Source organism: Ambystoma mexicanum, chromosome 6p (genome assembly GCF_040938575.1).
Source record: "Ambystoma mexicanum isolate Mex_15411 chromosome 6p, UKY_AmexF1_1, whole genome shotgun sequence".
Classification (NCBI taxonomy): Eukaryota; Metazoa; Chordata; class Amphibia; order Caudata; family Ambystomatidae; genus Ambystoma; species Ambystoma mexicanum.
In genome coordinates, this window is record NC_090935.1 from 296,691,928 (window position 1) to 296,836,106 (window position 144,179).

The window sequence follows — 144,179 nt, forward strand, 5'->3', positions numbered from 1 at the left end:
GGAAAGTGGCAACATTTACCTCCTGCTCAAAGCTGGAGGTAAATCTGAAACTTTCCGTTCAAACTCGGAATTGGGCGGGGCAGTAATATGGTGGTAATAGCTTTACAGCCGCATTTCTACCACTCCGCCCAACCCGTGGTGAGGCCGTGCTCCCTTATTGAAGTGTGGCAAGCAAGGAATGGTCCTAAAGGCCTACAGAAGCTCATTACAGGCATGTGGGGCCCAGGAATCAAAACTGACACTTCCACATGTTTGCAATTGGTACTGTGGCAAAGCTAGCAGTTGGGCATCATTCGATCATAATACTATCCTAGATGGAGCCATCATAAGACAATCCGAGAGGTATCGAGGCACTGAACCATTGAGACATTTATCTGTTAGAGTCAAGTTTTCAACTTGCTGATATTTCCAGCAGACAAATCAGCCAAAAGGCTATTACAGTAGTCAAGCTTGGAGTTGACGAGGGCTGTGGCCACAACAGCTTGGTTCTTCCCTGAAAGGTATGGGCAGATTTGTCTAAGCAAGGAGTTCAGGTAGGCACAAGAGGAGCAAAGATGGGAAGTGTGCTTGTTAAAGGTAAGCTGTGAGTCAAAAAATAAACCCAAGGTTTTTACATAGGGAGCCACTGGGATGGAACATCCAGCGATGACAAAGTGACTATAGCAAGAGTCCAATTTTCTGATCCAAGGACCCGAGATGAGAATCAGCAATTCTGTCTTACTGTTGTCAAGTGCCAATGAATTCAGCGCCATCCAGGACAGAATCGAGGCATACAACTTATTAACAGTTGAGGTGTCATGGATGGACGTAATCACCAGACACAGGAGAATCTGTGTGTCGCCTGCATAATTAGTGTAACAGATTCCCAGGCTGTCAAGCAGGTCAAACAGGGCCCTAGTATAGAGATTGGACAGCGTAGAGGAGAGGCACGAGCCCAGTAGAACACTGCAGGTAAGTTGGATGGTGGAGGCTTGAAAATATTCCACTGCCACCCTGGCCACGCAGGGACATAGAAAGGACTTGATCCAGGATGCTGCACTTTTTGCCCATATAACAAAATCAGTCAGTCTTTAAGCAAGGAGTGATCCACGAGATCAAACGCAAGAAGGGGACTTAAAATGTCCCTAAAACCCTATATTGTGGACCATGGAGCTAGGGCCTCTTCAAATGCCTTTTGCGTCATCGTTTTGGGGCTCAACCATGCCGAGCCGGACTGCTAGGTTCTTTACTGCAATCAAACCAAGGAAAAGAGAACGCCACTGTTAACCCAAGTATGAGTAGAAAAGGTTACAAAAACAAAAGAAGATATGCAAGGGAAAATATATCATAAGTCATAATAACGAGCATATAATACGTGTTAAAAACATTATGCATGGTATATCTGAGAAGCAATGAGTGAAATACTCAAGTTGGTGAGGTTTACATCTGGATATTTTGCAGTATTGTATGTTTAACACATTGCGATACATAGCGGGAAACAACCACCGATATGTGAGCCAAAAGGCTACCACCACCATATAATAACCATACATTTCAAATGTTTTTTTTACAAAAGATATGATGAAGTCTGCCTAGAAACACATGAAGGATAGACAGAATGATAGGCGAACGGAAGACCACTTGTAAGTTCATGGATGTCTTCCTCAGAGTTAGTAAAAGGTATCCACCTCGAATCTTAAATGCACAGAAGTGTCTAACAAGCATGAATGATAGCGTGTCCGGGCAGGATGCAAATGAAACTCCTGGCTCAATGCCGTGCGCACGCGCGTGTGCGCGTGTCTGTGTGTGTGTTTTACAAGGACACTCATGAGCTAGGCAATGTAACGGCTTCAACCACATTTTGTACCCCAATTTGGGATTCATGGCTTGTTAGACACATCTGTACCGTTTAAGATTTGAGCTGTATACATTTCACTGATCAAGCTCTAAACCTCACCATCTTGAGTATATCACTCATTGCTTCTCAGATATACCATGTATAATTTGACTTTTTAGCGCATGTTATATGCTCATTATTTTGACTTATGATATATTTTCCCTTGAGAATCTTCTTTTGTTTTTGTAATCTTTATTACGATCGAGCAAACATTGAGACGTTTGAGTCATGTGGTCCCACTGGCAAGTGGGCATCGAGTAGGATCAAAGTGTGGGCTCCCTCTGGGTCGGGTCAGCATATGAGACAATCGAGTCAATGACTTCCAAAGGTTTGAGGTGGTCAAATCAAGAGCGAAATGATAGATCTGCTGGGTTGAGTCAGCATTTGAGACATACAAGTTGATGGTTTCCAGAAGGTCGAGATGATGTTCAAATCGGTTGCTTCCACATTGTCAAGCCAGCAATCAGGTGACGATGAGTTGGGCCACTTCAATGGGTCAGCCAGAGTCTGGATAGCTCGAAGAGCGAGCAAGAGCAGGCAAGTGGTTTGAAGAACCTAGAGAGCTAAAAGCAGCACTTCATGTACTTTAGTGGCTCAAAGTGAATCAAGTGCGGTTGAAAGGGTTCTAAGATGCCTCAAGGCCGTAAACAGGGCTCCAGGTTGCCTGTAGACATATGGGTCGATAAGAGGCACATCACAGGTAAGTCCTTACTTCCACTTCAGAAAGTTGTTTGCATCTATAGGGTGTCCTTCACCTCCAGGGAGCATCAGTGTGGTTCCAGTGCACAAGCAGGAGAGAGGCCTTGGTCTACAGCAGTGTCACCCTCACTGTTCCCGGGGGATTGTTAGGGCACCGAGATTTCATCTGCCTTGGAGCACTCTGTCTATGACAGGCAGAGAACTTTGGAATAGGCTGTATTCCAAACAGACTTCCAGTGAATCATTTTTCTTTTTCTGAGAGTCCAAAAATGAATTACCTAAAGAGGGGATACCTTTCCTTAAAAAGGCTAAATGTTACGAATAGTCCAAAGCAAGCTTGTTGTCAGGGGTCCAATCCTGGTTGCTGTCACAAGTGTCCTTTGCCTTCTGACATCATACTGCTTTGTCTGAGGAAGATGTGGGTAGTGGAGGACCCTTGCAGAAAACAAATGGTGGTACTCCCCTCTCAGCCTACCACTCTCCTCTGGCTACTCTAACTCTGCCCCTTTCAATGCCAACTACAGAGGGATCTGTAACCTCCTGCAATTTGTATTAATAAAATGAAGCAGGTAAGTCTGTTTCTGAAAGGGAGGTCATCTAATCAGACCCCCCTTACATAATGTTCCATGCCAAATGTATAGTGTACGTATGTTCCCTTGTTGTGGCAGTCACCTGACTACACAAGCACCAGGCCTGCTGGAGCAGCATGGAAGGTTCAAAGCACATATGTGCATCACTGACAAATTCTGGAACACAAAGATGCAACAGGCATATGTAGCTTTTAATTGTGACAGCTGAGTCTGGAACATGGAGAGAATGCGTCTGTACAACAGAAGGGAGGAGACAAGGGGTACACAAAACCAAGAACTCTATAACACTATATTGTCATCCAGAGAAAATCACAGGGGGGATTCGAGAAGAGAGAGCGGCCACAGCACCATGAAATGCCACAAGAAGAAGCAAACCAATCAGGAGGCACTTGGCCAAGCACTTTAAGAACAGATCCTGGCGCTCCTGAGAAGGTCCATATCAGACCAAATGGGGAGTGCAAAACCCCGAGCAAATATAGAGATTAGGAGATTTGGAGCATGAAGGATGGATCATAAGTGCAAGTAAAGTGAAGGAGGAATGTAGTGTCGGTTCAATGTAGGTGACGGGTCAATTACGCTGAGATGTAAAACCAGGCAGAATGCATGCACGCGAGCTGGCAGATGCTCCCCTCACCACTCATCACACTGTAAGTGTCACTGTTTCAGCCCCTACCCAAACAAAACAGCGGTTCCTTCCACCAAGCTCGTGTGTCTTCCTTTGTGGGAATCCAGACCACGCCGTTACAACAGCCATGTCAAATTATTCTGGGAAATCCAATGGCTCATGAAAGGAGGCAAAGCTAAAACCAAGGTGTTGAAAGGAAATCCTAAGCAATATCACAAATGAACATGGGTAGCTGGAAGCCCATAAAGTCAAAATACAGGGAGCAGAGCTTATGCAACAGCATGAGCAAGAGAATTTGGGACTCGGGTGAAGAATCAAACTACCTGAGTGGGATTCACTGTTAAACTGCAAACCTGCTCACAGCACTAACGTGGGTTCTGCCATGCCAAGGTTCTAGATTTAAAGTGTTCCAAATCATTATTTCTTTCATGGGGTCCACAGTGTGAGCCCGCTATGTTACGCTGCAAAACTGATGCGCACGCATTCAAACCTGGTTGGATTCAGCGTGTTGAACTGACATGTAAACTTTATTTGGAACATTGAGTAAGTCAAGTCTCTTGTCCGGCTGCGACGGTTTAAGACTCTTGGTTGACTATGGATTGAGACAATGTAATCGCATCCAGGAGTGTGTGTTTCGCTGCATTGTGAGAAGGAATGGGTGCTGGAAGGAGTATTATCTCCCGGTCCGAGAATAATTTGGTAGGCATCAGCATACTAGTATAATATAAGTGTGACTGATCTAATTTGAGAGGCAAGGGGCACAATTAGTTATTGTAAAGAGGATGGAGGAGTCTTGAGAAAGCAGCCAAGTGCCAAGGGTGACAGATTGGACATTACCAGTGGGAAGAGATGTATTGTTTTCTATCTGAAAAGAAGGCAAGGATCAGGACAGCACTACAGCACCAACTTAGACAGACTATATAAAAGCAGGAAATATGAGGTGATCAGCAGAGTCATAAGCAGCAGATAAGTGCACAAGATTTTAAGTGCAAAGTCTGTTGATATCAGAAAGTCTCTTACATCTCACAGAACAGGGAGGAATCAGAGGAGAATGGACTCATTGCCGCTGGAAGGGCTTAGGCCGAGCTGGTTGCCAGAGAGCAATTCATGGTGCTCTCAGAAGCATGTCCTCTGGGGGATTAGCAGGATAGGTTAGGGTGGATGTAACCACAGGATAGGGTTGGTTGGAAGGAACAACAGGCTTCGGGTGATATGCAGGATAAGGTAGGTTAGCGATAGGTGATTATTTTTGGAGTCTACAGGATGGAGAGTCAGCATATTTAGCAACGTGTTGATGATGGCATGTTTGAGTTAGGATGCTTCAAGGCCAGATTGGAAAGAACTATTGATGATGTGAATGATGGTGGTAATGGAACATGCAACTATCGTTAGCAGAGTAGCGAGTACACAGTTCGGAGACGGATCCTGAATTCATGGATGAGTTCCATTTTGAGTCAAATTGAATGGGTGTGATAGTGAGAAGGAGAGTGGGAATGATAGGATAGCGGAGCAACTAAGATGGAAGCATCTGTGCAGGCGGAAGCGGGGAGACCGGTGAGAAAAAACAAGAGATGGCTTTACTAGAGAGTGCCCTAAGGTCCCAGAACAATTCTTGGAGGAGTTTGGAGCCGTGTGATGCCAAAGAAGTCGAGTAGACACTTCAAAGTAATGGTTTAGTATTTTGTAGGTGCATTTAAACAATTGCTGTATAGCTGTGTAGATAGTCTAGGCAAGCATGTTTTCCGTCCAATATAATGAATGCTTGTGTGGTTTGAGATAAGATGGTCTGTATACAGCCATGTACATATAGCATATATGCAGAACAACCCTTGTGATCTGAATATTTTATAGAGTGCGTGTGTGTGTGTGTGTGTGTTCACCCATGTGTTGGGTGTACATTTCCTTTATATTGACAGATTGCTTGTATCCCATTTTGTACATATCAATGACTTGCAGTTTCTATGTTCAGGGAAACAGCTTTGTGTACATACATGTATACATTACAACCCATGCACATGCATCCTCTGCTGACAGAGCATGTCAGAGCTTCCCTAACTGCAGTGTTTGTACTTGTTACCATTGCTATGTATTGTTGGAGATATGTATGTGGCAACAAAGTGCCACACCAATATTCTATTTTTATGGTCAATCTAGTCCTGTCTGTAGATCCCTCACCCTTTGTCAATAGGTTAGCCAAGAACAAGGCTGGTGTAGAGAAACAATATATATTTATTAATTAATCAGGAACATTTATTTTTACACAACCTAATACGATACACCACTTTCTCTGTGGCACAAAACAAAGCTTCAATACCAAGAACTCACTTTCTGGGAATAGACATTAAGAAAAGATCTAAGATTACACCACATGTGCATTTTCACTTTTGGGTCTCACGTAAATATAACACAGACCAAATAAAATGTTCAATAATTCTATCACACACAAAAATCCCTTAGTGCCAACAATGATGCAGCATCTTAAATATGAAAAGACCATAAGCTTGGCAGTCCTTTCCAAAGGCCTTTGGTCCAATTATAGGTACAGAGAGGCACATTGGGTGGCAGTGAGTATCTAACTGCGGCACTCTAAAAGAATTTGGAGGCAACCGGTAGTCAATCTCCATTGCTAGGTCCTGAAGAAGTTGGCAGAAGCAAGATGACCCGCCGAGGCCGGTCGACCGACCATGATAATCGATATCCTTTTTCAAGTATAGGGAAGGCGTTGCTGAAAAATGGTCACCCAGCAGGGGAGCCAAGACTGTGGCATGTCTGATTGATGATTTTATGAGGTCTAAATTGTGATACATTTTTGAGAAAGAGGCAGAATAAAAGTAATATTTAGTACTTTTCTCAACGGTATCTTTTTAGAAGATTAAAGATCTATGTTTTATATGAGCAGAAAGGAATTAGCATTACTGCTTTAGATACAATAAAAACAAATTTTAAGGAAAATTCTAAAAAATCTTTTTAGTGTTCTTTAGGAATAGGGACATTTGGGCCAGCTGCAGATGCCATACCCATCACTTGCGGCGTTCCACAGGGATCATGCGTCTCGCCCACACTGTACAATTTATTTATCAAGCCCCTTTTCGATGATCTGGACCATCTTGGTATCACCTACACTAACTATGCAGATGATACCCAGATCCTGCTCCCACTTTCAGGGGATTATGACAAGGATTTGGCCTTGGTGAACAAAGTGTACATCATCATCATCCAGGTATGGATGGCCATGCATGATCTATGCCTGAATGATTATAAAACAGAACTCATCATCCTGGGTACCCGTACTAACTTTAAAAAACTGGGACCTGACTACTCCTCATTCATAATCGACGGCAACCACATTAAGATAGCACAGGAGGTAAAAATATTAGGTTTTTATCTCAATTCTACGCTCTCATTCTCCAAACAGGTCAACAAGCTAGCATCCTCTATGGCCTATACTTGCAAATTTATAAGAACAGGTAAGCCATTTCTCTCCAATAACAGTTGTACCATCCTGGCCAGAGCACTCATCCTGTCCCGTTTGGATTATTGCCACGCCCCGTACATAGGTTCCAACATATCCATCATTAGAAGAATCCAAACCCTATAAAACAATGCCCTTAGAGCAGCATTAGGCATTTCCAAAAGGAACCACATCTCTAAGAGTAGACGACAGAATAACTGGCTCCGAACCAATGACAAAATCCTCCTAAAAACGTTGTTGTTTACCCATAAATCTCTTAATAACGCCACCCCTATCTACCTCTCTGAGAGATTCCACAAACAGACATCCATAAGACCCACCAGATCAGCAAACAGGGACCGCTTGTCCATCCCTAAATTTAAACTATCCACGATTGGAGGTAATAGTTTCCCTGTTAAAAAGGCTAAACTATGGAACTCCCTGCCTCCTACACTGAGAATAGACCAGTCCTATCTTAACTTTAGAACCAACACCATCCTGTGGCTGAAAGCCAATGACCTTTAACTCACATGATATCAAATGACTTGTAACTAACAACGCCCATCCCAAGTTTGCAACCCCTACCTGGTGTTCCGTGTATATAACATTTGTACATTTTTGGAAATATTTTTCAATTTTGCCATTGTAAGAAATGTATTTCACTTCATGACTTAACATATGTTACCCCACGGGGATAACTATAACATTGTGCATAATGCCTGTAATATCTGTAAATAGCAGCTTATGCTGCTCTGTAATTAATGTTTCATACTTTTGACTCCCTGTAACTAAGCTTTGCATTGTCTTGTAACTGTTGCGCCCTGATACCTCTGGGTCTGTGCGCATTATAAATAATAAACATAAACAAATATTTATCTCCTTGCTATGCCTGTTAGATAGGTGGTGCACAGGCATTACCTAGGGGGAGAGTGCCCAAGGGACAGGAGAGTACCTCTCGAGGGATTGGTATTGTTTAGAAATAGGGCTTTGTTTTGTAATTTGTTGGTTTATGCAGTCTCTGTGCCATGTCACTTGTCAGTCAGGCCCCGAACTACACCATGAATTGAAATTTAATTCATGTGATATTGAGGTTTTACTTCCTTTGAGATAAGGATAGCGGGGGGAGCAGTGCCTAGGACTTCGCATCTCATGAAACAATGTCATTTTTGGTTAGCACTGTTTTTCTTCGTGCACAGAAACTGGTTATTTTGAATGTTGCCATTCCTTTCAAGCATGTGGCCTAATTTAATGCGTGGCCTGAAGTCATATGTAGATTTCACCTGCCCCATGCCAACAATGTTCATCTTTGCATCCTGATATATATTCACATCACTCTGGCAATGGAGATTTGTTTCCATGTGTTCATTGTATTAATCTGCAAAATGCGCACCTTTCCATGGGACTGGTTCTGCTTTTGCAAAGTTACACTTTAAGCATCAGTCACATTTCATGGAAAGTAGGCCTCCGGTTTTGGGATTTATCACTTGAGCACAGGACCATTTTAATTTAGTTTTTTTCCTCTTCTGACAACACTGTTGTGGTATGTGGCAGTGTTGACATGTACATGCTGGCCTTTTCTCTGCCAGCCCACAGTGAGTGTTCAATGTTCTGCACTTTTAGGCCTCAGCCAGCCAAATGCAATTTTCTTTTGTCTTGGGGCTAAAACGACCCCACAGTATACTTTCTTGTATTCATCAACACTTGGTCACACGCTTCATTTACAACTAAAGCATATCAGTTATGCCTTAGTGACAGTGTCCATAATTTGTACACATCTGCACGTATCTCAAAACCTGTCTACATGCTTCATTTGCTGTTGATAATGCATGTCTGGAATGCCTTGATTTCAGTATCTGATCTAATTATCAGCATTGTGTATTCATGTATCTATCCATCATGACATTTGCAGGTCTATCTTCTGCAAGTGATGCGTGCCTGGGCGTTTACATGTATCTACTATCTATCATGACACATGCAGATCTATCTTCTGCAAAGAATGCATGCCTGGGAGGGCTTCATGGAGCACCCGGTTTTGGAACCAGTATTGTGTACAATTCATTAGTACCTAGGTGGATAATGAATGCCTTAATTTCATTGATTCCTGTTTCGAGTTCTGTTGGAAGTATTTTGTCTAAATTAATCTATATTTCATAACTGTGAGGAATTCGACCAGCCTGGGCTTTTTTTTAAACATTTTTAATTAAATGGAATGATGGAAGACAGACCTCAAGAAAATGTGTGGGGCTAATCCACACACATTTCCTATTCTTACACCACAACAAAAGCATAGACCTCTGTACTCCAGGCTTGACACCGCCTACAGGCGCAGTCCGCCCCTGTCATATGACAACCAAGGAGTGCACTATGTCGTCCCAGAAAGGGGGGGACAAACTTCCTGCTGCCAAGCACACTCTGATTAACTGACAAAGGCTTCATGGAAACACCCTGCTCTTTTGTAAGGCCTTGCCGCTGGTGGCAGCGATTAACAAACCAACACAGGATACTTAAACAGGCCCCTATGGGGCCTGGCGGCAGAGGATAACAAATGAGAGAGGAAACCTGACATCCTTTCTTATGTACCTATGGGAACCTGAAGCCAGCTTCCGCCCTCAGTTTTAATGACAAGTGAACTGTCATGTCTCGGTCTTCTGTTGCAGTAGGCCACCCCGCTAGGTGGACCCCATTCATGTGGTACGAGAATGTGGTTTGCAGAAGCCAGAAAATCTGGTCTCTCCACAGCTTCATGGGAGAACTGATGCTTTAAAAGAAATCACGCAAGGAGAACAATTAACCAGAGAGACTCTTTGATCACAACAGACAGGAAGATGGGTGGGACTTAGTAACACAAGAGAGTGAGCCCAGAGCTCTTTCTGTTGAGAGAAGGAGTCTGCCATATAGGTTCTGGGACATCCCTTGCTCCTGTTTTCACCCCTTTTCCTTTCCCATTGCAAAGCACTCTGGTTATGACCTCACACATATAGAAAATTGTTGGTAGGGAACCCAGGCTTTATTCACTAAGGTAGGCTTAGCCTACACCAATCACTGTGGTGCACTTAGCATTAAAAGAGGGCTGGAGACCCTCTTTAAGCAGATCATCTGAAGACTTCACAAGAAGTCAGAAAGAAGAACTCAACCTTGGACTCTGGCTGAAGGTACAGTCTTCCTTACATCTTCCCCCAGTGAAGGAAGGCCGGGATATCCAAAGAGGGAAGCAAGATCCCTCCCCTAAACTTCTCCCAAGAAACAGAGGGAGAAACAGAACTCAGAGGACCCTACAGCCGCTCCAGAACCAGTACCCAGCCAGCACACACTGTGCCCTGCTAGGCTCTGTAGCAGGCTTCCTGGATAGGGAGAGCCAGAAGGTCTCTGAATTGACAACCAAGGACAAGGCAGTGGCCTGCAACACCACCAGTGCTGTAGGCCGTCCGCCTTAAAGGACGACACAAGCCCATTGAAGAAGCTGGGAGAAGTGCTCCGACAAGCATCTACCACCGGCAACTTAAAGGACATTTTCAAATCAATCGAGTTCAATCGATCCGCAACCGACCGCAACGCTGACCATTGTCAAGCTGCAGTCATTAGACATCAGAGACGACTCGGCCAGTGCTTCAGAACCGCCAAACAGCACTGAGACAATGATTCCTGACGCTGAGCCGCCGTGTAGGCCAGCCTGCAGCTGTTCATCCAGCTCCGGTCATTGAACCGTCTTGCTGCCAGATACTCGCAGCTGACCCATGTCTCAAACTCTGTCACAGAAGCCTGAAAAGCACCCTGAAGATGACTCGACCCTGCCAAGCACCAAGAACACCAACAGCAAAAGGTACATTGTGGTTCTGTCTCCCTGGACCTTTGCAGAAGGCCTCTAGAGACCTTTTAAGTCTGTTTCCCCTTTTGCTGAAGCCAAGAAACCCTTAACAACTATTGTGGTTATTAACCATACCAACCACCCTCCTGTCAGTATCCAGAGTGCATCCCTTTTCCTTCTTAGAACTGTCTGTCCTCTGTATTCCTTTACTGGGTGGGCTGTATTTCGTAGTGTTGTTAGATTGTGTAAAGTAGTTATTTGTATACATCCTTGACTGCACACTCCTTTGTATCCTTGAACTATTGCAATGAATTACTATACCAACTACCCACTTGTCACTATCCAGGGTGCATCCATTTTCCTTCTTGAAACTGTCTCTCCTCTACATTCCTTTACAGGACGGGTTGTATTTTGTAGTGTGCTAGAACTGTCTGTTGTGATAATAACAAAGAAGATATGTGTATGCAACCTTGACTTGACAGTCCCTTTTACCATTGGGTAATGCTGTGTTGCAACCAGGGGTGTTGCTAGGTCTGGACAAGATCAGGGGCTAAACTAATGTCTGGAATGGAGGGACTAACCAACGATCCACGACCTTGCAGAGATAAGCCTGCCCTTTGGTCCATGTTACCAAAATTGGACACGCAGGTTTATAACTTGCTTGTGTTTCCAATCGGTTTGGATCCCTTCTGTTGTGCTAGAGGTGTGGAGCTGATTGATGGTTTAGAAACCGATATTCATCCCTGGACCACTGGTGCCCCGGAAGTTGATTCGTCACATGAGTGTTTTGTATACATCCATGCGTACATCGTAAACCATTAACACATAGCCTATCTGGTCCTGCATGCCCAGGCTGCCTTGATTCCAGTGTCTAGTGTTGGTGCCATTGTTTAATCTATAGCACACGAATATCCCTTCTCTTCAAGCCTTGCAGCCCTGGGCAGGCCTGGATTCCAGTGTCTGTTTAGGTGCAAGCCCTCTGTACATTTCAATGTATTTCCCACGCATGCAGATATAAACTGCCCGGGATACCCTAATAGTGCATGACTCCTGTGCTGTGTGCACGCACATGCACACATCAGAACCTATGCATCTGCATCCCCGGCAGGTAATGCATGCCCGGGAGGCCTTAATTCCTCTCCCCTCCCCCCGCCAGAGCTCCCTGCGCGAGATTAGAGTTCATTAATTAAATGCGGTGCCTGTATCGAGCGGCGGCGGCGGCGGCGCCGGCATTATTCCCATCTCATTGCTCGAGCAGCCGGAGAGGGATGGCAGCTCCCGGATCCGGGCGGAGGATGAGGGGGCCCGTGAGCAGCGGCTGCAGGAGCGGCGGGAGCGGCGGAGGCTCACACGCAGCAGCAGCAGCGCAGCCGGCTGCCATTTCTCTGCTGCCGCCCAGCTCTCCATTCTAGCTCCACTCGCCCCCCTCCGGCCTCGGCGCCCCTGCCCGCGTTCCTCTCGGCGCCGGGCCGCTCGTGTTATGTATTCCTAACGTCTCTCTGAATTGCTCCTCCCCAGGGATGCGAATTTTCAAAATGGTTCGGGTGGCGAGTGTGCTGGGCTTGGTGATGCTGAGCGTGGCCCTGCTGATCCTGTCCCTGATCAGCTACGTGTCCCTGAAGAAGGACAACATCTTCACCACCCCCCGGTACGCCAGCTCGGGGGGGCCTCGGATGTACATGTTCCACGCCGGCTTTCGGTAAGTGGCGCCCGGCCCGTCGCTGTGGGCTGCCGCCAGTGACCTGCGGGCGCCGGGCGGCGCCGCTCCAGCCACTCTGTTGGTGTAGGCCAGTATTGCTTCACTGCCCGTACACAGTACGTGCGCGACAGATGTGTGCTGCCTGTCAATACGCCTGTGCATGGCAGGGAGCAGCCATCGCTGCCGCTGTCCGAGAGCACCACGTATGATATGGCGTGTGCTGGTTGGAAGTTCCACGCGGGGACCCGTAGGCTTAGAGGTGGGTGGACCCGTCCACTCATGCTAGCCGGGCTCATCTGTCCCTGCTGTCAGTGTGGGCGCCATGCTGCTGCGTGCATGGAGAAGGGCGTGCCTGCCCCTGGTAGCAGGGGGCATCAGCCGCCGGCGCCCTGTTCATCATATATGTGGCGTCATGTGTCTGGGGGCTTTCGGGAACTGTGCGCTGCGATGGCCGCTTCGAGGGGTCGTGGGGGCGGGATGAGCAGAGGGTGGGGGGCCGGGGGGGGGCGTCTACTGGAGGGAGAATCGCCAGTCTTCACGCTGCTGGCCGATGACTGTGCTTCTTCTCCCTCCCAGGCTGCGGATCCGCCGCAGGCCGGAAACCCCGCGCGGGGAGCCCCGAAACTAGCGCAAGACACATATTGCGGGGGGGGGGGGGGGCTCAGGCTCATCTCACTGATGACCTACTCTAAAATGCACGGGTGGTGCGATGGAAAGAGGAATGGGGGGTAGGGGAGGGGGATGTTGGCGAATAGAGAAGCCCAAAGGCTCTTGCACCCAGCTGAAATATACACGCTGGGCCCAGGGGGTCAGATAGAGAGCAGGGGGTGCAGACGGCAAGGCTCGGCTGCACAGAGCGCAGGGGACATGGGCACAGATGTACAGACAGAAGGGGTCCGGCGCACAGTCATCAGGCCTCGTGTGCTCGGACAGCAAGGCTCAGGCGCACAGTCATCAGGCCTCGTGTGCTCGGACAGCAAGGCTCAGGCGCACAGACATCAGGCCTCGTGTGCTCGGACAGCAAGGCTCAGGCGCTCAGACAGCAAGGCTCAGGCGCACAGACAGCAGGACTCGTGTGCTCGGACAGCAAGGCTCAGGCGCACAGACAGTAGGACTCGTGTGCTCGGACAGCAAGGCTCAGGCGTACAGACAGCAGGGCTCAGGCACACAGACAGCAGGGCTCAGGCACACAGACAGCAGGACTCGTGTGCTCGGACAGCAAGGCTCAGGCGCACAGACAGCAAGGCTCAGGCGCACAGACAGCAGGACTCGTGTGCTCGGACAGCAAGGCTCAGGCGCACAGACAGCAGGACTCGTGTGCTCAGGCGCACAGACAGCAGGGCTCAGGCGCACAGACAGCAGGACTCGTGTGGTCGGACAGCAAGGCTCAGGCGCACAGACAGCAGGACTCGTGTGCTCGGCCAGCAAGGCCCAGGCGCTCAGACAGCAGGACTCGTGTGTACAGAGCAGGGCGGGTGTAATGATGGCAGCGCGCATAGGTCCAGGCAGCAGGGCGCTGGTATACAGACAGCAGGACTCCTGTATACACCGCAGGACCGATGTAACGGTAGCGTGGCACATGGGAAGAGAACAGCGTGGGTCTGCTTTACAGCGGGACTCGGAGGTGCAGACATCAATACTCTTGTGTACAAGCAGCCTGAACTGTGGAATGATAGCACGGGACGTGGGCGCAGTGACAAGCACAGCCCAGTGGCACACGCCTCCGAGGGGCAGTGCACAGGCAGCGGGGCGCAGAGGTACCGAAGCAGAACTCGTGGGTTTTGGGATTAAAGCTCACAGGTAAAAGGTTAAAGAGCTCGGTTACAGCCTGCAGGCCTCGCGGTATTCTATGATATGGCGTTTATAACGCGCCAATAAACAAGTGTTTCTAGGCGCGGTGGGCGCAGGTTTCTAGGTGACAGAGCGCAGCTCCAGGGGGCCAGTCAGCATGGTTCATATCCACGGGGCAGGCAGCAGAGCTCAAGGGGCCGTGCTTTGCCCACCAGAATGTGACCCCGTTAGTTGGGCATTGTTAACCCTTTGCTTTACTTTCACGTCACGTTCTGATACTGCACCCCCATTGAACCCGGTCTCCCATGCCCACTTTTCCTGCCTCCAGCTCAGCATCTCTCCCTTGTCTTCACGCAACTCCTCCCATTCGTATGTTGCTTATAGCATCGCCTCCATCATCATCATCTTTCTCCTATAATTCCTCTCCCCAGCCCACTGGTGCTCCATGGCCTATCACTCCATCTCTTCTAAACTCAGGATCCCCTTACCCACTCGTCCTTTCCCTTTCCTTTCCCTTCCTTTCCTTTCCTCTCCTCCCCTCTCCTTTCTTTTCTTTTCTCTTTTTCTTTTCTTTTCCTTTCCTTTCCTCTCCTTTTCTTTCTTTTCCTCTTCTCTCCTCTCTTCCCCTCTCCTCTCCTCCCCTCTCATTTCTTTTCTTTTTTCTTTTTCTTTTCTTTTCCTTTCCTCTCCTTTTCTTTCTTTTCCTCTTCTCTCCTCTCTTCCCCTCTCCTTTCCTTTCCCTTCATCTCCTCTCCTCTCCTCCCATTTCCTTTCCTCTCCTCCCCTCTCCCTTTTTTTCCCTTCCTTTCCTCTTCGCTACTCTCCTCTCTCCACCTAGCCCCCATGTACCTCCGTACAGATGACAGCTTTGGACACGTTGACGCGCTCTTCCAGCCATATGGACCTTCTCACCCTTTCTCACTTCGCGTATCCAGGGTACCCCGCCTCTCATGACTACCCATCCCCTGTATATATAGTCTGGGCCACCTAAGCCTTCCTCTGCCACCTTCCACCCCCTCCTCTCATGACTACCCATCCTCTGTATATATAGTCTGGGCCACCTAAGCCTTCCTCTGCCACCTTCCACGCGTGAGCTCCATGCCCACCCCAGGTCATCGGGTGTACAGCCCCCCACCCCCCAACATGCTACACCCTAATCCATTTCCTTCACCCCTCCATGCCTTAAGCACAGCGCCTCCTTTCCCCTGCGCCCATTTCAGCACCCTGCCCCCACAGCTCTAGCCATGGGCGTAGAACCTGCGGCCCCACTCCTCCCTCTAAATCCATCTTTGCCGCCTCGATGCCCCCACCGTCCTCGTATAGGCCCGCTCTAGAAAGATACGGATTGCGTGGTGGGTTTAGAGAGAGAAGGGGGCGGGGTTTCGCGCGATTTGCAACTACAGATTCGTCAGGGGGGAGGGTGAATGCAATGGAGCCCCGTAGGGCGCCATGTGGGCCGCTTCTCGCCGGCTTTAGGCGCTGCTGAGCCGGAGGTGGGTCGGGCGCGGCGAGAGCGCTGTCCAGGGTGCTGAATGGTCACCCCCTCCGCCCATCATTGTGATCGGCGTGACGCCGGCGCGGGACTTGTCTACATCCCGGGCGTGGGCACAGGAGAGGAAGCGGGGCGGCAGTGCTTTAAGTGGGGTAAGAAATTGAAGGGGGGCCCTCGTTTGGAGGCGTGGCCTCCATTGTGGGCGTGGCCTAAAAGTGCACAAATCATAGTAAGATGCGCAAACAAATATATAAATGTATTTGAGCATTTATATATTTGTTTGCGTACTACTATGGTTTGTGTATTTTTCAAGGCTTCTTTTATATTCATAGCAATGTTACATATTTCTATGCTTATAAAAGGTGGCTTGAAAGTGCATACACCATAGTAAGTTACGCACACTTGTGTGCTTACCTTACTATGGTTTGTGTACTATTCAAGCTGCCTTTTATAAACATAGACATTTGTAACATATGTCTATGTTTATAAAAGACGTCTTGAAACGTAGGCATCTTTTATAAAGCGTTGAGGACGGACAAAACCAAAGGTGGCTTTGTCCGTCGACGAAGCTTTATAAAAGTTGCTTTGAATTGTGTACGATTCAAGCCATCTGTTATAAACATAGAAATATTTCTATGTGTATAAAAGATGGCTTAAACGTACACAGTTGAAGGCATCTTTTATAAAGCCTTGCCAAAGGAGAAAGGCGCCTCGGGCTCAGTGATCTCTGCTCAGAGCACTGACCCCGAGGCGTCTTTCACTCTCTGCGAACCCGCGGGCTCCGTGATCTAATCTACATATTAGATCATGGAGCCCGCGGGTTCGCTGAGGGTCAGTGACCTGGCGAGGGGAACTAAGGGACTGTAGCTTCCTCTGATGGCCCCTCAGATGAGGGGTTATCAGAGAAAGTTACAGAGACTGACGGAAGTGCCAGCCAGTCACAGCGACGCTGTGGCTGGCTGGCACTTCTGTCAGCTTGCCTGACGTTTAACTGGCGGGCGCATCTCTCGTTGCGGCTGCGGCCGCGGCGGGATAATGCGTCCTGCCATGGCGTGGTGGGGCTGGGGGGCCCAGGCAGGGCCCCGGCTCAGCCTCACTTTTTGGAGACTGCCGGGGCCCGGCCCCGGCAGGCCCCGGCCCACTTAAAGCACTGCGGGGCGCCCTCTGCTCCCCTTCTCTCACACGTTTTCAAGTTCCCAGATCGACCCGTCCCTCTATCCTTGTGTGTTGTGTGAGTTGGCGGTTTCTTATTTGGGCCTCATGTTTTTTTTTTTTTTTTATTTTATTTTTTTTGCAGGTCCCAGTTCGCGCTGAAGTTCTTGGACCCTTCTTTTGTGCCGATTACCAACTCATTGACCCAGGAGCTACAGGAGAAACCAACATGGGTATTCAACAGGACTGCATTTCTACGGCAAAGGTGAGTGGCCAAAAGGGGACAAAACGCAACTTTTGCATCCAACCAAGTCTCTGGCAAATTCTAACCAGAATAACGTGCTGATAGCCCACCTTCAAAACAATGGCATGCTGTCCTTTCATTCGTGTAAATGCTGGACGACCCTTCCTGTATAGTTTTTTTTGGGTGGGGGCAGGGGCTTGGGGGTTCGTAAATAACTTTATTTTTTTTAAAAAATGTTTTATTGGTTTATTTCAAATCTTTAAAAATGTAAAAAGAATACAAGACAAATCATCAAACAAAACAAGTACGTCTTATTGCGTCCTGTTCCATGTTGTCACCACATTCGTCGTTAGGTCACTGGTCAGCCTTTCACCTCTATTGAGTAGCCGACTTAGATTGTAGGCAGTCTTTAACGGCTTGGAGAAAGGAGACCAGGGAATATAGCACAGGTCTGTTCGACCCATCGAACAGGGCTTTCCACCAGTCCTCACGGGATACGAACTGAAATTTCTTTGTGACTGGGCCAAAAGATCTGTTTCTTTCTTGTTCTAGCCCAGAGCATGTCATTGTCAGGTGTTTAAGGGTCTCGTTTGTGGTGTTACAAAAACGACACGCCAGATCTAAGTCAGTTGATTGTGACCAGAAACAGGGACGCTCTTTAGTTGCCAGGACGTTGAGCCTGAATTTCAGATAAAGAGATCTCGCCACTGGTCCGCAAAACAGGACAGGTAACCCGGAGGATGGCCATAAGCTCGTGCCTCAGTCGGGAAGTCTTGCGCTGATCTTGATGCCGATTTTAAGTTGCAAGTGTGGATCTAGTCAAGTCTCCAAAGCTTCAGTTTTGCGGCGTCAGGGTTTTCAATCAGCATTTGGGTTTTGATGTTATGTTCTTTCAGAACCTCATGACATAACACATTCCATTGATACAGGATTGTATCAGGTTGTTCAGATTCTAGGTTGTGGAGAATTGTGATTTGAGGCACCTGATTTGTTAGTAAAGTTTTCCTAAAAAGGCTTAAGAGGTTCCAAGTAACCCTTGCGTGAATGGAAATGTAGCCAAGTTCATATCTTACAGAAACTGTAGGAGTCCCCTTAGGGAGGTGTAAGACTTTGGTACAAAAGATGTTTTCCAACGAGTTCCATACATCATTCCCACAACCAAACACATTTTCTCCAGCATAAATCAGAGATGGAACCACTTTTTGCTGAAAGAAGTTAAGCGTAGGTTTTAGGGAAAATTTCCCGAATTTTTTGTTGATTAAAGAAGCCTGACATGCCAGCTGACGGCATTTCATCCTTGCGGATTCTACCCAGGGTGCGTCATTCCTGCTGGCACTTATACGCATCCCTAAGTAGATGGTGTTTTTTACATGGCAGATAGGTTCTTTGGCCAAATACCATTTGAATTTCTGGGCATTTTTTTTGGGGCCTTGGAGTTTTTCAAAGACAATGATTTCACATTTCCCCCTGTTGATATTCAGGCCGTTCTCTGTTAGGTATTTTTCCACAGCAGTAAGTTTGCGTTGCAGACCTATTGGTGTGGAGTCCAACAGAATGATGTCATCCGCGTAGGCTAAGTAATCGATGTGCGTGCCGTGTATTTTCAGTGGGAACATGTGTAGCCCAACAAAGACCTCTTTAATGTCCGATATAAACAGGTTAAAGATGCTCGCTGCTAGCGGGCAGCCTTGTTTAACTCCTCTAGATGTTTCAATGGGGGCTGATAGATTGCCCTTAAGATCTAGTCTGACTCTAATGGAGGTGTTTGTGTGCAGTTCACGAATTGCAGCCAACAAGCTAGGTGGACAGTTCCATTTGCTCATTTTCCGCCATAATAGATCTCTGTTTATACTATCAAACGCCTGAGATAGATCGATTAGGGCTAAATAGGTCTTAGAGTTTTTGCGGTGGGCTTCCATCTTCAGTAGGTTTAACAGAAGCAGGTTGACGCAGCAGCCCACACCCTTGACAAAGCCTGTCTGTCTCGGATCCACAAGATTGCTTTTAGTGGACCACTCCAGAAGTTGTTGTTGGAGTAGGGTAGCGTACACTTTCCCTAATAAATTGAGAAGTGCAATTGGTCTATAGTTCTTGGGGTTTCTGCGGTCTCCTTTTTTAAAGATCGGTATAATCGCAGCGGATTTCCATGATTTAGGGGTCTTACAACGCTTGAGAATCCTGTTGAACAGATGCTCACAAAATTCAGACCACTCTTCTGGATGTCTTTTGATCACAAAGTTCATGAGCCCGTCAGGGCCAGGTGCTCTCGATTCATGCACATTCTTAATGACTCGCAGGATGTCTTCATACTCAAAGACAAGCTCCCAGTGCCTTAGAATTGGGGGTTCCCATTCTGTAGTAATTTTGTCTTTTTGAAAGAGAGCAGAATAGAACACTAGCCATTCAGTTTCTAGGACCAAGTTAGCTTGAAGGGCGTGTTGTGGTGCAAAGGTGTCGTTTATGAGTCTCCAGTAGTCGGCTGAGTTAGAGCTCACCATTTTTGCCAACATGAGCTCTGCATCATTTTGTAGCATGGTGGCCCTGTGAGATTTTAACCAATTCTTATAGCCCTGTTTTAGCTTGCGTGATGAAGTGCTCGGATCTGAGGATGGTGATTTGCGTGCTTGTCTCAGTTTCTGACGGAGAAGTCTTTTCCGTTGGGAAATCTCAAGGTGAAATTTGTGTTTCCGTTTGAATTCAGTGCTTCTTAGAGATTTGTTCTGTTCCTGAAAAAGAGTCAGAAGATGATCGTATTCCAGTGTTCTAGAAGACTGAAAAACCGTCAAGATGCTTGCTACCTCGCTAGAATCAAGGTTTAGACGAATACGACCAGTTCCTGTTCTGACTGTGTGTGAAAAAAGGTCTTGAGTACTGCTGGTATATGCAGAAAATTTAAAAATGACCATATCATGGTCACTGTAAGTCGTTTTTCTGATCACGAGACTGATGGTTCTCGTGTGGATCTTTCCGGATGCCAGGATGTAATCAAGTGTTGAGCTTTGGTCACCTCTTCTCTAGGTAGGAGCCGCCGGAATGTCTCCTGGTGTTTGTCCGTTGAGCATCTTTAGTTCACGTAAGTCCATTTCTTGACACCACTTAGTTGTCAGTTGTTGTTGCAATTTGTTGACCCTTTTCTTGTTGTCAGTTAGCTTTAAGTGGCTAATACAGTCGATGTTGAGGTCACCGCAAATAATCAGGTCGTGTAGGTTTCCTTTTTCCATAAGGTCATCAATTGCCGTTGTAACTTCATCAATGAAAAGATTTGCGCCAGTGGCCCCATAGTTCCAATAAAGATTGATGATACAGAGATTAGAGGCAAGGGCGTTCGCTGCACCTGCAAAACTGACCGTTACCACCTGGATGAAAGGAGAAATGTTGTCACAGTTTATAATCCTAAGGCCTGAGTCTTTCCGGACTGCCACCAGAAGGCCAGCCATAGGTCTTCCTTTAGACTGTCTAATGGCTGCATTGAGGGCGATTTCAAAGCCCTCCAGGATTGGATTTTCACATAGCCATGTCTCCTGCAGACAAATGAGGTCCAAGTCAGCAGACCAGTCAGTGTTAAACAAGTGACTGAAGCCCCTAGTGTTCCAGGATCCCAGATTGTAATTTTTGTGTGGAGCAGGGGCTTGGCGTTAACACGACTGATCGTTATTTAGAGTGCCAGCGATCCAGGACCAGTCATTTTTGTTCATGACCTCTGATGAATGGTCTTTGTCATAGTCCGCATTAGGTGGCATACTGTCACCTCCTTGGATTGTTATCTTTATGCAGTCGAACGTTCTTTTCTCGGACGGTAATTTTTGATCAACGGTGTCGGTGCTTTGTAGAGATGTGAAAGAATTTAGTTTTGCAGGTTCGCTCGTCGTCATCTTGTATGTTTGGTTACTTTGGTCGCCCACTGGCGAGTTGTGCGCATCTTTCGTTGGCTTGTCTGCCTCACGTGACGGTGCTGAACAGATATCAAACCCCAGAGACATCAGCACCGGGCCAGCCTCAAGAAGTGTGTCAACTATAAGTTTGGACTGAAGGTGCAGAATGACCGCGTCGTTTCTGGTGTCATTGAAAAATTCCACAATTTTTAGGTCTCTGGATTCAATAGCTCTAAGACTACGTACTAGATGGCATAGCCATTAGACATTGTGGCGATTAAGAATTAGGTCATCTGCAGAATCAATACGTTCTAAGAGAACTTGATGGAACAGAGAGTCTTTCCTTGCTTGGATGACCTGTTTTGGACCTTTTGATACGTTTTTCCCTGTCGTGGATCTTGAAAGGGTGCTCCCACTGGTTTTGGATTGCAAAGAGGTGTTAGCATTGAGGCCTTTAGAAAGCTCATTAGTAAGGTCAAAGGCGGCGGACCCAGTCAGTGACAGTTGCTTACAGCTGTCTAATGATAAGTGAGTACCGATGACTTTGGACTGATCAACTGGATTGCTTGCCGTTGATAAGCTCTTACAGCGTTTTTCGTCCAACGTTATGAACTTCTTCTTCTGAGGGACCGGGCCATTAGATACAGATGCAGGTGGCAAAAAGACTTCACACAGCCTTAATGCTCTATTGGATTTTTGAAAAAGAGAACTTGCAAGCGTATTGACACGACATGGAGATCTGGCGACAGGAGAAACAGTTATTGCGTGTTGTGAGGGTAATGGCTCCGCGGTCAACAGTGGGAGGTTTGTAGTGTTGGTTGGGGTGGGATCAAGAGCGTTTACAGCGGTCTTGGCTCCTTTGGTGGAACTTACGGCCAAGGAGTTTACCTGGTCCACACCACCCCATCTCTCCGTCGCAGTATCCTCATAAACTGACATTTTCATCAGGTCTTCGGATATGTCACACAAGTTGTTTTTAGGTCCGATGGGTTGTTCTGGCACAGGTGTGGCGTCAGTTATTTGAGTTGTTGCTTCTCCACTTTTATCTTTTAAGATTGTTCTGTTGACAGTGACATTAAGGGTTTTGATGTTTCTCAGGAACTTCCTTGAGTCGTTGCCTCGTTTCATTTTTGTTGCGGGTAGATTTTTAGATTTTTTTCTCCCCTGGCCTCTCAAATTCTTTGCGGTGACTCCAATTGTCGAAACGTTCTTTGAGGGCTTGAATATATCGAAGACTTCTGTGACATCGCCACTCGCATCAAAGTGGTCGGGGACTGTCACAACGTCTGTTGGCTCCATGTGTTGGATTGAAGCAGAGGTGGAAGCTGTTTGAGGGTCTAAGAGGGCCAAGTTACCTGGGGCTAAGCTCGCCATGAAAATATCGTTGAAGTCTGATGCAGTTCTCTTGTCCAAGCCGACTGTGGTTGAATTTTTCACCGGATTTTGGCCCCCTGATTTATTCGTAGGGTTCGGTGGTGTCGGTGTTAAAGAGACTTGTGCATAGTTGGTTAGAGGTTTGTCGGATTTGTTCAACTGAGCGTCGATGTTTTTGTCAAGAGTTCAGCTGGAACATTCTTGACGTCTTAGTGTTGAGTTCAGTAAGTCAATGGGAGCATTGGCGACATTGTGCAGGCGTTTTGAAGTGCCAAGTGAAGGTCGATCATGGCAGTGTGAATCGTTCGGCCCTCTTTCGACCAAACCCCTCTTTCAGGGGCTAGGCTCTGACTTTTGTTGAAACAAGTTGAGCACTTGTTTTGCCACTTCTGCGAGTAGTTTCCTGTCGAGGTTGGCGTTCTTATTACAGTCCATGAGGGACCGCATAGCCAACTCCGATTTGTTATTTGTGTTCAGGGCTGCGTCCATGTATTGCGTGTGCATATTTTCAAAGGTCACAAGCTTGGAATGCATGGTAGAAACTACTGTTGTTAGGTCTTTAAGACTCTCGTTTAGGTGCTCATACATTTTTAGAAAAGGCGCAAGGGACAGCGTCATTGAGGATATAATGGTGGACTGAAGGTCTTTCGTTTTTGCAGTTTGACACGCGTTACCATTAACCTCAGTGTCAAGGCCTGTGTGACACTTTCTGCCCAGAGGGAATCGTCTGATCTTTGGAAATGGTTGCTCCATTAGAGATGAATCGGAGGCCGATGAATCAGACGTGGATTCAGAGCAGTCGTGATCAGCAGGACACCCTGCCCCAGCGTGCCACGATTCATTCAGTGATTGAGATTGCGGCAGTTTAGGAGCAACAACACCCATTTTAGGGATCTTCCTCTGTGAGCATCGAATGCTGGGTGAGGTGCTCGAGTTAGCTCTTCTTCTTTTCGCCAAACCACTTGGCTGAGAATACTGCAATTTGTTATTTTTAATTGAGGCACTCAAGTTTGAAGTGACAGGCAGGACAGAACTGTCCTCACTTGTTTTTAGGACACTGTTATGTTTTTCTTTTGCTGTTAGATTGTTGTGTCTGCCTTTGTTGATCTGTTTGAGATCTGATAGTAGTTTGTTGACAACGTCCAAGGAGTTTCTGCGGTTGTTGTCATGTTTGCTTTCCAGGTTCGTTGGCGTTTCGAGGGCTACTCTCCCAGAGAGGGGATGGTTAACCCCCTCCAGGCGGGGATCAGCGCTAAGTTCAGTCACAGGTTCGCCCACGTCCTTATGCATAATGAATGTACTGTGATTGGTCTCATCATGAGGCATATTGGTTGACTTCACTGGCGATGGCATCAATTTTTCAAGAGCGCTGTAAAACCTTGGGCGGGAGAGATCACTGCTTATTTCGTCGTTTCTTGTGAGGCATGTGTCGTCCAGATCAATTACGTCCAAGTTAAGGACTTGGGCGTTGCAATCAAAGTGAGTTTGAGCTGACATCATATCGTTACAGGTTCGCAGATTAATTTGTTTGCTTGTTGATGTTTCATGGGAAAGCAAGCTGGGACCATGTCCTGTCATTTCTGTGGCGTTCGTGTTCGAAATGTGTTTGTGAAGTTCGTTGTTGCTAGCATTGATTTTTAGAGATGCAGACACGACACTGCACTCGGCACGTTGCTCGGGCAGAAATGACTGAGAGGGAGAAACAGAAGAAACGGATGGAGCGGAGGGGGCGGTTCGGAACATTTGTTGATCTAAAGCTGGCATCTTTACTGTTTCTGCTGTTTCGTGTTCCGGGACACCCTCCAATATAAGCAGCCCATAAGTGAGGAACACATCAGCACTTACTTGATCGTCGTGTGCGGCCGTCTCGATTAGGCGGTCCGTTTTTGGGGCTGTGTTAACCGAAGATGAGGTTGGAGTCAAGGTCGGGGCCAGGGCCGGGCCAGGGCCGGGCCGAGGAGACTCGGGGGACTCGGGAGACTTCGCTAAGCGCCAAGAGTGCTCAGATTCTAAGCACGGTGAGTTCGGCCCCTGCCTCCTTTGGGCACGGGTCTTCATCGTGGAGCTGGCGGTCTTTCCTTTGTCTGCGACGCGCATCCCATAAACAATAGTAGCAGCGGTGGTAACAGAGACACACCGCGGTGAGCGGAGGGGAGGAGGGGGGAGTAACGAGGAGTCCAGGATTCCACGGACTTCCTCGGACTCCTCAGACTCTGCCAGACTCCGCGCCCGCTCCGCGGGAAGATTGAGGTTATGTAGTGAAGGCACTCCAGCAGCAAGGCACTCCCCCAATAGACACAGAAGAGTTACTGGCAACAGGCAACTCCTCAGACTCTGCCAGACTCCGCGCCCGCTCCGCGGGAAGATTGAGGTTATGTAGTGAAGGCACTCCAGCAGCAAGGCACTCCCCCAATAGACACAGAAGAGTTACTGGCAACAGGCAACTCCTCAGACTCTGCCAGACTCCGCGCCCGCTCCGCGGCAAGATTGAGGTTATGTAGTGAAGGCACTCCAGCAGCAAGGCACTCCCCCAATAGACACAAAAGAGTTACTGGCAACAGGCAACTCCCAATAACTTTATTTCCATACAGAAATTTGCCTCTGGATAGCCAGATGAGCCAGTGTTGTCTTACAGATAGTTTGAAGCACGGTCACACCTTCATAGGTGAAAACACATCCGAGGCCAAATAAGTGATTCAATTCATAGTCCATGGTCTTGGAATGATGCACCACAATACATCTGAACCCGCCACCTTTGTCAGTTATGCAAGCTTATTATTTATATCACAAACTTTATGTTTCAAGAATCCGTCCTGAATCCCATTACAGTGATAGGCTCATTCGGAGTCCAGTGGCCACGGGAGCTTTCAGTACAGCATGCCAATGTATGCAAGCGCCCCTTTCTCCAATGCCGTGGCCCTTCATGCAGTGTTGCACGGGCATCCCAAGGGACATGGCATCAGTAGGATTTGACAGGCCGCTCTGGGGTTTGCTACACCAATTAATACCAGGCAGATTACTGTAAAAAACACTGGGGGGCTGTGAAGTTTGGCAGTCGACTGTCAGTAAGAGAATTGTTCCCACCTTGCACAATGGGAGTTGTGGGAACGATTCATTTTACCCCTATGTCTAACACCCACCTCCCGGTCCCACCCTTGTCGCTGAGATGAACACCTGCTGAACCCCTGCCATATCCTTCGCCTGCACTTTCCTTCACCCCATTCAGGGGGTCTGCCAAATTTGGTGAGTGGGGAAGGAGGTGGCTCATGACACACTCACCAAATCCATAGGTCACCGCAGATTCACAGCCACTTCCCTTCTCTTTTCCCTCCCCACTTCTCTCACTCCTCCCCGCCACTCCTCATTCTGCTCACCCGTCTCCCCACTGACCACTTACCCCACTGCCTCCTTCTCTGGCCCAGTCCGCCCTGTCCCCTTTCGTTCTTCATGGATTCTGGAGAGGACGCTTCCCGCTGAATAACGTGCACAACATCCTCTTTGGATCACATGGCACAGGCCCTTGGGGATCTGTTTTGTTATTCCTCTGGGGCCATTACCTGTGCCACAGAATGCCATTTTCAAGCATTTCTATATCTTAAATCAGACAACGAGTCATTTGTAAAGATCATTCAACGCATAGCATTGAATGTGGCAACTCGGGCACTTCCTGAAACTATAAGATCATTTTTAGTTATGCCACAGGCTCTCCACGTGCGGCAATGGTGGGGTTGCATGCTAGAGCAAAGGAAACGGATAATGGCTGATCCGTGAGCTAATCATTTTCCTGCGAATTTGAAGTGGCCTGAAGACCACTGGAGTCAATTTGTAGTTGTACACTAAGCCGCAGTAGCCTGCCTTAACTATGCACCCAAACTTTCAGTAAAACATGACCTCTCTGGTCCTCGAGAGTTCCAATGTATCATTAGATGGCAGGCCCCTCTCTCTTTCACTCCCTTGAGTGATCCACAGTGGCTTTCTTCCGAGGAATCACTTGGAAAGTTCTGTTGGAGTGCACAGAGACTCTCTCTGTGGTGGCCATGTTTTCATACATGCATACAGGGGTGGACTGGCTTATCGGGAACTCTGGAGATTTCCCAGTAGGCCTCTGCATCCTGTGCCTCTTTTGTGAGGTATTTCCAAATTTTCCAAAGGAAAAGGGTTGGGCTTGCTAACAACGGGGCCACTTTGAAAATGATTTCCAGGGCCTCTTTTGGTTCCCAGTCCACCACTGCATGCATACATTGGGAATTTGCTCACATTATATCAACATGGCCCTCCTTTGTTTTCACCAACAACACAATTGCACTTTGTATCTCTCTGTCGAGAAGTTAATGCGCAATTCTGTATTTTCTTTTCTTTTCTAGACAAGAGATTCTTCAGAGTGTTGATGTGATGAAGAATTTCTCTCTGACGAAAAGTAGTGTTCGTATTGGACAGCTGATGCACTATGACTACTCCAGCCATAAGTACGTTTTTTCTATTAGCAATAACTTCAGGGCCCTGCTTCCCGACACTTCCCCGATTGTGAATAAGCATTACAACATTTGCGCCGTTGTCGGAAACAGTGGGATCCTCACGGGGAGCCAGTGCGGCCCCGAAATAGATAAATCAGATTTTGTTTTTCGGTGCAATTTTGCCCCAACGGAAGTTTTCCAAAAAGATGTTGGGAAGAAAACCAACCTCACTACGTTCAACCCAAGCATCCTGGAGAAGTATTACAACAACTTGTTGACTATTCAAGACCGAAACAACTTTTTCCTGAGTTTGAAAAAGCTTGATGGGGCCATTCTTTGGATCCCGGCCTTTTTCTTCCACACGTCGGCCACGATTACGAGGACGCTGGTGGACTTCTTCGTCGAGCACAGAGGGCAGTTGAAGGTGCAGTTGGCTTGGCCTGGAAATATCATGCAGCACGTCAACAGGTAAACAAAAAAATGACCCTTCCTAGCTTGGTACCAAATCCTCATTACTGCACTATATTTGAACTAGATGTGGTTGATCAAAATGAAACTTTTCTGCTTGTGGTTTTCCTTTTCTGTGTAACTGGGTAATTTGTTGGAGAAAGTGCCAAAGTGCTAGGCTCAATTGCAATAGGCTCGACTTAATCAGATAGCCTGCCGCCTGTAGTAACACATCGAAGAATGGGTGCATGTAGACATTGGGGTTTTAAGGAATAACAGCGAGGAAAACAATTGAAGCAGACCCTGAGGCAATTAGCACTCTCTATGCAGAAATATGGAGGATCCTAATGTGATGAGAAAATTCACTTTAAGCTGCTAACAGTTCCTTCACAGAAGGTTTGTTTGAATTCTTCCTTCATACGCTACGGAGAGCCCAGCATTTATTGCTGTACACCACTGAGCAATCATTGCTGATATATGTCCAAAAGGCCTACAGTAGTCATTTTGGTTGTTACTTACAGGTATGGATGGAGGGTCTGAACCAAGGAAGGAAAGAGACTGACTCTTCATGCAGGGCACGGATTGTCTTCTGGTCCCACCAGAACATTTATTTTGTTTTACAAAATTTCAAAATAATGATATGTTAGATGATGGACTAACATGTTTTGCGTAAATTGGCATTCTACCCAGTTTTCCCTATAGAGTGCTGCATGACATGATGTTGTGGTTACAGATACAAAGATGGAGCTTGTCAATAAACAGTAGTGTTTATTACACTCCCACTCCTAAATTATAGTAGATAATCCATGGCCTGAGCGGTTGGGAGGCAGGATATGAATGCAAAACAAAGGGAAAGACCCGACCGAAACCTCAGTGATCATATATGTGCGGTCACGGCATAAGGCTTGTATTGACTGACAGTATATTGCTCCTGTTTTAATTTTCCAGCTGTACCTGGATGATTTACGTAGTGTAAGACTATATTTGTAAAGAATTACCCTGTAAAATGGACTGCCCTCAAGTGCTTCCTGGTAGGAGAGTTTAATGAAGTGGATGGATCGGAGAGGATGAGTTTTGAGCTTTTCCTCCCGGCTAGATGGTTACCTTGTTATCCAGTGGTCTTTATGTTCACTTTGTTTATGTTGATCCCTGGATAGCAAAAAGGCCTCTCTTGTTTCAAGGTGCAGCAAGTTATTGGGTTCTTGATAAGATTTTTTTCAGGTGAGTGCACTCGATGCTCATTTCGTAGTTTGTGATTATGTTATTTAGGCACCTTCAGGTGGATATGATATGATATGGCATTTATAACGCGCTTAGACACACGTGTTTCAAGGCGCGACAAGGCAAGGGGGGGAACAAAGGGAGGACAGACAAACGATCTTATTAGGCCAGGTGACATTGAGATCACGCAAGTGCAGGGGAGGGAGGAGAGGGAAAGTGCGTGGTGGAGGGGGAGTGGGCAGTACAATACATAGGATCACAGTAAAGAATAAATAAAAACAATAGGTAAAAGTGTGGCCAGCTTGGGGCAAGTGCAGGGGTAAGTGCAGACATCAAGTGTCAAGAGCTGGGGGGACTGTAGGTACACAGAAACAGCCCCCACGTGCAGTAGTTGCCCGGGAGGCAGTGCAGGTGTGCAGCTGGTGGGGGAGGGGACCTGGGCCCGAGATCAGAGGGTAGCCAGGTGACCAGTGCAGTTTCAGTGAGGAAGTCAGCCGGGGAGGGGTGAAGAGAAATCAGAAGCAAAGTGGAAAGTCTTGAGGTGCTTCCAGAACCAGAGATGGTTCTCCTCAAGTTTCAGGGAGGCAGGGAGGCTGTTCCAGAGGGAGGACCCAGCCGAAGAAAGAGATCTACCACCAACTCGTTGATTGGAGAAGCGACTGACCCTGAGGGAGTTGGAGGAAGATGAGCGAAGAGCTCGAGAAGGAAGGTATTTAGGAAGAGGGAGTTGGAGGTATTGAGGCCCAAAGCCCCGGAAGGCCATGGGGACAATGCAGAGGATTTGAATTTAATCCTTGCCGCCAATGGGAGCCAGTGCAGAGATTTCACTCCTGGAGAGATACGATCCCTGGGCTTGAGGACAAGTACAAGTCTTGCAGTCCTGTTCTGGATGAGTTGCAGAGGGCGGAGAGGAGAAGCAGGCAGATTTAGAAAGTGGCTGTTGCAGTAGTCCAGCCTAGCGAGAACCAGAGCTCTGGAGACAGTGAGCTTCTGGGGGAAGGAGAGGAAAGGAAGAATACCTCTGACGAGGTTGGTAGTGTGACTTCTTAGAGACATCAGAGATGTGAGGAGAGAAGGAGAGAGTGGAGTCGAAGATGACCCCAAGGTTTTTAGCCTCACAGGTTGGAGAAGGAAGAGGGCAAAAAGAGGTGCATTTGCGGGTGAGCTACATGATCTTAACACAGACAAGGGTGGTATCAGAAAGCTGCCATAGTGACCTTTTGGTCTCCCCTTTTTCTGAGATATTTACTCCCTATCACTGGGGCTCATGCTGATAAAGTGATGTTTGGACAAATAGTTGAGCCTTCTCCTCGGCCAAGATTGTCCATACACTGGTTGCTATGGAGCCTTCTCAGGAAAGGCCTATACCTAGGATAATGTAACAGATGTCCCAGAGCATAGCAGTCCTTATACGTATATGGGCTTCAGTAGTAGACGTGTGACCGAGGCCATGGTAAGGTGTCTCCGCAGACGACAGCACCTTCTAGAAGAGAGAATGGATCGAACTGAGGAGGATAATGGATCTATACTGGCCAGTCCAATGACAAGCTTAGAGCAAGATAAAGAAGAACCTGTTTGGAAGAATGACCATGTAACTCTATCAGGGGAAATACCTGCTGAAAGCTAATCAGGAAACTTCAACCAACTATCCTTGGCCAGGTCTACGGCATTGCAGTCCCCTTTGAGATCATGGAGAATGTTATTGAATAAGCCCTCTCACAGTTCCACTTAGATAGTAAAGGTCTGGATGATGGTTCCACCTGTGTTGGGAACTGGCAATCTGTTAAGGAGAAGATTATCTTTGATCTCAATCTGTGTAAAAACAGCCTGTATTTCTGTTTATGGGTGGAATCTTTTGACAAGTTTATAATACAGGCAACCCTGATAGGATTAACAAATTGTACCAAATTTACCTGAATGACATAGAGGCACATTTTAATCTGGTGGATAACGTGAGGAATTTGACCATCAGCATGGGGAGTGTGTGTTCACCTGGGCTTTTTTATTTTTTTAAATGAAAATGAATGATGGGAGATCAACCTCTGAAAATGTGTGAGGCCATCCCACACACAATTTCCCTGCTCACCAGACAACAAATGCATAGTCACGTGTATTCCGGGAGGACACAGCCTACAGGCGCCACCCTCCCCTATCATGTTCATCTGGAATGTGACAGCCATGGGTACATCAAAGCATTTCAAGAAGGGGAAAGGCGACACCTTGCTCTGGCCATGGGCAGCCTAATTAAAATATCAAAGGCTCAATGGATCTGCTTTCCTATTGTCTAAACTGCTGGTGGCAGCACATACTAATAGGAGTTAATCAGGCTTGATCGCAGAATGGACAAGAGGAAGGTAGGACTAACCCCTCTTAGATATGCAATGTGTCAACTTAAAGCTAGTTCCCACCCGTCTCTCTGAAGGACAGTGAATGGCATGTCTGAGTCCATTGTTTACCATAGGTAACCCCTGCAGAGCGGACCCCTTTCGGAGGGACGAAGTATGTGATTTGAGGGAGACAGAAGTCTGTTTTCACCACAAACTTCAAGGGAGACCTGCGCTTTCATCAAGAGCCACAGAGGGCTTATTAACCAGAGAGACATTTTGATCTAAAACAGACAGGAAGATGGGTGGGACTTCGAAGTACATGTTGTCACCTCCTTCCTTTCCTTTTGCAAAGCACTCTGGTCCTGACCTCACACATAACAGAAGATTGTTGGTAGGGACCCAGGATTGGTTCATTAAGTTAGGCTTAGCTCGCACCAATCACTGGGGCCCATTTGGCTTTAAAAGAAGGATGAGCTCCTCACTTAGCAGATCATCTAATGACTTTGAAAAGAGTAAGAAGGACTCATTTGGCCCCTGGCTGAAGGTACAGTCTGCCTTACATCTTCTGCCAGTGAAGGAAGGCCAGGATTTCCAAGAGGGAATCACGATCTCTCTCCTAAACATCTCCCAGGGAACAGAGGGAGATACCGGACACAGAGGAGCAGTCCAGCAGCTCCAGAACTGGTACCCAGCCAGCACACAGCATGCCCTGCAAGGGTCTGCCAGGAAGCTTCCTAGGTGGGAAGTGTTAGAGAGTCTCTGAACAATGGATAAGGCCGTTGCCTGCAAAAATTCTCCTCAGATTTGGGCCGTCCGCCTTAAAGGACATCACAAGCCCTGTGAAAAAGCTAGGAGGAGTGCCACAGCAAGCATCAACCAGCCTCCATCTTTTAAGGACATTTACGAGACAATTGAGCCCTTGAACCGCCATCAGCTGCACCACTTACTGTTATCACGAGGCAGTTACTAAAGCCGTCAGAGACGCCTCGACCAGCATTCTAGATCCGCGAACCAACACAGAGACAACGATTCTTGACGCTGAGCCACCATGTAGGCCAGCCTGCAGCCATACGTCCAGCCTTGCTTGCCGAACTGCCTGCCGCCTGATACCCACAGCTGTCTCCTGTCTTGAACTCTGTTGCAGGAGTTGCAAAGTGCCCTGGAACCAACTCGATGCTGTTTAGTATCAAGATCATCTGAAGCACCAGGTACATTGTGGTTCTGTCCCCCTGGCCCTTCTGCGAAGGCCTCTAGTGACATGTATGACCCCTTGCAGTCCTGTGTGTGAAAGTGTGTCCTGTATTGAGGGATGGATCCAGGAGTTTTGTGTTTGTTTCTGGGTGCAATCTACATCATCTCAATGAAAACAATGTCACTTCATTCACAGGTCAGTGCACGCATGTTAACCTGATCCACTGAACCAAGCATTCCTTCTAACACTCAGCATGCATGGTTGGCATTATGTTATACATGTTTAGACACGGGGGGATACATTTATTTCACTAGTATCACACAATTTGTGGTCATCCGAAGTCATAATATTAGGCACTAGACCACATCGCTTCATACGGACCGCCACATACCAACATCCACTCCACTCAATATATTGTTCCAATGCTCACTGCACTCACTCAATAACTCACTCTATATCTGACCCCACTCATTCGATCACTTTCCTATCTTACTCAAACAATTATGCACAATCTCACTCTACACACTCGCTGCATCTCCCACCTCGCTGTTACATCTATCAAGCCATCGTGACTATTTTTATTTTATTTTATTTGAGAGTTTGTTCAGCAACGGCCCTACCCAGCGGGTCTCGGAGCGCCTTACAAGGTTAAAAGTTTCAAAAGATGGAAGTGAGACAGAATTTACAAAAAAGTTCCAAGTGGTAGCAGGGCAGGTGTGGGGGCTGGATTACATGTGGCGAAACAGGTATGTTTTGAGGCTCGTTTGGAAAGTGGTGATGGAGGGTTTAAGATTGTTATTCAACATTTGTAATATCGGCGGGCACATTATGTACCCTTTGCCATAAGACAACGCCCCGAATCACCCCGAGGCTCTGCTCCTACACTGATATACCATCACAGATAGATTGTAACGCAAACTAGCTGAACATGTCCACTCTCTTGAAGCCAGGGCACTTGATGCAAACCCCACCACCCATGCATGAGGCTTTAGCCATGTTGAACGTGTCATGTTATTGAGCCCAGTGCATACTGACATACCACGATGAACTGGAGCCTACTTATGCTTGTACGCACTTGAGAACCGCAGCATTAGTAGTGTAGAGGAGCAACGCTACACTTCTAAATAAGGCAACTGCCTTATGTGAGTGGGGTTATGAACATCTCTTTCAGTGCTCTCAATTAAAATGAAATAATTATAAGAACAGTTGTTATTAATTTTACTAAAATGTCATGGGTAGCGTAAGTGACATCAACGTGTGAAGTGATATCACATGACATTTCCCCTCATTTGCATGACAGGAAGTTCTATCACATGGCTGTTGACCATGATTACATCATAGGTTGTGGAACAGATTTAACAAATTACAATAAGTGTACATTTAAAAAATAACAAATTGATACATTGTTTTTGAGCTCCAAACATACATTTCTTAGGGAACTGTCTTACTATGTCCCAGCTTCATCCATTATATGCCAGTGGAATACCCAGTAGCCACAGACTCCATATGCCAGTGCAAGATTATATTGATAGCATGGCCATCATATGCCAGTTATAGCCTTAAATCAAATGCCAGTTATAGCCTCACATACCAACTTCAACATATACAGGGTGCAGTCTCCTATTCCAAGTCACTGCCTCATATGCCAATTGTGTTTCCTTAGAACAACTACAGGCTGATCTGCATCACACGCTCCTTAACCTAAGAATGTGCGCCTCAACGCCAGGTGTCTGTAGAGGCTTTTGTGCATGGAGTTCCACAGCCAATCATGATGGCAGAACGTTAACATATGTCACAGACCATATATATTATTCGCTAAAATACAACTTTTAATATAGTGCTGTATAATGGAGTACTACCGCTTCTAAGCATTGTAGTAACAGGTGGCGTTGGTATCCAGTTCAATGATATGCAATTCATTGACATAGAGATGATGGAGAGCTTAGCTTACATCAAATAACGGCAGACTGCACACAATTCTCCAAGGCGAGCACTTCACTCACTGAACTATCTCATCGACTAAGATAGGAAGCTGGACTGTTTCTTCAACACACGGTTTTATGGTATTGTGTAAAAAAAACGAAAAGGAAAAAAACGGAGGCTGAAAATATCACATTTTTTGGTGGAATTGGTGCAGGATTTTCATAACTTTCATTAAAAAAATTGCTAGTGTGTAGGGGAAGGGTATAAAAAAGCATGTGGGGGTCTCGCATTAAAAAAGAAAATAACATTTTTTTACCCACTAATTTACACAAAATATTCGTTGTTTTTTTTATTTTCGCCATTTTAACATCGATGCCTGTTTTATATGTAGTGCACCACCCAAAAAAAAATCTTTCTTTTCAGGAATGGACACACAAAATAAATATTCAATAGGGAAATGCCAGAAGTCTCGAGGTGCCCCATGACCGTTGTGAATAGTTTTTTTGGTGCTTGTGTATTTCTTTGCATGCTGGTATGCCGGGGACCAAACTACATCCAACTCTCACTCCCTAAGCATCTTCCTTCTTCAGCCCTCCACTCATTCACCTCCAACTCTCTGAGGGTCAGACGCTTCTCTAGGCAGAGAGTGAGGGGTAGATCTCTGTCCTCAGCTGGGGCCTCCCTCTGGAACAGCCTCCCTGCCTCTCTCATTTTGAGCAGGATCACCTAAGGTTCCGGAAGCAACTCAATACCTTCCTTTTTGCTTCTGCTTTCTCTCTCTCTCTTCCCCGCTGATGCTCCTGTCTGCTGTGCTAACTGGTTACCTGGCCACGCTCTGAACCCCACGGGCACCAACCTCCCTGTAGCCCCTTGCACTGCCTCCAGCCCTCCCACCCACGTAGGGACTGTATCTGCAATCCTACAGTCCCCTGCCTCTCTACACTTACTTGCGCCATCACCCTGGCAGCACTTACCGCGTTCTTGCCACTGCCCCCTACCCCCGGCACTTCTCCTCTTTCCATCCCCTAGCACTTGCACGATCTGAATGACACAAGGCCTAGTCAGACGGTTTGTTTTGTCCTCCCTCTGTCTTCCCCTTCCTTGTCTTGTCGCGCCTAGAAGCACTTGTGTACAGGCACGTTATAAATGACTTATCATATCTTATCAAATTAAATGTGCTCCTACAAGTGTTAGAATTCCAAGAATTAAATAGGTTGGAGACCAAAGGCAATTCCTTTGTGTATACCATTAAAAGTATTTTTCTAATTCCCATGTGTGAATGGTGAAGTCCTTTAGTTGTAATATGTGAAAATAAAGATTGCTACACCTCCTCCTTGCAACAGAAACCATGCTCTGGATAAGATTAACAGTCCTAAAAATTCAATTAGTTGCACATTTCCAAAAGGTTTATAGGATATGAGTTTAATTTAAAATCATACAGATGGTCAAAAAGTAGCAGGTTATATGGCTTAACAGTTCATGTAAGGCAAGTGTTGTTTTCTTAAAACAGATTTTCGATGTTGCTGTTTCCTGTCTAAGTTAAAGTGAGTAGCCCAGAAAGTCAAAATTTCTAGCTGCCACTGAGCATCAGACCGGGATAGCGGAAGCACAGCAGAGGTAACAAAGAGGTTGCTAGAGGTAGCATATGCTACCCCTGGCTACTCTCAAATGGATGTCCATGCTTTGGCGTCAAAGGGAGCAGCCATGGGTGCCAGGTTTGTACCTGTACTCCAGTGTTCCAGCTTTTGTTCTTAGTTACTGAAATGCATTGTTCAAGTCTTGCCAAGTAGCTGTGACTATGCAAGGCTGTCAATGAACACAAAGTTTGTTGCTGTGACAAAGGACCTTGCTTTTGATCCTTTGATTAGTCCAAACACACCTCCCCCACAACAACGTACTGTGACTAATAGACTGACTAGCTCCAGCAGGTTCTAGGTTGTTAAATCACCAGTTATTATTTCAATGAGCTTTTTGCTGAAATATTTGTTTTCAAATAAACTCATTGAACATTTTGTTTTATATTTGGGGGGAGTTACCCAAATCCTGTTCTCTTATTATTTGCTCCCTATTCCCCACCCCCACTCTTTATATCCCCTTAAACACCCCCCTATATTTTCTGACTACTTTTTTCATTGAAATATGTTCTGAAAAAACTAATCGAAAAATATACTGGCGATGTAACAAGGTCGTACTCTCCAGCACTTACAGCAGCACCTGCCTACAGCTCCTAAATCCACAAAGTCATATAAAATAATTATCTAAATTAATAGATATAGTAAAACAAAACCAATAATAATATCAATGAAATATTGTTGGAAACTAGCAGGTGAACATTAGCTGGGTTATACAAAATACGCTTTTACATATATGAACCAAATGTGGTCCTAACAAAGGCATGATGGCACCTGGCACATGCTGATACTGACATACAGTTCTGTTGGTGGTGGATCATCGGTGAGGAATGTTCAATCCATGGCTCCTTGGAATGCTTCCCTATCAGGTGAGGGTGTTTAACCTTTGCTCCACCAACGCCCTGGCAATGATGCATGCCTGAACACTTATATCCCCGGGCCTCACTCATGTTAACGTCATCATTGCCCCAACTCCCATCTGACATGCAGACACATTCATGGGTGAGGAGCAGGAAAGTCAGGCTGCAGTTCAACACTTGCAATGAAAATGCAGGTGACAGTGTGGAGATGGGAATGGTGAGCAGCGCCTAGCCACACATTTAAGAAGAGTGTTTATAACAAATAGCAGGGTTTGAGTGAACCATAAAAAGTCACGGGAGGATAGCTCAGCGGCAACGTGCTCGCCTTGGAAGCAAGACGACACAGAGCAATACAGGTAGAAACCTTTGGGTATTAAGCGTGTTCAAAATAAACAATCATATCATATCTGCTGGTGTGGTCTGTACAAAAGATAAGTTAAGGAGTGCATCAGGGATCTTCACAGAGCGTTTTCCAATGGGGTTTCCCCATTATAAAAACACTTCTGTGAGTGAGGCTCCTAGAGTTGCATCTTGCAAACAAACATTTGAATTACCCCATATAAATAATAATAATAATAATAATAATAATAATAATAATAATAATAATAATAATGTAAATAGCATTGTTGGGACGATAGAAGTTACTGCGTTCAATTGAAGTCCTACAATCAATTCTGCCCCCGATAGATGAATACAAGGAGGGCTTTACAGCATCCCTCCAGTTAGCAGCCCAAGCGCCTGATGCATCAGGTGTGGGCCAGGAGGATAGAATGAATACCTCCCATCATTGTGTGCAGATAAGGCATTGAAACACAAGGGTTGAATTGCCATATCCAATGCGTGGGCTAAGAGATTCTTCTTTTCCACATACGTTCCTGATACTAACAGTGGTATTGTAGAATGGCCCTGAAGCAGTCTTTCTGACACATGGAGTCGCTTAAGCCAGAGTGGAACATGTCAGGGCTGGCCCTCTAGCACCTGCCATTTACTTTTCATGATAGAGCCACTGGCAGTGATGCCAGGAGAGACAGGGGAAGAAGATGCAACCTCAGTATGGCGCATGGGCAGAGGGCAATGTGTTCAGAATAAGCACCCCAAGAGATGGTGGCCATGACAGGCAAGTCAGGCATCGTGTCTGGATACAAAGTCAACTGTTTGAAAAGGTAAGTCTTGCTTCTGAACAACTAGATGACTATGTTTCAGGGGGACACATCTGCCCCACTCCAGAGAAGTAAAGACACCTGGGTATCTAGTTATTCCGATCACACCAGACATTAAAAATAACAATCCTAAAACGTGTCCTAATGAGTAATGCCACACTATCCCCTATAGGTGATCTAGTTCGCCTTCTGGGCACTCTATTGTGCCAGACCTAATAACTTTATTGGGGTCATTGGGGGAGAACGAAGGAAACCAAGCAGGCTCTTACGTTTCTTTCGGGGGGCAGGGGCCGTTGCTGAATGGTCACCACCCTGAATACACAATCGTACAGGTTTACTTTTCACCAGTCATGATTGGCTAAATTGATCAAAGGTATTGCAAAACAAACAAGGAATACGAGTAGATCTGGGGAAATACTATAGGGTTGCAATGTGTAGCAACTCTATACTTGTGGTCCCCAATTATATCTGGGCAAGTACAAACATGTTCTGGGAATTACATGTACACCTGACAGCATGGTCCCCCATTTAGTTAATAATAAAAATAAGGAGCAAAGCCCCATGGTGAAGGTAATGGCACTGTAAAGGTGTGTGGGTGCTTTCAGGTCATTGTAATGTATGCCGGATGACTTCCGTTGGGGAATGGCATCGACTTCTGTGCAGTGCTACAATTGAGGGACTGCCTGACCACAATACAACTACCCAGGGACATACAAATATATAAGAACCTCGAGGGGATGAATAGAGGTGGAAATGTATATTTTCGGAGGAGTGTGGTGGGAGGGGCTTGGACCTCCACGCAGCGCTGCTGGGAGGTTGGGGCCTTATGGAATAGATATTTGCACTGGGAGAACAAATCCTGGACTGGAAGCTGGAAGGGGAATCAGGTGAAGCTTGTCATGGTGATTGGAGAGTCTACCTACTTGCCAAAGGAGCTGGCGGGCGTTTCTGAGAGTATCAGCACTCAACGTGATATTGCAGCACTGGAATGATAGGCTAGAGATGTGTTAGAACCTGCCCTTTCACAAAAGAGATATTGTAAGGAACAGGAGTAAAGTAGATACATTTTGAAAATCACAGTGATTGCTTTTTGGATGTAATAGGGGGCCACAACAACTCAACTAATGTTGGGCCTCCCACATGGGTCCAGAGAAGGGAATAGAACTTGAAGGAAGTGGAATAGTAAATAAAGAAGCGAGAACAAGTGGCCATTCTTATGTTCCTAAAACGGACTCTAATTCTGTGCAAAGCAGCCAAGATACCTCATGGGGCCTTTTCGAAAGAGCGCAATGGGAATGTATCAGACTGTCTTGGAATGATAATGTTTGATAAAAAAAACATAGGTAATATGGTTATTCTAGGTTTTGAAAATGTGACAAATGTACTACTCTTTTTATGACTACAATATATACAGGAAGGGAGCACTCAAAATGAACGTTGCAAGCATTTTAAAAGTGGCAGCTTATAATGTTAGTACAATTAAATAATTTCTCTTTTTTGCTTTTGGGAATAGCTTTTTTGCAAAAAAACACACAAAGCCCTTTGAAAATATCTGTGTTGGTTTTCTGGTCACAACAGGGGTATTAGCTGTCAGCAACGATTGGGGGTAGCTTTAGCAAATGCACACCTGGCAAAGCAACTCTTGCTCCATATTGTGATGAATCCAATGCAGCCGTCAAAGACTCCCCGTTGGTAACCTCCTCCCATGTGGCCAGGGGAGGACACCCAATACCTGATCCTGAATGAGACATGGTATCACTCATTTGCCCACGAAGAAGACCCCTCGATAACCAATACCCTAATGGTCTATTCGCCATGACTCCATATCCCCTTATTGGGAAAATAGAGAAACCCTTTGTCAAAGCCCTTTAAACCAAACTTCCATTCTGGGACAAAAGGGTAAAAACTCCAAGACTGTCTTTTCCAGTTCTAATTATCAACCATGCAGAACTGGCTAATCATTTGTAACGATTTGCATCAGTCACCATCAATGGACGTCATCTCCCACAATTACCCAAGTACTGGGATGAGGAGGTAGAAGAGAGCAAAACAGAGCAGAAAGAGCCTCAAGCTCAATGAGCATGCTAGTTATTTTCACAAGGTACCTGTGCGCGGGACATTTAAAGATCGAAAACCAATGGCAAGAGACTGCTGTTGAGAAGAAGTCGTTATACCTCTGTGAGGCATGTGGTCCCTGCAAGCACAGACTGGTGTGGCGGAAACAAGGGGCTCTCCAGCAAGGAGTCAGAGAAACGTTGTGCAAGCAGGACACACCGCAGACACACTAGGAACTGAGGGAAGATTTGTGGTTATTCGGCCACTGAAAAAGAAACGCTCCACTTACTAGGACTTGAAGGAATCAGTCGTGCTGACGGGAAGCCGCAAGAGGAACCGAAACGACATGAAGCAGTCCAGAGTGGAAAGTTGGTGTCACAGCCTTGCTGTGTAAGCGTGAACAGGACCGAAGATGGCACACAGAGCCGATGAGTCAATCCAAGAAAAGTGGGGACCACAGGACGTTTCAGCGATCGCGCTAAACACAATATGTAAACTTTAAAGCCACAGAAACAGAGACATTAAGGAACATGTTTGCAAACCAAGAAGATATATTGCAAGTGCAAGCCCCAGCCATATATGAGAATATGGAATGCAGATTTTGGGAAATCTATGGGCGAATGTTGACACAATCAGATATACAGAATCAAAGAAGATATACGCAATTGTGGAATTAAAGGAGGAACGGTTTAACTATGAAAACCTGGCAGGTGAGTGCACCAGGTAGCTACAAGTACATGAGAAGTCCTGGCAGGGGAGTAAACCAGCAGGTGACAACTGCATAAGAAGTCCTGGCAGGGGAGCATACCAGGCAGTTGCCCATCTACTGGAAGTCCCAGAAGAGGACTCAGTTTGTTGAATCAGAAAAGGACATTTTGAAAGAAGGAACTACAAGGCTAAGGGGCTTTGTAACAAAAAAGATTGTTGTGCGAAAAGAAAGACACCAAGAACTGTTAGACCAAGAATCATTGGTATGGTGTTGAAGAATTGTAAACCAAGAAAGACATCAAGAACTGTTACAGCATTGGCATTAAGGAAGAACCCAGGGGAATGGAATAACCCTCTGGCACCAAGGCTTACTACTCTTGCTGAATTTCTGTGTTGAAAGGATTAATGAACTTGAGACAAAATCCAGGAGAAGGGTATTCCCATGGACCCAAAATCTTATTTTGACTTTGGAATACCTTGGTATTCGAATTGGGAAAAGAAACCAGGGGAATGGAATCACCTTGTTGAACAATCCATTTACCTTGGAGAACCTTTAGGTTGGAGCGGTTCTATTTTTCTTTTATGAACTCTTTTTGCAATCACCAGGTTAAAGACATTTCTCTTGTCACCTTATGATTTGGTTTGTAGTGTGAGGGTCAGGATAGAATGTTTGGACACAAGGACAGTTTTGATTTTGACATCCTGACACGGACAGATCCTTAGTTTGGTTTTAGGTGGGTAATTCCTCTTAGGGCAGGGTCAGAGAGACATTTCCCAACCCACTTTATGTTTATAAAAGTCTTTATCGAGAAACATGACAACTTTGTGTCTGGCTTTTCATTTCTGAATCCTCACAATATAGAAAGAGACAGAGACATAGAGTGAGACGGAGAGTCAGAGAGAGAAAGGAAGAGAGAAGAAGTGAGAGGGAAAGCAATCATGGATAGAGAGAGAAAACGAGAGAGAGAGAGAGAGAGCTAGATCCCCATATGATACACCATGTACAGCTAGTTGTGAATATTGCCCATGTGGAGTGAATTGTTTATTGATTAAAAAGATTGATTTTAAGAAGATTAGGCGAGGGAGAATCCCATGTATCAAGAAAGGGATTGATGAAGGGAAGAATAAAGAAAATTGGATGCGTCAGAAGCATCATAAGACTGAACCGGGACAGCCGACCCAGCCCTTTAAGACGAAGTAGCAATACTTTGAGATGAATGGGGATGCAGAAGATACTCAAACATCAATAATCAATACAACTCAGGAAGTTGGCATGGTTGACTGTTTAAATATCAATTGTCTAAAACAGGGAGTAGAAAAGAAATCAATGGACGTCTCACAGCATCATCTCTCAAAGAAGTTAATAAAAAACATTACTTTTATAGCAAAAACCCATCATTGCCTACATTAACCTACGTATTTGCTAACGTCATCCTACATGGCAAACTACAAAAACCTAGTGGCAAATGTGATATTCTTAAAGGGAACATCTAGGTATACGTTCCATACTATACCTAGTCTAAGAAAGTGATAGGGTGCTTAACATCAGGTGGAACTACTAAGCACACCCATCAAACAGGTCACTATGAACGTCACTAAAAACACAACGTCCCATTGGTTACACAAGCTATATGGCTCTTAACTACGCAGCCCCTTATAATTGGTTGGCACCCTTACATCTGTCAATACCTTTCCATCTACGCCAGCAGCACGTAGGCTGGACTACCAGGTGCTGATGGACTGGTCATAACCATAGCTTCCCACCAATTAGCATATCATCTATCATCACCTCAGTGGTCTGCACATCAATTAAGGTTTTGAACTCGGCCTTGGCAATGCTCTTTGCTCTGGAGAATACGAGAAAGTGGAGGCACGCTCTGTCTCCTTGCGTAGGTGCGGTTCATCATGTTTGTCCAGTTCCATCCCTCCACATGACTGAAGACCACCAATTTGAGCTCGGGTGCATTTAAAATACTATTATTTAATGAACCTCTGACATCTTCCTTGTTTTCGTTCACGTCTTCTGAACAGGAGTGTCATTCTTTCACACAACTGCTACTTCTGTCTGATCATCCCATCCCAACACGACCTTGGCTTTTTGGGGATGGTTCAGCCTCGTCCTTCTGAGATTCACTCCTGTAATTCAATTGCATTCTTAACTGTGACACACTAAAAAGAGGCCCTCATTTTCTAGTCCAGCTCTGTTATAATGCATAGTGGAAACATTCACACTTTACTTACTCCTCTACATATATTTGTTGGCGCTTGCCGCAGTCTTTTCACTACATAGCTAGCCTCAAGAATAGTTTGTCTGCTTGCGTTTCTTTGCATCTGTACACGTGTAAAATAACTTGATATCTTCATTGTTTCTGTAGCATAAACCTCTTCATCTCGAGCCTGAGATGTCACTTATCTTTGATACTTTCTTGATGCTTTATAGAATATCTTCATTCTCTTGTCTCTGCATCTCTTCTGGGTGCATCAGTCTTACTTCGCGTGACGTCACCAATCGCTTCTTTGCACTCTTTTCATGCTTCTTCTGGGATTTCATTAAAATGCCCATCATACTGTCTTGTAAGCAGGTTTGGCTTTCTTAATGGAAACCTTGCTTCCAGGATTTTCCTTGGTATTGGTATTTTCACTGGTACTGCACATATTTCACACCCTGGTTCCCAACATATAGGCAATATGGGCAAGATGCTTGAGGGGGGGTTCTTAGTTACTTCTCTACAGGACGCAGTCTCTAAGTAAATACATTAGGAAGAGAAGTTAGTCTTCAGAGCCGTTTGAAACCAGAATATGTCTGGTGTAATTCCTATATTTTCTGGCAATGAGTTTCACATTCTCAGTGCAAGGAAGCAAAAACGATGACTTGTTCTATTCTTTTCCTCCTTTCTGTGAATAGTGGTGGAGTTTAAATTTGTGTCACTTGAAGCAGGATCCTTTGGCAAGGGAAGGTTGTTAATTAAGGAGGAGAGGTGTTAGAAGTGGATAGCTTTTCAAGAGCCACCTATTCATGAAGGCAATACATGTCTTGAGAGATAAAGCCAATGAAGGTCTGATGGGATGTTAGTTATGAGGTTCTGTTTTTAGGCACTTGGGATAAAGTGGGCAGCTGCATGCATGATAGCCCTGATTTATTGATTATGCGTCTATACACAGTGTGTTTCGATGCGCAACAAGACAAGAGGGTGGGTTAACAGGGAGGACAAGACAAAAACTATCCTACTAGGCCTTGTGACATTCAGATCATGCAAGTTCAGTCACGAAAAGTACAGGGGAGAGGGAAGAAGGGAAAGTGCTGGTCAGGACAGATTGGCCAGTGAGAAAAGGGAGTGCCAGGGGAGGCTAGGTGGACAGAGTCAGGGGAAACCAGAGAGCGCAGGGGAAAGAAGGTCCATGAGCTATGTGTGAGGTAAAGGGCTGGAAGTGCTGCAAAGGCTACAAGGGTGCATGCCCAGCCAGGCTAGTGTGGGGGGAGCGATCATAAACTCTTAATCATTTATGGACTTCTTGTCCTGTTTTACTCATGAAACGGAAGATGTACTTTCAGCACTTTTTTTGTGACTATCTTATTTTAACATGTGTGCTCCAAGACCCCCAACCGGCCCATAGAATTAGGGTTTGCTCAGAAGCACTTTAAGACAAGATAGCGGCACCCATGAGATGGACGGGGGTGCAGATGTATTACTCCAACACAATCAATAGGGACAACTCAACGGTTTGGCAAAGGGAGCCCGTTTAATGACAAGTACAAAAAACGGGGAGTTATGAATATCAGCAATGGTGCGATCTATGAGTAGAACCTAGGGGTCGTTATGGCAGATAGTGCGCTAGTTAGTGCCGCCACCAAAGTGCAGATGCTAGTATTATACTGGTAGTCGCAGGTGCTGCGTTGAAACACTACGAATGGTACCCCCTAGTGAGTACCAGGTAACATGAAATGGACAACAGAAAGAAGGTACATTCAATGCGCAGATCCCATGTTTTTGGATTGACTAGATAATTCAGTGATGAATTCACAGTGAGTCTAGTGACTGTAACACGTCTTAAAATTTATTTTGCTAAGTAGAAAAGACAGCCAACACGTGTTTCATTGTCAAGGCTGTACATGAAACAATAACAATATCAATCAGAAAAAAAAGGAAAAAAGGGGGAAGAAAACCCAAGAAGTACGGTAATTCGTAATTGTGTTACAAGCATCATAATATTCGATGTGTTCATATGATATCATAGAAGGTTAAACAAAAGTATACATTATTACATCATGTCATTGTGGCATAACATGTCAAAATTATATCAAGTAAAAAACCCTACCATGGTTCAGTCGAGCGGAGAATGTTATCAACAAATGATGAAGTTGTCATAATACAGATGATTCCAAAATAATAGGAAATATGAAGTGAAAGTTAGTGTCAGTTAAAGAATTACTTGTCATATACTCTTAGCAACATGAACATGGGAGCATTTCATGGGCCACCCGGGGTTCAAAAAGGATGCGATTCTGTGCTACCAGAAACTGCCCACGTGCCCTGAGAAAATAGTTACAAATGAAGAAGTGAAACACCAATGTGCACTGTGATAGGAGTAATGGGTATGGTGATAGGGTGAATAAAGTGGTATGATTGGAGGGCCACCTATAAGAAATAGCACGCACCATTGGTCCTGGGTGAAAAAAGAACTTATCTAATAGGGAGGGTAGTTTCAACCTGAATGAAGACAACAAGAGGGGGAAGGACATTATAAACTGTCAGAGAAGCGGCAAGGCGCAATCTAAAAGCAGTGTAAAGTCATACTCAGTGCCCACTTACCCTGAAAACTGGGTAGCAAATGTTAGATAGTATATCTGATTGTTGATGTGGTTGGTAAAGAATTCAGCAGGTTAAATGCTACTACTTTAGTTATTGACTATTGTGGCTTGTGCAGTAGGAAAGTGCAAAATGTGCAAAATGCACAGGATAAAGATAAAGACATACCTGTATACGCAGGGTGATCCTCGCTTCTCTCTTCAACTCCAACGAACTTCTTAAAAATCATAGCATTTATACGTAAAATTCGTCATCATCGACGTGTAACACTCAAAAGTTGCAAGGCAATTCTACTAGGTAGGAAAATGTAACTTTAATATAGGTACTATATCTGTATATGGTAACGAAGTGAGGGGATTGGGTAAACACTGTCAGGTGGGCATCTAAGCCCTTCCTTCAAAATGACTTCTACAGACTTCACTAAAAGTACGACGTCCTATTGGTTCTACTGACTATAGGACCCTAGATTATTTGGTCTATTGTGATTGGGTTGGCACCTACCCCATGCATACTTTTCCACTTTGTTTAGCAGCACGCAGAATAGTTGGCCAGGTGCGAGTTGCCCCTTAGTTACCCAGCCTTCCCCCAGTCATTGTTACAATCAATCATCACTTTAGTAGCCATGTGTCAATTATTTCACTGTGGTTTGCCTCGAGACTGCATCTTCTGTCTGGAAAAGTTCTGATATCTTCGCCTGGCCTTATGCCATGCATAGGTGTGAGCTCTCGGTTTTGTCCAGCTCGGCTGGTCACGTGGTTCAGACACCGTGAATTTGCCTCTTTTCCATCAATTTGTGTATTTGATTCTTGTATCACCCACCACCTGCCTTTGTCTTCTTATCTCAACCTTTCAGAAGCAGAATATTCTGTTTGTCTCTTCTATTGGTATGACCTTGGCTTTCCTGGCACGAGTTGCCTCAGCTGAGTTTCGTTTTAGCCGTCTCTTCGTTTTTGCTAAATATGAAGCCTTTTCTCGTGTGGCCTTTAGTACCCTGGGTTGATTCTGCTTCTTGTGCAAAGTGGAAATAGACTTATAATAAGGTGCTTTGTTTGAGGTACATTATGTATAGTGGCACTTGCCGCACTATTCTTCTACTAAGCATAGCAAGCCACACTGTTTTCTTAGCTTTTTGCGATTCCAAGCATATATACAGGTGTAAACTGGCCAAATATCTTTGCCATGCTTACAGCTTAAGGTTCTTACATTTTGGCATCGTCCTTTCACGTTAGGTTAACAATATCCTTGTTCATGGTGTTTCGTCTCTTTGCGTCCTTCTCTGGTTGTCATTTCTTCTATATGTGAGTCAGTCTGGGTTCTTGTGACGTCACCATTCGTCTTCCATTAAGACCTTTTTGATTTCTTCAGGGACTGTACTTAGACGATCTTCATTTCGTTTAATTTGTTGATATGGTTTTCTGAATAGATACCTTACTGTCCATGGTTTCCTTGGTATTAGTACTTCAATAGGTGCTGTTCTTCTGATATGTACTGGGCAGAGCCCCTCTGCGGCTCTCTGCTGGTTTATTTGCTCATCATACGTCACATATTTCGGTGTGAACGTTCCTGGTACTTCAAAATGGACAGTTAGAGTGCAGGCTTTATTTGGGACATCCTCTACACATGCAAATCCTTGTGGAACAGACTATTTAACTGCCAACAAACTTCTATTAGAATTGTTGTTGTAAATTGTTTGTTATCTCTTAATTTAGAATAACTTAGTGTTATCCTTATTGTTTATTTCTGAAATTTACTGGCATATTTGTTATCTATTGAAAGGTTTTATTCAACTAAATCAACAAAACAAAAAAAGATAATAGCTCCGTGATTGGCCTGCAGTCCATTTTACTGCAATTCATGAAGTTTGGATAAACCAAACAATGCATTTTAGTCCAGGAACTCTTTAAGAAATTTTATGTTTCCTCTTTTCATTTTTAAAACACCATGCCAACCAACGTTTCAATTGTTAAATGTTCACGTTTTCTCTATTGTTTCACACACTGTCTCATTGGCCAAGGTTCCTAATATCACATTTTCTCTGCCCCATACCTTTCCAAATGTTCTATAGCATTTTTCATTTCGACATATGCATCAGTAAAGACAATACCCTTTTAATTCAAATGTTCATCCACTCTCCTCAAGAGTAGATACCTTTTCTTCGGTTAAAAAGCGTTAAAAGCAAATATGACCAAAGAAGTCTGATAGTGTTAGACACCTTTCTGACCCCAGTATTTTGGGGGTCAGTAATTGATAATAGTAATTATATAAATATATTGGAGTTTCCCAAAAATGGATTAACTGTACAATATTCTGTAAGTTTGTTGAGAAGTGAATTAAACAATCTTTAGATATTAATATGGATTCAGCAAATGCGCTGATAACATTAGACACATACTGAACTTTTCCAAGGGAGTCCACAATGGATTTATAGTATGCTCAAAATATACATTGGCCTCCCTGTAAAATTCATACTTATAATCTAGGTAATTGGGTCTGATATCATTATCTAAAATATTGTCATAGCATCAGGTCAACAAAATGATTCCTTCCCATTTACAGAAGATAGAGGTTGCATGAAAAGGATGACAACTTTTTCCCATACTTAATACAGCAATTGTACCATTAGCCAAATTAATGAGAAAGGACAGAAGCTTTAGGGGGGTTAATCTCAAACCAGAACTGTTAGAAATCAGACTTTATGCAGATGATACATTGGTATTTTCCACAGGGCCCACACAACTTTACAAGACTTTGACAACTGCATGGAAAGTTTATGTGACTAATTCTGAACTAATCACTTGGAATAATAATACCTGTGTTTACTTATGCAAGACTTCCTCATTAAGATAGCAGGGCATGTGGGTTTGACAGGAACAGAATAGTCTTTATAACAGTTACTTTTTGTCACTTTGGGATAACATCAAGAAGCTTCTTAAGATCACTTTGAGATAACATCAAGAAGGTTCTTAACTCTTGGTATTCCACTACATGAGTGATAGTTAGGATTAATGTCAGTAAAATGTCACTCCTCGTCAGGTTCAACTTTACTTTTGATATATTGTTTGGTTGCATCTGAGCTATTTTAATAAATAATGAGAGCTAAAAAAGGGGATTTAGAGGTTCTACAATCTTTATGTGGGGTTATGAACTGCAAAGAAGTTGGACAAAATTGCTGTAATCAATACTGAATGGAGGATAAGGCATTGCAGATGTAAATGATACTAATGAAAATCAGTTTTTAAACTATGCAGGTCTTTCTGAATGGGAATATAGTAAAACAATATTTAGTTAAGAGCAATAAGATTTAATATTGCCATTTGACATCGGGGACTGTCTTTTTTTAGGTTTCAAGGTAGCAATTCCAGTTTAAAATAAATTGATTCATTTTGAAGACCTAATGTAAACTTTAGACCAAACCAGTGACATATTAAAATTAACTATTTTCTCAGAATTGCCCGTTTGGAGAGTCTCCACATGTTCAGGACCTTATTAAGCATAGAATGTCTACCCTCTAAAGGAACTAGGATTACATGAACAAACTGGTTTCTTCCAAATTTAAACTTAAGTCACATGACATATTGATATTGGAAGAGGGACAAGAGCTTTGCAATTTTCATATCCAATTGCTAAATCTGTTGGACTCCCTGGAGAAAATCTTCCCCTTAAATTCTGAATCTGAGATTGAATGTGTGTGCACATGAGCATGGTCATTTACTGCATATGGTTGTAAGGTTGTAAGGTGTGGGGTCTTGAGGGCATATTAGCAAGATGTGGGTAAGACGGTTTACCTTGATGAAAGTTGGAGTTGATTAGGCATGCCCAGCATTTATTATCTTGGGAATGGATCCTAATTTGAATGAATGGGTTTTTGGTGGAAGGTGAGTCAATTAACGCAGAAGAGGAAGGTTGAGAGAGGCATTCCTGTGGATGCGTCATACACAATTGCTAACTACTTTGTTCTTAAATCTGCTGCCCGCAGTCCATCTGGGGGCCCAGCAGTATTACCCTTTAGTCTTAATAATGAGATTGAAGGACGATGAGTTTATGAGCATCTGTGGATCATCATAGATATACATAGTAAAACATTTCATTATATGGTGCAGGAAAGCAGACTTTTGTGCCGTCTGGTGTGACCGATTCAGCCTATCCCATTAAATGCTCTGTTGAATTGGTAAAAGGTTTGATAATCAAATCTGAGAACTCTGGTGTGCCAGGCTTAAATAATCTCAGCAACAAAGTTTTGAAGTCAAACCCTCTGTACTGGCCAAGAATATTATGTATTTTATTCAAAGATGGGTTCTTAACTAAAACCATTCCTCAGTCTTGGGGCGTTTCAATTGTTCTCCCAATTTTTAAAAAGGGTTCTCGTATGTCCCCCACAAGTTATAGACCCATCGCCATTGCAGGCTCAGAATCCAAGATTTTTGCCTCCTTGGTGCTAGTAGATATACACAACTGGATTTCTAACAATCAAATTTTGAACTACAAACAAATAGGATTTAAAAAAAAGTGTGGTACTGATTGTGGAGGTCTTGTCCTTAGATGTATACAAAGTAAAGCCATGATAAAGGGAGCAAGACCAACTTTTGTTGCATCGATGGACCTCAGCATGGCCTTCAACTTGGTCGATAGGCCCACGTTATGGAACAAACTAAAAGCTTTGGGAATGCTGAAATATCTTTTGGAAATTGTGATTGAGTTGTATAAGGACACTAAGTTGATAATAAGACTGGATTCTGAGGGTGGGTTGTCTTCGCAGATGGAAAACAAGAATGGTCTCCGTCAAGGCTGCATGTTGGCACCTACTATCTTCAATTTATATGTTAGTGGAGCAGAAGCAGCATTTTCCAATAAGGGTCTGGTTTCTCCTAAACTGAATGATGTCTTTATATCGTGGCTCGCATATGCAGACGATTTCCTTTTGCTTGACAATACAAAGGTGGTTTGCAACGTCTCATAAAAGAGTTCAAGCAATTTATAAACCAACTTCATCTAGAAATAAATGCTACAAAACAATTATCATCTGTATGGGGAAACCGAATAAGAGGCAGGATTCCTATACCTGGTTTTGCGAAGGGAAACACATCAAGTCGCAAAATGTTTTCATATATTTGGGGTACTGTGTTTCAGGTGCTGACTCTGCTCCATTAATTAAAAGTCAACTTAAGGTAAAAGCGGAAGTGGCATTAAGGCAGATGAGACTGTTGGAGAGAAAATTTGGAAAGTTCTCAATGAAACCGTTAAAGGAGTTTTACACTAAGAAAGTTGTACCAAAGTTAATTTATGGATTAGAACTGTTTGCAACCGGAATATCTGAAGGTGTTGGAAGGTATCCTATGGAGGGGCATTCTGTTTTGTTTGCCTAAATGTATACCAATTGAGATCTTACTGTATGAACTCGTTCTGCTGTCTCCTTGCTCACTGGTAACCGGAAAGAGGCTCCTTCTATGGAGAAAGTGTATGATGTCTGGTGATATTAATTTGTACATGCATGCAGGTAGAGATTTAGCCTGTCCTTTTATGATCAAACTAAACACGGAGGTTGTGAAAACCTGGAGGAGTTAGGTATTGCAAGGAGCACTCTGCTAAACAAACCCAATAAGTGTAAACAAATCATACGAGGGAATGATTGGTCAATGACCATGAGTAAAGTTGCTGATTCAAAGCTTTATAATCAGACGTATTCATTTTGGAAATGTTTTCCTCAAATGGAAAACTACTTGCTGAAATATCCATCAATTAGAAATGCATTTATGAGATTTAGGTTAAATGTTATGCACACCAACCAAATTCTTAATGTTAGAAATACATCTGTTAACATGAAAGGGTGTAGGTTTTGCAAACAGGAGGGTGTGGAAGAGACTTTATTTCATATTCTGCTAATTTGCCCGATGTTGCTAAGTCATAGATCAAAGTATTTTTCGGAATATATTCCCATAACTGCATGTGTAGATCTAGAGTACATTTGGTACAAAATGAGGCATTAATATACACACCGATTCTGACCATACGAGTGGTCACCTTCTTGAAAACTGTTTGTGAGCTAAGCTAAATCAGATGCTTTGCTACATGGGCAACGTATTTTATGAAATCGATGTTCCACATAAAATGTGTGTATGCTTTGGCCATTGAGAAGATGTTGTGTTGTGATGTGTAATTAGGGATAAGTATCTTTTTCGTTTTTATGAAAGGGAATTTAGGTATGTATTTGTATTTGAAATAGTAATGGTTTTTATGTTTTTATGAAATTGTATTTTTGAGTTGTCAAGTATGGTTTTACGATGATATGAGTTGTTAAGTATTGGTTTTATGATGAATTTGTTGTAAAATAAATGTTTAATTTTTTTTTGTAAAGGTTTATAAGAAACCATAACAAAAAAATAAAATAAATAAATAGTGAAACATTTCATTGTAAGAGATAGTGTTGTAAAGACAAATAATACCATTTAGGGATTTTATGGAATTCAGTGACTTCAGCAAAAGGAAGTCACAGTATTGTCTAAAATGAATTCTAAAGCTTCATTTTAGTTTCACTGTTTCTTGTGTTGAATATGGCTGAAGGAGATGATTAAACAGCAGAGAAAGAAATGACTGCTTACTGCCAAACAAGGAGTTTAATTCTCTGATCAGTTCTTTCCAATGAAGGCCTTTTGACCACAACTCCTTGTAGCTATTCCTTGTGATAGTTGGGTTTGAAGCACCCTGATGGCTTTCAGGTTTTTCAGGTTAGCTGAATAGGGGACGTTCCCAATCATAGCTTGGTTTCATACAGGGTGGATCATTAAATATACTTGAATTTAGCTGAAGACTTTATACCACTTCCAAAAGTTCAAGATCAGTGTACCTAAACTAGTGCCAAAAGGTATGGTTCCAATTTTCATCTCCACCCATCTTCTTGTCATTGTGCCTAGGAGCACCAACTCTGGGTTTATTGTAGATTTTCTCATGGTGACACCTGAGGCTACCCATGTTGAGCAGGAATAGTCTTTCTTCCCGCTAGTACAGATTACCTTTGGCTCTACAGGAACCAAAAAAGTTTTTAGGAACTTCATCCCTGGTCCTTAAGAAAAGTCATGGAAAAGGAAGATATGCTCTGGAATAATCTTCTAACCTGTAGGGACTCTAGCTAGTATGACAAAGCAAAGTTGGCAAGACTGCTAATCATTATCATTGAGTTTATCTCAGAGCTAGGCCATAACAACACATAAAACATATATGTGATGATGTTACATTAAAATGCTTTTTCTAACAGTCCACGAAAATATCATACATCAATAAAATAAGATCCCCCCCCCCCAACAATACATAAGGCTTAAGACTTTCCTTTCCTCACATTCACCCATAAACTCAATGTCTCTAGAGCTCTGGTTCTGTCTAGGCTAGACTACTGCAATAGCCTGTTCCTTAATCTATCCTCGTCTTCTCCAGCTAATCCAGAATAGGGCTGCAAGACTTATCCTTGGACTGAAGCCCACAGACTGCATCTCCCCAGCCCTAGGTTCTATTCAATTGGCTCCAGTTGCTGCAAGGATCAAATTCAAATCCCTCTCTATCATCCATAAGGCTGTCTGGAGCCGGGGACCACGCTATCTACATCTGGCAATATCTAAATACGCTCCTTCTAGATCTTTATGCTCCTCCAGCATCAACTCTCTGTGTGTGAAGCGCTTCACTAAACAGTGAGCCGGTGGATGTTCTATTTCCTCGGGCGTCTCCTTCCTCTGGAACAGCCTCCGCCCTCCTCTTCGTCCTGAGCCGGATCTCCTCAAATTCCGGAAGCTCCTCAATACCTTCCTTTTCACCTCCTCATTCCCTTCCTCCCTCCTCTGCTAAACCCCACAGTTGCTGAGATTGCTGACCGGGGCCCTTTTGCGTCCTCTTGGGTCCTGGCATCCCACACTCAATCGTCTTCAGCCTCCGCCCGCTTACAGCACTTGCCTCGGCACCCACTGGCCTATGCCACCACAGGCCTGCACTTAATGGCAGCTGACCACTTACCAGCTGCTCCCTCCCTAGCACTTCCCTTCTGTACACCTAGCACTTACCCCCCCACTCCCTCATCCCTTCTCTCTCTCTGAACTTGCACATTCTGAATGCTTACAAGGTCTTGTAGGTCCACTTCTATCGTTCATTGTTTTGTTGCTTTCATTCCCATGTTCCCTCCATGCAGCCCTGTGGGCGCTTTGAAACACAATTTACTTGATGTATAAGCACCTTATAAATGCACAATAAAATAAAAATAAATAAGTGCTGACGTGCTAAAAGTTAAATCCTTTTATTGCCACACATGGCTAAACATGAGGGTGCAAAAACCTCCTTTCATAATGTAATTGTTTATTTATAACGTGCTTAATACCCAGAGGACCCAGGGATCACACATCTGGTGCTCTGTATCTTCTTGCTTCCAAGACGAGCGCATTGCCCATGAGCTATCCTCCCGAGACTATTAACATGAAACAATCATACAAAATATATCTATAAATGTGGATAACCGTTGGTACACAACACCATTTAGTCGCTGATGTGCAATATATTAATATCTAAATACCAGTACATCAAATGGAGACCAGCCTCATATTGCGCTAGGTTGAAAAACATTTTGAGCAATAATCACAATCAGAAAGATCTTTAATCCACCCCTCAAGATGAAGGTTTTCTTGACCAGTATCTCAGACAAACATCTCTGGCTGGAATTATGGGTTACCTCTTGCCCATGTTTTGATAATGTAATTTTCTACAGGAAGGATTACAGACCCCTTGTTTTTGGAGTTGCAAACTCTCAGTCCTTATTCTAACACCACTATCTCTCAATATTGGTGTTAACTATTGTCTCCTATAGATTGAGTGCCTCAAGCACAAGAACTGGAATCGAATCACATCTTCCCTATTGCAGGCACATAAAACACATTTATCAGAGGGCCTGCATCAGCACTTGGAAGTGAAATGTGTTATTGCTAGAGTTGCCAAGCAAAGCTTTACAGAACGCGATTTCTGATAGAACGGCTCTATGTCATGCAGATAAAGTTCCCAGCCATACAACGTCTTCTTCACCGGATAGTCCCTTATCATTGCACGATACTGCCCTTTCAAAATAATTTCTTGCTTAACCCATGGATGTAGGGTTGTTCAAGGGTGAGGCAGGCCAAGATCTGTCTACCATGACTGTCCACCTGGAAAAGTTTCAGTTTCTGTTCATTTATTTGGTTGTGAAAACGTTTGAGTTGGAACCATACAGCATTAACAGGAAAGCAGAATAAGAAAACATTAACATATTTGCAAAGATGACAATACATTAATATCACATTCCTATATTTCCTAATACTTATGGAACAAAACATTTAAACATTTCTGTGCTTTAAAATGGATCAGATTTCTGTGGAGCAAAATATAGCTAACTTAAAGCATCTAGAATTGTCTTTACACTCCTTACACTATATTTTAAAAATTCCAGTTTAAAAAGGTTTTGCAGACCTGATTCAGTATAGGGCATAGAAATAGGATTTACCTAAGAACTTGAATGAAATCATTGCATAAAGGCCACATATTTGTTTGGTGTAATCCACACAACTCCAGAGACCCATTATTTCTACAGTTTTTAATTGCCCGAAATCAAATACAATTTCAGTTTTCTTTGTTCATGTACATTTCATAGCCAATGTCGTAAATGTGAGGGCTCAGACATCCTGCAGTTGTGCTCCGTATGCTTATTTTATAGGCATAATGTATAATCTGAATTATGTCCTGATTTGAAGACCGTCCCCGATTGGTCAAATTCCAGTCTGTACAAAGTGGGATAGCTTGGAAGCCTTGTATAGTCCAGAAATCTTCCAGGGAAGAAAGAAGCCTCATGTTGAGGTGCCGACGGAGCTCACAGAGCAGTGCTGATTTGATGGTAGGGACAGTCTAGAGTTCCCAGTGCCATTGTAACGGCAGGGCTCACGGAGCGGCGCTCCCTCTCTTTAACATAAAGACCCGGGTCTCTTCTAGCATACGCGCCCCTTGCTCCTCACAGCAGAGCCCCGCCATTTTAAAATAACCAAAAACGTTACAACAGGCGTGGCCTGCTGTGAGGAGAACCCTAGAATATGTATTTAAAAAAATCCAAAAGACTATACCTGCCACATTCTGATACAATTTTCCATTAAGTGGCTCATCAAGACATGCCTCATTTCCTCTCTCTCTGAATCAAAGAATTCAGGAACAGGATTCGTCAAGCCCCAAGGTGATTGACATTTCCTTCAAACTATTTGGAAATACAAGCATACATCAATGGATGGGTACTCCTGGGGAAAATAAACTGAAAGAAAAAACTACAGCTTAACACAACTCCATACATTTTTCTGAACACGGCACATTAGAAATTAAGAATTCAGAAGGTAACACACAAACTACCCCTAAATGGTCAACAGACATGTCCCACACACTTGGTTAGCTGACAAAATACCTACAGGTTTTGGATATCTACCTGCCTCTACTCTTGATAGACATGTATGATGCTTTTATGCAGAAGTGAGAACCTCACCTGGCAGTGAATATCACGCTGCCAGCCTCATTTCACTATGGGCACGGCTCAATCGACACCTCACCAACCCACCATTCCCATGCAATGTTTACCCTGTGCGAGGAGAGCAATTTCAAAGCGCAAATAATGTATTCATCGCAATGATTAAAAATATCCAGGTATGAAGGCATTTCCACTCACAAACCACATATAGAGCTATGTGACCTACAACAAATAAAAACTGTTGATGTTTTCCAAACGAATCACAGCTCGCCTTGCAAGTCAAGGTATGGTACGATATACAACTACATATCACATGACAAGTCTGTGGGTCAAGTCACACTAGTTGCTAATGCCTTCACATACACAGCTGTTATACCACAATAGCCTAGGCCACACAAAATAACCTTGAGCTCATTGAATGAATTCGTTTTTTTTAAAAACCTACTTTGAGCAAAGTTCGAGGAGCCCAAACTGCCACCAGACCCACCTTGCTTCTTAATACTTAATAACCAAAATGACAACTGAAGAAGGAAAATTTGGCAAAATCTTGTTCACCAAACGGCAGCTGGGCAAAAGCACACTAGTCAGAATGATGCACACAATCAGCAAAAAGTGAAACTCTCCAAAGTATACACAACCCACTGCCTGCATGTACCTGCAATCCAAACACTAGCCAACGCTGGCCTAGAAACCCATGAAACCCATGAACTAATGACAGTAAGTGGAACAGGGATAGATCCCCTATCAGAAGCCACTGGCCACCCTAAACCACCAAAACCAAAGGTCCACCCTCTTGGCCAATGCTGGAGACACAAACACACAGAATATGCAGTCAGAATCACAGGAAGATGACAAACAGCACGATTCAACCCCCATTCCCAGTGTGGAAAACCCTAATCCCACCACCCTCGTCCAGCATGGACAATTTCAGAAGTGCACACTCAGTTTCCATGGAAATGTGCAGTTTAACCGGAAATAAATATCATTCTTGTTTTTTTGTCCTCCACCCTCACTGCATTGTATGTTCATTAAATCAATTGAAGGTCATTTGAAAAACATTTCATTTTGTTTCTCTGTTTTGGAATATTTAAAAACGACAGGACATATAATAACTTTATAGTCCCCGTCCGCGGGCCGTACTGGGAGTTATGGGCGTGAGCACAGGATCTGCACGTTTTACTTAAGCTTTGTAGACCGAGCCCATGGGCCGTACTGGGAGTTATGGGCCCGAGCACGGGGGCCATAACTGCCACTACGGCCATCGGGCTAGGTCTATAAAGCTTAAGCAAAACTTGCAGATCCATTGATACACTTCAGGAGCTTTTATTAAAAGTGGATAGTATGAGTAGATATGGGGCTTTTGCAATTAAATTCAGCATATGCATTGTTTTATGTCTAGCTATCAAAAAGCAATTTGTGCCTTCCATGGTGTGATCGACATCAAGAAAAATCAAATAGTGTAATGTACCTATTTCCTCTAAGTACAGTCATTGCCATAGTATTAAAATAGATGTTATAACCTTAAATATAACAGTGGAATTACAGAGTGAAAGAACAGGTTTCCATTTAATTTCTATTAATCTTTCATGAAACTGAATAGAATAACATTCACAGCCATATAAAGGAATTGCAGGATTTTTTGTTTCATAGATAGTTTGAATGGATTTATAATCCCTTGACTCCTGGATTTTCATAAATTGTTTTATAATACATGGCAGCCTGCAGTATATCTATAAAAGCCTGTAAATGTTGTTCTTATTACAGGCTAGTTGCAACATCGCTACTGACCTATGATAAGAAAATGCCATCACTGTTATGTTATCAATTTCTATAGTGTAGTTGTGACCTTGCAATGCTTTCTGCTTGAGCCAGCACAGAGCGAGGTTCCAGCTGCCACTGCAGCACGTATTCAAAGCTGTGGCAACCTTTACGAATTCTTTTCTTGTAAAATAGCTTTTTGTGGCACAGTACAGCCATTAACTGAACCAAGGAAATGTGGTTCTATTTGAACATGTCCCCAAGAAAAATGTAATCATGTAACAAAGCAGTCAACAAAAAGTCGTTTTAAAAAATGAGTGAACATTTTGCCACTAATAAGCTCGCCAAAAAGCTATTTTTTAAGTACACAACAGTGCAAGGCTGTAACTAGCTTAATTAGCAGGAGACGCAATATAACACACCAAACAAATAGAAAATTAACAGTGAACTTAACTCCAACCCCATCACCAGCTCTCCATACATTTCATAACACTTTCTTTAGCCCAAGCCCTCGCCCTAATCCTAACCTGTGTCTTATCCTAACTGCAACTGTACCTAACCCCATAGGTTTATCCTAACCCCTATCCTTCATCAACAAGACCAGCCCACTCCAAACTCCCTATCCCTTTTTTTAACACTTTATACAAACCATTACTCTGTTAGCCCTCCCCCTCCCATAACCCCTACCTTAACACTTACCATAACACTTAATCTACCCTAAACCCTATCAAACCTCAACATCATCAGCCCTTCACAACCACCCTGCCCCAAACCTTTAGCCTAATTCGAACCAAAACCTTTAACCATAGACTCCATCCTTACCTTAATCCCTATCCTAACCCTAAATCAGGCAATCACAAACCCACTAAACCCTAATTAACCCGAATACTTAACGTAGCAGAACTGCCTGTTTATGGCTACTTTTCACTGCAGCGGTATTTTCACCACCATTTCTTCACTGGCTACATTTATGTTGGCAACACTTTCACTGGATACCAGAAATGTTTATGGTAGTCTAATATGTGTGTGCACTGCTGGAGTTTTACATGTAAGAGCAACCATCTGCATGTCCGTACATATAGTAAGGCACAACACAAAAACGGTTTCATTGGCATTTAACAACATGGTAAAAATATTTGTATGTAAAACATTAGAAGCTGAATATTTTTTTTTAATCCAGATTGTACATTGATTATATATATCAGCAACTGGAAGATCTTCTACATTACAGTAAGCAACACACCATGTATTTTTGGGAGATGACAGGGCATGGACCCGGAGTACTGTGACTTTATATTGGCACTGAGCCTTCAGCCTTGTTCCACTATTTGATCACAGAATTCCTCATTGACTGAGAATATCCTTACAATGTACAGTAGGGTGTGTGCAGGAATGCCATCTGTGAAGGTGAAATAGCCTGAACCTTTGATGTATAATATTACAATAATGCTGGGAAGTCGGTTTCTGAAAGTGGGATCTGCTAATCAGACCCTACTTTCATAATCATCCATGCCAAACAGCATAATGAACACACGCACTGTGCTCTGACACCTCATGACATCCCCAGCAGCTTCCTGCAGTGGTAGCAGGAGAGGTTCAAAGGTCACATGTGCATTCCTGAACAGAGATGCTGGAACTCAAGGTTCCAACCAGCAGAGATGGCTTTTTTACCACCTGCACCACAGTTCAAAATATTATACATGTGTACTCCATCAACCTGGTGGCAGCAGCTAATATCTAAATAAAAGTCATGCCTTGTTATGACATATTGGTTACTGCACAATTTTACAGCTACAAGCATTGTGTGTTGTATTATTGTCAGTTCACTGAGGAGACTCATTCATGACAGTGCCTAGTGTGGTTTGGGTGTTCACACATCAACTATTTTGGGACCAGCACAGGAAGCTTCTCTTTCACCCCCCTCTTTCAGCCCCCGTAAGAGGGTCAATACTTTCGTCCAGGGAAGCATGAACTCTCCCCGGGAGGTCCCCATGGAACCTTTGCTTCAAAGATAGTCTTCTCATCACCATAGCCATCTCACACCATGATGCTGATTACCATTTAAAGTAGGCAGATAGGGGAAGTGGTGGTGTTAAAGTAGCTCAGAGGAGAGTTTCAGTCTCAACGTCTTGGAATTTGCTAGGGATCCCTAACTTCCTGTTCCCCTTCCCACTTCCTGCATACAAGGGTTTGACAACATCGGGCAAGGGAGACTTGTTAGAGCATCCTGGATTGGGCCTTTATCAAAAAGTTTGCTCTGGACCAATCCATTGTAGTATTTTACCTATATAAGGTGGGAGGCCCTCCCCTTAGTATTAATCTTTGGGACATTTCTCAAGAAGGATTTACTGGAAAGTGATTGTGAGTACAGTCTGCTCCAAAGTCCTCTGCCAGAGAGGTGAAGACAAGGTGCTCCAAGGAAGAGCTCTTGTCCTCAAACACCCCAATGGACTATTTGGTATGACCAGCTGGCCGGACAATGTCTACTGCAACTGAGACACTGATAGCCAGGGCCCTTCTCACTGGAGGTGACATACACCTGAAAGTGCTCTCTACAAACCTTTCTTGTTGACGAGGGCAGAAGAAAGGGCTTATCTTGCCCCTGTGACCCAGGGTTGCGTCTCCTAGTAACCACAGAATCAAGGAAGTGACTACTGGTTCTCCCTGCATCTCTGAAAAGCTTTAATGACATTCAAACTGCTAAAAGGGGACTTCCAGAGTCACCTATGACCTCAATGCTTAACTGCCTCCGCACCTCCGAGTTTTGCTCGCTGCTGACACCGAACCTCAGCTTTTCACACATCTGAGACCCATTGAGTCTTCCGGCATTCCTAGTTCAGCGACATTTGCCTGTTTAAAAGCTTCTTCGAGTTCCAAGCTGTTGTTGCCACATTACTACAATGCGTTGTTGAGCCGGTAGAGTCTGCTCACCACCTAAGGCAAGACTCTGCTTTTCTGTCCTCGAGGCTGTATATTATTCTTGCACCACAAAACAGACATTGCGGGCTGTTTCCCAGTGCCTTCGACCTGCAAGCCGTCATTGTTGCCGCACTGCACAACATCATTGGGTCCTGTCAGTGCCATTCCCCGACTCCACCCAAAGCATACAGACATCCGGTCTGACACAGAGAAACCTGAAACACAAGAACTGAAAGGCGTTCAAAGTTACCCTGTCTTCCTGGTCCTCTTTAAATGACCCCTGTGATTTTTAAGGTACTTTTCTTTCTTTCGAAACACATATTTAATAACTTTGACAATTTGCTATTGCTGCTGTAATCTGTGCCTGAGCACTTTTGTCAACAAACCCGCAGTGCTAATGTATTCTAAAGTCTGCCTACACTATGTTTGAGACTACATGGGTAGGCTAGTCGTATTTTTATTCGTTGTGTGCATTTTCAGTAGTTGAATTAAAGTTCCTATATTTTATAGAACCTTTGTTTAACATTCTTGTATTTTGGTATCCTGTACAGGTGTTGTTTTGATAGCTTCTATACCAGCTCACTCTGCTCCTGAATAGCATGGCCTGATAGCCTGCCCATGGTTCACCTTTCCAATAAGATGCAAAGGGCTGGCTGTCCTGCGCTTGTTTTGTCTTTATGATGGGTATCCCTACTGGTTTAGTAGTAGTGTGAGACTGGTTAGTCGCTTTAGCCTCTACTCATCCCTGTACTCCTGCATAGCACTAGTAATTCTGTAACAGGAGGTACATTAGCCCATAAATTGCATTAACTATTTATATTATTATTTGCGAAACCATGGACATATAATTTGTCTTTCTCATCCTCTTGTTAGAAATTACCTTAATTTCACCATATGTATATGTAGAACATTTAATCAACAAATATTGTGTCATGTTACATTTTATATATTTATATATTCTATCCCATTTATCTGTGTGTTGTTGGGCTTGAAAAAGTGAAATGCCATCTGGGCCCTGCCCTCCACAGGGATTACCTGTTGCGATAGAAATTGTTATTAAATGTCATTGTTGATGGCAACAAAGAAACTTGATGTCCTGTCTCATAGAAATGGCCTGGCTTTCAGCATAGGATTGAGAACGTTTGAACAAGTGTTAATACAGAAACATCATTAAAAAAGACATTACATCATCCACATTTCTTGTTTGCACATTGTACCATCACGAGATCAACCGGAATATCTTTCCTGTCACATTATTTTCTCTGCACGGGTTGTATTACAAGAGATCAGACTGAGTTCCAAATTAGGAATCCAGAATTTTAAGGTCACTTGAGATTGAAGAGTAGATATCAGCCATGCACACTCTCTTATATTGTTTCATTCAAAGGTGTCATTTCCTCATATTCTCTTAATGTACCATATTGCAAACCTTGATTTGATGTATCCATCGTTTTCTAGGCGTTTTAATGTACATGGGCAGATAATATTTCAGAATTGGCTTCACTGTTTCCTTAGATTGTTTCATAATAGAATACATGTTTATGTAAAATGTGTCATCAATATCCTCTAAGTCACAAATTTGTAATCAAATCCCGTTCTTCTCCTCTTTGGAGGAAAGGCCCACTCTTAGCAGGTTTGGTGGGGCACGGGGCGAGTCCATGAACCCTTCTTACTGATCCTTATTCCCTATTAATGTGAGTGATCAACTCAGCCGATTGGCGTTCCTTTCAGATCTACAGGTAATTGAACAGATTTTCTTTGGATTCAGTGCAGAGGTGTAGCCATGATTATTTCACAAATGGTACCTGAAGCTAATGTAGTTGGTGGCATACTAAGAATTATAAACACTTCAAACAGCTAATATCTGAGGATAAAAAGCTTTGTGTAAAAGCTCAATATCTGATTCAGTGTCCTAATCCATGATACAGAATCTACTTAATGAAATTTAGATTCAATCCTGTTGACGAGTGAAATCATCTGTACACGGGAAAGATTAGTTTAAACCCAAGCGAAGTGAAGATATCATGCCGTAGATATATAACATTTGAGGCACAGTATATTGCGCTGTCCAGTTCAAAATAGTCTCAACATTCTTCCGTTCAGCACCTTTGTCCATGACCCATCTTTCATTTTGACTAAGAATTTATGGGATGTAGTGGGACCTCAACATTACTAACCTTTGCCGTTCTGAGATTTCTACATAGAATTAATTTAATACATCTATAAATCATGTCAAAATAGAACGTACACAACTCATTAATTTAGTTTGGCTACATAGATATGGAGCAGTATTTGATTTACCTGACTTAGCTTTGGTGGGGAATATGTGTTCATTTTTCATTGTTTCTCTGAATGTGCAATAATAAGTAGTAGTTAATGTATTTTAATTGTGATGAATTGTAAATGATGCTTATAATTCATTGATTTGATCTTAATATCAGTATGTAGAATAATTTGTGTAAGGTTTTTTAATTATTTAAACTATGAACACAAATGAATAAATGAATAATATATTTAAAAAAAGAAATAAAGATTTATTCCACATGGCAAAATTCAGAAATAATTGTGTTAACCTGAAATAAAGCAGACGAAATGTAAAAAGAAATATGTCTACCTGTGCAGAGAGGGTCTGACGTCCACAGGTTTGGAATGCAAACAGGAGCAATATGTCATCAGATGGAAACTAGCAGGGGGAACATACTTGACAGTAGCAGCAAGAGTACACATTTGTGCAAGGTGTGTAGATGTCCTGCTACGTTAAAGTAAGCTGGTCGGTAGTTGGCTTGCAAATCTCTTTATACAATAAAAAAGGACATACCTGACTAGGTCGGTGTGGTGGTTTGTAATCTTGCACTTCATGAGTGCGCTCTGGAACCAAGTTACCAAAGACAGATTTCGCACAGATTTCTCAAAGTGAAAACGTTACACGTGTGTAGCTTTTGTGCTATAGTTTGCTTACCCCTGTGTCGTGGTTCTCTTCCCTGTGGTTCTCTGCAGTATAGCGCGGCATCTGCGTGCCCTGGTGCGGACAACATGGTAGGCGGAAAAGCTTGACAAAATCACGTGATTGATGGTGAAAGCCTAACGTGTAGGCGGGCTGCTCAGCACCGTTTGCGTAAGACACTGCACTTTCTATAGAAAAGGGCTCAAAGCCATGGGCGCCATTTTTAAGTAGAGAGGATGCTATACTAAATTATGAAAAGAGTATTTTATTAATAAATATGAGTTGTCTTCTTAGCAAGTAATGGAATTATAAATCATACCATTAAATCATTACTAACAAGCTCTTGTTAGAATCGAAATCATGGTTCTATAGTCAAACCTTGCAAACACATAAGGTATTAAAGGGCATCATTTGCAGTCAGCATCAAGCTGGGATAAATTACCAACAATGGTGCAAATATTGCACTGTTTATAGTGGAATGTTCGGTTAACTCAGTGAGGTGTGTAATACACGGGATTAATTTATGGTACATGCATAAAACTGTTCTCAAGAACAATGGATACATCACTGATATACCTCAATATATAAACAGTTAATTTGTGTACCAATAATAGTGCTACTTCTCTGCTCTATGTGATAGAGTGCTTAATTAGCTTACAGAAATGTAGGATTAACTAACGGTTTAACAGATTAGGACATTTTAAAGGTGTTTACAACAAAGCTGGCTTTTCCAATTGGTCATTAAGACTAGACATATGTGACTTAAATTGTAAAATCCATTTCTCCTGTATGTGATTTTAAATTAATACAGTAGTATGCATTTGTTGTGTGTTCCTTACAACATCAATGATGGTCCAGAACACATTGTCTTCATTATGCCCCTCTTCCAGAAAATGTTGGACCATCGGTACGTAATTGTTTTTCAGTCTAATCTTAGATTTGTGTACTGATAGTCTAGTTGAAAAGTACTTCCTGTTTTCCCAATGTAAACTTTATTGGAAGAATGAAAGTGCATCTTAAGGCATATAGCAAATGCTTAGTACTGCTCTTCGCAAAGAAATTAAGATGAAGCTTAAGACCTGCTTGGTCAAAGGTCCGAGTTTGTGTTCTCAAACTGCATCCTGTGCATGTGCCACAAGGGAAACTGCACTTTATTTCAGATAAACCCCATAGCTGAGTTCCGTTCTCATATTTTATATTGCCTTTATTAATAGCATGTATAAGCATATGCTTACGGTTTTGGCTCTGTTTAAATGCAAATAGTGTTTCATCTTCTGCCATACATACTCTAATTACATGCCAGTGCGTATTTATATCTGTTTTCTAATAGAAGTAGAATGGTTACAAAATGTAGTTAAACAAACTATATTTTTTTTGAAAAAGTAGTAATTCTGTTGTTTCTCCAGTCCAGATTAGAAGATGTCATTCATGTACCACTTCCACATTTTGAGATGTTGCTTAAAGTGTTTGTTATCACTATAAATGAATATGTCTTCTAATTTGGCCATCTGTATGTTAGTCAGACTCAGTGCAAACACTACTCCCATTGCCGTACACAAGATCTGTAGAAAAATATAGAATAAATTGGTGGTTATATACAAAAAACGTTTTGCAAGAGCTGTTCTAAAATATTTGATAACAAATTCAGTGGGTGCTGCGAGAGGTTGTCAGAAGCAGGAGTCAGACATGAGGTTGGCATGGTTCAAGAAAGTGATTTATTAACACAAAATAAAGGCCTAACTCATCCTATCTCTTTTGGGATTCCCCTACCTATGAAACAATAACCTTGGTTAGATATCATCAGAATATCCGTATAATTAATACGCCTGTCCTCTGTCCAAAACTCCTGATTTGACCCTATCACTACTAAATAGAAAATAACAAAATATCCCCCTAGAAGGATAACTCTGTCCTCCTAGTAACAAAAGAGTCTCCTCATGGAGATCATAACAGTTCAAGTGCAGAGCGGTGACCAGAGAATGCCTCCTTCTTCTGGTAACCCTGTCTCTTCCCAAGTTCAACCAACACTTTTCATCAGCAGTTGCAACTCTTGCCACAACCCCTCTCACAGCTTTTGAGATTCCTTTCTTGTCCCCCTCCGATAAGAGTCACACACTTTATAGAGGTCACTGGGACGAGGGAGATTATTCCTGACACTTTCTTCAAAGTCTTTCCATCCAGTAGTTTTGATGTGACTACTGGGACGAGGGAGATTACTCCAAATGCACTCTTCAAGGTTTTTCCTTCCAGTAGCTTTGATGGGACTACTGCAATGAGGGAGATTACTCCTGATGCACTCTTCAAAGTCTTTCCTTCTAGTAGCTTTGATGGGACTGCTGGAACAAGGGAGATTACACCAGATGCACTCTCCAAAGTCTTTCCTTCCAGTAGCTTTGATGGGACTACAGGAAGGTTACTCCTAATGCACACTTCCAAGTCTTTCCTTCCAATAGCTTCGGTGGGACTACTGAGGCGACAGAGATCACAACCGATGCATACTTCAAAGACTTTTGTTTCAGTAGCTTAGGTGGGACTACTGGGGTGGGGGAGATTACTCCTGATGCACTCCTCAGTGATGCAGAGGCACTCTGTCTTATGAGTACTAGGATGAGGGAGATTACTCCTGATGCACTCCTCAATGATGTACTCCTCCTTCTTACGAGTACTGGGATGAGGGGGATGACTCCTAATGCATTCCTCAATGATGCACTCCTTCTTATGAGGACCATGCCAAAGAAGTTTATTCCTGATGCGCTCCTCAATGATGCACTCCTTCATCACTCCTCAATGATGCACTCCTTCTTACGATTACTGGGACGGGGGATATTGCACCTGATGCATTCCTCAATGATGCACTCCTTCTTATGAGATCTGTGCTAAAGGAGATTACTCCTGATGCACTCCTCAATGATGCACTCCTTCACATGAGTACTGGGACGAGGGAGATTACTTGTTGCAACCTTTTACACCAAAACCCCTACTGGTTCTCCTGGGGCCCCTGTTACCCTCCTGCCACTGGCTCTTCCTGGGGTGCTGGTAGTGGTTGTTGCCTTTCGTTGCTCTTCTTCACTCTGCCCTCAGGGCCTGAGAGCTGTCGCTCTCTTAATTGTTGTTGGCCGACCAGGTCCAGCCGCTGAGTTCACGCTACCACCACTCTCTCTCCAGCTGATTCTCTGGTCAATTGTTCCACCTTTTTGGGTATGCTCTGACAACTGCTTTTTGCGGACCTGTTGCTTTGACTTCTCCTCCTCCCTGGTTCGAACTTCCCAGGGTTTCCAGCTTCCTTGCTGGACTCTCCCTGATACAAGTCCTTTGTCAGTTGTCATACCTGATAGATGGCTCCTCCCCATCAGACTGTAAAGATTTGTCTTTTCTTTCCATGGAGTGATCTTTATGTCGCCTCTGGGCTTCTTCATCTCAGTACCTTAGTAAGAAGCTATGGTAATCTTTATGTCTCCTCTGGCCCTCCTCTTCTCAGTACTGTGGTCAGAGGCTGGAGTGATCTGTACGCCTCCTCAGTGCTTCCTCTTCTCAGTGCTTTGATGAGGTTTTGAAGAGTGACCCTGTCTGCTCACAGCCTGGATTTGATTACATCATACTGGTGTAAAGGTGAGAAAATCACAATACCAGATATTTGTACTTTCTCACAAATTAGAGGGGTTGACATGGATCTTGGTGGTTTGAGGAAAATAGGGTTATGGTGCTCCTTTTTGAAACGAGAGTCCCTATCCCCAGAGGAGGAGTCTCTCTCTCTGAAGTCCTCCCCGCATTTTACCACCTCTAGTGGGAATATCGGGGAGCAGCCTCACCTCCCTAGCCTCACAAAGAAAGACATCATCCCATGATTTGTCACAGTACCTTGTGTGGATTCATAAAGTGGTTTAAAGCATCAGCAATTATTGTGATTGCTTCCTCTTGTGGAATGTTAGTATAGAGGTGACCAAAATGTCTTGATGTTGGTCATATTGCATTGTTTCTATTAACTGTTAATTTAATGATGTCTCTTGCATCTTGGAGAAAAGAGCTTGTATCACATGCAATAGGTTTAAAAAATAATCTACATATTTACCCATCAGTTTTAATAAGGAACCACAGCCCGATACAATCGGCCTGCCAGGTGCATCTGTTAGGCTTTTATGCAATTTTGGTTAAGTATGAAATGCTGGTTTGCAATAGTTGCCCCCCAATGCCAGTAAAAAATGTCAAGCCACAATAAGAAAACCTGTCCTTGCTGGCTACACATGTGTTCATTCAGTTATTCAAGCTTTATTTCTACTGTTAGTCATCAAAGCAACACATAAAATATAGTAAATACATCACATTCAACAAGTAAAATACATTTCAACTCAGCGGTGGCAAAAAATTCAAACCAAGCATTCAGAATTAAAAGAAAGTAACTACCATAAAAGAAGGATATATGTCAGACATATCATGTCAAGTACAGAAATAACAGGATCGAATTCAAATTGTTAGTCTGGCACATCCAGGTAAATAATTGGTTCTACGTCACCAGGTCTTTGTGAGGAATCAGTTTCTGCAGATAGTGCATCAAGATGTTATGAAGGCCTACTTACATTTAAAAAAAGTCAATGTTTGTATACAATGGTTTTTCAGACATCCCACCAATCCCTATACTGAAACGTTTGACATTCCAGGTACCTTTGTGCACTATAGGCTCCTCAGAAGAAACCGGTTTCTTTACAGGCAAGCAATGATATTAATGAAAAGGATAATATTTAAAAATAAATATAAGACACATAGAAGTCTAGGCAATAGAAGAGCGTCTAATTCATTCAAGGACTTATATCTAGATAGGACTTTCTAGCTAGCCAACCTCTGTGTATACATTTGGCAACAATGCAAACCAATGCTGGTTTCTCGTTTCTTTTGATAAATTCAATGGGCCTTATTACGAGTATGCGGGTCCGGTAACAATGGTGCCGGTAAGCGTACCACCATCGTTGTTACTGAACCGGCACACTCCGAGTTCTATGGGTGGCTGCCGTCCCGCCTGCCAAGCCAGACCTGACAGGTGGGAGCCTGCAAACTTAGACAGAAGCACCGGCACTGTTGCACACGGTGCCGGTGCTTCCGTCCTCCCCGTTCCCATTGAGTCCTATACGACTCATTGGGAATGGGGACATTTTCCAGCGCCTCACTTCATGGACCTCCGGGGCTGTAATGCCCCGGTTATTCTGTGAAGCCAGGCGCAGGAAAAAATGACAACTCCAGTGGCAGGCTGCCGGTTTTACCGGCACGGCTACCGCCGGGGTTGTAATGAGGCCCAATGTGTCTCCAGTTTGACGTCTATTATGCTGAGCATATTCATGGACATATAAGCATAAAACGGCACAATGATTCTTTAACATTATGGCAGTAGGAGCAAAGGTCAAACTTAGATGCTTCTCAAGAATTAAGAGTGCTAGCCCAGGTGTTAGATAATCCGAGAACGATTCATAGCAACAGCTAGTTTTCATTTCCCAAGTAGGAAGCGAGTCGCACCGCGTTGGCTATAATGTTAAAGGTGCGCTCTTCATTTTTGGTCTCAAAGGCTATTTTCACCATTGCGTTTATCAATGGTGCTCAGATTAATCCAAAACTCTGGGTGATCAATTTAAAAAGCAAGACATTTCACATATTTGCACCATGGGATGATAGCTTATTAAGGTTGGGATTCCCACGAACCCAATACAATAATGGCTTCAACATAATAGTGTGAATAATATTTGGCACGATAGCTTCCAAATGGAGCATCATAGTTGAAGTATTGTTGGGTAAGCTTAGGCCTTTTTTAAAGAGTGTGTTCTCTCTTATGGTAATGTAGACGTGCGGTAGACCCATAACTCTGGCCCAGAGGTTGAAGGCTGGCTTAGCCTGTAGTTTATATATTTCCAGGGCAGGTACCTAAAGACCTCAGCCGTGCTCTCTGTACAAAGCAAATAGTACAGTAGCATTTCTAGATAACATCAGGTTAGCTTTCTCCAGCTAGTCATTCCAGGTACCATTGGCTGAGACTCTGAGACCCACATAATCACGCATAGCTACTTCTTGGATCAATGCATCCTCGATACTGAGGGAAAGCTTTGCAGTCTTTTTCCAAGGCAGGGAAATTACCATAGCTTTTTGCTTTTGCCCTATTACTTGTACGGTCCTTCTCGTTACAAGATTTGTGAAAGAATGATCATAGTTTTTCAATCTAGATGGTTGAGTGAATGTAAAGCCGCATCATCAGCCAATGATAGCAGGGGAAGCTAATTATTGGCAAGTGAGGGCGCGTCAGTCAATGTTTGCCAGTCATTTATTGACCACCCCATTTATATATAAACAAAAGAGCAATGTGACTAGCAGTCATCCCTGGCATTGTGGTATAAAGTGTCCTAATTGCTATGAACAGGGGCAGCGGTAATTGAAAGGTTTGCAGAGCGACCCATAACTTTGTTCGAGGGACACCATGAAATGCTGTTTGCAAGTCAATGAACAGGACACAATGATTCATTTTCCATAAAAGGGCGTGTTTTTCTAGCAGCATGTGGAACCTGAAGCATTGATCGATGGAGCTTTTTTTGTGGCAAAAGCTCACCTGCAGGTGGCTAAAAAAATGTGTGCTCGCCCCCCATTCCTTAATGCTCTCCCCCCATGTCAGAGCACTCATCATGTTGGCTTTGCCCTTAATGCCAGTAAAAATGCCACTCCATATTAAGGAAACATGTCCTTGCGGGTTTCACACATAACCTCCTCTCCTCCATGTAAGAAAAGTCATCACGTTGGCTTACCAAAAAAACGTCATGTCACAGTACGAAAACGTTTCCTTTCTGGCTGCACAGATGACCCTTCTCCCCGTGTAAGAAAACTCATCATATTGGCATCGCCCTTATTACGACAAATGCATTCCATGCCACAGTATGAAAAGATCCAGGCTGCTAGCCCCATTGTAGTGTCCAGGCCAGCCTCGACCCGGTTATAGGTCTTATTTTTTATTTTTATTTTTTGGGGTCGGGGTCCCCCCCAAACCCCTGTTTTTGGTGTAAAAAAACACTTTTTTTTACCTATACGGAAACCAAAAAAAATATATACATTTAAAAAAAGGCATTCAACCTTTTTTTTTTTTCGGTCCTTTTGACTCGACCCTATTGTATTCTTTCCTTTTGTTTTAGATCCTTTGACTGGACACCCCTCAACCCTTCCTCCTCGTAATAACACTGATCAAGTTGGCATTGCTTTTCTCAAAAATGCCAGTAAAACTTGCAATGCCCCTGTAAGAAAATTACTTTGCTCCAATGCCCCTCTGAGCCCAGTCTCGCGTCCATTCATGGCGGCATGTGTACTCACCCATACGTCCATGCACCAATACAGCTTCTCTCTCAGTCAGTCACAGGAGAATCCACAACATTCACACTGTATTCTCATACACTAGTGCACTTGAACCAGTGTACACCATTTGCACTGCATTCATTCATTTGCGCAAGCATACATATTTAAACAAACCTCCCACACACGCATACTCACAGACTAAAATGCTTTGTCCTCATACCTATATCTCTCCAGACTCGGCATGACACTGCCTCCTCAGCTGCTCTCCAGGCATCCGGCCACAGCACTCCGCGCAGACAGGAAGCAGGGAAAACGTCCTGCTTCCTGCCATGTGCAGCAGAGCCGGAGTTCGACCCTTGCTGCTCGACATCTGACAGTGGCTTATCTCTAAATACCCACTGGGCATTTGCAGATTTTGGGCCGGCTTTTCCCACTTAGGCCCAAACCTGTCTATGCCGCTGATTAATTGTCAGGCCATTTTGTTCAAAGATTTGCTTGAAATATGTCAATTTTCTGGGAAGACCCATGGGAGGCACAGGAACCAGAACAGCGTGTTCTATTTATCAGAGCCCATGAAGGCAGCTAATCCGTTTATAGGCCTCCAGATCCCACCCCACCAGTAGTTTCCATAACTGAGGACATTTGCAGAGCCGCTCTGCACCTTGAGGGCCCTCTTCGGACATGAGCTGTCACAGGCTACTGATTGGGTGAACTGAGCTCCAGATTTGCATATGAGGGAATGTTGCTTTTTCATAGGCCACCCATCTTCAGTACACTCTGACTTATTGTTTCGACACCCATTGAACTTAATGAGCCTTTAGAATAAACCGCCCTTATATGGGCCTACCAGTTTATTTAATGTAGTATGCATTGTCTAATCCCCCTACCCCAAAATTTACAGGACATCTAGTTAGCACATGTTTTCTATGCTTATTTCTACCTTTGTCAGGATCTTAATGAAATATAGAACATTTCAAAACATTTCAAATACTTCTATTGACTGACGCATTTGCATTAAAAATGTCTGCTTTCTCAAGTGTATATACAAGCATGCATCATTATAATTCATGAGTTACTGGAAAGTGGTCTCAGACCTATGAGTCGAGCAAAGTCCAAACATGTTTAATTCTGAAAAGAGAGCAACAAATCCTTAACTTTTCCTTAGCAATCTCACTGTTATCGGTCTGCCAGTGTTAAGAGGGGCCTGTCCACCTCTGGAGAGGGAGATGAAGGTAGAAAGAGGGGACCAAGGTAACTGAGAACAGAGGTGTATGGAGAAGGGCCAAGGGAGCAAGAAATGCATCCAAGATCAAGGAGACACTTTGAAAGGACATGTCGGCAATCGTGGAGCACTAGGCATCGTCTGCAGGCTGCCCCCAAACAACTTTTCTTTCCTTGAAGGTGGAAAGCAGTCCACTCGACCTGAAACAGATGTAACGCTTTTTTTGTCCAATGTTCTTTTCTTAACATGTTTCAGCTTTTCAAACGTATTCCTTTCACTCTTTTCCCCACAGTTAGTCCTCTAAACCCCTACATCCTGAGATCTGTGTCCAGGGAGGTCAGCCTATCAGTGTTGTTAAGCAGCACCATGTTTAGGGTAGAATTGCTGCCGGGACTAATCCGTTGATGACCCCTGCCCAGAATATCACCGCACGCCAGTCAATAAGCATGTGTCATAGGCTGGGCATTAAATCTGCAACATGTTTGACTATTCTGTGGGTCTGGCCTTTTACATTTTTTTTGATAGAGCAGTGCAGGTAGAATAAGACTTTTTTGCAAGCAAGTAAACAGACTACAGGTGAATCCATTCAAGTAGTTTTCCCAGCACTCAGGAGCTAAGCGTATTTCAATGGTTCTATATAATATCATAGGTGGGTGAAATTTGATGGGTTTTTTTCAGAGTATTTATTTACTGAAAAAACTCATCGCAATTGTTTATTTTGTATTTTTGCGGAGGTTCCCCGCCCGATCCCCATCCCCTATTGTTTTTTTACCTTTTGCCGACCACCCCCACTCCTTATATATATACTTTTCTTACCCCCGCAACCCCTATATATGTTGATGAGGTTTTGGGTAAAATGTACCCATTAATGAAAGAACGCTATACCTGAATTGGCTTTTATTTACTCTCTTGCACAATGTCAATGCTGATCTTGACACTCTTTCTTACCACAGTTGGGCAGGAACTCTGCATGTGTTGCATGTGTCGACCGGAGATGTGTATAGTTCTCTATATGATATGTGGGTATTCCATGCTGCTTTTGCAGCTGGCTGCATGGTATTATCTTGCCACTGTCAAAGAAGTCCTTCCTAAAGGAAAGACACCCTCCTCCCAGTGAGTCTAGTCGTTACCCTGATCTTCAGAGACTAGGCTGTAGATCGAGTTCCAGGTTAAGCCATTCTCTCTTGGCATAGTGTCTCAAAACAAGCCTCATGCCGGCAATGCTGCCCAGCTCGAAGCTTAATTCTTTGGTCCAGCCAATTATTGCTGTGCCTGGTTTAACTTGAATGTCATGCCTAGTGGTCAATCATCAGACCGGGAAAGCCAAATCCTCACTTGCACAAGGGAACCTCCAGGTTGCCCAGGGAGACCTTTGCCTTCTTTCCTGGGTGCCATATGAAATCTGTGAATACAGCTTTTTTCGTCTATATGTTCGTTGCCTGAAAGCACATAAAACACATTCCCAATGATTTATACTCTTCTGGGCAACAAATTCATCTTAACAATATGCATGTTGCACTACAGCATTATAGCTGTTACTCTAAGTTTTATCACCATGACCCAAATCCTCACGGCATCTCCTGCCTCGGTATCCGACCTGATCCCAAATATGCTGCCCAACATAGTGACTAATAACCCTACCAACTCTCCACCAAATAATATTAGTGCCAGAGGTGAAACCTTCACCTCCCTCCCATGCACCTTACTAGACAGAAATCTTAAACTTCGCGCAAGACTCACACAACTTTATGAACCACCTAGAAGAACCTTACCACCAACCAACCTAAAAACAAATTACCTACAAAAACCACACCAGACGGTAACAACAAATGTCACTACAATCAAAAAACAAAAGTTCAAGACCTCAGACACCAACTTAACTACCCTTAGCCAAGCAAACATGCCCAAAGAGACGCTAGTACTCAAAAGAGCACTCCTTAACGTGAGATCCCTTGTCGCCCATGCCCTTGACATAGCCGACCTCATTACAGAACACAACCTGGACTTCATGGCAGTAACCGAGACCTGGCTACATAACGCAGCCGGACCATCGTTAATGCTAGCCATTCCAGAAGGTTACACCATAACAAGACAAGATAGGGATGGCACACGAGGTGGTGGAATTGCCATCATCTCCAAATTGAACCTCTCTCTCAGAACATCCCCTCCTCAAACCTTACAATCTTGTGAAAATATCTTGGTTAAATTCCAGATAAATAATATACAAACCCTCACCATCCACTTAATTTATAGACCCCCAGGTCCTCTCGGCACCTTTGACGAGGACTTGCATAGCCTAATTACCAACAACCTTAAACCCACCTCCTAGCTTCTATTATTAGGAGATTTTAACCTTGGCTTTAATGACCCTATGGACAAACAAGCCTCAGACATAGCCAATACCATCAATGCATCAGGCCTATCTCAGAAAGTTAACAGACCCACTCACTCTAAAGGGAGAACACTAGACTGGATAGCAGATTACAACTGCACAGCCTCCATCACCTCCATCTCTCCTCAATCATGGACAGATCACTCTCTCGTCACCTTTAACCTATCTACAGCCAGACCCTCTCCGATGGTCCCATTGCTAGCACCTCCTTGTCTAACCAGAAACAAAAAAAGCATTATAGCGGAAAAAGTCATCCCCGCCATCCTACCCACGCTAAACGCTCTATCTGACAATCTAGACCCCAGTACTCTAGTTGAAGAATATAACAAGATTATGCTCAGCACACTGGACAAAATCTCCCCGCTCAAACTTAGAAAAAGCAAACCTAAAGCACACCTCAACAAATGGTTCACGCCCCAATTAAGAGATTTACGACTCCTAAAAAGAAAAAAGTGAAAATTCCTGGAGACTATGTCCCTCTATCGAAAATAAAGCAAAACTATCCTCTATCTCCTCTCACTTTAAAAAAGAAGTGAACCTTGCCAAAAAGAACTCCTATGATGAACGTATCACTAACTCTAATTCTAGCATGAGAGAACTCTTCGCCATACTGAAAGAGCTAGAGTCACCAATAGTCACACCAGACTTAGTCACCAAGGATAAGACCTGGTGCACAGACATTCAAAATGCGCTAGCAAATAAAATCAATACACTTCAAACCAAAATACAACAAAAAAAAATATGCTCAATCTTCAGCACTCCCCTAACATCTCTACACACAGCATCTCACCAGAGGCAAACAACAAATTTCACTTTTCAAAAACCTCCCCACTAGAAGTAGAAAAAATCATTCTTTCACTCAAACCATCTAACTGCAAGGGCGATACCTGCCCAGAACAGTTAATAAAAGACGCTGCTAGAGACCTCTCACCATTTATTTCTAAATTAATCAATGCCTCCTTCACATCAGGCACTATCCCAGCCAACTTAAAACATTCCTGGGTGCTCCCACTTCTCGAAAAACAGACCTTAGACCCACTTATCCCACCCAACTATCGCCCTATTACCACTGTGCCACTCCTCCTCAAAATACTGGACAAAGCCGCCTATATTCAGATACAAAACACCTTGACTTGTATAAGCTTCTAGGAGCAAGACAATCTGGTTTCCGTCCACTACATGGAACGGAAACCGCCTTGATTGATTTAAAGACTCAGGTCGACGAGCTGAGAGATGGAGGAGGAACAGCACTCCAGCTCCTACTTGATCTCTCAGCAGCATTCGACTTGGTCGATCACAAGGTACTCTGTAAACACCTGGACTCTGCTGCCTACTTCTCTCCTGAGGCCATGAAGTGGCTAGAATCTTTCCTAAGCGAAAGAACTATGAGAGTATTTTCCCCTTCGGCCGCAGCTGACCCTACCCCGATATCATGTGGCATTCCCCAGGGTTCCTGTGTCTCGCCTACCCTATATAATATCTTCACCAAACCCCTGTTCGATGATCTGGACCTTCTGGGTATCACCTACACTAACTATGCAGATGATACACAGATTCTCCTCCCGCTTTCTGGGGATCATAGGAAGGACTCGGAATTGGTGAACAGGGTATATCTCATTGTTCAAGCATGGATGGCCACACATGACCTGTGCTTGAACGACGACAAGACCGAGTTGATAATCCTGGGAACACATAAGAACACCAAAAAATTAAGTCAGGAATTCTCTTCCTTCAATATTGATGGAAACCTTATCAGGGTCTCCAAGGAAGTAAAAACCCTCGGTTTCTACTTGGATTCCACATTATCATTCGATAAACAACTTAAATCCTTGGCTTCCACCACCGCCTACACCTGCAAACTGATAAGAGCAGGCAAGCCTTTCCTCTCTAACAACAGTTGCATGATCTTGGCTAGAGCACTTATCCTCTCCAGGATCGACTACTGTAATGCCCTTTAAAGTGGCGCCAACAAATCAACCATCCAGAAACTACAGACACTCCAAAACAATGCTTTGCGAGCCGCACTGGGCATAAATAAAAGGGCACACATTTCCATCATTAGACATCAACACAAATGGCTATCTACAAACCACAAAATTCAATTAAAAATGATCTCCTTGACACACAAAGCTCTTAACAACGCTGCCCCAAGCTACCTCACGAACAAAATACAAAAAAAAACCTCCATCAGACCAATGAGAGCTACTAATACTAACTGTCTGGTAGTACCTAGATTTAAACTAACCACGGTCGGTGGGAATAGTTTCCCTGTGAAGGCGGCCAAAACTTGGAATCTATTACCTAACAATCTAAGAGCAGATCAGCCGTACCCACTATTCAGAAGGAATGCCATCCAATATCTTATCTCCAACGACCACTAGACACAGGTTTATAGTATTCTCAGACCTGACACTGGTCCCTCTCCTCTGTCTTACGACATGTCTTACAACATTTCGACCTCTCCTCTGTCTTACGACATTATGCGTACCATCCTCTATGGAACTCATCGACTTGCACGACGATGGTCCTACACATTTGTATACTATTACTGTATCCTGTATAATTTGTATAACTTGCATAATATCTATAATATCCACTACTGTATCTTGTATAATATGTATAACTTTCACTGTATCCTGTATAATCTGTAACGATGTAAGCTTCGCATTATCCTACCTGCTGCGCCCTTCTACCTATGGGTCTGGAGCGCATTAGAAATAAAACAAACAAACAAACAAACAAACATGTTCACCAAAAAGGAACAGTTTAACTTGTTCCTCTTCGAGTGTCTGGCTTAATTTTCTCAATCATCCAGCGTGCATTGACTTCCAGTGCATCGTTTCAGTTTTTCATCAATTACAATCCTGAGTATTATTTTCCTTTGCCTCCTTTCAATGGCTACATTATCTAACATTTGCACTGAATATTTTGGAATCAAGAATTTTCTATTAAGGACATTTTTTGAGATGTAATATATATATAATATATATATATATATATATATATATTATATATAAATATATATATATATATGAATTTAAATAATATATATTAAGGATTTTGGATTTATCGCCTTGAAAATCTCTTTGAAAAATAATAATAAAACTCATGTGGCCACTGGTCATTCTGGCAGCACTGATTAGGTTTTTATTGATTATGTCCTTTGTATAATGATCCATATTTAAAAACTACAAATGATATGTGGTTGTTTGATTTTTAATGTTTGAATTAAAGTATTTGTGTTATTTGTCAGAAATTATCAAAAAATGAGAATAGTCTTGCCAAAGGTATCAAACATTGGCAATTTGTGTCCTGCAATTTATTACCGTTTGTATGCATGGTGGCGGGCCTTCGTCCGGTGAAAGCATCTGATAGCAGGCCTTTCCTACACTTTCTTTTAGTAGAATTGAATAGCGCAAATCCTGGAAGATGTTATTCCTCCCTTCTTTTTTGGATAAAAAATGCGTCTGCCTAATTTCTGCTCTAATGCAAACTTTTTTAGTTAATAAGGGTTGGGGCAAAAACGTTCTCTTCCCATTCTGTCTTACCTAAGCAGAAACATTGATGCTGAAATCAATTTCTCAATTACTTTGTTTTGCAAGGGAAATATTTAGATAATCAGGCTCCGGAAGATTAGTTGGTCATATTGCTCCTTGTTTACCATTGTCAAGACTGGTAGGAATGGCGGACATACCCAGGTGATTTTATATGCAGAGAATATTCCAAATGGGTTCACCACTGTGAGACGTTCTTTTATTGTTGGCATGAGGATATTACCGTAGCATCCGTGAATAGCAGGCATGTTCTTTCTTGGTTTCTCCTTGGAATGCTTTGATGTTCACATTCATAGGTACTGCTATTGCCCCAGGTTCCAGGGAGATATTGAACAGTACTGGTCTGAGAGGATAACCTTGAACAGGAGAACCTGCTTTGATGTTTATTCATACGACTTAATAAAAAGGCTTAAATAGAATTGCTGACTGTTTCTCCAAAAATCCAACTCTGCAGTATTTAGAAACCTAATGATTATAATAACTTGAGCCCTTTTAATGCGCCTGTTGTCAGATTCCTGCCACATTAATGAGCTGTAATATTATCCGTCTTTGCTCCATTTAAGGCACTCAATGTATTCACCTGAAGGGCTGAGTCAGCCTCCCCGGAATTCACATTGGTGACTGGAGACTGGCCCCATGTCGGAGGCCAGCGCTTCACTCCTCTTCTTCCACCCACACTGCCAGGCTATGTTGGCAAGTTACTTTTTGGCATGAATATTGAGGTGGAGTTCATATGTGATTTGGAGTAGTGCGAGGTGTCAAGGACACAACCGATGCTGTTGCACACACAGCTCGGTCTCTCTGTAAGATCGCCACAGCTGCCAGTGCCCATTGTTAAGAGCGGATGTTTCTCATATCTTGGCACGTGAGATGGTGAGTGTGATCGGATGACATCATCCATTTGCAGAATAATAGTGACCAGTGTCTGGTCTATGTAAAAGAATAATGTTTGAAACTTTCATTAATCCAAAGGACTCATCAGAGGTGATCAATTTTTTGTATAGCAACAATAGGGGATGGTGAGAGTTCAGCCTGGAGGTTTTCAGAGTAGTTCACGGTCCTTCCACCAAAGTCTGGCCATTTTCCACATCTGTGCAATTCTCGGAACCTTTCACGTTCCTGCTTTGATATTTTCTCATCCATCAGTAGTCTGCTTGGTTCACATGGTTTGGGGACGAGTGAGGGTTTGCATTAGTTGTTTGGTGGGGTGATGCATACAGACGTCCTCAGAATTCTGCAAAACGTGTGTTGATGCTCGACAGACTCTTGACAGATGTTCTTAGTCATCATAAATGGCGTGGGTCGATTTGTAGCTGTCGGCTGGTGCTAATTTGTGAGCCTGGAGTTTACCTTGTTTTTCTACCCTCCCAGTTCTTCGCTTTTTTGTGCAGCAATGAAAGCTCAGCGTTCACTGAATGATATATGTTCATTTCAAATGTTACTGTGTCTAATTAGTTAATTATGTTTTGACTCATCCCTCTCTGTACTATTTCAGAGGCCATGTTTTGATTGCTTAATTGCTTAAGTCTTTCAAAATGTGCAATATTTATTTTCCGCTTCTGAAACTTCTCATCTATGAATAGGCCCCGAAGGAAAGATTTCAGGGACTCGCACATAACTCTAACATTCTACTCACTATTTATTTTGGCTTCTAAAAACAACACTCTAGCCTTCTTAATCCTATCCACCAATTCAGTGTCTGAATGTATGGAGGGCAAAGCACAAGAGGTGATTGCTGGAAGGTTTAGAATGAATCTTAACCTCTGGCATTGCTCTGGACAACCCTCCACACCAACGTTCTTCAGCCTTCCAAGCATTTACAAAAGGGGAAAAACCATATGCAAATCAGGCTGGTTCCCACCCCAAAAGGGGCAGTCCAGCCTCAACTGCTAGGTCACAAAAAGTTCCTTTTGTACTTTTCCCTGCTCCTTTTTGCCCGTTTGGCACTCAAGCAATTTTAGAACATCCCAAAAATGTCCCTGTTGTACATTTATTTTTTCCCTTGTGTCACCCAAAAAATATAAAAAAACACATTTCCTAAAAACCTTTCTTTCCTCTTTGTTTTGTGTGTACCTGAATAATATGAATGCACCCAGTCACCATGCTTCGCTTTACTTTTTTTGCAACAACTCTTTACCTTTCTGTAAGTCTTGCGTGAATCCCTTTACTTGTCTTTTTAACTGTATTTTCATTGCTCATTGACACCTTTGTCCACTCACAGAGCACCCAGAGTAACATGCAATTTTATTAATGGGTGCTGCCTGAAGAAGAAGAAGAGATGTGCTGCCCCTCAGGCTCCATGTCAGAGGAGGTAGTCAGCGACAGCTGGGAGGGAGGATAGAGTGTAAGGAGAGGGAGTCAGTGGCTGAGGGAAAGCCGACAGTGGCTGTGTTGGAGGTGACATTGGCTTTGTGGTAGGTCTATCAGCAATGAGGGGAGGGATTTGTGTTAGCCGCAGGTACACTGCATGAGTGCCTGGCTCATGCACACCAGCATTTTGACCGTGACATTATTAGGGAGGTGGTGGAACACCAGTAGCAGCGAGTGGTAGCCACATTGGTGCAGGGGGAGTATAGGGAAAAGGGTGAGCAGGAGGTGTTGGTACTGCAGGAGAGTGCAGTGCACCAGAGAAAAGGGTGAGAGACAGTCCTTCAGCAGCTTGGGGGAGGAGACTGTAGCCACTGCACCAGTGTCTGCTCAGGAGGAAAGGTCAATTTAGGATTGACTTCAGTTAAGCAGACAAGCATGGGTCGGATGTCATCCCCACCCATAGAATATTGGCCATTTTGGTCATGCGTGTGGCGCTACTACCGCTTGCCCGAGAGTTTGACTGTAAGTGGAGAGGCAGGCAGTGTAATCAGCAACTTCTACAACAAAGTAAAACAGTGCATCAGGGTGACCCAAGGAAGAGTACTGTGGGCACCTGCTCGAAGAGCCTGCCCTTCCGCAGGTGGCCCAAGGATGTGTGCGAAGCACACCTATCATGTGCCACCCCACTAGAACAGCACCCCCTCTTTACCAGTGATGGCATCAACAAGTGTTGGTTGGCACTACATCTCATTTCCAACCACGCAAGAAACGAGCCTGAGGCCTCCTGTCTTGGGGCCTCAACAAATGAGTTCCTGACACCTGAGTGTCTGGACCTGCACAACCTGTCCCAATTGCACCGTCAATGAGCAGGGCCGTGGCTGTACTCCCACTCGCAGTGCGGCACCCTATTGGTGAAGTTCAAAGTGTGTTGCTTCTTGGGCAGGGCAGGAGAGCCATAATGATGAGGCATGCTGGCACATATAGCCTGTAATTAAGTGCACCTAGAAGTGAGGGGGAGCTGGATCACATAGCAAGGGAGGCTGCTGTGTTCAGGCGTATGCTCTAGCACAATCCCACCCTCATGTAAGTGACTAGGCAAGAGAATTGAAAAAGGGGAGACGTGGTGCACTGATAGAGATCCAGAAAATATGGGGGAGACCAGAAAAAAAGCAGGATGAACTCCGGCGGCAGGTAGATCCAAATGAATTGAGGCTGAACCACCTGTTAAAGACTCTCTGACCTGTGTCCCGCTCTTTCTGTTCCATCTGGGACCTTAAACATTGCTTGAGTGCATCCTTGGACATGGTTAGAACGGCCTCTTGCAAACTGCAACCCCTCTGCTCCTCTTTCTCAGTCTCAAATATGCTACAACAGAGATATTCCAGTGGCAGCGCCTTGCTGATTGTGTATGGGTTACACTAGACCTCTGGGTGGCCTTTTCAAAAGACTGCAGTAAAGATACAAAAACATCCAACATTTGATTTGCCCCTGTGCCCATTCCAGTAGCCGTAACTAACTATTGCATTAGTCGCTGAACTGTTCTTAGAGACGTGTTAGCATATGAAGGGTTGAATTCCACTGAGTCGGCATTGGAGATTTCAGCTGGTTGTAAGGGAGCCTGGAAGGCAAGGCGTTACTAGAGGGATTCCTCCATTGCAAAGCACATTTCGTATAGTTGAATGTTATTTGGTTTCTAGAACACAAATTGGCTTAATCATCCCATCTTGGACAGCAAAGTCCCCAGCAGCAATGGCACCATAAAAACATCTGTATTAGGACTTTCCTACGCAGCATCGCTCCAAGCATCGGTGTGTCAACCTAACCACCTGTGTCCCAGCAAGAAAAATCCAGTGAAGCACTTGACCCAGTCACGCAGGCAAATCCAATTTGCCCTGAGAAGGCTCTTCAATCAATGCCAAGAAAGATGGCAATAGCCGAAACGAGCCTTTAGTACAGCGCATATCAAAATCGCAAGAACTAATGTTTCTGTATGCATTTCTACTTATCCATAGTTTCAATACTGGCACGTAGGCAGCTCCACAAAACATGATCATACCTTGAGCATGAATACACACAAAGGATAGGAACCTTTGATAAAAGACAGTCTGAATAATACTGTGCAAATACTAAATACTAAGTCTAATTTTGCAATTTGCATGCTAAATGTGATTTTTGTCCATTCTTGGAACAAATCTCTCTCTTAGTATGTTTTAACCATCTACTTTGACAATTCTGTTTAATTCACTGTTTATGTATCTGAACAATCTATGTAAAAATCCTTATTGTATTGTTTAGAACTATTTTCTTTCATTTTTATTGTACATTGGATATTTTAACCAATTTCCTTTTTGTTTCATTAAAATGTATGGTCAGTTTCGCTCCAGTTGTTCTTCTTGGTACTTTCCTATGTTCTGATTCTTTAGGAGCAGAACATACATTGGTTTGGTAAATTTAGCATAAATTAGACCTTAACTTCTTTGTCAATTTACAGTGTGAGTTATATTTGTCTTTGTTTACTTTGTACTTTGCACCAAACCCACACTGAACATGCTGGGGGCTCCCCTATTTTTTTGTAAAACGTAAGGGAGCCTCTGGCACAACTGCAGCTTTACCAACACATTTCCAGCACTGTAGGTGTGGTTAAAGTGTGCACACGTGTTCTAGGGCACACTAACCATCTCATCTAGTGGCAATAAATGGCTTATGAAGTGGGCACCACAAGATAGAAGACATGGGCAAAGCCGGGCATGTGCATAGTTTCACCTATCTTCAGTTAAGGTATGGCATTAGGGCCATTGCCTGCCACCACAAGCCTACTTCAAAACCACAGGGCATTGACAGTTTGCCATAACCTCTTTTACTTTCTCCCAGAGATGAACTCCCCTGTGGAACATTCTGTCAAACCCTTCAGTACACATGGTGGCCTGCTGGTGAATGGCAATTTGGTGATATGGGGGTAAGCGACTAGTGTCCACTGCCACTCATGAAATCCTTGCTTTGAGCACGTTTCCACATGTCCGTTATCAGGTGGGCTTTTCTACCCTCAGTGTGGTCCGGTCTCATTCCCACTGCTTCTCGAACATTCTTGTAGAGGCATTAGACTGCAATATGTGTGAAATAATGCAGACTCGGAATTTCCCCGTGGGATCAATCAGAAGCTGTGGTTTTCTACAAAGCAGCAGGGTACCAAATATATTGCCAGCGTTCCAGCAAGGTTGTCATTAAAGAGACAAATCTTTTCAGGTTCTTTTTGAAATGATGTAATAGGCTAAACATCCTTAGAAACCCTGAGCTTGGGCACTGAAGAGGAAATTAGTTATCTGCATGGTGAAGGACCCACTGGCAAAGATGATGTTCCAAAAGGGCTGCTGAAATCTGTGTGTTTAACAAGATTCTCTGGTTTAACGGGGGCGGGGGAAGATGGTGCTCAATTGTCCGTTGCCTTTGGTAGAGGGTGGGATGTTGAACTTTTTACCTTGTCGCCTTTTCCTTTTGCCAGAAATGTGAATGATGCCATCTTAAGTGAGCCTGCAGGGAGCACATTTGTTGCGTATAAGGCAGGTGACAATAAGTCGTTGTTGCCTTTTAGCTGTGAAATAACTCCAGACACCATCAAACCTTTTTGAAGGGCTGAGATGCCCCCTAACCTCATCTCCTCCTTCGTGTGTTGCTTAATGAACTTTGCTGTGTATTCTGTATGGGTTCTTTTGATGATGTTGGTGTTGATGTAATTTTTTGCAAAGATGAACAGCCACTACCATGTGTGTTTTCTGGCCGTCTTTCGAAAAGACTGTACAATGAAGCATGGGGAGGATCTAAAGCTTGCTTCCTGTGCATAGTGATTGAACCCGGCGATTATTTTGCTTTGTCATTGCCTGTACTCGGACCAGCGTTTTGGGTAATGCCGCCGGGCCGCCCAAGGCGAGGCCAGGTAACTGTTGTTACAGAGCAGCAGGCTTCAGAGAGGGGCAGCAGCCCTCCCCCAGGGTCAGTGCCCCCCTTTGTCTCTCAGATAAGGGAGACAGTCAGCAGGGTCTGGCACATCAAAGCGCGGAAGGGTGAGGTAATAAATACCTCACCCTTCCAGGAGAATATATGGGTGCAGTGCACCTTGGAGACCCTGGATACTTAGGCAGGTTAGTACAGGGGGATCCCACTCCCCTCGGGGAGACGAGGGGGCCCAATTAGTCAGCTGCAGGCTGGCCTGGAGGGGGTTGGTGCACAGCCCCCCACACAGTACAAAGAGGCAGGGCCTCTCTGGGGCTTATATAATGAGCAGTGAACAGTTCCTAAAACACAAACTGTTTGTCGACCCTGCACGGGGACCCAAACAGTACCTGGAAGTTCGCTGTTGACTCAGCGTCTTCCAGCTCTTTTTCTTTGCCACAAAACCCTCCCACCACAGAAAAAGGGGAGAAGAACAACGGAAAGAAACTCAGGACACCATACGGTGGCCACAACAAGTCGTGGGACAAGAAAGGTGGCACGGGCCAGAGGGGGTAACCTCTGGATCCGGTGCCCAGAAGTATGATATTATTATGATATGTGATTATTGTTTATGTTCCCATAACCATATCTGTAACAATAAAATCCTACGGCCTTCTATTGCCAACACTTGACCATATTGTTGTGGTGTAATATTTCATGGGGAGGGCAAGGGCCGTAAGACATGACGCACACACCCCACAACAACTAATGTAAGTCTGCTGCATATGGGTTCAACAGTTATAAGGCTGTGAGCAAAAGGCCTACCATGCAGATTTAAGGCCAGAAGGCTGCATCCGCAAGGATGGACTTTTGTTCCGGGCCCTCTCCTTTATGAGTGACACCCGCACCCTGCTCCTCTGCATGGTCCCCTCCCCCGCTTAGGCCCACAACCCTCCCGGCCCCCTACTTATCTGATGTGCTCTGGCACCCTCTCCTGGCTTCCCTCCTGGCCATGCCGCCTACAGACCTCCATATGGGAGGTGCCCGTCTGTATGCTGTGTTCTGTGTTTAGACCTTTAGAGTGCCCGACCTGTAGACCGCAAACACTGCACTCTCTTGCTCTGTCTTGCTGTCTCTTACTGTGTTATCATCACAGTAAATGTGTCTGAGTATCTGTGTTGAATGAGGGGATGGAGTGCAGTCTTTTTCACAGACCACACTGTCATCTGAGTGCGAGGAAATCAGAGATATGGAATCCACATTCCAGGCTCTGGTTCCAAGGGAATCCATCTTGTACATGTAGGGATTCATATGTGGATTGCTGTGGATTACCATGGATTGTTGTATTTCTTCCCGAGGTGACATGATTTCTTCTCTCTCCTATGCCTCAAATAGTGGGGGCTCAACCTCCTCATCCTAAACTTCCTGTGGCCACAGATTGACCTACATGGCCGGCCATGTACTATCTCCGTTTCCGCAATGCTTTCTGCTTCTGAGGAGCTGGTAAAACTCCCAACAGATAGCCCCATCTCCTACCATGTTTGGGTATTGTTTGGGGATTGCAGGCAATTCAGAAATGATATAGTTGTAACTGGACTGTACTACAATAAGCAGACTAAACAACAGCTCTGGCATGCCCTCCTCCTCTGCTTATAAAATAATGTGTGTGCTAGGAATGATTTGGCATGTACTCTTCCCCACCTACAAAAGTGACGTGAACTAAGACTGTTTTGGAGTGCACTCCTCTGCCAATAACATTTCATGTGACCAAGAATGATTTGGCGTGCTCTGTTCCCTGCCTGAGAAGAGTAAGTGGTCTATGAACGTTTGTGCATGCTCTCCTTAAAATGAACACGCGTGTGTTGCCGTGCTCTCTCCTTTGCCTATAAAATGAACATGTTGATTGAGAATGTTTTGCCATTCTCTACCCCTCTACCTATAAAATGAATCTGTGATGAAAAATGTTTTGGCTACTCCCTCCTGTGCCTATAAAATGAATGGGTGGCTAAAAATGTGTTCCGTTGCTCTTGCCACCTACAAAAAGGACAAGCTCCTAAGAGTGTTTTGGTGTCTCTTCTCCCCCTATAAATACAGTGCCCCTAAGAATTCTGTGACATGCTCTCTCCGGCATGCTCTCCTCTGCTTATGAAATGCTGGGTGCCTCAAAGTTCTTTAGCATGCTTTCTCCTTGGCCTGCAACATGAACTTGCACGTAAGAATGGTTTGGCGTGCTCTCCTCTACCTATGAAATTAAATTCTACCTAAGAATGTTTTGGCATGCTCTCAGAACCGCCTATAAAATGAATGTGTGCCTAAGAATGTTTTCCTGTGCTCTCTCTCCTCTGCCGATACAATGAACATGTGATTAAGAATGTTTTGGTGCAGTATATCCTCGCCCTATAAAATGAATATGTGACACAAAGTTGTTTGGTGTGTTACATCCTTCTCCTTTAAAATCAATGTGTGGCTAAAAACCAATTGTCTGGTTCCCTTACCACCTATAAATTGGCGTGTACCCAATAATGCTGACACATGCTTTCTCCTCCACCTCTAATATGAACTTATCCAAAAGAGTGATGTGCTGTGTTCTCCTCTGCCAATAAAATGAGCATGTGTCTTAAGAATGTTTTGGCATTCTCTCACTGAGCCTGTTACTGAGAATGCTTTGGCATGTTATCTTCCCCCTTACAAAAATAAAGTGTCCATGCCTACGAATGTTTTTGGCATAGCCTCCCACCCCTACAAAATGAACATGTGCGTAAGAATGTTTTACGTGTTCTCTTCTCTGCATACAAACTGTTTTGACATGGTCTCGCCCAGGTACGTCATTTGGTGGTTGGCAGGGGTCGCAGCTGCCCGTGTTTTCCCTTGCTACCCAATTATGTTTTTTGTTTTTTTTTGTTTTTTTTTTACAAAAGGGCGCTCCCTGGCTGTGTGTGGCCGCACCATGTGGCTCTTTGTTTCTGGAGTGGCTGACTTTCTCGCTCACGTCTCTTGAAAAAAATAGAGGGTTCCACAAGTGTAACACTTGGAACAGTGACCCTAAATCAGAAAGAATAGGAATAACAAATATTTTTTCTTTCTGGCATTCTATACGATAATTACTAGACTTATCAGAGGTTTATTTCAGGCAACATTTCAGGGGTGAGTCATTGATTTAGTCTGTTCTCATATTCACAATGCAGATAAAAACTTCCAAAACGCATTTAGAGTAGAATAAGCATCCATTTCGGGCTATGTATTTTGCTTTTCGCAAGTTGCCGTTATAGCATTTTTTTTCTGCCGTCTCTGTTACCATCATAACAAGACATTCCATCTCGGTGTCCTCGGTCACTTGACAAAATCCTTGTGCCTAAATGCTTGTGTACAGTGTAGAATTGTTCACCATAGCACATAAAGTGGCCCTTGATTTCATTATGCCACAATTCATGCTTTGTTGTAATGTGTCTTATCTTTCCTATCTCCCTGGCATGCTGTTCAGGATGTTTGCATGTATGAGGTAACGAGTGCCCAGAGTACATGATGCTGTGTGAGTGCGCTGCTTTCCCTGCACTACTCTAAATTCTTTAATACAGTGTTATGAACCCTCCCAATGGTATGTATTTTGCCAACCTCTGAAGCCTGAAAAGTAGATCCATGCAGGTTTGACATGTGGCCAACTTTGCACCAGACTTGCAGATGAACGGGCCTGCTGTTAAATCTCATGTGCCTGTTTAATGGTATCCACTACAGAGTGTAATTTGCCTTCTGACGTTGAGAACATTCAGACATGAAATTGCTCATATTACTATAGCCGGGAAGGTAGCTATAGACGGTAAAATAGCTCAGTGGGTTCAGCACTCACTGCTGTGATGTGTGTGTGATCTGCATGTTGCAGGTTTGAATCCTGGCAAGGCCAACTCAGCCTTTCATCCTTTTGAGGTCGATAAATGAGTACCAACACTTGTGTGATATTGCATGATTATTTGTTCTATATAAGGCAGTTAAGCGTAAGTGTTACATAATAACACATCATTATCATTTGGCCTTGACGTCTGCTTGCATTCACAGTAATTTGGTATTATGGGCCTATACACACTAATATTAACAGAATATATGGTGGTCCATACTTGTATGAAATGTATATCTCATTACAGTGTTATCGTAACCATATTTTTCGTAGTGTACTTAGGAATAATGCTGTGTGATGGCACTTTATGTTTTGTCAAGTGGCGAAAGGACATGTTCAATCACTTCCCGTGACGCCACTTTGGTGTGTGGTCAAATTACATCACTTCCTGTGATGTCATCAGATGTCAAGGATCGTGTGATGTCACTTCCGCTACCCCTGGCATTTTTTTTAATGACGTTCCTGGTCCCGCCTCTCCCTATAAATTGAACTTGTGACTATGAATATTTTTGCATGTTCCATTCACCTCCTTTTAAAAGGAGCGTGCCCAAGAATGATTAGGTGTGCTCTTCTCCAGCTGTATGATGAACACGTGCCTACCCATTTTTGGAATATTCTCTCCTGTGTCTAATAAATGAACGTGTGACTAAGAATGCTTTAGGTTTCCGTCGCCTCTGCTGATAAAATCAACACGCACCTAAATGTTTGTCTCTGTCTATAAAATGAATGTGTGCCTAAGAATGTTTGGTGTGCTCTCTCCTCCACCTATAAAATGAGGTGTACACAAGAATGCATTTGCATGTTCTGATCCCTGTCTCCAGAAATTGAGTGTGCCCAAGAAGGTTGTGTGTAGTCACCTCCACCTATATAATGTGCATGAGTCTAAATGCGTTGGCATGCTCTCTACTCTGCCTACCAAATGAGCATGTGATGAAAATTCTTCAGCATTTTCTCTTTCCACCTGCACAAATAACGTGCACATAAGCATGGTGTGGTAGATTATCTCCTGCGCATTCAAAATTAACATGGATTAAGAATGCTTTGGCACGTTCTATTCTCCCTTGGTGCAAAATGACCATGCGCATAAAACACTTTAGTGCTCTTTACCTACAAAAATAAAGTGTGCCTATGAATGCTTTGGGCGTGCCCCCCCCCACATCGACAAATTGAAGATGTGCCTAAAAATGCTTTGGTATGTCTCTAAGAATGATTGCTGTTGCTTCCTCCACCTATAAAATAGGTTTGTGACAAAGAATGCTTTGGTGTCTTCTATTCCCACCTAGAAATAAAGTTTGCAGGCCTAAGAATGCTTTGGTGTCTTCTATTCCCACATAGAAATAAAGTTTGCAGGCCTAAGAATGCTTTGGTGTCTTCTATTCCCACATAGAAATAAAGTTTGTAAGCCTAAGAATGCTTTGGTGTCTTCTATTCCCACCTAGAAATAAAGTTTGCAAGCCTAGGAATGCTTTGGTGTCTTCTATTCCCACATAGAAATAAAGTTTGCAGGCCTAAGAATGCTTTGGTGTCTTCTATTCCCACATAGAAATAAAGTTTGTAAGCCTAAGAATGCTTTGGTGTCTTCTATTCCCACATAGAAATAAAGTTTGCAGGCCTAGGAATGCTTTGGTGTCTTCTATTCCCACCTAGAAATAAAGTTTGCAGGCCTAAGAATGCTTTGGTGTCTTCTATTCCCACCTAGAAATAAAGTTTGCAGGCCTAAGAATGCTTTGGTGTCTTCTATTCCCACATAGAAATAAAGTTTGCAGGCCTAAGAATGCTTTGGTGTCTTCTATTCCCACATAGAAATAAAGTTTGCAGGCCTAAGAATGCTTTGGTGTCTTCTATTCCCACATAGAAATAAAGTTTGCTGGGCTAAGAATGCTTTGGGGAGCTTTCCACCACCTACAAGAAATAAGTGTGCCTTAGAATGCTTTTGGCGTGGTCTGACACACCTACAAAATGAACATGTGAATACGAATACTTTGGCGTGTGTGCTCCCCTAACCCACCAAAAATGTACTCCACTCCTCCACCAAATCCTACCCTATTTCCCTAACTCTGACTATGCTTGGTTATCGATTACAAACTACTGTAAGCTGACTAAAACTATAATCCTGCACTGTCCCTAACTAGACGAATGTCTTGTCCTGTATAGAGCTCCATGTATGTGTTCCTACCTGTTCAAATATTGACAACGGGTAACCACCCAGCGTGAACCTCTGGAAAAGCCTGTAACACGTGACTTGCTCAGTTCCGACAGCTCGCTCATGCTGTGCTAGTCTTCACCAGTGCCCCACATAATAATACTCTGTAATATAAACTTGATATTGCACTGACCTTATATTATAGTTGCATGCACTCCATATTAGTGAGAGCATATATACCGCAGTAGGCCACTACATTCCTTATCATATTAAATAATAAACAGGATGAAATGTATATTGCAAGTCTATCAATGATGCAACGACTCCACAGAGTTACCAGCCCACAGTTTGAGAGCTTTTTTCCAGAGATATAGATGTTTGTTCGGTGCATGGCAAGGGCTGTTCTGTTTCTTTAAATATGTAACATCCAACTTCCCAATCCAAAGAATACCTGGTGTTAGATACCCAAACCTGTGGTTTACACGACGCAGCACACACAGGTTGTGTTAGGGCACTTGGGAACAGCACGGCAGGCTTTGACTCAGTGGCATGTTCATTCTTCTGCCGCTGCACTCTCGGTGTCGGCACAGTTACACCGGGCCTGTATTTGGCAGGAGGTCAGGGCCCACCAAGGGAGTAGGTGTGCAATCTGGCACTCCACCGCAGCTTCTCTTCAGTGGGTCCCCATGAGTCCATGTAACCCATTTTCCCAGTTGAAACCATGTCTTTGGTGTGCACGCTGCATGCGCGGCATACCACGAGTGCCACAATTGCAGAATATCTCCTAAGGCCTAATTACCTGCACAGATGTGTTGTGACTTCAAAGCATGCGTATTGCCAATAGGCAGTCACCCCGGTGCCGATGAGGGAATGTCCCTATTTTAATACGTGCTTGCAAAGGTCACATATTTTATTTTGAAGAAGGGACCTTGTAGACTTTTCTCCCCTACCAAAGAGCAGCCCCACGAACTTAAAGCCTATTGTACTCCGAGACCGCCGGCTGGCCCATAGAGCCAAGGTTTGCTCATAAGTACTTTAAGACGAAATAGCTGCACCCTTGAGATGGATGGGGTTGCAGATTAATTACTCCAACAACAATCAATAAGGACAACTCAATGGTTTGGCAAAGGGAGTCCATTTAATGACAAGTACAGAAAACGTGGAGTTATGGATATCAACAGCGATGCAATCGTCCTTCTCACTTCAACTCCAACGAACTTCATACAAGTTGTAACATTTATACTAAAAAATCTTCATCACTGACGTGTGACACTCAAAAGTTAACATGCAATTCTATTGGTTAGGAAAAGGTAACGTTACTATAGGTACTATATCTGTATATGGTAACGGAGTGAGGGGATTGGGTAAACACTGTCAGGTGGGCATCTAAGCCCTTCCTTCAAACATGACTACTGTAGACGTCACAGAAAGTACGTCTCATTGGTTCTAATAACTATAGGACCCTAGATTATTTGGTCCATTGTGATTGGGTTGGCACCAACCCCATGCATACTTTTTACTTCGCTTAGCAGCATGCAGAATGGTTGGCCAGGGGCGGGGTGCCCCTTAGTTACCCCGCCTTCCTCCGATTATGGTTACAATCAATCATCACTTTAGTATCCATGTGTCAATTAGTTCATTGTGGTTGGCCTCGAGACTGCATCTTCTGTCTGGAAAAGTTCTGATATCTCTGCCTGGTTAGGAGCCAAGCGTAGGTGTGAACCCTCGCTTCTTCTAGCTTGGCTGGTCACATGATTCTTACACCATGAATTTGTCTCTTTTCTCTCAATTTGTGTATTTGATTCTCATTTAGCCCACCACCTGCCTTCATCTTCTTATCTTGACCTTTCAGAGGCAGGATATTCTGTTTTCAGTTTCAATTAGATGTAGCTACTGTTTACTTCTTTTATTAGTATGACCTTGGCTCTCTTGGAACTGGTTGCCTCTGCCGAGTTCGTTTTAACCTGGGTTGATTCTGCCTCTTGTGCAAAGTAGAAATACACTCATAATACTGTGCTTCGTTTTGAGCTAGATTATGTATAATGCGCTTGCTGCACTATTCTTCTACTAAGCATAGCAAGCTGCACTATTTTCTTAGCTTTCTTGTGGTTACAAGCATATTTACAGGTGTAAACTGGTTGAATGCCTTAATCTTGCTTACAGCTTTAAACTTCTTTGTAGTTCGACATTGTCCTTTCACTTTAGGTTTACGATATCCTTATTCATGGCGTTTCGTCCTTTGCATCATTCTCGGGTCATCAGTTCTTCTATCTGCAGGTCAGTCCGGGTCCTGGGGATGTCCCATTCGTCTTCCATTAAGACCTTTTTGGTTTCTTCCAGGACTGTACTTGGGCAATCTTCATTTTGTTTCATTTGTTGGTAGGGTTTCTTTAATGGATACCTTACTGTCTGTGGTTTACTTCGTATTGGTACTTCAATAGGTGCTGTTCTTCTGATAGGCACTGGGCAGAGCCCTACTGCGTCTCTCTGCTGATTTATTTGCTTGTCATAAGTCACATATTTTGATGTGAACGTTCCTGGTACTTCAAAATGGACGATTGGAGTGCAGGCTTTATTTGGGACCTTCTCTACACTCCCCCCTCTGGGCGATTCATGGACCACTTTCACTTCCGTCTTTGGATTCATCTTACTCGGTTCTTCTGTATTCATCTTCACTCCATCGCCTGGGTTCATTCCTTCTTCATCTTCTGGATCTATACATGATGGTTTGAAGAAGTGTCTCTTTGGAGTCCATATCTTTATTACTCCTTTCAGGGTTCCTGCGGTCCTTACATGTTCGTCTTTATTCCATGTCATGAGTTGACATTGTCCATTTGGGCTGCAGTTAAAGCATCTTCCCACATAGCTTAGATGTTTCCTGGGGTAGAGAAACTTTGTTCCCTCTGGTGTGTGAATGCTGGCCTTCACAAAATCTTTCATTTGTTCATCAGTCAGGTCTTTAGGCTTCCATCCTGGCTTGACATCAATCATGATCTTCATCCCTATGGCTTTTTTCGCAGTCTTCTGGCATTGAGAGATTATTATCTTGATAACACAAAAGCCTAGTAATATCATCACTAGCAGGGCTCCCAGGAACTTGAATGCATCTGCCATCCATTGTGGGACCCGTGAGAATAGTGATCCAAACCAGCTGTCATCATCCACTTCTTCAGTTTCATCAATCATCTGGTTCTGCAGTTTTGTTAAGATACCTATGGCTTCTGTTAAAGTTCAATTTTCCTCATCGTGAGAAGGTATAAATGTGCAACATGATTCACCGATTTTTGCACAAGCTCCTCCATCCATAGCAGTGATCATGTCAAGCACATATCTGTCCTGGTGAGTCATCAGTCGGATGGCTCTTAGCTCTTTCTTAATCGCATTGAATCCTTTTATTGTTGTGTTGATGGTCTGCAGTAACTCCCATCTGGTTATCTACAACCATTCAATATTTGTTCCAACCTGAATTCTTGGCATGAAAATAGTTGTGAACACTGATGAGGTGAGGCTGAACAGCCTATGTTCATATGGGATTGCATGAAAGGCTTCTTCTGATTTGGCAGAGAAGTAATTCTCTCTCTTCATCCAAGTTAGCAGTTCCACAGATCTCCTTTTTCTCAGGTGAGCATCTCCTTTCGGGAAACTGTCAATGTTCAGGTCACTTTTCGGGATCACCAATACTGGAATGTGGACATTCACTATTGTGCATATACCTCCCCAGTTTTTCGGCAGTCTGATGTAGGCTTTGGATTCACATGCCCAATAATGATCCATTATTACTGAAGTTCTGTGCAAAAACTCAAAAACTCATCCACAGTTCTGGTTCTCATTTTCTTGTGCCATTATTCCTGAAGCCGAATTTTGGGTTTTCTAGTGGCACTATCTGCAAGGGTCCTCCTCTGTCTTAGACCCATGTCAGTAATTTTGCAAGTTTTGGCCATAATGGCTTGCATCCATTTCGCACTATGTTGATGGTAGACTCGTACTGACCTATTACCATCCATGCTCTGCATATCACTACTCCTTTCCCCCATCCGTCTGGGGAAAGCACTGTTCCCCATATCTGCATTTGGCCTCTGTTCTTCCAACTTTGAGCCTCTTCTGGGGTTTTTCCTTGGACATTTAGTTTCTGATTCGCTTCTCTTCTGATTTCTGCTCCTCGCTTCAGGCTTCTCGTATCTGATCACAATGTGTTTTGTTTTTCCATTGTTTCTTGTCTTTATGTCCTAGACATAATCATCTTCATCAGGATCAGTTGCTTCAGTTGCCCATTTCAGTGAGCCATCACTACCCATAAACTGGCCTCTGGTCTTGCACATTGCTACGTGCGAAAGACAGTGTGCTGTCTGAACATCAATTTCTACAGCTACGAAGATCTTGGACTTTCCCATGCTGTACGGTAGGAGTGCACAAACAAAGCATTCCCCTTCTGAACTTCGTCTTCCAAACTTCTTTCATGTGTTGGTACCAAATGTTGTTTCACAAATGTGCTGTGCAGGTAATCGTTTAGTTTGTTGTCATCTCCGTGCATGCTTCTCTTGATTCTTAAGGTTTTCATGTAGTTTGCTATTACTACATCCATGAATGCATCTGTATGGCTCTTTCTTGCTGGAGGATCCTCCGATATCCCGGTCCATGGTGCAGGCCTCCTCATTTGTGCCATTTGAGTTGAGGAAAGTCTGGCAATTCTTTCTATTACCTCTATCCTTTTCCTGGCTCTGGGTAATGACGGCCAGATGGATTCTGCTATCAGCTGTGCTAGTGAAATTTTCTTTGAGTTTGTCTTCTTCTCCATTAGTATCGTCTCAGAGGTGTTTATTACTGTTATTTGTGTTGGTTTCTTCTCCAACTCCTCTTTTCTTTCCACAGTGTCTGTTGTGGAGTTTCTAATAGTATGCAGTCTTTTCCTTTCTGATGTTTTGGATTGTGATTCTGTAGTCATTGACACAAGGCCTGTTGCGTGTGCATTCCATGTTTGCATGCATGTAGTTGTCTGTAATCTTACATTCACGCTTTGCCGACCCTGTCTCTGGCTTTCCATTGTGTTTGTTACCACAAGTGTGTGTGTGTCATTGCTAATCACATCCATTTCAAGTTTATTAATTCCACCATCAGATCTCCTAGGGACTGGAATGACTATGTAAGGTCTGGGTGCTGTTGTAGGCTTCATGTGTGCATCATTAGATGGTGTACTGGAATTGGAACGCTTTGTGCACCAATGAAAAATGCAGTTCTGCTTGTTAATGACAGTAAAACAATGATGAATATAATACACAAATACGTTATGCCCCTGTAGGTCAGGCGGCAGCATTTACTTCCAGCGAAACGTGGACGTCTTTCCTCCTGCGGGAGGACAAGGTTGCTGCTCTGGATCCCCATCTCGATCATTCGCCAAAATGTTAATTTTTAATATTTAAACGATTGTCCCCCTCTGAATAATGGATTGTCTGTTGTCTCAGGATGCAGTGTTCTTAATAGGCAACAATTAAGCAAGTCTCTTTACTGTGCATGTTCAAAATAGGTCGATTCCCAGTCTACGCCTCTTATCTGCTTCAGTCCTGAAGACATGTTCTTTTCTGGTCAATGCAAGAATAAGAAATTAAGTCCTTGGCAGTTCCCTCTCGATCTGTCCCTCGGCCGAAGGTTCAAAATCTTCTCAAATAGTTCTGCTGATGGTTAGAGAGCTCCACTTGTAGTACTATTCCTTGCAAGAGCATGCCCATTTGTGCAATATTGGCTGGGTCTCTGATGAATGTGAGGACATCAACATCGATCGGTCTCTCCACTAGCTCTGGAAAATCAGTGACTGAACGAAAGAGAACGTTGTGGGCCAAACTACTGTCTTCTGTGGACAGGGACATCTGCCCCGTTTTGCTGGTGTTTTAGGACTGTATGCTGTCACTTCACTGCAGCCAATGTCTGCACTGTCCGTTTGCGTGGGGTGCAACTAAGAACACAATGTTATTTAGAACTGTGCTCAGACGTTCTGTATTCGCTGGATCTCTGAGAAACGTGAGTGTGTCTGTCGTTCTTCCGACAAGATTTGGATAGTCTTTCATTATTCGAAACAACAATGTATTGACAAGCTCATTTACTTCCTTCTCTGCTTGGGACATTTGGCTTCTCCGCGCTGTATTCAGGAAGTAGGAAAAATTGTTCGGCAATTACAGTAAGCAATCTTATTATTGTCTTTTTGTTTTCGGGATTTTGAAAAAAGTCAGTGGCACTTGTGAGTCTCCCCACCAATGACGGGTATGATCTTAGCACTAGATTAAAATATGTTACCACATCTTTAGTGATGTCACTACTGTGGGACCCATAAGTGACTCCGAATATGGTCTTGGTGTGGAATTAGTATGGATACTGTATTTTCTTCCAATTTATGTGTCCCCGATCAAAATTTGACATGTTATTTCCCCGTCACAGTTTTAATGTGTGCTGATCCAAAGTTCAACTTCAACAGACTATATTGTGGCTTATATGTGCAATTCTCTTCTTCACCCTGCAACTAGGATGCACAGAGTGTCATTTGTTTATGTCCTTATCCCCTTTTTTGCTCAGAGGAAGTGTCCAATTTTAAGCCACAATTTGCAAAGAGTTCTTTGTCTTTGTCTGGCTGGTCATGCGTCCTTTTTCTTCGTCATGGATCTCGTCTGCATGTGTTGTGGTTCTTCCCCATCGCTCATAGTCTCCTCGCGTTGGGGTGCAGGCAGGGGGCCTGCTCCGATATAGGGTTTGATATCACCCAGAAAAATCCAAGCTCTCCTGCCTTGTAGTTTCACTGGGGAAGGAGTGCAGTCCTCCACTGTAAAGGGACCGTATCAAGGCTACCGGGCTGCCCAAATACAATATTGGGCTTGTCAGTTAAATCTTCCTCTTCACTCAAACACAGGATATCTCCTAGTTCCGCTTCCTCCTCACCTGATGTGGAAGAGTAGTCCAGTTTCTTCCTTCGGGTGTGTCTGGCTTGTGGCTTCTTCTTCTTAAGAAGGTAAGGTCTGCCTCGAAAGGAAGCCACTGTGACTCTGAGTCCAGAGTCAACAGTGACTCCCCTCCGCGACAGCCAACAACAGAGTACGGGGAAAAGCCTTGCGGCACAAAAACCCCTTCAGGATCATAGGTTGAGTGAGAAGAGTCCACACCGGATGAAGACCAAGGCGACAAGTGGAAAGCTGACTGTAGCACAATTCCAAGCTGAGAGAATGAAACCAGATTCTCGAGGGAAATAAAAAAGAAGGGGGCAGAAGGAGGCTGTCCCAGACAGAAACCCAGAAAGAGCCAGGGAGGCGTCAAGGAAGCAGAAACAAGGGAATGGCGAGCGGGAAGGAAAAAACAGAGCATAGAGCGGACCACTGCTAAGAAAGGTTACGGAGCGCAGTGCAACAAGAGAGATCAAAGTTGCAACGCGCCGAACCGCTGAGTGTAGGATGTTAAATACACTCGGCGGCAGCCATGTTGGAAAGGTCTAGATCGTTAACTACGTCTAGGGAAGAAACGTTGTGGCACCGTTAGATGGCGGCCATGTTTCCACCTCTTCCACAGCCGCCAGTATCCCGTGGTTGTGACAGTATGCCCCCCTCTAAGGCTGCTCCCTCCCGGCTTACCAGGGTGAAGTTGGTGAAACCGTTGCAACAATCGGGTTGCATGAACATGAGTATGGGGTTCCCAAGAATCTTCGGATGAAGGATAACCTTTCCAGTGGATTAGGTATTCTAGACGGCCTCTGTGATACCGAGAATCCCGGATACTAGAGACTTCGTATTCGTCAGAGACCGGACTTGGTTGAATGTTGAGCTTGGGTATGAATTGTCTTCTGTTACCAGGTACAAAAGGGCCCAATTGGGAAGAATGAAATGTCGGATGAATCTGACTAAGTGTCTTTGGCAGCTTGAGACGTTAGGCAACAGGGTTCATCCTAGACAGTATTTCAAAGGGTCCGATGAAACGAGGAGATAATTTGGATGGATGGACCCAGCGAGGTAAGAACTTTGTAGACAGCATAACCTTGGTGCCTTTCTCCCAGGTTGGTACTTGTCTCCGGTGTTTATCCGCATGCTCCTTGTACCTACTGTTGGCCCTTTGAAGACTGTGCCTGACTGTGTTATGGGCTTCCTGTAGTTGTACGAGAGTAGTCTCTATGGATGGTATATGAGTCTCCTTCCAGAAGGTTGGTACTATCGATTGAGGATGATATCTGTAGGTACAATAGAAAGGACTAATCCCAAGAGCAGTATGAACCGAATTATTGGAAGTGAACTCAGCAATTGGGAGTAAAGATACCCAGTTGTCTTGTAGCTGGTTAATAAAGCATCTTAGGTACTGCTCTAGGGTACCATTCAACCTTTCGGTTTGACCATTGGTTTGAGGGTGAAACCCTGAAGAAAGAGCCCTCTCAATACCCAACAGTTTGCGCAACGCCGTCCAAAATCTTGAGGTATATTGGCTGCCACGGTCAGATACGATCTTTTGCGGAAGTCCATGTAGCCTAAACACATCTTTAAGAAAGACTTCTGCCATGACTGAGGCCGAGGGTATCTTAGGCATTTGAGAGAAATGCGCCAATTTGGAGAAAGAGTCTACGGTTACCATGATACATGTACATCCGTGGGATACTGGTAGGTCTACAATGAAATCCGTGGATATGTGTTTCCACAGGCCAGGAGGGGTTTGATCTTGCTGCAGTAAACCCAAAGGTTTTTGCGTAGAATGTTTGTTCTGCATACATACTAAACAGGATTGGATATATGTCTGAGTGTCAGCTTTCATGTTGGGCCAATAGAAAGACCTTTGTAGCAAATCCAGTGTACCTCGCATGCCCCGATGTCCGGCTGCCTTGGAGTCATGACACCACCGAAGGGCTCGTAGCCGAAGATCGTGAGATGGAAGGATCAACCTCTCGCGGGTGAAGCACAGGCCGTCTTTCTCGTCCACCGGCACCCTTTCTAGGACAGGGGAAGACCCTTCTGGGGAAAGCGAAGCTTCTCTTACTTCCTCCAAGAAAGAAGACACAGCAGAAATAATCTTGGTATGAGGAAACATTAGTTCTTTCTGATGGGTCTGGTTGACTTCTTCTCTCCGAGACAAGGCATCCGCTATCTGGTTTTGAGAGCAGGGAATATACGTAATGGTGAAATGGAATTGAGCAAAGAAATGCGCCCATCTGGCTTGTCGGGTGTTGTAACATTCTTGTTGTTTGAGTATCTGCAGGTTTTTGTGATCAGTACATATCAGAAAGGGATGCAAACTCCCCTGGAGTAAATGTCTCCATTCCAGGCAAGCCAATTTCATGGCCAAGAGTTCTCTCTCTATGACGGAATAGTTTTGTTGGCTGGGGTTTAAAGTCTTAGAATAATAGGCTACAGGATGTTCCCGACCTTGGTTGGATTGAAGGAGTACAGCACCCACTGCCGCCGCAGAGGCGTCAGTTTCCAGGATAAAGGGCTTGTGTTGGTCGGGCTGTCTTAAGATGGGAGCTGAGCAGAACCTCTGCTTCAAACATTTGAAACTGTCTTCAGCCTCTTTGGACCATTAAAAAGGCATGTAAGATTTCTTCAGTAACGCAGTTATCGGAAGAGTGAGTTTGGAGAATTCAGGAATGAACTTCCAATAAAAATGTGCCAGTCCAAGGAACCGCTGGATTTCCTTAACCGATGAAGGTGATGGCCAGGCAAGAATGGCTTCCACTTTCTTGGGGTCCATAGTGATTCCTTTCTCAGATAGGATAAATCCTAAGTAGGATATAGAAGACTGGGCGAAGGCACATTTCTCTGGTTTCACCAGTAGACGATGTTGCTGAAGTCTGCGTAGAACTTCCTTTACATGAGAAGTATGTTCTTCTGTCTTGCTGGAATATATCAGAATATCGTCTAAGTAGACCACAGCGTACTGACACAACAAATCCGAGAATATACGGTCCATGAACCGTTGGAAGATCGTGGGAGGGTTGACTAGGCTGAACGGCATCACCTGGTACTCAAACAGACCGTAAGGAGTGCGAAAAGCCGTCTTCCATTCATCGCCTGTTCATATACGGAGGAGATGATACGCATTCCGCAGGTCTAGTTTCGTGAACACCACCGAGCCCTGGACAGCCTCCAATATCTGTGAGATGATGGGCATGGGATAGCGATCCTTGATGGTTACTTGATTTAATCCCCTGCAGTCGATACAGGGCCTCAACTCCTTAGAATCCCTTTTGGGTATAAAAAACAAAGAGGCGCCAGCCGGTGATCTTGATGGTCGAATCAATCCATTAGCGAGGTTGTCATCCAAGTAATGTCTGAGTACTTCCTTCTCCGACACCGAAAGGGGGTACATCCTACCAAAGGGAACCAGGGCCTGCGGTACTAGGTCTATTCTGCATTCTTCTGGTCGGTGTGGAGGGAGTTCTAATGGTTGCTGTTCCTTGAAGACAGCAGCAAACTCCTTAAAGCTACCTGGGATGCAATGGATAAAGCTCGTCCCTGTCGCACTTACTGTCTTCACCTTTTCGAACAGGGGCTCTGGTAGGCACTCCTCTTGGCAGTATGCAGATTGAAAACTCAACAGATTTTCCATCCAATTTATAGTTGGGTTGTGTCTTCGGAGCCATCCGATACCCAATATTACTGGGAAATGGGCTGCGCGGATTATGTCGAATCTCATTACCTCCAAATGTTGCTGAATGGATACTCGTACTTCTTCAGTGGTATGAGTAATAAGTCCGGAGCATAAGGGAGCACCGTCCACCCCCTCTACCTTTTGGTCCTCTTTCTTGGCGATTCTGAGCAGACCCACCTTATCAGCCCATAAGGTGTCCAGGAAATTTCCTGACGCTCCACAGTCCAGTAGAGCCTGAGTTTCCACTTCTTTTCCTCTGAATAAGAGCTTGACTGTTAATACCATAAGGCGTTGATCCTCAGAGGTCTTGGCGGAAGTTACAGAAAGAGAGGTGTAGGAACAAGGAAACGCCCCTCGATAGTCCATCCTACCAACTACCGAGGCCGTTCGTTTCTCGGCCTCCTAGGGGGTACGTCGGGACAATCTCTCAACAGGTGAGTGGCAGCTCCACAATACAGGCAAAGGCTGCCTTCTCGCCTTCTCTTCAGCAGTCAAGGGGGCTCTCGTAGTTCCTATTTGCATAGGTTATTTCCTGGTAGATGGGCGAGTTGCAGGTGAGTAGGCTGAGGGGAGCGGCTCAAAAGAAAGTCCGGAACTGCAAGTCTTTTACTTTTCATTCTTCTGCTCTGTCAGGCGGAAATCAATTCGAAGAACTGCAGTTATGAGATCTGAAAAAGAATCAGGTCTAGGAATCCTGGCAAGCTCATCCTTTAATTCCTCTCGCAATCCTCTCCGAAAAATGGTGTATTGGGCTTGTTCTTGCCAGCCTGCCTCAGCCGCTAATCTCTTGAAAGATGAAATGTAAGAAAGCAGGTCTGAACTTCCTTGGCAAACGTCAAGTAGATCTTCACTAGCTATGTGTGCACTTTCAGTACGAAGAAAAGTCTGTTTAAGTAGGTCCTTAAATGCAGCATAATCCTGTAGAACAGGGTCGGACTGGGACACCAAAGGAGTTGCCCATGGCAAGGCATTCCCAAGGCAAAGTGAATGTTACAAGCTTCCAGGAATTCTTTCACTTTCCTTTCTGAGCCGTCGAATTTGCCGGATACCAAAGGTAGGAGGGGGGGATCGGAAGATTGCTGTTCTCGGGTGGCTACCCTTTGCTGGAGGGCAGCATTGTCAGCCTTAAGTGTCTGCACTTCCAAAGTGAGGTTCTGTACTGCCGCTACGAGCTCCTGAAGCTGTTGTGGTGTTGCCATGGCTGTATCTTGGCATTGCAAGCTATCAAGGCTACCAGGCTGCCCAAATACAATATTGGGCTTGTCAGTTAAATCTTCCTCTTCACTCAAACACAGGATATCTCCTAGTTCCCCTTCCTCCTCACCTGACGTTGAAGAGTAGTCCAGTTTCTTCCTTTGGGTGTGTCTGGCTTGTGGCTTCTTCTTAAGAAGGTAAGGTCGGCCTCGAAAGGAAGCCACTGTGACTCTGAGTCCGGAATCAACAGTGACTCCCCTCCGCGACAGCCAACAACGGAGTACGAGGAAAAGCCTTGCGGCACAAAAACCCCTTCAGGATCGTAGGTTGAGTGAGAAGAGTCCAGACTGGATGAAGACCAAGGCGACAAGTGGAAAGCTGACTGTAGCACAATTCCAAGCTGAGAGAATGAAACCAGATTCTCGAGGGAAACAAAAAAGAAGGGGGCAGAAGGAGGCTGTCCCAGACAGAAACCCAGAAAGAGCCAGGGAGGAGTCAAGGAAGCAGGAACAAGGGAATGGCGAGCGGGAAGGAAAACACAGAGGATAGAGCGGACCACTGCTAAGAAAGGTTACAGAGCGCAGCGCAATGAGAGAGATCAAAGTTGCAATGCGCCGAACCGCTGAGTGTAGGATGTTAAATACACTCGGTGGCGGCCATGTTGGAAAGTCTAGACCGTTAACTACGTCTAGGGAAGAAACGTTGTGGCACCGTTAGATGGCGGCCATGGTTCCACCTCTTCCACAGCCACCAGTATCCCGTGGTTGTGACAGACCGTTAAATCTTGGCTCGTCCCACCTTTTCCTCATATGGTTCCTTACAAGGACGGTATCTCCAGGGAAAATGGATGGTACACAAAGTCCTTTAGCTGTGTCTGCAGTAGTATCTCCTTCTGTGTTCCGTGCTGCCCTGCACCCTTTGCCTCGTCGCTGCAGCTGGTCTGAAATTACAGTAAGGCAAGATGACATGCAATTCAGGTAATTTTGCATTTCAGACCCTAAGATTTCTCCTGTGGACTGGGCATTACATCTAGCTCTATCTCGGGGTCTCAGGGGAGTACGCATTCTTCTTCCTGTGGCTATCTCGTGTGGCATAAGATGATTGTCAGAACCGGGTTGGTTCCGGAGTGCATACAATGCCAAAGGAAGGTAGTGCAACCATCCTTTTCTTAGAGTAAGCTTCAACTTGGCTATCCTTTCCTTTAATAAGCCATTGAGCTTCTCACAGATGCTGTTAGCTTGTGGATGATACGCCAACAAGAACTTGTGCTTTATACCAAGTAGCAAGCTAATCTGTTCGAATGTCTCATTTACAAAGTGACGTCCATTATCTGATCTCATGACTTCACACACCCCCCACCTGTGGAACACTTCTCTCACTAAAAATGTTGGCGCACAGGTAGAGTCTGGGTGTGTACATGGACCTGCCTATATCCATCTAGAGAATGGACACACCACAACAATTAAGTATCTGTACCCGTTACATACTTGAATCATGTCAATGTAATCGATGTGAAAGTGCTGAAAAGGCCCATTTGGCCTGGGGATGACTCCTCTCATTACTTTTAATGTGTGCCCAGCTGTGAATTGTTGGCAGATTATACAGTTCACTATTAAAAAAATGCAACATGCTCAGTTAAATTCGGTATGAACCAGTCTTCTGCGAGCGTTGCTGCAAGATTCTCTTTTGTCATGTGTGCTGGGTAATGTAGCTGCTCCAGTGCTAATTTTAACAGGGCTATAGGCATTACTGGTTTACCAGTGCTGTCTTGTCACCACAAACTGTCAGAGGGGTTTAAAGAACACCCTCGCCGTTTCCATACATTTTTCTCTTCCTGTGGTGCCTCCCCTTGGAGTTCCATCAACTTTGTTTACCCTAGATTGTTATAGTTTTCAGGTGTAGTTCGTGCAGCCATCATTCTCTCATTGGGATGGGTGACTTCTACTGGTGACTTCTACTTCACGATCGTTTCATTCTTGGATGCCATACATTTGGCTTCCGTGTCTGCTGCTTAGTTTCTGCGTGAGATAAAATCTGTCCCTTTCGTGTGGGCGGCGTATTTCACAACCGCTATGCCTACTGGGAGCTGTAGTGCCTTGATCAGCCTGTCCAATAAGGCTGTGTGCTGCACTGGTGTGCCATCTGCTCGGAGGTAGCCCCTCCTTTTCTAGCATGCTAAGCCTGCATGCACTATTGACGTCACATAGGCGGAGTCACTGTACACGGTTACTTCCTGGTCTGCGTGATTCTCAATGACGAGTATCAACGCCAATAATTCTGCAGCAAGTGCTGAATAGCGAGATGGTATTGGTGCACTAAGTAGTACTCTAAATTCTCCATTTGCGGTGTGTTTGATTCCCGCGACGCCTGTATATCTTTGCCCATCATTTTGATTGATTCTTGAAGAACTGTCAATAAAGACACTTTCTCTTTCTGCCAAAGCATTTTCTTTCACTCTGGGGATCTCATCATAGAATTCTTCATAATTTGCACAGTCTTGGATCGGTTCTACTTTAGTGACTGGCTCAGCTGTAAACATAGCTGGGTTCACTATCTTACATTGGACTACTTTAATTGATGGATTCGATATGATCACCTCATAGGCAGAGGCTCTCTGGGATGTCACCGTGCCCTTTGGTTTCTCTAGAATAGCAAATAGTGAGTACTCAACGTACAACGTCATTGAGCAACCCATCACAATGGTTGTAGCTTTCTCTATGGCGAACGCTGTGGCAGCTAAACTTTGTTCGCACAGGAAATGGCCTCTCATTACTGGGTCCAAATTTCCACTATAGTATGCCAGGGGCTTGTACCCCAATGTGATTTTCTGTGTGAGCACTGCCGTCATAATGCTGCCATTCGTGCATGAAAACAGGTAAAATTCCTCTACATAATTGGGAATCCCTAGAACTGGTGCTGTGCAAATAGCTTTTTTGAGTTCAGCAAATCCTTCCTCCATGGTCTCAGACCATTACATGTTTTCTTTTGTCACTTGGGCCTTCTTTAGGGCCTGAAGTAAAGGCTTAGTGTAAGTGCTATAGTCGAAGACCCATGCCCTAACATAGTTGCACAGGCCTAAACAACTCTGCATCTATTTTATCGTGTCTGGCTTAGGCGTGTTCAGTATGGCTTCAGCCCTTTCTGAGGTCACTCTTTTTCCCTCATGTGAGATGAACTGGCCTGTATACAGCACTTCTTGTTGACAATATTGTAGCTTTTCCTTGTCAACCGTATATCCTTTCTCAGCCAGTATAGTCAATAGCTGAACAGAATCGTGCCTGCATTGTTTCTCTGTCATGCTGTAGATTAAGATGTCATCCACATATTGCAGGACAACACTTTCCAATGTGATATTGCTCAGTTCCATCTGTAGGACCCTGTTAAAAATAAAAAGAGACTCACGTTACCCCTGGCGAAGCCTCGTGCTTTTCAGACGCATCTGTCTGATCGTGAATGGCATCAGATCTTGTGAGTCACAGTACAACAGGATTGAAAAAATGCATTTTTCAAATCAATCACTGTGAAATATTTTGCCTCAACAGGTATATTACATAGAATTGTAGCCGGGTTTGGGACTAGAGGGAACTCAGCCTCAACAATAACATTTATTTTGCGTAAATCCTGAATTAGCCTTCAAGACTCTGCCTTTGATTTTTTTGATCAGATAAACCGCAGTATTGCATGATGACTCTAACGTCACTAAGATGCCTTGCTCCATCATAGCCAAAATTGTCTTAAAAAGCCCTTCATCTGCCTCTCTGGACATGGGATATTGTCAGACTCTTGGTAGAATTGCTCCTCGTTTCAATTTGATTTTCACTTCTCCAACCCCTTTCAATAGGCCTATGTCATAGGGTCCTGTGGTCCACACTGGGTCTGGAACCTGGGCCATGTCATCATCAAAATATTCAGGACGGTTTTGTGCCATCATCATTCTCTGATGCACTTCTCTTTTAATCATTCTCACCCAAAAGGTGAGACTCACTTCCACCATTGTCTCTCCCATATCTGCTTGCTCTTCAAACAGATCGTCATCAGTGATGTCAGTCAATCGATATCCTTCTTCAATGGAGATTACTGTGCACCATTGTCGGCCTTCGTCGTCATAACCATCAATCAAGGCCATTCTCCCTCGTACTGCAGCTGTGTGTATCATCAAGGGAAATACTTGTCCCTTCTCCTTGTGCATCGGTATTCTTAGTCTAAATAAAAACTCATCTGGGGTTCTCATGATTTTATCTGCAAGGCCTGGCAGCCCTGCCATTAGCACCCATATTCCCTACGTGAATATTTCTGGCTCTAATGGTATAGCCCTCATGGCTGTGTGTCCTGCGTAAGCTCTAATCATTTCGCATACGTTTGAATAGTGCATTCCTGGAGTTGAACATACTATGCCCTCCTCCGTGAATGAGATTGTCATATAACTTTGTCATTAAATCTCGAGCCAAAATGTTTACTGTGGTCTGTCGTGAACATAATAAAGGCACATTCATTTCACATTCTCCTATAGAGACTGGAAGTGTGTTTGTGAAGGGAACACAACTTGTAGCTCCTGTGAAACTCTGAGTATTTATGGCCTCGCTGGACAAGGAAAACTTGCCTTCACGTATGCATGAGCGTGTTGCGCCCGTGTCAACTAAGAAGGAATATTCTTTATCCCCTATAACGACATCCACCCTAGGTTCCCAGTGAGGGTCTGGTGTCACTGATAGGATAGAACACATCAGGGTTCCCAGTGAGCTGTCCTAATCCATATATAGCTTGGGCCCACCGTGTGCTGATGGATTTCCCCCATTGGCAGTGTTATTTCCCATTGCAGGGTTCATGGTCTGTCCTGAGCTCATCGTTTGTGGCAATTGCAACAGTGACTGTTGGGACTGCCCTTGTGGAAAACTCACTATATTCTGAAGTTGCATACCGTGTTGCGCTCCTGGCGCTTGTTGTTGCACCGTGTGATTTTGTGTAACACCCTGCTGTAAAAACACAGGTGGATTCGCCATGCCTGCTTCTGTGCCTTGGTCGTTCTCACCATGCCTTGGTTTCTGCATGTGCGTGAAAATGCCCTGTCATCCCACACAACCAACATACTGGCGGTGGTCGGATCATTTGCCCATTTGGCATATCTTGATTACCATGTTGCATATTTTGAAAACCTCCTTGATTATTTTGAAACCCTCCCTGATTGCCCTGCCATCCTCTTCCTCTAAATCCTCTTCCCCTTGGGTAAACCCCTGTATTGCCCTGATTATTCTGTTGTGGATTATTGACATGCTGCATGCTGCAGGCTTGATTCAGCTGTGCTAGTTATCATGGCTCCCTCAAGAGCATATTTTGACAATTTCTTCTGCTCCAACTTCACTTCCTCACCCTTTCGTGCAGCTTCCTTTTTGCAATTGTTTTCTTGTAGTAGCCTGCAATAGTGTCTGAGGGTCAGCTGTATTTCTGACCGTGGCTTAGCCTCGATTCCTACCAATTTCTTGAGCTGTTTCTGTACCGGCTCTGGCAGCATTGGCACAATATATGGTAGAACACAGGTTTAGATTTCCCCCAAGATTCATGAGTCTCGAGTACCCACGTGTCTTGAAAATTCTGTATCTAAATTAAAGGATCCTCAGACTCCTTCATTTTACATGTTAATATAGCTCCCATATCAGAAGTGTCTGGGTAAAGCACTTACAGTGCCTTCCATACTGCGGTTATGCAATTGTTAAATGGAGCTCCGTCATGCGCAGTATTGATTGTGGTCACACCCGGGTAACCTGCCCTTGTCCACACATCGTCTGCTCTCTCACCAAGTATGGCGATTAGGAGACCCTTGATATCCCATATAGCTAACGTGTTTCCTCCTGTCATTTTTTCTAACTTGTGTATCCATTTTCCAGCTCCCGATGTCAGCATTGGAAGCTTGTTTTTCAAATTTTCATGATTCATGTGTGGCCATGGAATATATTGTTTTCTCCCCCCCTTTCTCGAGTAACAGAAATTGGGTTGAATAGCTCTCTCTCTCTTCTCTCATTGTTCTCCTATCTATTGCAGGGGTAATATTTCTGCATCACTGCCTACCTGGCAATGTCCTAAGCCTGCTCACATAGGGCAGTTGAGACACCCCCCTCTGGCCATGAGATACTTCTTCATGTCGGTAGGACTGTGTGGCTGACTCTGATGCCCTCGGCGTTAGTGTCCCACCACCTTATCTCTTTCTCCCTTGGGAGTCATCTTTCGCTCCTTCTCTCTTCCTCCTTTTCCTCATGTTCCTCTCTTTCTGAGTTGGACATTGTCTTTGCCCAACTCGTGCCACTTCTTGTGCCTTCTTTGTTCCTACTTATTTCTAGTCTATCCAGGGATAGTTCTCTATTCCCACTATTTCGGGAAACATCCTCAGTGTCGTAAAGTTGAGTGCTCTCTAAGCGCTCGTCTTCCCCCTCCCCTTGGGGTATTTGTTGTAACCCCCTTTCGTCATATATTCTATTGATCATCTCTCTGATGCTTCTGGTGTCGAAGTCATCTCTAATATTTGCCCTAGACGTGCCTGGTACTGAATCATACTCAGGAAAGAATTCTTCTATGTCTTCCCATTCTACTACTGGATCGGGTTTTCTAACCTCTCTTTCCAGATATTCAGTATCGCGTGCACTCTGTCTTCGCTTACATTCCACATCGTCATTGAATTCTCTGCGCTTCCTCGCCTCTTCTCTGACCCTATCTTCTTCCTTTCTCTTTTCAGTTCTACGTTCATCTGCCCTTTGGATTTCCTCATCCCTTCATCTCTTTATTCTCTTTTCTCGCATTCTTTGCTCTTCCTCTGACCTTTGCTGTTGCTGTTTGTCTTGATCATTGGCTGCTCTCTGTTTGCGATCGAGTTGTCTTTCTTGTTCTTCGCGATATAGTTGTTCTCGCCTTTGTCTATCTTTCTTATCCTTTCATCTCTTACTTCGTTCTCTTTTCTCGTTTCTCTGTATATCATCTAGCCTCTCTCTTTGTCTTTGCCATCAAATTTCAATAGAATTTGCCCTCCCATCCATTCGTTTTTTTGCGAATGTTATCTCATCAGTTCTAGCTTCATTTCCTTTTGCCTTCTCTCTTCTTATCGAGAGATGCACTTGCCTGTGTCTGGTCCCTTCTTTCATCATCACATCTCTCCCTGTCCCTTGGGACTGTGGAGGTGATATCCTTATTCTTTTCCTTCCCTTGATTTTCGTCACTAATTTGTGTAGATGACTCATATGCTGGGTTGCTATACCCTGTAGCTGCTTTAAGTTTTCTCAGCGGGTATAACCCTTCATCTTTATTTTCTTCAATCTTCGGGTTTGGCTGGGGCGGGTGGCACGGTAGGCGTCTCACCTCCTTCTGAACATACATTAAGTATCCAATCTATTAGCGGCTCCTCTTCCTTTCCCTGTTCATACATTTTCCAAAGCTCTAGAACAGCTAGGCTTTCAGGCTACCTTTTTGCCCATGTACGTGGCGTGCATGTATGTCGTCATGTGTTGCAAAACAACTTTAGGTAAGGACCCACCTTGTGGCCATGGCATAAACATTTCATGGGCGGGTCCCCTTAACCAAATCTGTACTGTATTTTTTCAGCTTAGGTGCATGTTTCGGCAATTGTTTGCTTGGGTTACCAATGGAGTTATGTCTTCCATGCTTAAATCTGTTCTCTTTCTCTTTATATAACACTTGTTAAAGCTTCACGTGACTTGAACAGTTCCAACAATATGAGCGGGCACCAAACACTGCAAGCTCCAATCCTGATTTTTTTTCCCACAAAATGATATATCTTCTATTTTACTCCAAAAACATCAATCCATATACTATTTTATCTCAGCTATTCAATCGCATCAAATTTAAGTCAATTTATGAAAGAAAATGTTCAATTTATGACGTCACAACAAACAACATGTAAGACTGACATTTAACAGACTAGACGAACACCTGCTGGTCTCATGTATCTCTGCCTCTAAATTTTACCCCGTCATGGAGTTTAAATGTATGCCTTTCAAAGCATGTTTAATCGCTGTGGTAGTCTATTTGTTCCCCTTTATTTGGAACTCTGCATACACGTTTCTTCTAGCCGCTATATTAGCGTAGGAATAAGGCGAATCCTCTCACTTCTCGAGTGTCCTTCCCGGTAACCTCTCTCTTCTCGGGTGTCCTCCCGGGTATCTTTCCTTTAGTTACTTCTCAGTTACTCTTGAGTCATTATTCCCTTCCCCTTAGATATATGCATTCTTCTCCATTTCTAGCTATACTTTGTTTTTCCGCCTCCCTCCGTTACCTTTTCCCTTTACTTCTTCTAAAGCATGCACTTTTGCCAAAATACTCAATCTTTTTCACTCACCGTTCGCATGTTTCCTCTCTGGACCCTCGGGATCACCACCTTCGTTACTGCCTTCTTTGGCTTTTCTCCCACTCAGCTGCCTGTAGAAATGGGAAGGGGTTACGTGGGGAAGCACAGGTCCCTTCAGACCTTGTTAAGCAGATTTTGTTTTCTTACACTATTGTCTATGGGGAGCTTCACAGTCTACTCAGCCGAATGCCAAAGGACTCATGATATTGCCGAACACCTAGCGTTACTTTATGTCGACAGTGAACGGGTGTCTTATTCTAATCGATAATCGATAACCATCAATCTCTGCTACCAAGTGTACTCCGAGACCCCCGGCTGGTCCATAGAGCCGAGGTTTGCTCAGAATTACTTTAAGACGAGATAGCTGCACCTTTGAGATGGATGGAGGTGCAGATTCTTTACTCCAACACTAATCAATAAGGACAACTCAATGGTTTGGCAAAGGGAGTCCGTTTAATGACAAGTATAGAAAATGTGAAGTTATGGATATCAGCAGTGATGCGATCGTCCTTCTCACTTCAACTCCAACGAACTTCATACAAGTTGTAACATTTATACTAAAAAATCTTCATCACTAATGTGTAACACTCAAAAGTTAACATGCAGTTCTATTGGTTAGGAAAAGGTAACGTTACTATAGGTACTATATCTGTATATGGTAACGAGTGAGGGGATTGGGGAAAACACTGTCAGGTGGGAATCTAAGCCCTTCCTTCAAACATGACTACTGTAGACGTCACAGAAAGTACGACGTCTCATTGGTTCTAATAACTATAGGACCCTAGATTATTTGGTCCATTGGAATTGGGTTGGCAGCAACCCTATGCATACTTTTTACTTTGCTTAGCAGCACGCAGAATGGTTGGCTAGGTGCGGCGTGCCCCTTAGTTACCCGGCCTTCCTCCAATTATGGTTACAATCAATCATCACTTTAGCATCCATGTGTCAATTAGTTCATTGTGGTTGGCCTCAAGACTGCATCTTCTGTCTGGAAAAGTTCTGATATCTCTGCCTGGTCAGGTGCCAAGCGTAGGTGTGAACCCAAGCTTCTTCTAGCTCAGCTGGTCACGTGATTCCTACACTGTGAATTTGTCTCTTTTCTCCCAATTTGTGTATTTGATTCTCATTTAGCCCACCACCTGCCTTCGTCTTCTTATCTTGACCTTTCAAAGGCAGGATATTCTGTTCAATTAGATGTAGCTACTGTTTGCTTCTTTTATTAGTATGACCTTGGCTCTCCTGGCACGAGTTGCCTCTGCCGAGTTTCGTTTCAGCCGTCTCTTCTCGTTTTGCAAAATATGAATCTTTCTTATTCTGCCTTTAGTAACCTAGGTTGATTCTGCTTCTTATGCAAAGTAGAAATACACTCATAATACTGTGCTTCATTTTGAGGCAGATTATGTATAATGGCGCTTACCGCACTATTCTTCTACTAAGCATAGCAAGCCGCACTGTTTTCTCAGCTTTATTGTGGTTCCAAGCATATTTACAGGTGTAAACTGGTCGGATGCCTTCATCTTGCTTACAGCTTTAAACTTCTTTGCATTTCGACATCGCCCTTTCACTTTAGGTTCACAATATCCTTATTCATGGTGTTTCGTCCTTTGCATTATTCTCGGGTCATCAGTTCTTCTATCTGCAAGTCAGTCCGGGTCCTTGTGAAGTCACCATCCGTCTTCCATTAAGACCTTTTTGGTTTCTTCCGGGACTATACTTGGGCAATCTTCATTTAATTTCATTTGTTGGTAGGGTTTCATTAATGTCGTTTGTTGGTAGGGTTTCATTAATGGATACCTTACTGTCCGTGGTTTCCTTGGTATTGGTACTTCTATAGGTGCTGTTCTTCTGAAAGCTACTTGGCAGAGCCCTACTGCGGCTCTCTTCTGGTTTATTTGCTCATCATACATCACATATTTTGGTGTGAACATTCCTGGTACTTCAAAATGGACGATTGAGTGCAGGCTTTATTTGGGACCTCCTCTACACTATGGTGAGCTTTTTGTGCAGGGGGCACTTTTTCTGTAGTGCTGCCTCTGGCCGCTTGCATCCATCCATCCCCTAACTCAGTGTATACCTGTATATCATTCTTTGGTGCACTTTTTTGGGTTTGGATTTGTAAATAGTCTAATGGAACTAAGCAGGTGTTCAATAATTGTTATCATTAAATATAAATGTACTCAGTTATTTCGGTAATTGGGGCAATAAATGTTTCTAAATGTCTTTATACAGAAACTTTGATATGATGGTCACCTGTTCCAGCACAGATGATTCAGATAATGATTTACCATCCTCTAGAGAAGGGTTGTCCAGCATACGGCTCGCGGGCCACAATGTGGCCCTCCAAACCATTTTATGTGGCCCGCGAGGCAGATTTATTTATTTATGCAATGTTTGTCAGGTACCTGTACCCGACAAAACATTGCATAAATAAATAAAACGGGTCATGGCGGAGGATTGTAGCTGTGTCTTGTGACCCCTTGGAAGGGGTCACCAGAGGTACTTGCAGTCCTCAGCCACAACCCTGTTAATTTATTTATTTAAGAAATGTGTGTTGGATATGTCGAGCCGGCAGATTTATTTATTTATGCACTGTTTGTCGTGTACCTTTATCCGACAAACATTGCATAAATAAATAAATTCACCGGGTCGTGGCTAAGGACCGAGTCATGGTGGAGGACTGTAACTATAAATTTACCTTTATCCGACAAACATTGCATAAATAAATAAATTAACCGGGTCGTTGCAGAGGACTGTAACTGCCTCTGGCAGTTACAGTTAATTTATTTTAACTGTAATTTATACGGTTAATTTATTTATGAAAGGTTTGTCGGATACGTGGACCCAGCAGATTTATTTATTTATGCAATGTTTGTCGGATAAAGGTAAATTTATAGTTACAGTCATAAAGAAATAAATAGTGGGGCTTCCAGAACGGGCCAACCCCTGCCCTCCTGCTTGCAACTTTGCCCTGATTTATTGGTGAAAGAAAGAAAAAGTCCCATGCGTGTGTAGGTTGCACACACAGCCCCTGGTCTTGTAACAGAATTTTGCTGCAGTCAAGAGGGCCAGCATTCACTGGAGGGTTGGAGTGCACAGGTGCCTAACCCCAGCCTTGTGCGCCCCATGATATCAGGTGCCTCTGTTGTTCTTGAAGCCATCCTGCACTGGCTCTGTTTTTGCACCCTGGCCCTCCAACCTTAAGAAGGCCTAGCCAGCTCCTGGAAGTGGGTGGGGGCAGGGGGACGTGCTACCAGCTGCCGCTGCCTGCCCCGACCGAGCACCGATCTGGCACGGTCGGGCCTTGCCTTCATGGCGTTGCCGTGTCCTGCTGGGGGGCACCCCTCCTGAGACGCTCTAGTTAAGCGGGGTGACCTGTCGGCCCAGAATGGCCATGGACCCATCTGGGGCCGACAGGCCAGTGGGCACACTGCACCAGGTCTGCTCACATTCCGACTGGGCCTGCTGGCTGATGGCCAGGTCTGAATTTATGCAAATCTCAGGCCGAGCAGGGCCTGATGAAAGGAAGTGTGCTACAACGTGCCTCTTCTGCTGAGCTCTGCTTGCCGGAGCTTCCCCCTACACGTGGGACAGGCAGCTCTGCAGACGCTCAGGGCCTCTGGGAGGGCTGGGGCTGGGTCAGGGCCTGCCTTCTCACCCTCGCTTAGCAGGGTTTCCAGAACGGGCCCAACCCCTGCCCTCTTGCTTGCAACTCATACTTGCCTGGCAGGGGAGAATCTGTGATCAGGAAGACAGATCTCCCTGGGTGAGGCTCATCCATTGCACATCAGATTTGTTGACCCCTGTGATGCCCACAAATGCTTGATGCACAACTAACTTATTTCCGGTAGTGGGGGGCTGAGTTTGCGCTTTCCCCTCTTTTATTGGTGAAGGAAAGAAAAAGTTATGTGTGCAAGTCAGGTTGTTTGCACACCGAGACCCTGGTCTTGTAGCAGAGTTTCTTTTGCTGCTGTCAAGAGTGCCAGCCCTGAGCAACTCAGGGGTCCACAGCCCTGATGTATTGGTAAAAGAAAGAGAAAGGCACATGTGTGAGTAGGTTGGTTGCACACAGAGCCCCTGGTCTTGTGGCAGAATTAATTTTTCTGCAGCCTCCTGTTCCTCCCCTCCTTTGTCCTTGTCCTCCTCCTGTTCCTCAACTGCTCTTTTCACCTCACATTTTCCCCCCACTTTCTCCTCCTCTTCTCTTCTTATCTGCTCCATGTCACAGCCTCCATCCTAATCTCCTCTACCAGCCTCTCCTTTCTTCAACTATCACTGCTACTCGTTCTTGAAACTCCTGCACCCTCTGCTTTTCCTATGTCAGGTTTTACACTCCAATGTCCCCTTCTCCTGGAAAGGTCTTGCAGTGGGGTCCACGACCCAGTTAATATTTATTAATGCAATGTTTGGCGGATACATGGGACCGGCTTATTTATTTACTTATGCAATGTTTGTCGGATACCTGTATCGCACGAACATTGCTCAAATAAATAAATATACAAGTAGTCGACAAACATTGCATGAATACATAAATACCTATTAACATCACACACATGCAGCCACCCAACTGCTTTCAGAGAGGAGCTGCAGAAGCTGTGCTGGGTGTGGTTCAAAAGAAAACATTGCTTATGGTGAACAGAAATCACCCAGTTTGAATAGTACCCAAGGGGGTGGTTTTTTTGTAAAATGGGATGCAAATTGTTCATTTTAACAAATATTTACTCAGCAGCAGTGGTCAGAACTATTATCTGTATAGTGAAGTAATTCAATTAGGTTCACCTTTGGGTGATTGCTTTTCCACATTTTATCTGTTAAATTGGATTGTACTTCTTTCATTACCACAGAAGTAATGAATGTGTATTACAGCGATAAGCTGCTATATGTATTGGGCACAACACTGCATAGGCAGCATCAATCATTAACACAGAAGTAATGAATGTGAATTACAGAGATAATCTGGCATATGTATTGGGCACACTGCACATGCTCAGGCAGCATCAATCATGCTTGTACAGGACAATGCTGGCCTAAATTGGGAACAGCCAGAATAGATATGTTGCTAAAGAGGCATATTGTGGGCACAACCAGCATGACAATGTGTTACATCAGTGACAGTGCTGTCTTTCACTGTGGACACATTGATCATTAACATGTGTTGTCTTGTAAAATGTTCTTGTCTGCTGTTGGTGACATGGAATGTTCATGTTCCCCTTTAGAACTGATTGTAAACATATGGCTTGTTTGGTCACTTTTTCTGCTGTAAAATGCACCATTTCAACCCCATATTAGAAAGGATAATTCATGGGGGGGACCTCCCAAACCTTCCCTAGATCCATATAGCTCCCTCGCTACGCTCGGTCGACCCCACTATTTCAGAAACATATTAACACATACACACTGAAAGAAATCACAAGCAATGAACCTTTGATCACTGTCCCTGATGCCAAAAGCTATCTTTGGGACTGCATGGCTATCACTGCCTGTGATGCTATTGTGTCAAAGGTCACACAATATTGCTTTTTAACATACTGCTTTGGGTGAGGTTGTTGACTTTTGGCTCGGGTGACAAAAAGTTAATGCTTCGGCCCCACATTCAAAAAGGTTGGACAAGCCTGCTCTAGAATGTCCTTTTATTTCTACCGTGAAAGAAAGTTGAGCAACTACTCAATTACTCTGTATTGAAGCCTTTGACTGCTTCTACAACTGGAACCCAAACAAGTCAGGGAGCGGAGTCAATATTTCTCTATGCCCTTGATGATCCTCAAAAGGTGCCACTATTGAGGGGTTTGCAGCCCGTGAATAATTGGATCTGTCAGCGACTTTGGCACCATTACCAATAGCATCATATTTGACTGCCTACACATGATCTGAAATTGCGGGAAGGCACAGGCCTTTCGATAGACCAGGTTCCCGTGCCTACCACATAAAGAAGCAGAAATCCTACATCTTTGGATCGCATTTTACGATCCAGACAGCCCACCGGCCTCTTTGATGGTTAATGACCACGCAAGGGGAGATCCCTAAGCTTTTGCGTTGGGCCATTTACCTACTGGGACTAGGTATGAACATCCAGCACAAGACAGGCTGCCTGCATGGAAATGCAAGTGGCCACAGCCGGTACTTTTGCCTTGATGGCGAACCAGTCCCTCAGTAGAGTGGTGGTTCACATATTGAGGCTGGGGCGGCATGTGAGGAATTCGACCATCCGCACAGTGGGTGTGCGCTCGCCTGGTTTTTTGAAATTTTAAAAGAAATTGAACGATGGTAGATGTACCTCTGGAAAAAGTGTGGGGCTAATCCACACACATTTTCCTATGCTCACCAAACAACATATACATAGACCTGTGTACATTGGGTGGACACAGCCTACAGCTACCGTCAACCCTGTCATATTTAGTTGGGATATTACAGCGAGGATTACACCATGTCCTCTAAGAAGGAGGAGGGCAAAACATTCCCCCTGCCATGGACAGCCTAATTAACAAAGAAAGGCTCCATGGATCCGCCCCTGTCCTTTTGTTAGCTCTGCTCGTGGCGACTTTGCATACTCTTCAGAGTTTAATTTGAAAAGGCCCACATGGGGCCTGGCTGGAGTTGCTAACAAAGGCGACAGGAAACCCCAACAACCTTTGGTATGCACTCTGTCAACCTGAAGCCAGCTCCTGCACTTAGGATCAATGGACAGTGAAATATCATATCTGGGACTGCGTGTTACAGTAGTCATCCCCGGACGGGGACCCCATTCAGAAACTAGGAGAATATGATTTGACGGAGACAGAAAGTCTGGTCCTGCCGCAGCTTCAAGGGAGACCTGCCACTTTAATCAGGAACCTCAGAGAGCTTCATTAACTAGAGAGACCCTTTGATCTACAACAGACAGGAAGATCGGTTTGACTTAGTATTACATGTTTTCACCCCATACCTTTTCTGTTGCAAAGCACTCAGGCTATGATCTCATGCATACTGGAGATTGCCGGTGGGGACCCAGGATTGGTTCATTAAGGTAGGCTTAGCTTACATCAATCACTGTGGCCCATTTGGCTTTAAAAGAGGGCTGGGACCCTCCCTTGGGCAGATAATTTGAAGACTTAGAAAGGCTTAGCAAGAAGAATTGGATCCTGGCTGAAGGTACAGTCTGCCTTAGTTCTTCTGCCAGTAAAGAACCAGTACCCAGTCAGCACACAGAGCGCCCTGCTAGGCTCTGCAGAAAGCTCCCTAGTGGAAATTGCCAGAAAGTCTCTCAACCAAACCAAGGACAAGGCAGCTACCTGCAACACTCTCCTCAGCTTTAGGATGACACGAGCCCAGTGAAGAAGCTAGGAGGAGTGCATCGACAACCATCTACTAACGTCTGCCTTAAAGGACACTTTTGAGCCAGTCGAGCCCCTCGAGCTGCAGCCGACTGCACTGCTGACTGTTGTTATGCTGCATTCGCTAAAGCTGTCTGAGACGCCTAAACCAGTGCTTCAGATCCACCGACCAGCACTGAAACAAAGATTCCTCAACCCGAGCCGCCGTGTAGGCCAGCCTGCACCCACCTGTCCATTCTTGCTTACCGAAGTGTCTGCCACCTAATACCCGCAACTATCTCCCATCTTGAACTCTGTCGCAGAAGCTGGCAGGCGCCCTGAAACCGACTGGACCCTGTTTAGCACCAAAAACATCGACAGCACCAGGTACATTGTGGTTCTGTCCCCCTGGTTCGTCTTTGAAGACCCCTAGTGACATTCTACCACCCATTGCTCCCTTTGTGTTGAAACCAAGTATCCTTGAACTATTGCAAAAAAATTATTATACCAACTACCCTCCTTTCAGCATCCAGAGTGCATCCATTTTCCTTTTTTGAAACTGTCTGTCCTCTGCATTCCTTTACAGGGTGGGTTGTATTTTGTAGGGTGCTAGAACTGTCTGTTGTGATAATAATAAAGTAGATATTTGTATCCAACCTTGACTGGGCAGTCCCTTTTATCATTGGGTAATAATTGAATTTTCGCTGTGTTGCAACTAACCAATGATCTGCGACCTTGCTGAGATAAGCCTGCTGTTCCGTCCATGTTACCAACATTGGACAAGGAGGATTTCAATTGACTCCTGTTTCCAATCTTTTTGGATCCCTTCTGGTGTACTAGATGTGTGGGGCTGATTGATGGCTTAGAAACCGATATTCATCCCTCGACCATTAGTGCCCCGGAAGTTGATTCGTCACACTTACAAGAGCCAATGGTTCCTACTTTTACCATTTTTTATTCTTAGCCCAATTTGGTTGGCTAGGCGAGCTTTATTTTGCAAAGCCACAGGGTATCAAAACTGTAAATAACTAGTGACCCAGGGCGGGTTTTAGCATGTTTGTAGATTTACGAGCTGATTAAATAGTTTTGCTTACTTATATAAAATCTCAATTCCAGCAGTTGGGACATAAATTCCCATGGGAATATTTAATTTTTACCTAAAGAGGAATTCCTCTGCACGTTGTCTCTGCTAGATAGCTATGTCCTCGGCTTTTTCAAGAAGCGGAAGCCTGGTCAATGCCATTTAGGATTCCTTTTTCTAACCACTCGTCTATGTGTGTGGGGATAGTTGGTTAAATTGGCAGCCATTTTGTTACTCATCAACCTAGTAAAGATCAAGAAAAGTCAAGTTCCATACCAAAGTATTGCTATCTATATTTTCCCAATGTCTTCTTTAACGTGATAGAAAGCTTAACCAATTCTTTTTGTGTTTTATGTGCATTATTTTCAGGTAAATATATCAAATATTGCCTCAAATTCTGGTACAGCATGATACACATATTAAACATGTAAAATGCTAACAACAAGAAAAAAAGGAAAGAAAAATAAATGTATCAAGAAATTTACTTTTTGGATTGTTACTAGTTGGTAATCATCAACAGGAGTCACACACCCTCTTGTAACCATTTAGCGATACACAAGCATAGTAAAAAGAGCTTTCAAAGAATTCTCCATTGTAACTAGGCTTGACTAAATTGATGGCATTATCTACATGTTAAATACATTTATTTAAATCTGTGATTTTTGTATTTCTGCAGGTACTGGAAAAACAAGCATCTGTCCCCGAAGCGACTTAGCACAGGCATCCTGATGTACACGCTTGCCTCTGCAATCTGCGAGGAGATACACTTGTACGGTTTCTGGCCCTTCGGGTGGGACCCCAACACTGGGAAAGACCTTCCCTATCATTACTATGACAAGAAGGGAACAAAGTTTACCACCAAGTGGCAGGAATCCCACCAGCTGCCCGCCGAGTTCAAGCTGCTCTACAAGATGCACGGCGAAGGACTTACCAAGCTCACTCTGTCACATTGTGCCTAAGAACATGACCAAGACTCAAGTGCCAAGTGAATGTTTAAAGTGCCCAAAACTTAATCCAGCATCCTTAAACAAGATAACACAATTCCATGGATATATGTAGTTTCTGGCCCTTTCACTACTGGTAACAATGTTGGCATTTTTAGTGAGGTGTACGTGTTGAACAGATTTTTTCATTAATGTTCTTTATGAAAAAATGTGTATAATTATTTCACATAGAAGATTTCGATTTATGGATTTGCTGCTAATTATGTGTTTTAAAGTATTTTCTCAAAGGTTACAGACTCTAAACTCTAGTATTCACACGATGTTGGGGAAACAAGGTGTTCATTAAGTATTTATGTTTTTTTTTCTCTCAATGTACGAACTCAAAGAAAGTAATTACAAGCCCATGAACCTTGTCCTGGGTATGGTGAGAAACTGCAAACCCTATCCACCTGCCTATCTGTACATGCACACCAAAGTGCAAATGGCAAAAAGTGCCAATTTGAACATGCACATATTTGGAAACATTCTTGCTTTTATAGGTTACATTTATAGTGGGGCATTATACATACACTTTAAAACATATACACTTTTGTTCAGTGCTTTTTTTTAAATCAATGACTGTCCTATTTAAAATTCATAATTCTTAATTCTTAATTAATGTCACAGACACATTTCATTATATTTATGCTCTGGTAGTTTACTCTGTGAATGAAATGATGTGCCCTTTAAATGCCATGTGCCCGCAGCACTTTTAGCATTCTGGGGGAGGGGAGGGCCTCAGAGTCAATACCCATCACTGTGAGAATGAAAGGTTTGGGTGTGGGTCCTGCTTTTAAAACATCCATTTTCTGACCTCTCGAAAAATTTGACTAACCTTTAGGTCACCTGCGTGTTTAGGTTTACGTATGCTGGCCTGCTGGTCAGGGGAAACCCTCAAAGACATAAAATTGTCCCAATCAGAGGTTCTTTTTGATGACTCATGAATAACATAGAAAGGTGGACACTATCCTACATCCTATACTACTGTAAGACACTCCACACTCCGTCACGTTTAGCCTTCTTCTGAAGACGCCAATTATTGATTGTAGCTTTCTGAAACATCCTTGCTTTCAATTGTTATTCCTTTTGTCTTTCTCATAATGCGGCTTCTTATTAAGCTCTGTCAGGGAAGGATCACAAGGCTGTTCCCTACCCTCGCCTCTAACCCAAAAGCAGTAAAGATGTGGTCCAACTGCTCAACCAGAGGTGATCCATCAGACTCAAGAAGAAGCCCTGCAAGAGACTGCTCCTGCCCACCCCACTCCCTTGCTTCTTTTTCCTACACACATACTTTGATCTGTTGTGAATATATATATATTTTATATATATTTTATATATATATATATGTATATATATATATATATATATATATATATATATATATATATATATACACACACAGACACAATTATATTATGAGTGTGAATCTGAAAGCATGGCATTGCTTATGCAATGGCTCAGACTTCTTGACTTGATGCATCGTGATTTTCAAAAGGAGTGTGGAAAACCTCCCTTCATATGAAAGAATGTATATTCTGTGTCCTGAGTTATTCCACCCTCTTCCTATACTTTTCCTGCTCTGTCATCTAATTTGTTGTGAGCGCTGCCAATCCGACCCTCCTTCCTTCAGGACTTATCCCAACCTGAAGCAAATCTGCAGTGTTGGCATGCGGCTTCCTCAACCAAATGTGCCAAATAAGCATCATATCTTTTTTAACATAAGCATGTGGTGGTTCTATTTTTCTAAAAGACTTTGAAAACATACACATGTAAACTGACTACTGAATGCCATACCGCACCGCAACAAATGTCACAGGACACCTGAGCAGTCCAAATAAAGTGCTGAGCCATCTGGTTCCTTCGTCTTCAAAAGTGTTTCACTCAAATACCGTAACATAAGAATGGGGCGTGTGATTTAGCATTGCAACTTTACTCATGATATAGCAAAGGTTAATGATTTGATTGAACTATTTGCTGCCCCCCAGAAAGGATTCAGGCCTTTTAATGTCCTCCCTGATCCTGCATTCCCTTGCCACTAGAGACCAGTTGCTGCACAAGACAATATTGCTACGACTGTATAGAACTGGCCTACTGACTAGTCTATGGGTCTGCAACCTTTGACGCTTTGAACTATGTTTCCCATCAGCTCTAGCCAGCATAGTCAAAAAGAGGGATGTTGAATGATGAAGTCTTCAGGAGAGCCACCGGTCGCAGGCCCCTACCCTAGACGTTCCTACCCATTGACTTTATGGAGCCCATTTTATTCAGTCGATCTTCCCTGGCAGACGACCGAAAAGTTGGAAAAAGTCATATTCACACTGAATGCTTTTTCATCACTCGAAGCATGGGATAAAGACATTCATAAGATGAAAGGAGCTGTCCAGGAGAAAATCATAAGAATGCTGTGTAGGTGGATGCACTACCTACATGGTTAAGCATGCGTTATATAAATATATCTAGTTAAAAACCAAGTAAAGAGGTGATCAGAGCAGTGACCCAGTTGGGAGGGCAAAGCAGCCTCTGTATGTATGCTCTTGCCTTCTTTGAATGTAAGTGTTATGGCAGAATGGACGGTAGCACTGCATGCATAGCTGCCTGCATCTCCAGCTGCCCTTCCTAACAGGCTGCCAGTGGAACTAACTGGAGAACTTGCGGGCAACCAGAGCTGCATGAAATGCATTTTAAATGTACAGAACTGTCTGTGCACCTTCCTTTCCTTACGGGTGTCGTTGCTCTAAATCCCTCTAAAGTTACAAACATATAGCTAAACAGGAAGTGTGTTTTATACTTTTGTCCTGGATGACCTTTGTAGAAGTTACTTCTGAAGCGGAGAGCAATATTTTTGATACTAAAGACATCTATTTGCTACATGATGTAGAAAGAAGTCTTTTGTGATGAAATAAGAAAATCTTATGCAGTTTGAAAGATGATTTCTACGCCCTCTAGCTTAAATTAGCCTTCACGTATCTTGCATGTCACAGGTGTTGCACGACTAAATAATCAATCATAGGGTAGGGTTTGGGGTCGGGGTGAAGGCCACTGGTGCACCATCTAACTACTTATAATATCAACAGAAAGAGGCAAGGGTGCTGTGTCTTGAGCACATGCTACTCCATTTCTATCATTCCACATCTCAAACTCCCTTAAAAAGGTAAAAACGTGTGGTGAGGATCCGGGTTATGAGAGACAGCGGCGTCCATGAGTTGGCTGCTGTAAATTTATGACCAGTGAGAAAGGGCAATTTTTGTCATGAAAAGTTTTTTTTTGTGAAGACTATTTCATACAAATCACTTGAAGTGTACATAGGCATGTAGGTGTTTTGTGTGTTGAACTGTGCTTTCTCAAGGCCAGACTTGGTTCTAGGTAATAGTAGTTAGGAGAACTGCACCGGCCCCTGCTGAAAGAGGCAGGTTTTCGTGAGCCTTACTAACTTGGTGAAATGTGTTGCAACTTAGTTTTGGTTTCTATGAACAAGTGGCCTTGACAAAGCACGATTTCATTCATGAAACATGCATTGGCCCGTTTCCTATGTTTTGACATGTACATTTCAGTTTGGTTGTATTAAATAAGTACTTGTCAGGAGAAAATAAATACAGCGGATCTCGGCAAGCTTTTGGAACTCTTTGGGTCGTTGATGGCAAAAATGATATTTTCCCACTGGCTATAAATATACACCAGAGCCACATGGCATGTCACCGTCTCTCAGAACTGGACCCCATCAACACATTCTCACTTGTAATGGGTTGAGGCAGGCTGCCTTTTTTCAGGTCATGGGCGACACTGCACCAGCCTAGAATTAACAGAGTATGGATTGTGCTTACCTACGATCATTCTTACTCCACTTCCTCTTGCAGACTGTGTTTGATATGGGAGACCACACAGCACATTGCTTTTGGAGTAATAATGTATGCATAACTTTTAAGTACATCTATATAGCTGCCACTTGGAGGATAGCTATCGGGGGGATAGCTGTCTCGGGAGGATAGCTCGGGCAATGTGCTCGCCTTGGAAGCAAGACGACACAGAGCACCAAAGGTTCAATCCCCGGGTCCGGGCTTAGAAACCTCTGGGTATTAAGCGCGTCATAAATAACCTGTCATATCATATCACTGCCCGATTTAGCATTGTGACAGAATCAACACTAGGCAGATGGTGGAAGGCAGCAAAGTGCTTCCTTGCTGTTTCCCATAGTGTGTCAGTAGGAAAAGACGTGGAAGCATTTGCCAGTTTTATAATTTCTCATTATCAAAGGGTTGGGCAATGACGCAGCACTGTACAGTCATGAGTTGCAAGGACGTTGTCGTGTATGTGGAGTATTTCCTAGCACTGTCTGGATCTTCCTTTGGAGTGTTCACTGTTAACAACAACGTTGACTACAAACTTATATGATAAAATATAAAATGCTTTTATCCACGCTTTAATCTGTTCATCATCTTCAAAATGATCCACTGTATGGTCAAGAATTTAAATGATTCCTCACTCAAATCAAGTTGAGCCATTGCCCAATTCCTTTAGGGTCCAAGGAGGCTCTCTGTATTACTTTGTCATGTTGTTCAAACTTATATACAATCAATACTTTGGTGAGACACACAGATTCATACCATAGACAACTTCTAAATCTGCTGGTGAGATGAAGAAATTGGAAACAAGCTCACATTTTATCCCCAATACTGTAAAATGAAATCCCTTTCAGATTAGACTTACCCATTGTCTCCTGAAATTCAGAAAGTCTCTCTAACTCAGCCAGGAAATGACGCCTGTGAAGGGCCCTTTGTGGTCTTAAAAGCAAGAAGCTAAAAAATAAGGTTAGCCAAATAAAGATATCTTCACTGCAATAGACAGTAGATCCCTGCAAGCTTCAAGAATCAAGAAGTGTCCTTCAAAAAAGAGCTTTAGACATGATCTTCGGAACTCACGCCCACTACAGCCTATATCCCATAGTTGGTGCACAGTCCTCCTGGGACCCATCTGCACCCTACCCTGATTGTTTCTGTCCCCCATGGCTACTCGTGCAACAGTTCCCAAATACGTAACTGCTCCTACCGGCTCTATACGTATAAGCTCTGCCTCCTCTTTGTTCAGGAAACCCACTGCAAATACCATAAACAACCAACCAAATAAGGAATAGAGGAACCAAAAGTTACCAGTTGATTAACGGCTAACCGGGAGCTAACATAAAACACATGGGATGTTGGCTTGTATGGAAAACAGCGAACAAATTAAAGTCATGGGAGCTTCTGGCTCCCATTTATGGAAGATTGTGTTCATTGACCCATTCATTTAGCACACCCCTTTTGTGGGATCCCCAAATTAACTCCTTTTGAAGCTGCAGAAATAGAAACATAGCATATGCTTTGCCCACATGTTTCGCTCCCAATCTCCTTTTAAATCCTAACATGTTGCAAGCATTGACTTTGCAAGAATAGATTCTCTTGGGTGTTAGTGCGCTCATATTTGCAGCAAACAACATCCAAAAATCAAAAAGGGCTGCACTCCACGAAACACACACAATTGAAAACATTGACCAGGAAAGATCACTGAGGGCTTGTATTATTTCCAGGAGGTGAGAACCATTAGTATTGAGGTTTAACTGACTAATTGCTGTCCCTGACATTAAACACGTCAAACGTTATTGACCCACAAGTAAAACCTCAAGCTACTGCCTCCTGGCTTGCTTCTGTATTATGAAAGCTGTAGCTCTGAAGCAGGTCACACATTTTCTAAATTGTAGAGTCACATCAAGTAGGAGCTCCATGCGATCCTTTATGTAGTAAAAATATGTTTGACAATTATTACTTCTCGAATCCTTCTTTCGGAATAATTTAATTTGTGTATTTTATGGATTGTGTAATATTTTTTTTAAATAATTATGTTTGTAGTTCATTTAGTTCCACACTATTTTAATTTGTGTCCCTTCTTTAGGTACTTTGAGGGCTGTTTGATGTTGTTTTTTTGACTTTTTATTTTGCTTTTTTATCATGAGGATTACAACCTTTTGCTGTGCTTCAAAATTCACTCATGATTTAGTGAAGGTTATGATCTTGAGAAGTTTTATTGTGAAAAACAGTTTTTCAAGTGAAATCTTTTCTCTAAGACACTTTTAAAAAGTATGTTTCATGGGTTAGGCACACTGGTACTTCTTTAGAACACAGATTGACAAAGCGTTTTTCAATCGGATTGCGCCATTGTAAAACGCGTATGTAAATCAGGCCCAGTGACATTTCTTCAAATCCCTGTTTTAATAGAAGCCATTCTTGTCAGTAGATATTTCCCAGAGAATCAACAAGCTTTCAGTGCTGGAAGAGATGTCCCCTGTTTCATATACAACAGTTGGAAAAAGGGACGTTGACCAATCAGAGAACATGTGTCAAGTAGCTAGCCATTTTTAAATGGCATTAAGCCATTTAAATCACCAAAAAAAACGCACAAATGATGGTGTGTATGAATAGCCTATGCAGAAAACTTAAACTGTGATTTCACTTCAGTAAGGAAAAGGATAGCCCTCGTGCAGGAAACATTTTGTAACTTCTGTTTCAACTCCCTCCTTTTCAAGTTTTGAGCCAGCCATGGAAGGCGCTCAGGGACCATCTTGGAAGGGCCAGCACTGAACAAAAATTCTAATAAAATAAATGATAAAATACACAAACATGGCAAAAAAACACAAAGAAGGAAAGAAAATATTTTTACTGAATGTTATGAAAGTGGTGTGGTAGTTTACTGATTTTAAATGGCAGTGGCGTGGAGGACCCACTGAGAATCTATTAGCTGATAATGCTATTGGGATTTCTAGCTTGAGAAGGTTTATGTTTGAGCACATACTTTTGGAATAATGTCCATCAACCAGAGGGTTGGCGCTCTTGTTATCGTCTCTGTACATATTCGTTCAAAAGTGAGTGGCCTGCGAAGTAGAGGATGAAATATGATGTGAACCTCATGTCCCACTGCGGGCAGCCAAAATGCAAATTTATTTTCTTCCGTAGGAATCTAAGCCCCTAGGGGGAGCTCTAAGTAGTCAAGGGGCCTCATTACTAGTTTGGCGGCAGCCATGGAGCTATTAGCTCCATGGCTGCCGCCAAACCAGGCTCCTTTACCGGGTTCCCTGAATGGGGAATTACCTGGTAATTCCTCCCTCAGGGAGCCCGGGCCCAGACCTTCCCCATTCCCATTTGAGCCCCCATAGGGCTCAATGGGAATGGGAGAGGGAGCTAACAACGGGCCGATTATGACCAGCCCGTTGTTAACTCCCTCTTCCCCTCGCGGGACACGGTAATGACTCCTGGTTTTACCAGGCGTCCTTACCGGGTCCTGCGAGGGGACCTCGTAATCAGGCAGAATGGTGTTAACGGGCCCGCCACCATTAGCGGAGCCCGTTAACCCATTCCGTCTGACTTGTAATGAGGCCCAAGGGGTTGAAAAAATAAAAACGTAAAAAATAAAGAGGTATAAATATTGACCTATGCAAATGTAGGATAAAATGTAGTGGTAGGCAGCTAAATGGTCTTCAAGACACATGAGGATAGACCTCTACCCCTATGGATGAGGCGAAGAGGAATATTGTCGCATGCAATTTCTGGAGGTTTCCTCCTTGATACTATTGCAAGGCAAGTGCATGGTCACTTCTAGTAGGAGCCCTGGAATACGTGGGGTCACGGGGTCTGGTTGTTAGGGAAACTAGGGGATTGATATGGTTTTAATGCTCTCGGGAGTATTGCTCAGGGGCAGCGTGCTCCCCTTGGAAGCAAGACGACATGGAGCACCACCGGTTCGATCCCCGGGTGGCTTAGAAACCTCTGTGTATTAAGCGCGTTATAAATAACCTATCGTTTTACTTTTTAATGTGAAATTCTAAAATGAAACAAGAGCTAGTAGGTGTATTTCGCAGTCAGCACTTTGTAGTCTTTACTTTGGTGCTGCACTTGCCTTTGGCTTAAAATGTGCCCACCTTAGGGCAGATACTCTAAACTTTCTTTGGCACCAGAAAAGGTGCATTCAAATCCACAAAGGGCATCCCAATGTGCCCATCTTAAATGCTGACATTCTGAAGCCCTTTTTCACCTTTTTGCGCATCGACTCAAATTGGGTCATATCTGCGCATTTTAAAGTGCATTCCTAATTCACAAATTGGATGCACTTTAAAAAGCACAAAAAACTAGACATGTCCCTGTGCCTGCTTGGAAACGGTGGAGGGGGGTGTGCATTGCATGACACAGTCTTTACTAACCCTGTAATGCCTTTTTCAAGTGTGACATCAGTGCTATAATCCACTACCATCCCACCTGTATTTCTATCGCTCAAACGGGGACAGAAATGCTTTTTTTAGGTTGACAGTTTACAGTGACATGTGCTCCCTGGAGCCAGGTGCTCGCTGGGAGCCTATAATACATTAGTGTCAGGCACACACTCCCAACACAAATATATTCAAGGGGATGGTGAGGGCATCACTTGCACAGCACCTCGGTCTTTTCCAGAAAACATTGGGGCATCTAAAAACAGTATACCAGCTTCCCGATTTTTGAAAATGTGTACAATTTGTATCCGATTTACAAAAACCAGAACTGTACATTTGTGACCAGCCGCAGTTAAAAAGAAAATGTCCCTGTGGCTTAATGGGGAGCAGAGGGGTTTACGTCCAGACGCACTCACATTTATGGATGAGTCTAAAGGGGTGTCCATGCCAAGGCAATATGCATGAGGGACACAACTACAAAGGAACATTGTGAAATCTGATTCACACAAAGGAGCTGCTGTCATATTTTGGGTTATGGACAAAAACACGGGAGCAGACTGTAGCTTTTTTTAAAAAAATTCTCTGAAATGTGTTTACCTTCTCCAAAAAGCTGACACCACTTTCAAGAAATGTTTGACGTTTTTTTCTCGATCCATCTTTGCATTGGAATGTTGACTGGCAGGCCCTTGGGCTACCATGCGTGTGCAACTTGCAGGTTTACGCAGATGTGTTTTGTGCTGGTCACACTTTATTTATTTATTTATTGCATTTTTAAAATGCTCACGCAGCCCGCGGGTATCGAAGCGCTGTTACAGGAATTGCTTGTTTTATAGTTGCATTATTGTTTTTTTTGTCTTAGTTGCGTATTTATAATGCGCTTAAACACCCAGACGTTTCTAAGCGCGGACCCGGAGATCGAACCTGTGTTGCTTTGTGTCATCTTGCTTCCAAGGCGCACACGTTGCCGCTGAGCTATCCTCCCAGGACCTGCCAAGCAATTCCTTGGTAATTGTTTGCCTTGTGTTGTGTTTTTTCCCAGTAGTAAATGTAAAGCAAAGGCAAACACATTACTACTGCTGCTGCCTACCACACTGGGCCCTGTAGATTTGTATTTCTATTTACATTTGCACATTACAAGAGGTAAAATATGTTTCACAAGTGAATGTTACCAGCAGCAGTATTGCGTATCAAAGTGTTTTAGTGTATTTGAGCAGTGCATGTCTTTACAGAAATGGCCATTGTAGATCCACGAAAACCTGTTCGTTTGTTATGAAGAGATGTTCACAAATGTGTAACGTGAGCATTACTTGACCTATCAGCTATCGATGCCACTTAACTCTGTGGAGCACAATGTCCAAGTCCCCGGAGTGTCCGGGGAACTTGTGTGCATTTTGTAGATGGAGGAGGTGTACAGAATGGAAGTTACATGTCAGCCTCACTTTTTCCCTCTGCCTCCAAACATCACTTTATTTTACATCAGCATGACATTTTCATGCTGGTGTAAAACCGATGGATTCCTATTTAAAAAGCAGGTGGATTCCATAGGAATTCCTTGTAAACGCTGCCTGCCATGCATCAGGCAGCGTTTAGTAAATTTGCACTGCGTGGAGTAAAAAGCAGCTGTCATGGGGATTTCGCCAGCATTTTACACCTACCTTTTCTAATTTGTAGTGCAAATAACAGAAATTGCCCAGAGGGGACCTGTTTGAACCTAAGGGGAAATGTTATAAGTCCCTTTCAGGCAATGTACAGCCTGGAGCAAAATGAGCTCCAACGGTGTTAAGCTATTTTTCACCTTTTGACGAGAATGTATATTATTATTCTGGTCCTAATCATACCAGAATCTGGAAAAATTATTGTTGTGTTCAGTGCACATGTAAAGTGTGGAATGTATTTCTTTATTCTTTTTCTTAACATGTATGATCTAAGGTTGAGTACAATGAGATGCCAAATAACATGTTGTTAATGCTAACTCTTTTACACAGCCTAGTTCTACATGCCTGCTATGGAAGAACCACGCTTTTATCTGGAAGGTGTGGAAAAATGCTGCGCGACACACATTATAGCCTACAATCCACAGAGTTCGTAGGTAAAACAGGGAAGGTTCATTTACTGTTCAGCCTTGCCCCTATTTTTCCACCTGTTGAAGGAAAGGGGCTCATGGTGTTGCAAATTCTGAACATTCCCTTGATGTGATGCCACATGGAATAACCCTTTTAAGTGAGGAAACATCTTGACATGCTAAATCACTTACAACGGATGAAAGACATTTTGGAAGTGTAGTTTTGCACAGTATTATTAGCACCAGGGCAGACATTGCCTTAGTGCAAAAACATACATTCTTCCAATGCATTTTTGGACTGTTGCAAAAATGTCTTGAAAAAATAATTTGTATGTAATGTACCGTCAAAATGGGGGTTGACCCCCGGTGAATGGTTTCTGCACACTATTCCTATCTTTTTAGTGATTTTATTTTACTTTCCACTTCATCACAACTCATTGCATTATATTACAAAGCTATTCTTCTAACTACACTGAGCACTGGGTATAAATACACTTACGACTCTATGCTGGTGTGTAAGTCTTTGAAATGTTGATGATATCTAGTATCAGCACACACTTGTAACCATTATTTGATTTTAAGGACAATCTGATTACAAATTCTGAAACAGCTTTAATGTTGAGACATTCTTTTTTCTAATTTCACTACTTTTCAGTGTGAGTGCAGTGGTAGGTCTTTGTAAGAGCTGTGGCCGCTTGAACAATCCTCTTTTGATGTAGCACCTATTTCCTTTTGTAATGTCAAGGGATAATGATTGTTTAAAGGAATTGCAAATGTAAATATGTTGTCATTCCAATGAAAAGAGATATATCATTTTTTTTCTAGATGCAGTCTGTATACTCATTGCAACCATAATATGTGACCAACAAAGAAGCGTGGGTGTGTTGAAGATTCCCCAGCAATGTTAATGTTCTATGTAGATGCGCCTGCAGCACTGACCCGTGTGCCAAAACACATTATTGAATGCATTGTTTTCATTGGAATGTTGTGTTGTGCACTGAAGATCTATAAACACCTGATGTCTGCTTTTCCTTTGGTATTGTATATAACCCGTGATATGCCCTGTATGTGTTTCTACAATTTACAGGGCTGTGCAGTACACACCATGTGGAGCACAGTGAATTCCCAATTTGTAAAAAAATAAAATAAAATGATAACATGTTTCAAGGGCATATCTGTAGGTCATGTAACAATGATGCGCTGCCAATAAAAGGTTGCCAAAACCTCAGGCTGTTTTCTCCTGAAGGACACATGGTAAGAGCATTGTGGAAAGTGTAGTGTTGATCTGTGATGGCTAATGACTGTGCCCTCATACATGGGACGGGAACTCCTCATTGGAAAGTGTTCAAGCCAGTTTCTGCCATGGCTGTTGATTGCAGTGAGAGTAGTGTTTCTGGCCGGTATCAGTCTATCACTGCACATACATTGACTGTGAATGCAAACATTATATATTTGTGGGCTGGGTAAAGTAAATAATAGATGTGGAGTGGGGTGAAGGGGACTGCGGGTGTCTCCCCCACATATATATTGGGTGAAGGGGCCGGGGGACGAAATTTGAAATTGTTGTAATTCGCAGTATAATATTCGCAGTGATCACATCGATCCTTTCTGGCTGAGGGTGTACTTGTTGACCCAAACATGATTAACCACATATACCTATTAAAAGCATTTAAATTCATTGTGACCTTGAATAAGTAGATGTGAGGGTTCCATGTAATAATGTGGCCACAAAAATCTCGCCATGCAAAAATATCGCCAAAAAATGGCCGTTTTTTGTGGCGACATTATTGCATGGAACATGCGCCGGACACCCCCGCGAGCCCCAAACTTTTTTTTTTCTTTTTTTTAAAAAGTTTTTTTTTTTGCCCCTGTTCCCATATATATGGTCACCCAAATAATATCGCCACAACATTTTCCCGGCGATATTATTGACGGTGACCATATATATGGGGATATTATTACCTGATCCCGATGTGAGAGTGTTAGACATTAACCCGAGTAGGAAGGCATCGGTCTTGCCAAACAAGAGACTAGAGAAGTTAAATGAATGCCAAGGTCTGATGTGGTAGTATGCAGCTCTCCAAAAGAATCATTATGTTACCACTTTTGTACCCATTGCACGTCTAACTGCTCAGCAAAGTTTGTATTTTTAAGCCATTCGTGACACCATCTATGCGTATATGCATATATCTTCTTGCGTTGAAATATGGGAGATGGGTCAATGAAGACTGACTCGTTTAAAGTAGAATTTGGAGAACGCTTGAAAATATATTTTGGCCATCACATGATTAATATTAAGTCCATGTTGCAGTTTCGGTTTAAAGGGGCGGATTCGTCATGCTTTGTCCGCTATGCTAATCGCTCAATCTACGCGAAAGTCGGATGAAACCCAGGCATTTACTTATCTTCTATATGCTGTGCACACATCACCTACTCCTCTGTGACCCCTCGCCCCTTCTCCTTTCACTGAGACCACAGTGTGGTTGTGCGATATGGAAGGATGCAGGTATTCACGGAAAACTGGCGCTTATCACAGGTGATCCATGTATCATTTGATCTCATCTTCTTAGGGCCAACATCGTTCATTCTGGCTCCTCTCTCTTGAGTGCTCTGTGGGCCTGTTGCCCCTCTTTCACGAAGCCCCTGCCTCTTGTTGTCTAGAGTGGAATTGTAATTGGTTATTTATAACTGCTCAATACGCAGAGGTTTCTAAGCACGGACCTGGGGATCGAACCTGTGTTGCTTCCAAGAATAGCACGCTGCCCCTGAGCTATGCTCAGCCCCATCTTGGTGGCAGCCATTCCTTCCTTCGAGACCACCATGTAGCTACACTGTGGACAAAGACATCATTATACATCGCGATGTATTGCTAGTTTTTCGAGGGTGTGATAGTGTGATTCCGAGATCCACTGCTGCATACAAGAGGCTCTCCTGCTCTTTGCTTCTCTGTAAATGCCCCCTAATGAACCTTATTGGCTGACCACCGATAAAGCATGTCCCCACAATCTGCATCTTGGACATTATTTCTGTCCATTTCCCTGCCTTGTGGGTAGAGCTTCCTGACCCCTTCTCCTTTCCATGTTCCCTTTACATTCTTCCCTATCCCGAGGGGCGTCCAGGCTTACAGAATCAGCTATGTCATTACTGTCCTGTAACACCCCTCCCGTGGTGGGCAACATTCGTAGTTGCTTTATGCACCTCATCCCCCTCTCTGTGTTCCCCTTCCCTCTTCCGAAATAACTGACACAGTACAGTGGGCTAGGGGATATGCAAGTCTACCGTTTTATTTACAGAAGAGTGGAGCTTATTACAGGTTTCCAATCCCGTTTATCTTGGCCCCTCTCCCTTAATTGTAGAGTGTCACATTGGCCTGTAACCTGTCTTTTGCGAGGCCCCCATCATGCTGCCTCAATCAGGGCCTCTTGATTTCCATCCTGATCAGCCGGATTACATATTGCCACAAGCCATCAATCCCTGCCTTTCACTGCCCGATGTGTCTCGTCTATGACATACTAACAGGCAGTGCCTTAAGTGGCACTATAAAATGAGTCAGGGCTCATCAAGGGGGCGTGGCCTAACGATGCGGGTCCCGCTGGCCTGTTAGGTCACGCCCCCCTGACGAGCCTCGGCTCAATCGGCTACTGGCGCCCCTGGCAGGCAGCCTTTTGTAGAGATCAGCACCCTCTCCCCATGGGTGGATAGGGTGCTGATCTCTGCATTTATTTTCTATAGGCTTGCCTGGCAGGGGATAGCGCCGCGCCTATTCAGCCTTAATGGTGGCACTGCATCTCGCCAGCTGGGGAGGGGCAGCATCAGCATTGAGGCTGAAACGGTAAGGCCACTTGAACCAGAGGCCTTTTTCCTAAAGACAAACTCCCGCGAATCCGCGGGAGCTTCAGTATTTAGAAAGCAAGGCCTCTGCTTCCAGCGGTCTCATGTTTTCTCCATAATGGTGGCGCCGGCCCATGGACATCTCTTGCTTAAAGGGATGCCTCGTAGGTGCGGCGCCATCATTATGGCTGAAAGGCATTTGTTTCTGAAGCCGGAAGCTCTCGCACACGAGCGAGAGCTTCAGGCTGTAGAAAAAAAAGCCTTTTTGTGTAGTGGCCGGGGCTACCAGGGGAGATAGTGGGCCCCGACAGGGCCCCGCCGCAAAATGAAATTTTGGAGCATGCCGGGGCCAAGCCCAGGCAGGCCCCGGCCCACTTAAAGCCCTGATAACCAGGACTCTTGACACTTTATATGACATATATGTGCCATAGGCAGCTTTGGATGGCAAGGTTCTGTTGGTTTGAATGGCGTCAAACAGGAACACACTTCCAGGGGAGCTTCAACACAGCGAGGTCCTGGACAGCAGTGTGGCTGGCAGAGATGCAGGTCTTGCTCCAGCAGCAGGTCACCCCCAATGTGCCCTTGGGATGGTTAGGGAGCAGATTTTGTCTCTGCCTCAAACAGTCTTCTCTCTGGCAGAGTGCTTTGGAAAGCTCAAATCTCCCAATAGAGGTCAAGTGAATTCTTACTTAGGTGTTTGTTCCAAAGGGAATCTACCCTGGTCCAAGGCTGGTCTTTTAGCGATGGGTGTGCCCTTTGATTCCTGTTCCCAGAACAACTTCCTGTGGAGCGGCTAACTCACTGAGGAGGGTGCTACCTGCCTGCATAAAGGATCAAGGAGAGGCAACCCCAGGGCTGCAGTCTTGCTGGGAGCAGTAGAGCCAGCCTGACTGGAGGGAATACACATAACCCTTCCACAGCTGAGATCGGCTCACAGGGCTGACCCATGTGTGATATCAAATTGAAATGCCTAGGATAATTATGGGAGATGCTAGCCGCCATACTTTAACTCAGGTATGGCTTATGTTTACAGTTTATTGTCCAACCAGAATAGCAACTGTCATAGTTATCAGATGTTGGGAACAGAGATTCATATCTTAAATGAAGCTTCTATTCTGCAATGACGTGGCAGTCACTGCAGCTGCCAGTTGAGCACCTGTGACCCCTGAATCTGCTCTGCGCAACTGGAGAGCAGGTGCTGCAGAAGAAGACACTGATTCAGCCGGGCAAAGGTGTATACTATGCATTTGGCGTGGAGCTGCTTAAAGGGAGATCAGATTAGCAGATGGAATTCAGATGGATTCATTTTATTAGTTTAATGAAAAATCACCTCACCAGATGACAATCCATCATAGCATTTGCTATGGTATGTGCGTTCATACTTTAGCTAGCAATCAAAAGTTTGTATTCTTATCTATTTGGGGTTTGCCGGCAAAACAAGATGATCAAACATTCTCCCAAACCATTAGCCTCATACCATATAATCTCTGCATGGGCCCTCTATTTAAACTGTGTTCATGTCATCATTAGTCTAGGAATTGTACATCTTCTGTGTGCAATTTGTCATTGTTCCAAAGTGTGCTGTCATTCAGCGACCCCTGACAGCCTTACTTTGTGTAACTGCTGCTCAGGCCTTTCATCATACAGCGCGTGTATTTTTACTGGTGTGATTCTCTCTTCCAAAATTTGTTTTAAGGAATACCGCATACGATATCTGACGGACTGTAATACCTAGGCCTGGACAAACTTTACTGCAATGAACCCGAATCACCCACATTTTAGGACAAACCTTTGGAAATGTTTGTCTAAAGTTTGTCCACGTGGTTTAAAGAGGGACAGTTGGCTGGCGTCCCATACAGTCTAAGGCAGATTTCAAAGAGACTGAAGACTATTGCTGGCGGTAGGCTTAACCTATTTAGGAAAATAAAACAATAATTAGAGTAGTTGTAGGATGGAGGTAGGGAGAGGTATTGAGTGACTGGGACCAAGCCAAAGGGTGAGGTTTTGGGTTGGTGTTGGTTGCGCAATGCTGTGACGGTTTCACTGAATTGGAAGAGGTGTACCACGCACATGCCATTTCCCAGAGATTTGGGGGGGGGGGGGCACCAATGACCATCCATCTTTTGAAGCAGATGGATGAGACACATGCCATTGGGTGACATCTGGTAGGAGCAGTGATAGAAGCTGCGAATCCCTGAGGGCAGCTTGTGGGCATATTTCAACCAGCGATTTCGCTGAGAGGGAGCAGCAGAGATTTGGCAAGGTGGATGGCACACCCGTCAATGACCAGCTCTCGACACACATGGGCGAGACATGTTTCATTGGGTAACACCTGGGAAGAGGAGCACTAGGACCCGAGATTCACAGAGGGCAGCTCGTGGGTGATTCATGCTTGCCTGATTTTGCTGCCAGGGAGCGGCAGAGATTGAGGGATTCAGGTGACACACAGTTCGACTAATTTTGAAGCACCAGTACACACCTAAACAAGCGAGAGAGAAGGGCTGACATATTGCATGTAGTCTTTTCACTGCTGAAGCAGCACTTTCTGTATGCACTAATGAAAAATTGCATATAGTCAGTACGGGAAACATCCAACTCATGTTCCACTCCCCTGTCATAAGTCCCTCAAGAAGAAGTCTGGACCCACATAACCGCATCCACGACATGGGCGCTGCCATATTGGCAATGCACAAAGCATGATGATATAGCAGAAAGACATGACAGGTCCTCGTGTCAAGAGGTTCAAAACAAGTCCAAACCACAAAGCGAAGTGAAATGAGTCCTTGAAACACATCTGTGTCATCTGATGAAAACACTTTGGACAATGACCCGTTCAAAAAAGTTGTACCCGCATTGAATGTATCCACTGCATCATTGTGCTGAACTGAGACTGAGCACCGCCCGCTACTGCCAACCTTGCCTCTGCAAGAACCATAGCTTTGCTTTCCCTCACTGCCTTGGAGCTGCTGCTCCAGTCCAATATGGTCACCACCAATACCGCCATCAAATACCTGTACAAACTGAGCTGCTCCATCCCAGAGTCACAGGCTAGACCCTCCCATGCTGCTATTGATTGGCCCCAATACCAGCCAGATACGGCCGGTGATCCAAGCCGTCCCCTTCAAAAGGCCCTCTCTCAAGGCTCAGAATGCCTATCTGGGCCTGCCCAGTCTGGTCTGACTTACTCAGCCGTCCAGCCAACCCCAGCCCCTGTTCCCCCCTATTAATCTGCTGGATACCCCTGAAGCAACATCCATTGCCTGACCCCTACATGCTGCACAACAGCACGCAAGGTAAGCAGATTACTGCCTCTGCAGGTTGCACTCAATGTACCAACCTCTTCACCCACTCACTGTCTAGCCTCCCATCCCATCCCCACCCCATTCTTGACAATGTTCTATTGCACTCTCGCCACTGAGTACCACACTCACCAAGGGCTCACCAGACACTGCGACAATAGTTCTGAGCCCTATACATGCGTGACCCCCAAACCGCATGAGAGCCAGTGCACTCTTCCCACCCCCTTCCTACCACCTCTTTTTACCCTTTCACCTACATGTGCCTCACCTGCTAACACTTACATAATGATGCTTCCTAACAGTACTTACCTCCCTTTCTCCCTCCAGCTCACCCCTTCCCCACACTACTACTGCAACCCACAACATGGCCCTATGCCTGACCTCCTCGGCCCATTCACTGGAGCACAACAAAAATCCAAACTTCGCTCTCAGACCTCAGCAACGGCCATTCAACCCACCTGCATCACTCTACCTATTGTTGGCAATTCAAGATGCCTTAGGCCCTCCTCTCACACCACCCCACCATTTAGACCCCCTCACCTACCCACCACTCACCCTTAAACCCATAATTATCCCACATACATGTTGATCACGCCCAAAGCCAATCTCACTGCCACCATCAACTGTGCACTGTTAAATGTCCATCACTTAGCGCTCATGCTACGCATGTACAGGACCTCATCACTGGCCACCATCTAGACATCCTTGCTGTCACTGAATCCTGGCTTCACAATGCCTTGGGCCCCCTACTCTGTCCAGCCATTCCACCTAGCTACTCTATCCTTAGAACAGACCACCCCAGCGCACCGGGAGGCAGAGTAGCCTTCATTGCCAAATCATCCCTGCACATCAGACTGATTCCCACTCCTCCTGTACTATGTTACAAAATACTGCTCACTATATTGACCCTCAAACTCCAAACCACTTTCAACCTTTTACTTCTTTATTGAGCTTAACTCACAGAGCTCCTCTGAGTCAGAAATACTACTCACACCCCTTATCAAACCAGCCACTAGGCTCATCCTACTGTGTGATTTCAATCTGCGATTTAATGTTGCTGCTGCCCAGAGCTTTTTTTTTTTTTTAGATTGGAGGAAACGGGAAGGGGCAGCTCACATAGTCAGCATAAAACGGTCTTAGGCACCAATGAAAAAATGGCCAGCAGTTGCAAATGGATATTCAGTGTTTAGTCACAGACTGTTTCAATAGTACCCATGGGGTTGTTTTTTGTTCAAATGTAAACAAATGGTGATATTTAAAGAATACTTATTCAGCAACAATGGTCAAAACTACTAGCTGCATAGTGAAGTAACTCCTCAAACTGGCCCACATTGGCCAAAAAAGTGGCCCATTTTTATTGGCCTACACTAGCATTTTGCATTTTTGGTATAGGCCAGTCCAAGCCTGCCGGCTCATCCATAATGGGTGAGGGGGCGTCCAACCACTGGCCACCTCACCCATTATGGAGGAGCCGAGGAGCCAGCCCAGTGAAACACTGAGCACTCCCTCAGCTGCTTTTTCCAGCTGAGGGTGTGCTCCTGGGCTGGCTAAACTGTCAAAGGGAAACTCTGTTTGCCTTTGACAGGTCATTTCCCCAGCCGCACATGATCACTGAGGCATGCAAAGCTAGGGGTATTTTGCTTCACCAGCCTTGCATAGCTCATTGGAAATGCGGGCTGGGGCACTGCATGTATGTATGTGGAAGGGGGTGCTCAGTCAGAGCAACCTGGAGCGGGGCATTTTAGCAACCACGCGAGGTATGTTTATGGCGATTTATTTTTTATTTAAATGTGTATGGATGTGTGTATGCTTGTGTTATGGGACTGTGGTGGGAGCAGGAAGGGCGTCAGCACTGGGATAGTGGTGGGAGTAGGGTGGGGAGAGCCCAGGGTCTGTACTGGGAGTAGGGTGCGGTGACGGCATGCAAAAGTTCATAGCAATTTCTACATACTGTCCATCTGGCACTTTTGGGGGGGCCCGGCCTGCACAAACTTTGCTCAGGGGGGGCCCAGGCCACAAAAGTTTGAAGACCACTGATCTGAAGGGTGAATCCTTGATTGTATCCTCACTACAAATGCCTCCATCGCTATCTCAGCCATTAACCCACAACACCGTCTCCAACCACTCCTTGATTGAGTTCCTCCTATACCACCGCGCCCCTCCCCATCTCCAAACCCATCTTACCTGCTACCCTGACCCTAGTCCGCAACACGCACAAGCTCACTGAGGAAACACTTGTGCCCACACTACATACACTACTCACCCCCAATGTCCCCACAAGTAAGGTCCCACAGGCCTTCGCTGACCTCTATAATCACAGCCTCCATAGCGCTATAGACCTGCATGCCCCTCTAAATTGAAGCCAGCCAATATTTGGTTGATTCAAGATCTTATCACTCTCCTTAGATGTAAAGGAGCCCTAGAGCACTTATGGATACCCATACCAACCTCAAAACCTTCTCCAGGGTAGCCAAAACCTATACAAATGCTCTAATCTCATCTAAAGTGAACTCCTACAATGCTAGAGCCAGCAAGGCCAGCTACAATTCTAACAAATACTTCACTATAATCAAAGAGCTTAAAAACCTTGTCCCCTCCTGCTCCCAGGTGTACTCAGACAATGTTTGGTGCTCCACTATTCAAACCGCCCTTGCTAACAAAATTGATATACTGAGAGATAAAATCACCACTATAAAATCTCAACTCACAGTGAAACCTCTACCGATGAATGCGCTGACGCCCTGTTCTCAGTCTAAACAATCTTTTGCCCCCACCGTCTTCCAGCTTCTCACCTGTCTCCAAGGCAGATGTACTAAAAACTATTCATATGTACAAACCTTGTAATTGCAAGGGAGATACCTGCCCAGCTCACATTGTCAAGTTATGCACCACTACTTTGACTCCTTCCATCACCGAATTCATTAACGCCTCCTTTTCTTTGAACTCTTTCCCTACCTGACTCAAAGCAACTCTCTCCTAAAAAATATCTATTGGCTCTTCCCTCCTCACCAACTACAGCCCCCTCTGTGCCTTTGCACCTCAAAATTCTGGATCGCATGGCTCAGTCCCAAATCCAACTTAACCTAGGACAACATCACTTGTTGGGGGTAAAAACAATCTAGCTTTCGGCCTAAACACAGCATAGAAATTGCTCTCATATTATCTCAAAATCCAATTAGACAGAATTTGCGACTCTGCAAATCTTGCCATCCTCCTTCCCCTTGAACTATCTGCAGCTTTTGAGCGTGTCGACCATGATTTACTGTTCCAGCATCTATCAACCAACTTCCATTTTTCCCTCGGGGCCACCACCTGGATAAAATATTCCTAAATGAGTGCACATCTAGAATATTCAGCAGCTGACCCCATCACTGTCCCTTCCGAAGTTCCGCAAGGTTCCTAAATTTCACTGAACCTTTACAACACTTAAAATAAGCCCTAATTCAACCTTCTCGACATCCTCAGCATTCTCTACACCAACTGTGCAGACTGTTCAGGATTCCAATCGGGTGTCACACACTGGCAGGCTTTCTCAGTGTGCCCCCTTGTTCCATCCTGCCCAATATGTGCTTGGCAAGATGGTGCAGCCATCTTTTTGTAGTTTCAAAACATAGTTTTGGTGTGAGGCAGTGGTGCTCAAAGGAGCCAGTGCAGCCATTTTGCTGGTTATGGATGGGTGTACTGCTGAGTTGGTAAATATATCCCACAAATTCTCCCCAACTCTTCTGAGATTCCTTGTCGAGGGAGAGTAGAGCAAAATGGGGTTCATCAGGTGAACCAAACGACGTTCATCAGGTGGAGCCCTTCCGTCGCCAGGGAGCGGTACTCCACGAACCTCCCGTTGTCTCTGGTTGTGTTGTGGAGCGACACACGCAGCTTCCCATTGGCTCTTTCCTTTCCCGGTCCCCAGGGAGGTCCTCCTTGGTGATGAATGGGCGGATCCAGTATTAATCTATTAAATAAATAAGAAACGGTTACTACATTTTCCCACTGACTGTCCTCCAGGAAGGTTGACAGCAGTGGGACATATATACATTCAATAATGACAGTTTCTTAGACAGTAAAGGTAATTGATCACTCACAAGACACAGATAGCTAGGGATTTTGCTAGAATTTTGGGGTATCCCTTCCATCCTGACAATGAAGAAAAATACTCCCTGTTAAATAATTATACCTCTAAACCTATCTGATCCCTTCCGGTTCTTCTTTGTCTGGTTCTCTTTCTCCAGATATCTCCTCTATTTGCTGCAAAATGTGCCTAGGGTGACAACTAATTAATATGGACCCATTTCTCTTCTGTCAGTTCTGCTTTGCGGATGCAGATTCTGTAGGCTCGGCCTGGGATGGTGACCTCTTCTCCATTTTTGAACTTCAACTGCATATGGTAGCAATGGGGCTGACTGGACGGCTTTCTTTAGGACTGCCAGGGCCCTGAGAGTTACACTCCAGTTGGGACCAGGCTTGACAATAACTGGGATCCAAATTAATCTACAATGGGACTGCCCATGTAAAAGGCGGAAGGACCACCTTGCACGACCCAACAATTATGTTCTATGCTTTTGTTACCTATAGAAATTTTGAGCATACACCTGCTAAGCAGAAGATGTTTGGAACGGGCAACTTCCATGCCCCATACCCACTGATAAACGGACTCCACAGCGCGCAGGGTCTGGTCTTTTGGGAGTTTCCTGAATAATACTTTGCTGATGAAACTTTCTTCACTATTCAAGTCAACTCGGGCGAGAACAGACTCCTCCCCGCCATTTAACTGCATCGGGAAGAAGAGCTATTTGCCCTTCTTCTGAATGCCAGCTATCTTTTGTGCTGGTTTGTCATCAATTTTGGCTATAGAATTGGGATTTTCAGATTGTGGATCAGAATAACATTTCAAAGTATTTCCTTCCAGTGTGGAATGCCACTTAAAACTGGAAGGAAGATTGATTTTCAGGAATGGAAAGGAGTTCCCATCACCAGTTTGTTGTCTTACGGCAATTATGGTGACATCGGGTATTTTATTATTTTGAAGATGAAACTTAATTTGATCTGATTTTTGTTGAAACATGTGGCATGTGCCATTTAAACTAACATGGTTGACACTCTATTTTAATTTTATTGGCATGTTAGTGTGCGTCCAGAGGACCTTGTTCAAACAGTCTATTAGGGGGGACAACCTGCGCCGGATATCATTCCCTAGTAGACAGGGTGTGCCCTCTGGAGTCACGACTATGACCAGGTGTTTCACTTTGTGTCGCACAATTTTTATTTCCAAATCCGCTTTCCCCTCGACAGGAATTTCATTCCTGTTGAAGTTCTGGAGTTGTCCAGGAAGAGGGGTGAGAGGGATCTCGTATCTCTCCCTCCTTCCTGAATTTAGCTGCCCAAAGGCCCTTTTTGACAGAAGAGTGGCTTGGGATCCAGTGTCCACCAGTGCTGAAAATATACATTGCCCTTGCACTTGGACCGGGGCATAACATCTACCCTCCTTCTCCTCAAGTGGGAAAAGGTAATGTGCATTTTGGGCAAGCTCGGTGGTCAATTTCTTTATTTTGGACTCTGACACAGTGGCATTTTGGACTATTTGCTGTGTCAGAGTCTGGGGATCTGTAATACAAATTTGACATCCTGAAATAGTGGAGATTTTGGAATTCCCAGTTTCCCTTAGCTCTGTGCTGCCCCCCTTACCGGGTGGCAGTCACTACAACCAATTTGTGGGGAGGATCCCTCCATTACTATTTTCTTCTTAGGACGACATTCCTGGGGTTCAGGGATGGGTGACTCTGCATCAGTCCCCACACCCATCCAGTCTTCATTCAGAGCTCTTGGGACCCATTTTTCTTTGGGAGGTGTTCCCCCGTCCCTGAAGGAGAAGATTGTTTTCCCAGAATCCTCTAAGGATTCATCCCCTTCAAATTGGAGGACACTAACTTCCTCCCCAAAATGGCCCTTTTTGAGGTCTTTATTTCTCCTACCCATCCTCTGTTCCCTGGGTTGCAGATTCTCAGGGCAGGAGATTTTTGTTCTGGTTCTGGGGTGTCCAAGGGCTTTTCACAGGTGAGGTTGGAAGCTTCCTCTATGGCTTTACACATGCCTTCCCCCCGTGCTGCCTCCTCTGGAACCAGTGAATTGTAGGGGTTCTCTCCCCGACATTGTTCTTGGGTGCCAGTCCCTTGGTTTGTGGGATTCTGAGCCGCCATGTTCATCTGAGGGTTTTGTTGAGCCCTCAACATGTGACCCAGAGCCTGGGTGAGGTTCTGGACCTGGCACTCCAGTTGGGATACCCGTTCCGGCTGGTACGGGGGTCTCTGTTCATACCTCGGTTGTTCACGGGAAGGGTAACTATCCCTTCTCCCAGAGTACCCTGGGTAAGGTGGATTTTGGTAGCCCTCCCCCTTGGCCTCCCCTCTCCCAGATTGGGTTGTCTGGGCTCCTGAAACCGGGGAAAGAAAGGAGGGCTGCCATGCAGGTTGGGGTTTCGAGGATACTGGGGAAAGAAACTTAACCCAGGATTTGGGGAATTACTGCCCCCCTGAGGGAAGTTAGGAAGGAAGTTTCCTGGGGGAATACGTCCCTGGCGGGACTCCCCCCACCTTGGGCTGAGGGAGTCCATACATACCCCAAGATAGGTCAGTTTGCTCTTGTATCTGGGACTTATGTACTCAGGAGAATTAGGGGTCCCATTGGTGGGATTACCTCCCTGATTGCCCCATGTTTGTGATTGGCCTGAAGGCGTTCTTGGCCTCTGGATTTGCTGGTTTGGGATTGGTGCATTTTTTGGCTCCCCCATTTCTAGGTCTAAAATGGGGGAAACCTGCACCTCTGCTACCTTAGCAGCAGCAAGGGTGTTGGTCTGTTTGGGGTTTTTGGTCTGGTCTTTATTTTCTGCAGGTTTTTGGACTTCATAAATGCGGGACATCTGATCTATTACCCAGTCCAAAGATCTGTTA

At 44.1% G+C, this 144,179-nt stretch overlaps 1 protein-coding gene and 1 non-coding gene across 4 annotated transcripts; both read left to right on the forward strand.

Moving 5' to 3' along the window:
- Positions 1 to 12,253: 12,253 nt before the first annotated feature.
- On the forward strand, positions 12,254 to 121,136 carry ST8SIA3 (ST8 alpha-N-acetyl-neuraminide alpha-2,8-sialyltransferase 3). Of its 3 annotated transcripts, none has more exons than XM_069627034.1 (4): positions 12,254 to 12,745; positions 17,326 to 17,445; positions 27,035 to 27,592; positions 119,510 to 121,136. In XM_069627034.1, exons 1-4 carry the CDS (start codon positions 12,567 to 12,569, stop codon positions 119,790 to 119,792), a joined length of 1,140 nt encoding a protein of 379 aa, XP_069483135.1. In that variant the 5' UTR covers positions 12,254 to 12,566; the 3' UTR covers positions 119,793 to 121,136. The 3 variants fall into 3 exon arrangements, with proteins under 3 accessions (XP_069483135.1, XP_069483136.1, XP_069483134.1); XM_069627035.1 differs by having other exon boundaries at positions 12,254 to 12,694; XM_069627033.1 differs by lacking the exon at positions 12,254 to 12,745 and adding an exon at positions 14,210 to 14,545.
- Positions 114,179 to 114,342, forward strand: LOC138512748 (U1 spliceosomal RNA). Its single transcript, XR_011281520.1, has one exon. It is a non-coding gene; the product is annotated as a U1 spliceosomal RNA (small nuclear RNA).
- Positions 121,137 to 144,179: the final 23,043 nt, after the last annotated feature.

Excerpts from the sequence above, each read along its gene's own strand:
- ST8SIA3 (XM_069627033.1), top strand. The coding sequence starts at position 14,226 with ATGATGGCAGCGCGCATAGGTCCAGGCAGCAGGGCGCTGGTATACAGA. Across the intron at positions 17,446-27,034 it reads ACTGCATTTCTACGGCAAAG|ACAAGAGATTCTTCAGAGTG; the intron begins GTGAGTGGCCAA and ends TTTCTTTTCTAG. Across the intron at positions 27,593-119,509 it reads ATCATGCAGCACGTCAACAG|GTACTGGAAAAACAAGCATC; the intron begins GTAAACAAAAAA and ends GTATTTCTGCAG.